Below are 144,179 nucleotides of genomic sequence, written 5' to 3'. Positions count from 1 at the left end.
GTTGTACCCGAGTCAATGCTTTTGTTTGTTGCGGTTGCACCCGAGTCAATGTTTTTGTTTGTTGCGGTTGTACCCGAGTCAATGTTTTTGTTTGTTGCGGTTGCACCCGAGTCAATGTTTTTGTTTGTTGTGGTTGCACCCGAGTCAATGTTTTTGTTTGTTGCGGTTGCACCCGAGTCATACCTACTACATGAAACTGAAACTGAACTGAGTGAACAAAACTTACCCCTGGCCTAAGCTCTTTTCAACAGTTGACAGGAATGGGGCCATGTGAACAGCTCAGAGTCACTGCCGATTATTTCCGCTGTGCTCATCCACTTCGGGGTCTTTTGTCGCAATATTTCTCGCGGTGTAATTTTTCGCAAATGTCGTACAGAGAGAGGGAGAAAGCGAGACGCTCTATTACGCGACGTGACGTTTAACCTTTTAAAAACCACGCTTCATACGAAAGCGAAGTACGCAAGATGGTATGCCACGCTGAGGAATGGACTGACGCAACGTCGTTAACATATGTTGGAAATGTCCTGCAGGAGTTGGAAGAAAGCGACCGTCGTGGATTGATGTTTTAAACTGGGTACCAGCCTCGACCTGCACGATCTAGAGGCGGCCACTTCGATTTCATCTCTCGGCGCGGCAGCTAAAACAACGGCTTCGGCACGGTTAGTCAGGGCGAGCGTCGTGGGTGACCCTCACCTCTTCCAAGAAGTCTGCCCGGCGTGGAAGAGTAGGCCAAATACCCCTCCCTAGATGGGCTTTACAGAGCGGCGGTGTAAATAATTTCACATTTACCTTTCGTTTTACCTTCACAGGTATGTTAAATTGCAACAAAATGTGCACCAGTCAAACATTACCCCGATGCTGTTGGGAAACAACTGGCATTGCTTCACGTTTTAAGTTAAAAGTATGGCTTATCAGGAGTAAAACCCATGGACGGTGACAAAAAAAATATTTTTGTTAAAATATAACATTATTGAAGTATGGGATATTGCAATTCGTTTGCGTGTGATTTATAATTACCATAATTAATATGTACTCTATCGAATTACATTAGCGTGAATGTCACGAGAAAATGGTTGTGTACTCAGTAAGTCAGTAACTCTGATCCTTTGTTATCCCCATCCTCGCACTCCCATTCAAAATCATCTCATTGGTTAAAGTATTTTAATTAGTGTGCACATGTAAAGATCCTCCTAAACTAGCCTTCCTTCAACGTAGCATTCCTGACCTGGACAAGAAGAGCCTCGCTAATAAGGTCGTTACATGCTTATAGATTTGAAAGCTGTGTCCCCGGTGTACGTGATTGAGTGTGCAGATCAGATTAGCGAGCAGGCCTTGTTTGTTTTTTTTCTTCGCCTGCAAATTTACTGACATTGAATATCCTCTAGAAATGTTCTTTGCCCTGAAACTTTTTGTCCCCATCAGTTTTCGGCTTAAAATGCAACCCATCATGGAATTAATTTAACCTCCTCAAACGCATACTGCGGTATATTGCGACAGCATTTAATTGACCAGACTGAATTGTCTTGCAAAAAAACAAATTAATTTGATGGCGTATTGTGTGACATTTATGAGCAATTACCAGTGGTGCATTGTGGGCATGATTTGAAAGTGCGCATTGCTTGCGTAATAATTTCAGGCTCATGCAAATCCACTGCTCGATGAAGCCTTCTCCGAACCCTGTCAGTAATGGGGGATTGTTTGACCATACTTCACCACGCTGGTCGGTTGTGTGCGGGTTGTTGAAGGGGGTGCCCTGGAATGGTTTAGATTTCACTCCCCAATTATGTTACCCATGGCCGAAAGTAAAACCCAGGTCACCAGGTTAACGGCAGTGCGCTAACCACTCTGCCCCCCACCACACCCCGCTTACTTATTATAAATGTATAAACATTCTATTATAATTGTATATAGTTTTAACAGCGTGTATATCTTTATTTTACTTTCCATACGTTAGCAAGTTATCAAGTGATAACGTTACGTGTGTAGTGATGTGTTCGCCAAATATAGCTTCATTTGAAGCAACTTAAGAGTGAGACATTCTGTCTCCCTCTTCTGTCTCCCTCTTCTATCGGATGTATCTCAATTTGTGTGCATTGCATTAACGCAGACGACAGCCGCATCATTATGTACACGGCATCAATTAGTGGTGAAGACAATGGCACGAGTGTCAGCCCCAGAAACATATCGAGTCTGCAGACACACTGAAACTAGTGTGACCTCGAAGCTGTTTCCTTTTTTGGCTCTCATTCAACTTAATATTTCATATCCGACAAGCAATCCCCACCTCAGCAATCATGTCCGTTCTATGTATTAAAAGCCATTTGGGAAAGGGACACCCAAGCACATAAATAACATTTCTTTTTGCAATGTCACTTTCACAGTCAAAATGGTGCCCCTAAATCATACATTAGAACCCAGCTCGGTGACATCTCAATATTATATAACTAGAAAAATATGAAGAGAATCAAACAGTCACTGGACACAATCATGCAAAATGGGCAATTTGTTTGCAGTCGGTTTTCAAAACGATAATCTAAGACACTGGCAATATAAGCCATCAGCTTAATGACATAATTAAGCCCAGAAGCGTATACAGATAATGCTGGAGTCTGTGATATACTCTCAGACATTGCACAAAAACATCTAGCATGCAATTTATCTTCATTCTAATTCATTTCAGTGCATTTCCAATTAACTCGATAGTAATAGCTCCCAAATTGATCGGAAAATCAAGATCCCAATGCTCTTATGTTAAGACGGTCTTCCACATTATATGAAATATGCAGACAGTAATTTGAGACTAGTTTATTCATTATTATTGAACTCAATGAAATCTCTGACGCTCTATAATATTGAACGCAATATTGAGTTTACAGATGGCCTGCATCATCCCATTGGCTCGTGAAAATCAGAGCTCTCTACATGTGAGGCCCAAGTTCCCTAAGCCATGGCGAGATACACCATTGTACTCTGTAGAAGAAAAAAACAGGATTAAGCACATCACGAGAAAAAAATATTTTGGTATTTTTCTAATCGCATCAATTGAAAGGAACAGACGGAGACAGTGTGAATGGCATCAACAACGTCTCCACTATCCGCATGGACACTGATACGGTGTGCACGGCATTATATCGGTAAGACTTAGGAACCCAAAAAGTGTACCAGCAGGTGTTATGACGACAAAACACGAGACCGATAACTGCATACTCGTTCACTATTCTGCAAGGAATGTTTATTTTGCTTCTGAATTTACAAGTTGTCACATGCCCCCACCCCCTCACCTGACCCCCCCCCCGCATTCCCCAATGGACGATTTACAGATTTATCAGAATTAAATTAAATTCTTTTTTCATATTTTCCAATTTTACATTTCAGTACAATTCATATCTAAATCACTTTTAAAAATACACGTAACTTGACGAATCAGTGCATTGTTTAACCTTAATATCTACACATTAGTTTGAATCGCTGATTAAGGTCACTCAAATCGCAGTTGCTTGAGGAGGCCAATCATCCAGCAGTGGATTGGCCATGGCTGACGATGCTGAAGATGATATGGATCCCAATGTCGCTTGACATGGAGCTTCTTTTCATTATTGCGCATTTTTTAAATAATTTACACCACGACTTTAATCATCTCAGCAGACTTCATCATGGGTTAAAAGTTACTAATTTGCTTTTGATGCGACTGCCATCAGACAAATTAATTTCCAATACCTTCACTTCCACTTGATTCTCATGCCCCCCGATGCTTTGCTGCTTGCTTGAGTACCCCCCGTAATCGTTTGAAAATCATGGCACTGAGAGATGGCACGGGCAGCAGGGATTCACTGGATGGAGGCTGTGAGACATCTATAATGGACATTTTGTCGGCGATTTTTTAAAATGTCTTTAGTTATTTATTATACAATAGTTATTTTCTTGGTTCTTTCGGTAAAGACGCTGTCTCCCCGACAGACCTGGTCTTCACCTGATGACGGCTGCTTGCGTTGTGGCCGAAACGTCGTGAGAATTATTTTATCATGTTTTATTTTATTATTTTTATTGTTTCCATTCTACGTGACTTTACCGAAAGAACAAAGAAGATGAATCCCTGCAGTCACGAAAGCTTTAAATCGAAATTTAATAGTTATTTTGTCTTTCCCCAAGCTTTGTGACATTGTGCAAAAGGGGCAATAAACATAGTCCCCATGTTGCACTGTAACCGTGCATATTATTCAGTGATACGTTGGTGTTTTTCGTGCTGACAGGTTCAATGATATCACTGCTCTGGGCACAATTTGTGAAGAAACGCTGACTTACTCAATCTTCCTCTGTGCCACTAAACTCGTGGAGGCAGCGAGAAGGAGACTGCCTGATGGAAGCGGCATGTTCATGTCACCTTCACATCTCATGGCCGACAGAAGACTGAGAAAGTCAAATGCTGAAATGCGACACAATCATAAAACTAGCGATTTATTGCCAAACCTGTCAGACACTATTTCATTTCTGCAAACAAAAGACATGGCATTCTGATCGAAAGTGAATATTGACTATGTTATGGAAATTGAGCAATATATTGCACAAAGAATAGTCTAATAATTGTAATTGGGTTGTCATCACAAGTGTTATTATGGAATCGTGTGTATTGTTTTTTCTCACCTCTTTATTTAATTATATTCTGATTATCTACTCAAAAAAGCCTCACTTGGTCTGAATAAATTTTTCGTAATGTTTGTCCAATTCTATTAATTAGTGTTTGGTGTGTACAAGTACCTACAGAAAATCCACGCATTTGAGAGGTAACGCCTCCTGGTCACCTCGTAGTCCTCGCGCCTACATCACGTAGCAACCCTGATACAGGATTTGTAAGTCAGTAAATGCTTCCATTTGTTTAATGCACTGCATCACAAGGCTTGATAAAGAGCACAATTAGTACATCCAGCAATTCCAGACAGGATGGCGAGGGAGCGTGTCCCTATAGATGGAGGTGGTGCATTTAACCGATAACTTCCGGTTCAACGTCAGTTGGATACCAGCGGCACATTCCATTTGTCTCGAGGTGGCAAGATGTTAACTACCTCGCCTGGTATACAGGAGGTTGTGGGTTCGAACCCGACCCTAACGCCTGTATATTTGGACTTTGCATGTCTCTCTCTACCCGTGGTCACGTGGATTTTTCTTCGGGTCCTCCGGGTTTTCCCTCCACATTTAGAAACATGCGTTTAGAGTATTTTCGCTGCTATACCACGTGATAAGTCACTTCGCTGAGCTATTATGTGTGGCCAGATCGCTTCTGAAAAATAGCTATATAGCTCAGTGAGCCTTAACTGATAAAATGAAAAAAGGTGTATAATTTAGCTTAACCCGAGATTAACTTGCCGTGTTCCTCCATGGTACCACTTCCCATTCAATTTGGTAAAAAAAAATTGCTGAATAAATACGCAGCTGTGGATTGTTGGCATTGATTGTTATAGGATCATTGTTTTAGATGTGCGTGGGTTTGGCGTATGGAGAATTCACGAAAAATGCAGCTCTAATCGCGAGATCTAAAATACCCTCTAGAGCAGTGGAGGGCAACCTCCACCGCGTCCCTTTGAACCCCTGGTGGTGGCTTGTCTCAGTGTGTCTCTAGGGTGATGTGTGGTGGTGTCTCGGTTTCAGTGTCTCTACGGTGATGCCGGGGTCGTGATTGGTGCACAAGCACGATGCCATGCTTGTGGCCCACTGAGCCTAACTAAAACCTGATTCCCACCACCATCCATTCCATAAGAATTCCCTCATCAAAACGCTACACCATAGAGCTCAATGTATATCCGACCATGAACACCTAACCAGTGAACTCAAACACGTACACCAAGCTCTCAAGGCGATTGGATATTCTGACTACACAATCCCCAAAGCCATCACCCCAACCGTGAAGAAGGAGCAATCTGAGGATCCAATCAAAACCATCACCTTGCCATGCATAGCAGGGGTAACCAAAAATATTTTCAACATCATGAAAAAACACAAGATCCAGGTCTGATTTAACACAGTACATACAATTTGTGATCTGATCCCATCTGCGAAGGACAAGATTCCTAACATGCAATACCCTGGAGTCTACAAACTAAGCTGTATCTGTGGCAGCAGTTACTTTGGGGAAACTAAGCAACATGTCTCGGACCGAGTTCGTGAACATAAGACAGATTTGAAACACGGTAGGACCAATACTTCTGCCGTGGCTGATCATTATTTTAATGCGGCTGGCTCACACTAAATTTATTTCTCTAAGACGATTGTACTTTGCAAGCCTACTGGCTATCAACAAAAATTCGTTTCATGAAGCCATCCATATATACAGACACAATTTCAACCGAGAGAATGGTTATAAACTCAGCAATCATTGGAAAGATATCATCAACCAATTTGGGTCATGACTTGACATGTGTTTTCTTGTCAACTTCCACCGTCAGCAGTGTGGGTGTGTGGAGCGAGGTGCAATGATTGCCTGGCAGCCCTTTGATTGGTGTCGATCTGCTGCGTTGGCGTTGCTTTATCCTACATTAACATTAGCTGCCCATCTTTAAACCGTCATAAACAGTTTGCCTTTAGAGGCTAACCCCCCTTTTCCTGATGACGACTGCTTGCGTTGCGATCAAAACGTCGTGGTTTTTGTTTTTATTTTTATTACTGAAAGAACCAGAATAAGTCTACATTATAGACTGCCAGTACACTCACTCAGATTAAGAACCAGGCTACAGTCTACATCAGTGGTTTTTTTATATTATTATTTTTCATTACATTTATTTAATTTACGTATTATTTTTATTTTATACTTTATTGTTATTATTATTTTACTATCTAAGTGACTTTTCCGAAAAAACCCCCCCGAAGAATATGAATTCCTGCAGTCACGAAAGTTTTCAGTCAAAATTTGCTCTAGAGGCTATTTTGTCCTCCTCTTTCACGCTGCCTAGATGTGTTGGAAGAGGTGCAAGCCCCCCGCTACATGCTGCCTGCGGATTTGCCAACTGTGGTGACTCCCATTTATACTGCTGATTGGACAGAGGCGGGGAGGGGATCTATTTAATAAACTTGCCCCGTTGTTTCATCTCCTGCGCCCTGACCGACTTGAATCAAAAACCTTTGGATTGCAAATCCAACGTGTTTACCATTACCACCACGGTAGCATCACATTCTGGTTTGCACGTGTCTGCACGCTCACGGTAAAATAATGTATGCGTGTGCATGCTCCTGCTGATTAGTGTGAACTCACCCGGTATTTTCTTTTGCAGATGAAGTGGACACTACAGGGCTTATGAGGCTGCCTGAGATCGTGCCCTTGACTTTTCTTTGCCCCGGCAGACGCCAGGTTCCTTGTCATGCCTTGAGCGTTCCTGACCCACCTCGGTACACAGCGTAGAGCCAGATCGCGCATTCCTCGCACGGACACGGTTGTTAATATTCGGCAGAGCGAAGCCAATCGACGAACTCCGAAATTGAGCGAAAATGAGAGTTTATATACGAGCTCATTTTGCTTAAGATGTCAAACCCGTGTTTATAATCAGTAAACAGAAACTCTAAATGCGCAGCTTGAAAGCATGTCATTGCCAACAGTACAGTATTTTGTTTCATTCCTAGCACTGAGAGCACATTACATTTAACAGAAAAAAGACTGAATGTAATCATTCGCGGGGCATTCCAACTCTCTATATATTCTAAAATTCCCTATTATGTCGGTCACCACATTTACTCGTGTATGTGTTTGAAAGCAAGGAAATAAAACCAGCAGTTAGAGTTACCAACTCGCCGTTCTGTTGCTATGAGGAGTTAAATTGGAGGCTGCTTGGTTTATTCCTCCCGATGATTCAGTGTTTAAAGTAACTGAGGTCACCATGAATGATGTCCCAGTTGATTCCATTGTGGCTTTTTCGCAAGTGCATTTCACATAGATTTCCTTAGTGGGAACACAATTGTGTATGCACACGGACAAGGCTGAGTGCTACTGGGACACGCAGGCTGTATAAACCCAGGTCTAAGTCTACATGGCATGTAATCAGGCACCCAGATTAATTCTTAGTTTCTGTGTGAGGAAAATCCTCTCCGTGTCAAAAAAAATCACAGCGCTGAACCACAGTGGCATCTGCTCGGCAGACACTAGGGATTAAAGCGTATGCGCCGTCAATAATGTTTAAATCGTTAGGGCAAGTATGGCTCAAAATAAATTAAAGTGAAGCCCTGAAAATGAATTGTTGATGCCACTGCTGGCGTGAGGATCTGCACTAGAGGGAGTTCTCAAGTACCCCAGCCAGAGGGTATTTGGCCTATTTTTGCATGCTGAACAGTACCTCGCCAAAACGTTGACCTGCTGATCGACAAGCAGAGGTCGCAAACGGGTTTTGATTCCTTACCCGTACCCGTACCCGGCCGCACCAGGGTCGCAAACGGCTACCCGTACCCGTACCCGGTACGGGTAGCCGGGTATCGGGTAGGGTACGGTATCGGGTACCCGGTTGCGACCTCTGTCGACAAGGGCAGAGACGTCGGCAATCTGCGTCTCTTTAAGGAACTGCTTCGTGACGTCATCAAGGGCTACCATCTCGTACTCACACTGCATTGCGACTCTTGAATTAGAGTTTTTTTATCGGATTCAAAAAAATTGGTTTGCTTATTATTTTGGTTGCTGATCTCTGGGATAGGAACTGTAAAGTATTCCTAAGCCCTTTTGTGAAAAAATAAAATAAAAAAAATACTCCACTTAACAAAGTTAAACATTGCATCAAGGGCAAGATGGCGTTGCCTGCGGGATTCGTTCTTAACCATCTTCGTTGATATTTAAATGGCCTGCTGGGGGTTTCCCAAGTTGTCTATTGAGTCTATTTCATTATCGCTTTGGGCTCTATAAACTTAGAGATAGTTCTCAAACAATTATCTGTGTGGCCAAGTTGCCAAGTGCATGACGGAATATTGGCCAGAGCTCGTTTGCTTTCAAGGCATCAAAGCGACTGAAGAGCTCCCCTCTTGATATTAAAAATCTTCTACCTTAACACATTTTAAAGATAATTTTAAGCGATGGTTTTTCAATAAAATTGTTAAAAGTCGAAACTTTTTATTTCGCTAGATGTATCTCCAAGATCTTAGTCGTGTACATTATTTCGTGAGTTCATGCGTTGGACAATTTGTACATATTATTCATATTTTGTATGCATTGCGTTTGAAATCACTTTGTGCTAATTACATATATAAATAACTCAGCATTGTGGTAATATGTAATAAGCATTTATGACTAATTACCATCCCGTTGGGGACATTTTGTATATTAGGCATTCGTATGTCAGCGGTAAAAAGTCTTGCAAGACATATTTACATAAACTAATACATTTAGTGCCAGTAGAGAGATATATCACGAACATCTTTGGCACTTAATTAGAAGCGAATTTAAAAAGATTATTGCAATCAAATAAACCGACTGGCGCCACGTGGCCCACAGCAACAATACCACGGTGGCAAATTCCCTTAACAAATAAAACAAATAAACTCACTGCAGATCAATCCACTTGGTCTGAGCTGATTTTAAGGGCCCCCCCCCCCCAAAGGTTACAATTGGAAACACTGGCAAAATGCCACAGACTCTTATTAACTGTGCTTCAGAGTCGAAACCATGACTCAGGAAATCCTCAACGAGACCTTGCCAACAAGGTTGTGAGATTGTAACGCGTAGCAAAGGCTGCTGTGTAGACGGGTTTGGATGTTTCTTTCGCCCACTCGGAGCATCTAGGAAAAGTTACTTTGGCGTGACCGTTTGAGCCTTTGAAGTTTACACGGAATATTGTAAGGGGCTACAACCTGCTCTGGGGTGACCCACTGTTGTAGTTGTTGTAGTGATCCACTGTTGTTGGTGTAGTGGCCCATTGTTGTTGTAGTGACCCACTGTTTGTCTTGTCCCTCCACGTGCGAGACATTCCCAGGGACACGCCGTGAATGTTGTATCACCACCTTGTTATTTGCCATGAGTCTGCGTGCTAATGAATGAAACACAAATTGTGGACGTGAAACAGAACCCCCTAACAATACTGCACATGAGACGGATACAACACGAAGAGGGAAACCAAATCTCTTCTTCAGCCGACTCGCCTCCCTGAATGCTGACGATCACTGCAGGGGGTGAATCACTGCCTGTCTGTCTGTCTGCCCACCCTCTAGCGCACCCGCCATCCCCTTACCCCTGGCAGGGAGGCGGTGAGGTGAGTGATGAGGGCGGTGGATGGTGACCAGAGTGACTTCATTGTTACGCAACCCAGGAAACTCTCAACTCTTTTGTTTTTGGTGTGGTCCGTGTGAAATTGGAATTCTCAAGTGAGGTTTTTTTTTCAGAACAGAAAGGCACGGACTTGTGATCTCGGTGTCGTCTCTCAATTTTGAAAGCTGAAATTGATCGTTAAAAGTGACGGAGCAATGCGCCTCGAGAAGAAACGTGTTCCATCGGTGAGCGGTACCTGCTGTGACATACGATGCAGAAACCCGGCAATTAAGAAATGAATAAATAAATAAATTGCGGAAAGTTCAAAGTATTCCAAAAACTATAAAGGGGAACAAATGGATTAAAACTAAAATATAAGCAGGAAAAATGGGCATCATTCAAAGTGTAGAGTCGAGCGTTGGGCTTGCGTGCGGGGGGTGTGCGAATGGACAGGAATCGGGACCGAGTGGGAGCAAGGGAATGGATCGTGTCCAAGAGAACGTCTGCAGAGGAGATGGAGCAATGAAATCAGCGGTGCCAGATAGATTATTGTATCGTGGGTTCCTGAGAGATGACGGTGACATGCGAGAAGCCTTCATCCAGCAGTAGATGTTTCCGTGACTGTCAATATATATTAAAGTTTCTCCCTTGCAGGAGAAACTGATAAGAGAGCTTTACTCTTTGGTTCTGTCGGTAAAGTCACGTAGGTATAAAATAAAATAGATCACGACGTTTCGGGCGCAGAGTTTTTATTTACCAGGAACTCAAGTCAATGAATTGTTGCGAAAATATTTAGAACTCGAATAGTCTGTACATTGCATATAAATAAAGTTAATGGAACAACTGACTCTCCAAGGATCTAAATATATGTATACTTGCACGAACTCTAGTTTAATGCACTTACATCTGTGGATACTTCACATATATTTAAGACAAAGTGCTGCCTTGGTGACTGATACCGAAACGGACTGTTTATTGAAATTTAGCATATGCTTTTAGATAATATTTGTAGGTAATACATTCCCTAAACACACTCTGCCAGAAACACACAGATGGCTCAAGGTCAGCCACCGTCTCCACCACCGCCCTCACCACACATCAGGACAGTGTGATGCCGTCGCTGAGAGAAGAGAGCTGTAAACTCACTGACACGGCCGCGTGCATATGTGCACAGTTGCGCCGACGTAATTGTGCTGTTCAACACGTAGGCTTTCGCGACCAATATCATCCATAATAGAGGTTTTTTTGGGTTTTATATGAATGTGTCGTTAAAACCCGTTGGCTCTCCAACACACCGATGTGCTGTGCTAGAGACGTTGTTATCATCATCACATTGTTATCATCATCACATTGTTGTTATCATCATCATCATCGCATTGTTATCATCACATTGTTGTTATCATCATCACATTGTTATCATCATCACATTGTTGTTATCATCATCATCATCGCATTGTTATCATCACATTGTTGTTATCATCATCACATTGTTATCATCATCACATTGTTGTTATCATCATCATCATCGCATTGTTATCATCACATTGTTGTTATCATCATCACATTGTTATCATCATCACATTGTTATCATCATCATCATCATCACTTTATTATCATTGTCACATTGTTATCATCATCGTCACATTGTTATCATCATCACATTGTTATCATCACATTGTTATCATCACATTGTTATCATCACATTGTTATCATCACATTGTTGTTATCATCATCACATTGTTATCATCATTACATTGTTATCATCACATTGTTATCATCATCACATTGTTATCATCATCATCACTTTATTATCATTATCACATTGTTATCATCATCATCACATTGTTATCATCACATTGTTATCATCACATTGTTATCATCACATTGTTATCATCACATTGTTATCATCATCACATACATAAAATGGTGATGCGAAATATTACAAATAACGGTCAAATTTGTTGTTGTTGTTCAAACGTGATCTGGTCGCAAGCGAACAAATAGAACACGAAAGGTAAAATTGGGGTAGACAATTTATATAGTAATCTCACAATTGCATACATCAAATAAAAAAAATAACACGTTTAATGTCAGATTACATTTTCCCTCCAGTTTGTTTATAGCGACAATATTTTGGCTTTCAGCTTATTTCATCACCAACCACACGCCAGCGTTTTCTGACAGCTGCACGGATTACTTATTTATTTACTTTGTATATTGTTATTTCGGATTGCACAGTTTTATATAATAGTTTGGCATTTCCTTTCAAACTAATATAAAGTTAAACAAATTTTTTTTACCAGGTAAGGCCCACTGAGCTATAACATTGCGTGTAACTCAAATCAAGATTGTAACTCTTTATTTAATCATTTGCAAGGATACGCTATTTCAATGTTAAGAATTTGTATATGTCATCAGAAACATCTGTTTTTGTTGAACTCTTTACCAAAGTGTCTAGGCTCTCCAATGTGTTTTCGTAAGCATTCCTGAATAAGCTTCCAGAATTTGGAGTGAAACGTCAGACATCACACAGAAGAACACGCGTTACGACGTGACAGCACATCAGAGAGCCGTGCAGCAAGACCGTGAAACCCCATATCATTGTAGTACTGGCAACGTGTCTTTTAATGTTAAAATACACGTGTCTATCTTATATGCATTAAAACATTGATGACACATTATGACGCATTTTTGTTCCCATGCACACTGGCATGACCACTTTTAAGACGTGAATTGCAACACGTGACTGTGCATACATTTTCTGGGCCTGAGCATTTCGCTTTTTTATGGTGTTCTAGTGCCAGATGGCACGTGGTCAGAGATTGATTCCAAACTCCGTGTCCCTCCCCACAGGGCTCTGGACAAAATAGGGCAGTTACCGTCCTTGGAGTAATTGTACCGAATCGTTTAGCGGTGTGCTTAATGCATGACGCGACATCCACGTTGTTGCATCAGGTAAAAGTGGCACTGCTGTAAGAATTACCAACAGCTGAAGCCATGGATAAAAATTGTGATATGGCGTCCTCCAATTGAAAATGTTATCGGCTTAAATTTTTGCTTAACCTCAAATTATTTTTCTCCGCACATTAAAGCCTAAAATATTTTCAAACCTTACGGCCATTAATTAATGCGTCCTCCAATTGAAAATGTTATCGGCTTAAATTTTTTGCTTAACCTCTAATTATTTGTATCCGCACATTAAAGCCTAAAATATTTTCCAACCTTACGGCCATTAATTAATCCCCAAAAATAGATTACAACAATTATATGTGTTGATTCCAGAACCAAGGTGTGTATGGGTGATGTTGCACAGTCTGTTAAAAATATGCAGAGGATCTTTTTATTTTCCTTTTATGTTTCACCCCAGCTGTGCTTTGTTTTCCCTGACATTTCAAATTAAATTAGTTTATTAACGGAACACTACCAATAATAAATAATTGTGGTGTTTCTTTCCAGCTAACTTTATCAGCCTATGCTGCCAACCTTTGAATTTAAAAGACAATAGTGTGTACCTATGGATGTCACAGGTTTTCACATCTAGCCACAAGTCTGTGTTCTGTATCTAACGTGTTTTTCTTTTCGCTCACGCTCGTGTGCCAACTCTTGCACTTATCTCTCCAAACAACGTCTCTCTCTCTTTCCTTGCCACACCAACATGCTCTTACATTCCATTCTCCGCAGCCTGCCCTATTGAAAAGGTGGAAATTTGTTGTTTTTCAAACCTTACCCCCCCCAACCTCTTTTCTGCTGTAACAAAGTACGAAAACACCGTTCAGATTTTTTTTTTAGGGGTCCGTAAAACAACTGAGAAACATAATTTACTTATTCAGTGAACTGGTTGGAGTCGTGGGTGCAGTTAAAGCACGTGCAACATATCCAAGAACAGTCAGATGCGCATTAGCAATGGAGGTGAGATATCCCACGTTGTAATATAGTGTTCCAGGTTAGAATCCAGCCTGGGAAATGTTTAATACGTTGTTTAGTAAAATCAGAAAACATACAGAATGATCATAATTAGTGCAGATCAATATCTTGATCGGGTGGAGCCATGATGCGAGACGCCAGCACACTTTGCTATAAGCGGTCGGGCCCGCTTTGAGAGCCATAGCCACAATAATTAAAATGAATAGCTCCTGATATCTGCAAGGGCCCAGTGTCCGACCAGTCCCTTCACAAACCCGCACTGACCAAGACAGTGAAGTATGCTCCATCAACCCGCACGAGCTGCACGGTGTGACGAGGTCTTCATACAGCAGTGGATTGCCAAAGAGCTGTAATTTTACGATTATTTTTTTTTTCATATAATTTGATTCACGTGTTTAAAACAAAAATTCTGAGCACATACGATGCAAATAGTGAAATTCATTATGAATGCCTTACCAGGTGCCCGAACCAGTTGAGGTGGTTTGGGCACCTGCTAAGGATGCCCCCCCCTCCGGTAGACTCCCCCTGCAACTCTGCCGGGCAGCAGCAGCAGCAGCACGTGCCACTGGGCCAAGAGCCCGGGGCCGGCCCAGGACACGCTGTTGCTGGCAGGACGATGTCACTCGGCTGGCCTGGGAACGCCTGGGAATTCCCCCCAGCCAGAGCTAGAGTCTGTGGATAGTGGTGGATAGTGATGTATACTCTTTGGTTCTTTCGGTAAAGTCACGTAGGTATAAAATAAAATAAATCACGACGTTTCGATCCCAACACAAGCGGTCGTCCTCAGGCGGAAAAAAACATATATCATCCAGCAGTGGAACTGCTGAACCAGCGAGAGAGCTGTTACAACAAGAGGTTATATATGTGGCGATGGGCAAGCAAGCGGGGTCTGAGCTGGAAAGGAATTCCATCCACGGACCCAAGCACGTCAGTTGTGTTAATGGGGGAGATTGGGGAGAGAGGGATTAGGGAGGGAGATTAGCATGAATGAGCTTCCGTTTCCGTATAAGAGTATCATGCCCGCATATGCACACAACAGCAGTGTTAATGAGAGATTAGCACTATGAGAGTGCAATCCAAAGGACGTGAGCATGAGAGTTCAATCGAAAGAACATGTGAGCCTGAGAGGTGCAATCCAAAGTCCATGTGAGAGATCTAAGAGAGAGGCATAGAGAGAGAGAGAGACACACAGAAAGTTGGGCGACAGACAAAGTTGTGGCTGTCGCGTTTCCCCCCCACTTATACATCCCTCAAGGCCCATTCTCAAAGGTTCCTTGACCCACTTTCCCTCCAGCCAATCACCTTCCACTTTTCCCAACGGACACCAACTGTCCACCCTGTCAATCATCCTCGTTTCCCACCCTTTTAATTTAGTTTTGTTCCTCCAATCCCCTTCATTTTGCCTGCCTCTAGCCAATCCCCTTTCAGGTCCGTTAAGTACCAATCAGAGGGCTTGTTTTGACTTCCTGATAATTATCCGTGTCACCTGGTGGTGTCCAACCACTACAGGTGGGTATCGTTGGTAGTGGTATACTGTCATCTCTACACCTGCCCAACCAAAACACCCGTTTGAGTCGCAGTCATTGTAATCCACACGGCAAACTCCATGGCCACACTTGGATATGTGGGTGCAAATTGCTTCCAAATAAATAATAATCCCTCTTTCACTGCTTTAATTGGCTACTTCTTCCAGTATTGTGCCAATTAATGCACATGGCATTTGTTTTCAAAAATATCTCAGTAAGGTAAATCAAATGTAGCCGTGAAAAATGTATGAATTCATACTGGACATTAATGAAGTAAACCTAGAAAGATTTTAGAAAGCCACCCTCTTGTTCTGTAGTTGTGTTTTTTCCATTGCATGTGATGCAATCTCTTAACTGGTTACAACATTAGGTTTTTCGATTAATTTGGCTAAATTATAGCCCTGAGGATTGCATACACAGGCATATACCCCGGTTTAAGCCCGGTATGCGTTCCTGAAAACCATAAAGTAAATTGAAAGTGCTTACACCGAAGCAAAGAGATGGGATGGTGACTCGTACTATGGTACAGAACCTATTACTACTAGTAGTGGGTACTACTACTAGCAGTAGTAGGTACTAGTAGTAGTACCAGAGGTGTGGACTCGAGTCATGTGACTTGGACTCGAGTCAGACTCGAGTCATGAATTTGATGACTTGCGACTCGACTTGGACTTGCATAACAATGACTTTGTCCCACCTCTGAGTAGTACTTCTACTAGAAATGGGATAGTGGATCGTACCGTGGTACAGAACCTAAACAGAGGATGCTCAGTAACCCATTGCGCATCTATTACTGCACAACCATCGGTGTGAACAGTAAGTGCACATTGTTGATGTGTTAAGTTGTATCACCTTGTTGTAATACTATTAGTTGTTTATCATATGAAAAAAAAAATCACGCTTGTTTAAACATAGTCGCCATAAACAAATAATACATAGGGAAAACATTTTCAGGGTACGTGTACACTTGAAAGAGAACATAGCCAGTCAGGGACGCTCACACTTGGGTGAATGTTCACTGTGCAACGTAAAATAACTTTGTATCTTGATGGTAAAGTTAGTCAATCTCGAATGCGTTAATGACGGGGTACCACGGTCCGTCAAACGGGACTGGGTATCAATAGGTTGAGTTCGTTCGAGTGAAAGTACGTAACGTGGGAGGACGTCAATCGGGGTGTTGCTGCATGTTTTTTTTTACTGTCATGCTACAATATCATGGTAGAGTGCGTGGTAAAGTTCGCCCCCTACTGTGTAAAGGATTTAAACGGAGGGCCGGAATGGTTATTCCGAATTCCTGTGAAAGTAATCTCCCGCGACCGCTTTCTGTCAGAGGGGCTGCATTGGCCCTGTGAGATTTCCAAATGAAATCTTTGTTTCATAACGTGACACCGATATTTCAATTGCGAACGAATTTTGGGGGGGAACGCGCAAAAAATATATCTGAATGATTGCGCAGCTTTGCTTAGCCGATGGTTTTTTGAAAGCATCAATGAGAAGAGGTAATGAATTATTAATATTTTAGCTTGCGCTGCCAGATTTACTGATTTCCACTTTTTTGGGGGGGCGGGGGGGGGGGAATTGAAATGCAGCTGACTTCTTCTTTATACAGCAAGAAACACATTTGTGAGCCTGACAGCTGTATCCAATCTCGGCCGTGGTATTATTTTACAGTCTTTATTTATTGGAAAGCTTTCAACCAGCTCAAATATCACAATACCGTAGGTATAAAATGCATACAGTGCTAGAGTATAAATAGAAATATGTGCGCATACACGTGTTTACACGCGCAAGCACTTGTTTGCTTTATCCCTGCACACGTACAGAACATGCACATGCAACTGCCAGTGGCTTCTTTACAATTTGGGGGATGCCATCCTCCCAATGAAGACCACCCTCCCCTCCGCCAGCTTCCTCCCCCATGACTCTTCGACGTCAACACGGTGCGAGTAAGGATTTGTTTAATGTTGTGCATCGGTGTGTTTTTCTTGGTCACTGCAACGTGGTGCCGACGTTCTGCACCCAGAGGGCCATGATCTATGGGTTGAAAGGTTACACTATTGTGATGCTCTGAAAACCTGAAAATCGTACGATAAATGATCACAAATAATTTAGCGTCAGTTCATGCTACGTTTATTTGCGCAATTACACCTGTGTTCTATCAACTCTGCGTGTGGGCTGGCTTGTGGATTGCAAGGCGACTGCGTGCAGCAATGGACTTTCTAGCACTGTGTGGAATGTATGCAGGAAACAAAGATTGTTAGCTGACCAGTCTCTTCCGCGTTTTATCAGGATCGTTTACAACAACCAAGTAATGCCGATCTGCAGGCCGCGTGTGGTAGGTGAAAGTGTGGGTGCTCACGTCAATTCCAAAATGTCTCGCCGGTGTAGAAGAGTAGGCAAAAGGCCCTCTTGGACAAACTCTCTAGAGCTCTAGTGGAGGCAACCTCCTGCTAGCAGTGAGATGAGTAAGCAATTGCAGGGTAAGCACCATTACTTTAGAGAAATCATCACGCGAACTCCGGTCATCCTCTCAGCAGCGGCTTTTGGCTGGCCGTCGAACAAAGACGGTCACCGCATCGCGCGCTTTCAGGTGCGCTTCTGCGGCCGTCTGGAACGCTCTTCCTTCCGATATTCGGAAGCCACTGGAGTTGTGCACTTTTAAATCTGGATTTAGTTTAGTTTGTTGTCCTTCCTCCGCACCTCAGATTGGCATAGTTGACTTCGTACAGTGCAAAGGAATTTCAACATACAAACACAATCAGTGGCTATTCCGTCTCATTTTAATAGAACATTGGCTTCCTCAAAAACAACCCATGAGCAGGGTTAAAGTTTCTCCAACTCTATTTGTGTATTCTTGGTTCTTTCGGTAAAGTCACGTAGATAGAAAATAAAATGAAAATAAAAAGATATATAATTTTAAAAAATCTTAAAAATGTAAAATAAGAAATTGAAAATATTTTTTTCACATTTTATTTAATTAAAAAAATATATATATATATCTACGTGACTTTACCGAAAGAACCAAGAATATGAATTCCTGCAGTCACGAAAGTTTCAAGTCAAAATTTATTTGTGGTAAACAATGCCATCGTCATCTTGATACTGGCAAAAACATTATCCAGTAGATAATGCCACGAGCCGTAGAGCAACAGGCACCAAATCACACCCCAGTGGCGCTCAATCCCATGTGCATCTGGTCTCGTGGACACGAAACTGAATATTTTGCCAGCACAATATGACAGTAACCTCTTAGCCTTTGCTAAAGAAGTTAAACGTACGTGCTGCGCTTGCATTTACTCGTCCGCATTGGAAACTCTCCATTGCACGCATTGTGTGTGTGTGTGTGTTTTAGACCGCTCGCTTTGTTGGCATGTCTGCCGGATGATCCATGCTGGCACCCCGTAGCCCCTGGTCCTGTTTGAACGTTCCCGTCGAATGAGCCCCGGATCACGGAAGGCGCCGTGGCTTGAACCCTTTGTTTTAGAGGTTGCAACAAACCTCCGGCCGGTCACTCACATTCGCAGGAGTAGACCACGGCGTCGCGTATCTGACCAGCACATATCCGCACTGACCAATCAGCTGCCCATAACCACCAGACCTCGTGCAGTATCTGTGAATGGAGTCACTGGTCATTTTAAGTCGAGAATAAAAAAAGTTAATTTCTTTCACAATCTGTCTGCACCACCGCGGCCCTATTCAATGCCCACTATTTCAGTGGCATTCATCGATTACCGGTTTCGACATGCAGCATCTCATCGGCAGAGCAGCGGTTTCGACATGCACTGTCTAAGAGTCGAGCTTATCTGAATCAATGGTGGTGAACTGCCAGACGTTATAGGCAAGGCCCCTCTCTTTAAGATATGTTGACAAAAAACAAAACAGGATCAATATATAACACGAAAAATCCTTGTGGAGAATATAAGCAACGAGATATCAATGCAGACTATCCACATCTTCATGTTTCTGTCTGCAAAAATAAAACAATCTGTGTCTGCATCCCGTCGACCCAATGGCCCAACATGGAATGGGTTCAAGCAAGCCTGACTGCTGATGAGACACTGTACGTCGAACCAAATCCACATTTTCTTCTTGTATTTGAATAATTTTGTGGAAACTATGCATATATTTCCGAGTCTTCACGTAAAAAAAAATGCGTTTACAAGTAATAGTTTTTTTTTGCACGTAGTTATTATAACCTCACAAAAGTCATGAAATATAATGCAACGCACCGATGGCTAAACCCGCATCTTCTCGTCTTTGGTGCGACTCGCAGTCAACGGCGTCTCGCCGATTACGGACAGATTTATCGTTTACACATTGACAGGTGCACCACATTTAATGCTTTGATTGGGAAGATTCTAAGACGTACACGTTATTTCGAGAGTGTATTTTCTCCGCGGGGGGGGAGGGGGGTATAATGGGAAAATGATTACCACTGGGCATGCAAAGCCACGTCGTGCCGATCACGATGTTTGCGAGGTAGGGGGTGTGTCTGGAATCACGCTGAGGTTCAGACACCGCCCAATGCAACAGTGCACTGTGGAGGGGAGAGAACCGCCTGTAAGCTTTGCTTCATTGCTCTGACTTTTATTGTCCCACCAAAGATGTTGGGGGGTCACCGCATGAGACGGTGTCGCGTCCCCGTTGAGGGCTGGTCCCGTGCAGGCAGACGTCACGTGACTGACTTCTGAGATCTCAAGCGACTAATGCGCAGTCGTGTTTAAAAGGATACCAGTGGACGCACAAGTGTTGACTGAACATTGGTAAAAGTTGGCGCCGTCCAGTAGGCGAAAGGAAATGTAATGAATGCATCGTGAGATAATTGTAATTTCCTAAAATGAAATAAAGCAGTCGATTCAACAAATCATAATCAAGCCGTGATCAATCCTCTGCTTTCCCGAGCCATCGCCATCTCTCGCAGTTCTCCGGTGCGGCAGTCCGCGTAGCATCTTGCAGAGTTTGGTAGTACATGTTGTTCACGTCGTTTATTGTGAAAATTCGGTCACAGTTCCTATGACCACTGTTTCATTGCTTTTATGGCTTTATTTTGGTGATTTTCGAAAAGTTTTTTGGTTTGGCCATGTTTGTTTGTTGTAGTACAGAGTTAGACTGATGGCCTTAATCTAAGTTGTCTTGTGGTTGTTGTTGTTTGACTTGCATCCCACTTGGATTTTTTCACAGGGTTGGTGTACGGTGATTTTTTTCTGCAATATTTTGCTGTCTTTTCTTGGATTTTCTGTTTACACATGGTCACGTTAAGATGTTTTCTTGTTCATGTTTTTTGTTTGTTGCGGTTGCACCCGATTCAAGAGCCGAATGGCTCACGGGGCTAGACCTAATAAATGAACTTGAACAGGACACACTGCACTCGTCGCTGCTAATCCACGTGGTGATTCTTCCTCCTCCTCGAAGCCTTCACCCGAGGCAATATCAAAACAAACCCATTAGAGGACAGCACTTCTCTGTCAGTGATGTTAAGCTCATTAGGCAGAAAAGTCCGTGCAGGCCTAACACAAAAAGATTCATAATATATGCAGCCCTGTTTTCTATTAACAACTCACATTTTTAACCGTATAATTTTGTCTGCCTGAAAATATACCTAAAAAATGAACTTTGAAACTTTGAACTTTGAGAGTCGCCACTCCATCGCCCCGTCTGCGTGACGGCCGTGAGCCACGTTGGGCGACATTCCCTCCCTTCTTCTTCTTTAGTGCTGCCTAACGGCGTGTGCGACTTCACGATGATATTGGTCCCGGTCTAGCACGGCGTGTAGAGTTTGTGCTGCTGTTGTTAATTGTAGCCATGTTTTGATGTTACTGAGCCATGTCGTTTTTGGCCGTCCTGGTCGTTTTTTCCCTTCGATTTTTCCTTCCAGGATTTGCTTTAATAGCTGGTATTTGTGGTCGTTTCGGGTGAAGGAAAGTCGACGGCTCGCCGGTTCCTGGGGGCACGCGGCCGGGCAGAGTTGGCGAGAGGGCTGCGGAGTAGCAGTTCTCTCGGTCGCATCATCGAGGCGGGTGTGGCGGGGGGGGGGGGTTGAGAATTGGATTTGTACGAAAGACAAGTCGAGACTTGGACGCTGCCTCGCATGCAATCGGTGGCTGTTTGTCTGCCTGCGTCCGTAGACCACTTTTCGGCCTTCATAGGTGCTCGCTAACAGCACTTGCCCCTACAGTCCGTTAAGGCTATACGGGGGATCTTTGTCTTTGCAGACCACCTTACAGAGGACATTGTTTATTGGATAATCTCAAATGTTGTCTTCCCGAGGTGATAGCTCAAACCGATTCTGACACGGATCCGACATCGTTACAATACATACCATCTTCATGGTCACTACACCGAAGTATAACCATAGCAAAGCAAAACAAAATGACTTAGCAGAATGACACTGGTTTAACGTAAATTCATGTTTACACTGATGTTTTTTTTATGAAATGCATTCATGTCTTTTTCAACTTAATTTTGTAATTACTGTTGTGCATGAAATGATGAAATGCTATTCAATCGCTTTTCTCTAATATTTCTAATTGGTGCGGTTGTAAACATAACCTCTGTAATTATATTGTTCCTATTATCTGGGTAATTTATCAAGATAATTTCGAGCTTTCTGATGCTGGCTTTGAAGTCTGTCTTTGATGTCACACTGACATCCAACTCGACACATATTTTGGGAGGACATTGCAGTCACTAATGTGGCGGCCGTATTAAAATATTACAATCGCAAATCCCAAGAGTTGAATAACACATTTAAATCTTCTACCTGGACATGTTATAAAGGAGGCATGGTGGAACGAATCTGGGGAATTGTAATTCACTTTCAGCACGTGTTTAAACTATCATGTAAATGCTTGTGAAATGCAAATCCTGAATTCAAGAATGCATTTTCATTGCATTATCATATCTGTTTGCGTGCGTTTACCTTTCAAATTCACGTCACTAATTGACATATGGTACACAAGAAAACATAATTGCATAATCGGCCGAATGCCTGGTTATTCTTGCTGGATTATATTCTAATCTATGCACCACGATATTTTAGACTACAATTGCATATTACATCTCTTGGGAACATTTAAAAATCATGCTTACATATAATTACATTTAAGGAAAACCAACCTCAAGTTTATCACATTATCAATATAAAAATAATAATATATAAGCCATTACGAAGTATGAAAACATCAATACAAATAGTAAAAAATGTGTGCATTAGTCTGCTCAGTTCTGTTCGTTTTATTCGATGCAATCCAGCGGTGTCAGGTTCCGTCTCTCCCACTAAATCAGCTGCCAATAATTCATTAGATCATTTCAACACGTAATCCTCCCAACACAAGACTCACGGATCTGCCAAGTGTTAATGTATTCCATGACATTTTTCATATTTCTTGCAGAAAATTGATTCCCCCCCCTCCCTTCCGCCCCCCCCTCTTATTTTAATAAACATTTCATTTCAACGTACGGCTTCAAAGGTGACATATATGTGTGAGTATGGCACCGGTTTCGGCATCACGTGATGACAGAGTTCAACGTGGCACCGTCACAGCCACGTCCCGCTTGTCTGGGGTTTCGGCTGCACATTTTGTCCTTGCAATTCCAACCTGGGTCGCCGTGCTTGTTGTGCCGATACAAACCGCAGGTGTCAACAACTCACGGGGCCTTTAGCAGCACGTGGGAGCGTCTTAACCACTCCAGTGCAATTGATCACAAGGGAGGCCGTTTTACTTGTTGCGCTGGGGACCGCGCCAGCCATCAGGTACGTAAGTCAATATCAATCGATTGCATCAAACACCCATTCATCTTCTCTGCCAGACTGAGAAAGGTGTTCTTTGAAAAACTCATGATGGAGCTCTTCCATTGGAATCCCGCTGATATTTTCTAGAGGCTCTATCAGCTTCTGCTTATTGTCATACGGAAAAAAAATGTAATACGACTTCCCAGAATGTAATCTTGTTGGTTTGACTCAATGTAGCGCCATGGGGTTGTTGTTGTTTTTTTTTGCTTAAAAAAAAGCGTGCCAGTTAAGCCGATTAAACTTCTTCCGAACGCATTTCATATGTCTAAATGAAATTCTATTCGAGCAGTGCTTCAGATTGTGGTAATGCGCTGCAAATCTGAACATGAATGAATGAATGGAGAGAAGAGTTTGGAGAAGGTGACATTAAAAGTGCGCACATTGCTCGCTGACATTTATTTTCAAAAGTAATAACCTTACACACACACACAATGACACTTGTTTTTCCCTTTGGCGTAGTACATACACAGAGACGCTTCTGAATGATCTAAACATTACTTAAATGCGACATTTTTGTGACGCAATTCACGTAACTTTAATTTTTGGATAGTAAAAATTAACAGTTTCTGCTTGACTGCATACACGCATAAGTCACTGTCTACCTTGGTAAACATGTAACATCAACAATATGCAGGTAAAAAATCTATATTTAGTTCAAATTGATAAGCCGTGCTAATGTAATCTTTAAATAGGAACGGTTTGGAATATATTTTCGTTCATGTATAAATACAGCACACATGCATGGTTATGAAATGTATATTTTATTTGGTTTAATATATCTCGCGATAAAAGGGTAATTAATATTGGGTCTCATTGTAATGGAATAATAACGAGACATTTGATGAGCATGCATTGATACAACAATATATTAATTACAAATTTAAAAGGCTGTGTTTCCAAAAGAATGGACGGAAATTACGTTACTTTACATAACATTAAATAAAACATCAGGACACAGTGAAGCTCTTTAGATATTTCTCTCGTGCAGCATTGCATCCTGCCAAGAGCATTTCCACGTCTTTCTGTCAATTTAGTTCAGTGAATACATTTAATAATTAATGGAGTGACATATTTTTCCATTTTAATATGTATTATGTGTGTGGATTGTCGCATTACTCATTCCATGGAGGAATCGTACAACAATTGGGCAACAAAAGCATTCAATGAATTATTCTTGCCGTCGTCTTGTGGAGATGCAATTGCAATCTGGAGGTCTCCGCTCTGATCTCCAACAGGAGTTTATTTTATTTGTAATTCATTGAAATTTTTATTTTATTTCTACATACGTGACTTTACCGAAAGAACCACTGAGAACAGGAGTCGAGTTTCTTAAATCCCCCCCTGCCTTTGTCGCAGTACAAACGGGCACACCGCACGCAGGTTGCGGTGCGGTGGGGTAGAGTGTGGCTGCTCCAAGTTCCTCCAAGGCGTCTGGCCAACGTGGAAAAGGAGGCCAACATTGCCCCAAAGATGAAAATCTCCCTCCAGCTGTCTCGTCGATGCCCCACAGCCAGCAGCGGAGCGAGCGTGCAAATTCAAGACATCCTTAAATTCACATTCAGTACGTATCCACATACATTCGCAGTTCCTTACTCAACAACATTTAAGTCGATATAATGGTATAATGAAAACATCCAAATTAATTGAGCGATATGATTGTGGAGGGCACCAGAACTAGCGCAACTGAACTATGAACCTGGCCACCTGAGTTGGATTCCTGGCCACAGCTAATTCGTTGTCTATGTTGTGAGTGATGTCTGAACCTGCCCTGGGCACCTCCCTTCATTAACCCACAGTAGCCAGCGTAGTGAAGTATGGTCAAACAACTGCTATGGGTCAACACAGTGTGGGTAAGGCTTCGCCTTCATCCAGCAGTGGATTGACAAATGCCTTGCGTCTTCACTATGTTTCAGTGTGAAACAGTAGACAGCTGTTTGACAAGGTTTAGAACAATCTTTTTCAGAAAGTCCTTGAGACTCACATTGTATTTTGGACGCGCAGTACAGGACAAAAATAATCGCCAAAATCGTACATAATACGTTTCCAACGGTGCAATAAAGTTGCAGGCTCCAATAAATCATATTTGCTTCATTGTTTTGAGTGATGCGTTCCAAAACGGAATATTCATTGGTACGGCTCACCGATTGTTCAGCAGCAACTGAATTGAAAACGGTGAGTTTCAAGATCATATCTTTGAATTTCGATTTGAAGCTTTCGTGACTGCAGGGATTCATCTTCTTGGTTCTTTCGGTAAAGTCTCGTAGAAGGGAAGTAATAAAATAATAAAAATAAAACGTAATAAAAATAAAACATAATAAAATAATATAAAATAATAAAATAATATATAATATAATATATAATATATTATGTTTTATTTTTATTATTTTATTACTTCCCTTCTACGTGACTTTACCGAAAGAACCAAGAAGATCATATCTTTGGTCTATCTTTTTTTTCTGAATGAAGGTCTCCACTGCTCCGTGTGAGCCATTGGTACTATTTATATTCTCAGGTTTTTTCGGTAAAGTCACGTAGGTAAAACATTAAAAGTAATGAAAGTAAAATAAAACAAAACAAAAATAAAATTCACGACGTTTCGGAGGCAACACAAGTCTCCGTCATCAGGTGGGACCGTCACAGCCAGATTAGCTGCATCAAGTGAAGCAATGATTCAAGATGTAATCCCTTATAAGCAAGTTGAAGGGGGGGAGGAGAGGGGGGGGGAGTTCATCAGAATGTGGTAGCCAATGAATGGAACGTATCGGGAGGGAGGGGGGTGGGAGGGGGAGGGAGGGAGCCAACAAAACATTTGGCGACGGCTTGGACGCGGCTGCTGCGCACGCCAACACAATGGGCAGAGAGGGGGGAGGGGAGGTCTGATACACATGATAGAACAAAGGAACGAAAATGCCCATGTTTATACCAATGCAGGCTGAAAAATGAAGAGAGTACTGTTAAAAATAACTGGGGATGTTATTTTTAACAGTACTCTCTTCATTTTTCAGCCTGCATTGGTATAAACATGGGCATTTTCGTTCCTTTGTTCTATCATGTGTATCAGACCTCCCCTCCCCCCTCTCTGCCCATTGTGTTGGCGTGCGCAGCAGCCGCGTCCAAGCCGTCGCCAAATGTTTTGTTGGCTCCCTCCCCCTCCCACCCCCCCTCCCTCCCGATACGTTCCATTCATTGGCTACCACATTCTGATGAACTCCCCCCCCCTCTCCTCCCCCCCTTCAACTTGCTTATAAGGGATTACATCTTGAATCATTGCTTCACTTGATGCAGCTAATCTGGCTGTGACGGTCCCACCTGATGACGGAGACTTGTGTTGCCTCCGAAACGTCGTGAATTTTATTTTTGTTTTGTTTTATTTTACTTTCATTACTTTTAATGTTTTACCTACGTGACTTTACCGAAAAAACCTGAGAATATGAATCATTGCAGTCACGAAAGCTTCAAATCTGGTACTATTTAATGTGAGCCGCTAACCGCGTTAAATGTGGAGTGGCTCGTGCCGCCACTACCTGGCGACGTGGGTTCCGATTCTTAGCTGCAGGATAACATCAGTGGCGAGTCGGAGAGGAAGAGGTGCTGGCTGCCAGCTGGCACTGACCAGCATGGCTAAAGTCTTGTCGAATGAGTGCCCATGACCTACACAGCATGGAGAGTTCTTGGGTGCTTCTGCTGGGCGTAAGGATCCACATTCAGAAGGTGTCTTGTATGTGCCCAGTGCTAACTCATACTCTTTGGGTCATTCGGTAAAGTCACGTAGGTATAAAATAAATTAAATAAAATCACGACGTTTCGGGCGCAACACAAGCGTCCGTCATCAGGTGGGACAACCACAGCAAGAAACAATTGCTGAAGTGGGCAAAAGGGGCTGCTGTAACAAGAGGCTATCTAGGTAGATTGCCCAGTGCTTCTTCGTCTGCATCCCACCTGCTCCAGTACAATCCCAACGGACGTTGTGGTCGGTGGCGACCCAGAGCTGCTTGGAGACTGGGTGCGGTCGCTTAGTTGGCGTCAGTCATGGGTGGCATGCATCAAACAGCAGAATGTGAATAGAGATTTAAATAAACACTGTAGCAGAATAATAGTGCGGGCTGCGGAACGATACGTTTCCAACATATTAATGTTGATGATGATCAAAGACAAGAGGACCATAATGCACCTCTGTAGGAAATGTTCATTGTGTTTTGCACAACGCACAAATGGCCGTGTGCTTTTTGTTACACATTTTTGCGTCTTAATTTTATTTGGAACGCTTTCGTATCCTATTTTGAAACTCGGGGCAGGGTTATTGACCACACTCTGTTTGCGGTTGGTGAAGGGGCTACGTTAGTTTGTCTCGACTTGTGCTGCGCACCTGACGAGTGCGGGTGTTGCCAGAGGTGTGGACTCGAGTCATGTGACTTGGACTCGAGTCAGACTCGAGTCATGAATTTGATGACTTGCGACTCGACTTGGACTTGCATAACAATGACTTTGTCCCACCTATGAGATGTGGACTCGAGTCATGTGACTTGGACTCGAGTCAGACTCGAGTCATGAATTTGATGACTTGCGACTCGACTTGGACTTGCATAACAATGACTTTGTCCCACCTCTGGGTGTTGCTATCCAGTCTAGCTACTCAAGTCCACACAGCACTCAAGCCCAGAGGTCGCAAACGGGTTTTGATTCTTTACCCGTACCCGTACCCGGCCGCACCAGGGCCGGGTACGGGTAGCCGCTCCCTACCCGTACCCGTACCCTACCAAAAATGAGTGACAAACGGTGACTCACCAGTGACTCACGGCCTACCCATACCCGTACCCTGCCGCACCAGGGTCGTAAACGGGTACGCGTACCCGTACCTGGCTGGGTACGGGTAGCCGGGTATCGGGTAGGGTACGGGTATCGGGTACCCGGATGCGACCTCTGCTCAAGCCTATTCACCACTTGAAAAGCGATGGTCCTTTGAGGAGAAGTGTGCAGACAGCAGGCTCTAGATTATGCAACAAATCAATGCAACTAAAGGAAACAAATACACTGTTAAATGAAACATATTCAGCGATTTTGGAGACCGTAGACATCTTCCAGTGTTATTTTACTTGTATACTACTTGTACGCCCATCTTTATTGCAACTCGTTAACCATAAATGTAAAGGCATTATGACACAACTGTAAATCTGCATTGGCCAGGCATCGGGCTCAGATAATTTACACATTTCCACGGCTAACCAGGAGCCGGTACGAATGCATTGTTGGTAATTTAACATCTGCTGCAACCGGCGAATGCGTACGCCTATAAAATGTGTTAAGGCACAGGATGCACTCTTAATTGTTGCTGTTCTAAACTAATGTGTGGACGTTGTAAATTTAAATATATTATCGCAACTTTTCCCCCAATTTAAAAACGCATTTATATGGCTGCTGGCCTGTGGCTTTTCATGTCTTTATAATGAGCACACGAACGAGCCTGAATAACTGTGCAGCCCTTCTTCACGTTGCAGGAATGGGAGAACATTCAACAGCTGACACACCGCAAGAAGCATTGCCATCTTTGTTTATCTAACGATGCAATTATTGGCTATAAGTTGAAAAATGTTAAATACTTTTAAACACTTCATTGAAAACATATATGACAATTCAATTTAATCTTGACAAAAAGCTTTCGTGACTGCATATTATTTGGGTCTTTCGGTAACGTCACGTAGATAGGTTGAAATAAAATAGGAAAAATAAAGAAAAAAACGAGGTTCTAAAGCCTAGTTGCTCTGATTATACGAGGTTGTCAAGGCAACCTAGTTGCTCTGATTAGAGGAGGTTGTCAAGGCAACCTAGTTGCTCTGATTAGAAGAGGTTGTCAAGGCAACCTAGTTGCTCTGATTAGACGAGGTTGTCAAGGCAACCTAGTTGCTCTGATTAGACGAGGTTGTCAAGGCAACCTAGTTGCTCTGATTAGAAGAGGTTGTCAAGGCAACCTAGTTGCTCTGATTAGACGAGGTTGTCAAGGCAACCTAGTTGCTCTGATTAGACGAGGTTGTCAAGGCAACCTAGTTGCTCTGATTAGACGAGGTTGTCAAGGCAACCTAGTTGCTCTGATTAGACGAGGTTGTCAAGGCAACCTAGTTGCTCTGATTAGAAGAGGTTGTCAAGGCAACCTAGTTGCTCTGATTAGAAGAGGTTGTCAAGGCAACCTAGTTGCTCTGATTAGAAGAGGTTGTCAAGGCAACCTAGTTGCTCTGATTAGAAGAGGTTGTCAAGGCAACCTAGTTGCTCTTATTAGACGAGGTTGTCAAGGCAACCTAGTTGCTCTGATTAGACGAGGTTGTCAAGGCAACCTAGTTGCTCTGATTAGACGAGGTTGTCAAGGCAACCTAGTTGCTCTGATTAGACGAGGTTGTCAAGGCAAACTAGTTGCTCTGATTAGACGAGGTTGTCAAGGCAACCTAGTTGCTCTGATTAGACGAGGTTGTCAAGGCAACCTAGTTGCTCTGATTAGACCAGGTTGTCAAGGCAACCTAGTTGCTCTGATTAGAAGAGGTTGTCAAGGCAACCTAGTTGCTCTGATTAGAAGAGGTTGTCAAGGCAACCTAGTTGCTCTGATTAGACGAGGTTGTCAAGGCAACCTAGTTGCTCTGATTAGACGAGGTTGTCAAGGCAACCTAGTTGCTCTGATTAGACGAGGTTGTCAAGGTTACCTAGTTGCTCTGATTAGACGAGGTTGTCAAGGTTACCTAGTTGCTCTGATTAGACGAGGTTATCAAGGTTACCTAGTTGCTCTGATTAGACGAGGTTGTCAAGGTTACCTAGTTGCTCTGATTAGACGAGGTTGTCAAGGTTACCTAGTTGCTCTGATTAGACGAGGTTGTCAAGGTTACCTAGTTGCTCTGATTAGACGAGGTTGTCAAGGCTACTTAGTTGACGGTGCCCGTCTCTTCACCAATGGACGCACAAAAAACGAAACATCGCATGAACATTTATTTGTTACTTTCATTGGCGCCATTTCACCTCTGAGGATGAAACATGTCGGTGTTGTTGCCTTGCAACGGACAAGCTCTGCGAATCAGCTACTGAGAGGCGCTCGAGTCGATGTAGTTGTGTGACATCACCTGTCGGAGCCCCATCTCTGACAAGGTGATACACGGCTCGCTGTAACAGTTCTCACAAGACGTATCCGTCTCGTGAAACGAATGTTCCAAAGGAAAGGAGAAAACAAATCTATAAAGAATGACGGAACAATTTGCAAAAAAAAACACATTCCTGCAGAGGGAGCTGGTAGGAACGTTCGGTTGCTCGGTCAATGGCCAGGGTCAACGGCGGCGTGGTGTATTCCGCAAATATGCCCGACTGTGAGGGCGGGCACAAGCCGGCGTGAGTAGGTTAAACGTTGAGTTTTATAAGGGCACCACAGGGTGACCAGCCCCACCCCTCCCACCCCCACCCTCCCCACCCAGCCCCTCCCCACCCTCCCCACCCAGCCTCTCCCCACCCTCCCCTCCCCACCCAGCCCCTCCCTCCCTCCCCACCCAGCCCCTCCCTGAACGACGGACGGACGGACACAATAATCCCCTGTGGGCTGGTGTAACCAGGAGGTTCCAACCAGTATAACCGCCTTAATATTGAAAAAAAAATAAGAAAGTAATCAAAGTTACAGATAGTTATGCATTTATATGATACAGTTGAAATGATCAGCCTGTCTGTGTTTGTGACTCCACCTTAACTGCATGGCCCTGGTATTTATGTTCGGAGTTTTTTGTCCTTTGGATGGACTTGTCCAAGCCATAGCAATGAGGAACTCCCACCTCTGGATTGGGGCTGTATACAGACAATTAGCACTGCCTCAATTCTCATTTTTTTTGCAGGAAATTACTTGGACTTGATTTTGAGTTGCATCCAAGGTTGCCACATGTAGTTTTTTTTTATCCCTGCATGTTTTGGCACAACATCTAAAAAAGAACAGGTAGCAAGGAAGCATGCTCGAAACTACACCGAGAAAAAAACACATGGAGCAAACACTTGAATAAACAAACAAACACAAATCCCAGACATTGCAATTGTTATTAAAATAAAAAAAAGTTGTGTTGGGAATAATACTTGTTCATGGCAAAGACATCCAATGAATGTCCAAAAGTAGTGATGGAGCAGTCGCTAAGAGGGGGGACACACATAAAGGAATGACGAAAAATGAGATCGTGAAATTAAATCCGACGTATGTGAAAGATTTACTTCAGCTACACAGGATCACACATTAGAAAGGCAAGGGTTCTTCCAGCACTGCGTTGAGAGCGGCTATAATGATTGCCGTGATGAATTTTGGAGATGGCATTTATTTACATTTGTAAAGTGTCCTAGATGCCTTTGCAATAACAAAGACAATTTATGTTCAACTTTGCTGCTCACTTATTGCAACAGTTTACGATTGGCTTCCTGTAGTGAACTCCTTGTTGAGTGGCTAAGAATGTGTGCGCAGTCGGGTGGGAGATTGGATGTTGCCACCGTTGGTGCATAAAGGACACATGGCTACGTACGGTGAAAAAGAAGTTCAACATACATGTACATAAACTAGAGTGGGAATGGGCAGGAAACGTCGCTAGATGGAACGAAGGTTGGTGGCCAAGACGAACGATGGGGGGAAAGGCAAAGAAGGAAAACCCCCAGGGGAACGTCCATCGCGGAGATGGAGCGATGAAATGAGCTGGATGTGATGATAATAATATAATTAAAACCTCTATATTATTAAGCGCTTTCACATTGAGGTATCTCAAAGCGCTGTAACATAAAAATGAAACTACACTCATAAATATCGATAAAATCTAAGCGAAATTGAAAGCTGATGATGATAATATCAATGCCTACTGTAGAAATTACAATCAAATTAATTATGATGAAAGCGAAGAATAATTGCAGATTAATCCACATGAAGCAAAGGTTATTGAAATAGAATTGGACAAAGATCTCAATGCAGGTGCCGCACATAAGAGGGATGTGATAAATATTCAACTGTAGCTTTTCTGGAGAAATATTTTATTAATCATAATACTGGCCACAAAAAAATATGACACACGTCTTGTCGAAATTTCCTTTAAATATATTACATTGACACTTGCAGTATAATGCACAAAAATTATACCGGTTTATCAAACCAAAAAAAAGTAGCGGTTATAGAGCTTTTTCTTTGTGGTACAAAAAAAAACACTCCCTGAGTCTTGGGTTTGTCCCCGGCTTGTGCTGTGGGCAACAAGCCTTGATTTTTTCTCCCTCTCAGCTACGCTGCAGAAACGCTTCATAATAGAAGTTTTTTTTGTATTAGATCGCGTGGATCATATTAGTCGCAAAAGCCCACGTGTTAAACATATTAAACACTTGATTAAAATGTTTCAAAGTTATCCGCATTATGCAATATATCAATTTAACACAATCAGTTTTTTTTCACAATGGGGCAATGAGCAAAGCGTGCGTCTTTTTTGATTGGACCTTTGTTACGACAACAACAAAACTCCTTTTTTATTGTGACACTCGAGATACTTAGTCGTTAAGGAGATAGTCCCATTTTAAATAAGACATCGTTGGGGAGCCAATTGCTTTAATACGCGTGCAATTGGTGGACGTCGAACAACAGAAGCCAGCTACTTTATATCCACGTGGCATCTCGCAGAGATGAAGGGCATATTGGGCGTCATGTGCTCGTGCCCGAACAGTGGCCAATTGCTACTACTAGTGTCATGTAATATTTTATGTCCACACACACATGCGCTTAGGTCAACCCCTTGCAAAAGGACAGTGTATTTATTTAGTAATGCTCACATGCGGAGCTGGAGGGAGGTTATACATCGCGTATCACGTCTGGGGCATCGTTTCAGTGGAGCCAGTCAACCGCTCATTCACTCCGATGATAAAAGTCACATTTAATTATATTAAACCAATTTAGTTTCACATTATGCCAATGGTAAAAAAATGTGGCATATACCCATGCTGAATTCATTTTAATTGCAAATCAATCTATGCTGTGCATTTTTAAATGACATTTTAATGACGTTAATGCTGGAAAGACCCACGATTGGAATTACACCGAGACGGAGAGAAACTCGCGTGGATGACGGCACGATCACAAATCAGACATCATCACTGACTGATGTGAAAAGTAAGTGGATTTTGGAAGGACACGCCATGGCTTAGAAGGGGGAGATGGGTGACAGAATGGCAGACAGGGATGTTCACGTGTTCAAGAGGGTCCGTCACTTTGGAGATGGAGCAATGAGATGATTTCACGTGCGGGAGCGAGATCGATGATCTCATCTAGCAGCGGATAGATAATGGCTGACGATATCCTGCTGCTGCCCTGTGTGCAAATGAGCAGCCCGATATGTATTCGCTGCATTTGTGTAAACGGAGAGATATACTGCACGCAGTAAAACTAAAACAAGAAATGCACGCGCTAAATCTAATTATGAACTCGGCGGGCATGGCTGGATACAGTGCCCGCGTGCCTAACGTCCCGTCAAGAAATACGGCACTCCTTGAGACGCCGCACACGCCGTTCAGTGTTGGGAGCGGCATGGAAGCGAACGAGAGTTATAGTGCATGTGCTCTGCCCACAAGCCATGCGCACGCTTTTCAGACAGCAAATGGCCTTGCCGCCACCTGTAATTATTTATAGAAAGACGGCTGCTGTGGCTTGTGGTGGGAAGCTGTTCGCAAAAAAATATATATATTACGCCTGTCTGGCAGAGCTGTTTTTCGCATGACTGGTGAGTAATGGCTTCGTACATTAAATACCTTCAGCGAATTTGGGCTTTAAATGAAATAAACGACATTCTCGATTTGTAGAAGTATTGCAGTAAGTATAATCTCATTAATCACTCAATTCTCAGCCACCGCCATGTCGTACAATCTTTAAATCATATTTCGCTAGCCTTCACCAAATTAAGTGTCAACGTTTAAGGCTGCTTAGCAAAACTGTTTTTTTTTCTAAACCGATAGCATTTTTTATCGCTGTTGTTGCAATTTAAATTAAACTACTGTACTGTACTTCCCATGATATTAGGAATTCTCGCACGATTTGCACGCGATACGCGATGTTGGTATCCATTATAATACAAATAGTTTGTACGTAACTAAATATCCATTCATGGGGTAACTGTTCACGGGACAATTTAACACTGCTCATGTAGATACATTCTTGAAATGATCCTTATGGCGGTACCCCGGGGTGCCAAATAACACAAAAAGGCCGAGGCAATTAAATACTTTATTTCTGGGACACTTTTTTCCAGGGGTGTTACTTAACTCCGCGACTGGGGTACCAATCAATCCGAAATCAGTGCCACTCCGCGATGTCAAAACGCCAAACATCAGCATAAAAACTTGTTATCGAAAAATTCTACTTTGAGATGAGTCGATTGCCGCATCGCCGACCAACAACAGACTAAAAATGACTGCATCACGGACATTGTGCGAGGGCCGGGGTAATATTGGTTTACTACTATAATCAGCCAAGAATGTCTGTTTGTGTGTAACGCGCGTGACGTCACTCCACATAGACGAAAGAGCAGACAGATACACGGCTCATCTGACCATGCATACATTTGTGTCCAGTTCATAGCCACTGCCTTGTTTGTTATATTAAGGACCGCTGTTAATTTAACGATTTGTGTTTTGGTATAAAATGGCTTGTCAGGTAGAGATTTAATTGGGAGTGAAATCGTAATTGTTACTAAATATTTAATCTTGGAGAAATGCGGCGGGGTTTATGTTGTGTACGAGGGTGCACGTCTCCATTTGGAGTGGAGGGGAAGCCACAACCGAAACATAAATCCAACATGTAGCCATTTCCCACAGGGGCATTCTTAATCGAGCCAAGAAAGAAATGTTCGAACGCTCAAGACGTATGGAAGGCCTGAAGCAAATTAACACAATCTTAGCTGTGGTGTGCACAGAAGAGTAACGTTAGTTGCGATGGTATCGGCAGTAACTATAATAAACAATGCGGTGCATTGTCTCATTTACTGCTATATTTACCCAAGAATGTCAGTGTGTAACGCGCGTGACGTCACTCCACTCAGCCCCCCTCATTAATAATCATGAACAGGTTTCGTCCTCCACATGGACCCGCCCCTCATTAATAATCATGAGCCGGTGACGTCACTCCACATGGGGGGGGGGCGAGGAGCCTCCTCCCCCCTCCTCGGCGTCAACTTACAACCCTCACCACAAAGGCAGAACCCTCACGTCACGTGATCTCCGTAACGCTGTTGAGACATCGAAGTAAAAAGGACGTCCTTACAAAGTGCACACGCATTGATGCAATGAATATATCACGTGGCGCTCTGCTTTTCGCTTGCAAGTTTCAGATTTACTGCAATGCACCCGTCCTTGGACGGGCAAAAGGCTAGTAGTCATTTATATCTGACAGTCACATATCGCCGTGACCTTTTAACTGGCCACACAATTCAGCGATGTGTTTGAGAATGGCGTATCTAGCTTGTAGATATGTTAACACATCCGGTTTTGTCACATAACCGTCCCCCGAGAGTCGGATATGTGATGTTGTACTATATAGCAATACAGTACATTCCAAATATAGCTATTGCTCATGAATAATTTGCGCAATCTCTACTTTTTTTCCCCTGTATACTGCGAAATATAAAATGCGAGAATGATAAAGGGATGTTTAAAGGTGATTTGATAATGTTTAAGTGAAAACGGAAACATATCCATTTGAGGTTACGCACTGTACTGTTACCAAATGTTCGAGCAAATGCATCGGGTAGATTATTTTCTACCAAATCCAAATGATTTTGTTTCATCTTGCGCGCATGGCGTTGAATATTGCATTTCATTTGCATTATCGTCTTGAAAATAAGGTAACAATCTTTCATTGTTTTGGTCCTCGGAAATGTAAAACAAATTACGATTACCCAAAACCATGATTGTGTTTATTAATTATTACGTTAATCTACTTGTATTCACTGCATGAAACACAAAAATATATATTTGAAGAACCAAACACGATATTTGCGTTTAAAGTACAGTACACAATATTGCATGAGATGAAATGCCATCTGCGTGTGTGTGTGTATGTGTGTGTATATCTGTGTGTGTATATCTGTGTGTGTGTATATGTGTGTGTGTATGTGTGTGTTGTATGTATGTGTGAATGGGGAGCGGTAGTGTAGCGGTTAGCGCGCTGCGCTATGAACCTGGCGACCCGGGTTCGAATCCTGCTCACGGCCAACACCAGTGACGATTATCTGAACCGGTCCAGGGCCTCCCCTAGGTCGACTCAGCCTCAAATGAGTACCTGGTGCGATGTGTAGTAAACATCGCCACTGGGGAGACAAAGGCGGACGGGCTTGGTGCTGGCCCACCCACACCCTCGTGTGCCACAGTGCCGGTAGCCTTCATAGGTGCTGCTCGCTAACAGCACTTGCCCCAACATTCTGTGATGGGCTATATGGGAGGTCTTTGTCTCTCTTCTAAAGAGCAACATTATTACATCGTGTTTCTTCTGACTTTCTCCCACACCCCACTTGGGAGTCTCGTGGGATCGCAACCCCCCCCCCACTCAGGCTCAGATACGCCGTGACCACATTAGTCTGTGGTCATGCTGGATCCTGCACTTTGTCTCGGGCTGTGTGATTGTTCAAGTCGTGGATACTTTTAAGGGCTAACAGTTAAAAGGTTGACATTACGGAGGAGTAGATTCGTCTTTGCTCTGCCTCTCTCGATGCCTTTTAGACTGATGTAATTTTGAAAAGTGCGACTTAACATTTTAGGGCAAGTTTTCGAGACGCCATTCAGCATTGGCAGTTTTGCGTTTTTTCGGTAAAGTCACGTAGGTGAAAAAATATGAAAAGAAAAATATAAAATTAATTAAAGTTATTTATTTTTATTTTATATTTTTTTCACCTACGTGACTTTACCGAAAGAACCAAACAGTATGGGTCCTTGCAGTCACGAAAACTTCAAATCTAGAATGAGTTTTGCGTTTGTTTAATCAACGCTCACCAATGGAACTTGCGAGAGAGAAAAAAAAATCCGAGGTCAATTAATCAGGGGTGAATGCCTTTAATGTAATAGTTGTAGCGATGTTGTGCTGGAATAGAAGGACGTGCCGTTATCCTTCCATAACCACAGTTTGTTTGGTGTGGTTTCGTCTGGGCCCATAGCTTGGAACACCGCCCGTTCTATTATTGAAGGTTTGAACGTTGCCCCATTTGCAATTAGGGCCAGACGGCCTTGAGACGCGACGAGCCTAGGAAACTGTCTTGCTGGTGGGATAAAAACGCCAACGCCGTGAAACGATTGACAGTGGCGTGAAAGTAAAAGTTCAAAATGAATACAACGTGTGAGAAAAGCCACAACGACGGCGAGATGCCAAAGTCCCCTCTCGAGAAGGGTCATTGCCCCCGAGTTGGACATTTGCTGAAAAGTAATTTCGACAAAATTCACGGAGCAGATTTGACGTGCGGAATCCGCGGCTCCCCTCGTCCTGATCGAGGAGCCACGGCCAACCACGAGTGACGTGGAAGAGCAGAGACAAGAAGGCTCACCCAGCCTACGGAGCGTGCCCACCAATCCAACTCCGTGCATCAAAGACAAAGATCCCCCGTACAGCCTGCAACAGACTGTTGGTCCAAGTGCTGTTAGCGAGTAGCACACGAGGGGGTGGGTGGCCAGCACCGCGCCCGAACGCCTTTGTCTCCCCAGCGACGAGGAGTACACACCGCATGAGGTACTCAGTTAAGGCTGAGTCGACCTAGGGGAGGCTCAGGACCGATTCAGATAATGGTCGCTGGTGTTGGCCGTGAGCGGGAATCGGGTCGCCGGGTTCGTAGCGCAGCTCGCTAGCAAGCCAACACACACACACGTGTTAGAGTGTGTGTACGTGTGTTAGAGTGTGTGTGCGTGTCGTGTCAGTCATCTCAGTCAGTCGACCCGTGGCACCTGGGTCTGCCCCGTGACCTCCTGCCAGCGGGCGTTCGACAATTCACGTGGCCTCAAGGTGCACATGGCCTGGCACAAGCGTCGTGGTGACATCAGTGGTGAATGGCGGTTGTTGTTGTTGTTGTGTACGTGTGTTAGAGTGTGTGAGTGTGTAGTGTGTGAGTGTGCACGTGTGTGTGAGTGTGTGTACGTGTGTGTGAGCGTCACTCCACCCTCCAGCGTGGCACGGGAATTGCAGCGCGAAGCGAATCGTGTCTTGGTGTCACCTGACACTCGTTTGTGATCATTTTGACCCAAAAAGAAGAAGACGACGGAGATAGAGTCCCACAAAACATGGAAAGTATTTGGACCACAATTGGGCCACCGGTTTCAACCACATGCCAACCAAGGTTGGCACTAATTCTAGATTTGAAGCTTTCGTGACTGCAAAGATTCATACTCTTTGGTTTTGTCGGTAAAGTCACGTAGGTAAAAAATAAAATAAATGAACACAACTAAATTAAATCACGACGTTTCGGGCGCAACACAAGCGTCCTTCTTCAGGTGGGGACAACGTAGCGAAAGCACAACCGCTTAAGTGTGTCCAAGAGATGGCTGTGACGAGGCATTATATAGTCGCGGGGGATGGAGGGAGGGGAGGGGCCATGGTGAGTGTGTGGGCGGGCTGTGGACTGGGAGGCAACGATGTGAGGAACGGGGTGGGCGCTTGGAGGCAACGTATGGAGTTCAAACTGAAGCTTTGTGATGCAGGGGGCAGAAGTAGATAAGAAAGCTAAGATTAAGCAGTCTTTTGTTATGCTGCCGGGGGGGTAAATTAGAAATGCACAAGCTGACGTTGGCACGTCGATTCAGGTAAGCGCGACTCCACGCGCCAAATAAGGCAACTGACTGGTGCATGAATCCCACCAAGAGCAGAATTATCGGAAACCACCCCCCTAATGGAGTAGAGAACAGAGCGCTCCGCATACAGCACACGCCGAGAGGTACGGGTTCAATGTTAATCAGCCTCTAATTGAACTAATGCGTGAATGAATTAGCCTTTACGAATGACTGTAAATAAATTACTGCAAATAAGATAAGATATTCGAATCCGAAATGATCACTGCAGGAGGATAACTGCGCCTAAACAGGATCCAAAGTGTGACTAACGTAGACGTAAGAAAAAAGGTTTCACATAGAAGAAGAAGACTTGATGTTGAGAAGGAGACTGGCACGATTTGGACACATGTAGGATGGACAACAACGGAAAAATAAAAAGCAGGTTATTGGGAAATAAGTAATATAAAAAAAATACTTTTTTTAAACATGCTTCAATGAAATGTACCCTACTCGTAATGGCAGAACTCCACGATTCCAGGAAGTGGCCGCAAAGCTTGCCATAACGTAAGGGGCCGTGGTGATTTGCAGCCAACGTCAGTTGAGCGTGGACAATTAGACCCAAGCCGAAACATAACATATTAAAATTAATGTTTAAAAATACTTTTTTTATTTTATTTTTTATAGAATATAGTATCGTCATCAGTATGACATAAGTATATCAAGTTTGCAGTCGATACCACATTGGGAAGTGGGTTAAAATTGAGTTACACGATTTGAGGATACGACAACAGAGTGAGTTAAATAAAAGCGTGTAAAATGGAAGGAATCGGAAAGAGAGGAAGACCGATCAGAGAAAGGCTTGACGACGACATCGTAAGAGATTGGTGCCAGAAAGATGTGGCCACGACTTTGAGCACATTGGCACGAGAAGACAGAATAGGAAAGTGGCAACAAGTGACGAAATGTTGCAGTGGACACCCACGGGGCTATCTGCCCATGGACCGTGATGACGATGTAGATGACGATGATGATGAAATACGCAGAAGCGTGAGGTCGGTCCACGGTATCGCCCCAGAACAGGACACACTGCACTCGTCGCTGCTCATCCACGTGGTGATTCTTCCTCCTCCTCCTCCTCGAAGCCTTCACCCGAGGCAATATCAAAACAAACCCATTAGAGGACAGCACTTCTCTGTCAGGGATGTTAAGCTCATTAGGCAGAAAAGTCCGTGCAGGCCTAACACAAAAAGATGCATAATATATGCAGCCCTGTTTTATATTAACAACTCACATTTCTAACCGTATAATTTTTTGTCTGCCTGAAAATTACTTTTTTGCACGTATTCATGCGCCTACCATTATTAGCCGTTTTTATCATTTTGCATTCATCATACCAAGTGCAATTTCTTGAATTATTTTCGTTGTTGAAGGAATGAGAGGGAAATTAAGAGATAAATTATCTCCCAGCCCCTTTTTGCTTTCGTTTGCTGCCTGGCTCTTTGTATATCCACAATGGTATGTATGCACATGCTTCCATTTCTACCTTCAGCTTTTGAATCGAAATGTTACACAATCGTTGCTTGCGATGCATTTGCTGAAAATTGTGGCTGCCATTGACTAGATTATAAACTCACCCATGCAGTACTACAGTAATTAAGACTTACTCGCACGTTTGGTTAAATATGAAAACTAAACGAGGTGATACACCCAAAAGGCCTTGACTCTTAATAAAATGTAAAAATGTTTTATTGATAGATTCATGTTTTGGTAGTAATAGATTGCAATATCCATTCATTTATCATAGCGTCTCAATTGCAAGGTCTTCATTTCGAAATTGTTCTGAATAATAATAAAATAAACTGTTCTGTGAAATTAAAATGTGCAGAATTTGAAAGTTATTTATAATTGAATAGTTGAATGTATTCAAAAGAATGTAATTCATTTCACAACTGCTAAATGAGTTGGCCATATGCCTTATATTTTATGATCATCGAGGTTGTGTCGAATGATTACTAATTTTCTCTTTTAAAGGAACAATCTGCAGAACCCCCCTGCCTCTCATATAATGATCCATTCAGCTGGCACGTGGCTTTTTACATGAAACAAATTTAAATGATAATGTCATTCGAGAGGCCAAGAGAGGTGCTGCTGCAATGCATTGAAGAAAAGTGTCCTCTGCCCAGCACGCCACATGTTATGTATTCTTTCTTTTTAAAAGCCACAGTGTTATTGCCAATTTTTGTTGTTATGTGTGTATACCACTGCTAACGCAGCATCGCCAAATAGTGTCTGTGAAACACAGCTCCTTCCTCAGTGATAGCCTCGGGCTATAATAACGGTTGCAAATAGGAGATGCAATGATTTGATTGAGTTAACAATCATGAATTACCTGAGCCTGTGATTACAATACATATGTTCTCGTAAAAATAAAACAAGTTCCCATTACGTATGAAGCAAAGCCATCCATTATGAATTAGAGATTGACGGTTGGGGCTGGCCATGTTTTTAATGTGCAAGGCAGGGGAATCAGAAACATAGAATAAACAGCAGACTATAAAATGGGGGCGAGGGGAGGGGGATAACAGAACAGGAGAGATAACTCTGTTCAAATAAAAATGTTAATAATTTTGGAATCCCCATCTATGCATTTTATGTATATGTTTAGAGACATATACAAATCTGTGAGTGTCTCCGGATGTCAGATATATATATATTATCATGTAATTTTACTAAAACAGAAAACATTCCTGCTCAATGCTCTTTCAGTTTTGTTCAGTGGCCGCTTAAAACTTCACCACACCGACTCAGGTAAGACATTATTTGTGCCGAAATGTGTGCAAGCAAATTCTGCGAACGATTGATATACTGTAAGTGCCACATATCCATATTCTTGGGTCTTTCGGTAAAGTCACGTAGATAGGTTCAAAGAAAAGAACAAAAAACGACGACGTTTCGATCGCAACACAAGCAATCGTCATCAGGAGAAAAATGTAGCGGGAAAGCTGCTGAGGCAGGCTGTTTTAAAGGTTTTAACTGGGTGTAGCCCAAGGGTCATAAGCGAAGTGAGCGGGGCTAGTGATGTCAAAGTGAGAGATTAGCATGTCAATGTAAGATGGGAGAGCTACCTCCACGACGACGAAGCTACGGAGGTGGCCATTGTATTGTGAGAGATTAGCATGTCAATGTAAGATGGAAGAGCTGCTGCCACATCGAGGAAAACGAGCAACGGTGGCTGTGTTAGTGAGACATTTAACCTGTTAATGTAAAACCAGAGTCGAAAATAAATACTAACTACACATATCCACTCGAGTACCCGCTGAACCAGTTTCTCCATCGATATCATCTCAAGGGATTGGTGGGGGAGTGGGGGACTGCATGTTGGATGTGGCCTGTACTCTGAATGTGCAGTACAACACCGCATATGCGCCCGGCGAGTTTGCCATCCACACCCAGTGCACGGTGTGGATTTCATGTTCTGCAGATGTACGCAAATGGAACCTTTTCACGCAGTGACGTCGTTTTTTTTTCAATCTCGAGTCCTTTCGCCTCGATTCGGAAGCACAGTCAAGCATTTCGTCCATTTTCCAAGCAGTTTCTACTCGAGTTGTGTACCCAACAATCTATTTGTGGTGGCGAACTGTCATTTTTCATAAATGATTTGATATCCAACTTTGTTACGTATCCGCCCAGACCTCACTTTCCAGGGAGTCGGGAATACTGTATTACACGTGGGACATCTTAGGTGACACAATGAACAGAAAATGTCCGGTGATCATAGCTGTCAACCCACGCGGTTTACCCCGTATTCTTGTACAGGGAAATTGAGTTTTCAGGTCCATACGGTGTACAGCCGTTAAAATACGAGCAAAACAATGTTATCTATTTGTTTGTGTTTCTCATCCCTTGTGATGGGACTTTGTAGGATGAACGTTAAGATGTATAAGGGCACGGGGTGACCAATAAGGTCTGAATTGGTCTGTGATAAGGTAGGGCACTGACAAGGGGTTGACAGGTGTGGGTGACACACACGAAAACTCGGTCTCATTTTTAATTTTCATATTTTTCCTCGTTTTTATTACAAACTTTAAAACTGAGAGAGGTGAATCGCATTGTACATCGTTGCAATGGTTTGTGCTAAACTGCATGACGACGATGCTTCTTTTTACAACATTGTGTTTATTTTATGTAAACACTGATAAAATATTCTGCTTCTATAACTTTATCTTGCAACAAGAAGGGGAGAGATGTGAATTGATCTTAAACCAGAGATGAAGGAAAATAAACAGAACACGTGACAAAAAGTGTCGATCCAAAGGCATGAATGTAATTGTTTCATCGATTAATCAAGACAAAAGACAAATCTGTCTACTTCACAGTGAACAGTACTTTAAGAAAGAACTATTGCAAACCAAATGTAATCACACTCATATGAAATGTACCAATAATAGCCGGCATAGTTTAAAATAAACTACGTTTATCTATGACCCCCTTATGAAGAAAAAAAATGTACAACAGTTAAATGGACATTTGCTTAACAGCTACATTATAAATTCCAGTTTTGACTGTAAGTTTTATAGCTTTATACAATGCTGATTACAAAAAGCCACACTAATTCCATAGCATCAAAAATAAAACAGGTTTTAAAATTGCCTTTTACATGCACGGCTTGCCTGCCTGTATCCCAAGCACTGCGGAGCCATTTCTGTTTTACGAGTTTGCGTAATTCGGGATCAAACGATAAGGTTAGTTGCACCGATAGGGTTTGTCTACGCACAGATAGGTTTGCCACCCAAGGCACAAGGCCTTCTCCGTCTTGGTCACCCACATATTCGTCGTTGTTGTTGTTGTTGTTGTTTTCGCTCGTTGTACTTTTATCAATTTAACATTCCTAAAAGGTAAATTGTCTTTGGAGATTAAACGACAAAAAAAAGCGTGCCATACAAGTGGGACCTTTCGTCCATCAACACACAAACAGCAGGGGTTTTTCTCCTGTTGGTGACATTCGCGACACATTGCCAGGCCTTGCCTTACTTTTGAATTGTTTTCTCAGTCCGGCACTGCGTGGTGCGTCACTTGCGTAGCAATGGGCCCAGGGAGTCAGCAATGGTGACACGTGTTAAGAGGTGAATTTATTGACGTCACCGCGCACAAAAGAGAGAATATTTTTGAATGCTCCTCTGACGCATGTCCTTAGCACCCATGAAGCCCCGCGTTATTTCGGAGCACCCTCGGTGCTGCAAAAATGAAGAAATCCTTGGACAGAATCAATACGGCTTAAATTCCCCGTCTTGTCAAGGAAATCTGGGTGTGGGGTCTTTAGGACCATGATTAATTGCTGTAATCTCCCTCCTTTGGATCCACACCTGTGCTCAGTGACGCACGCTTATTGTTTGGCATTCAGCAGGGGTCAGGCTAACGGGGCCGACTTAATGAGGCAGGCCGTACCGGGGAGGGAAAAATCTCCGATCGAAACGAAGGCACAACCTAAACTGATGCTTCACAGCGAAGGGGACAGGCGAGTGCTCAGTATTCAGTCTGCACCGGAGCGAGGCACATCAACGCCCAACTTCGTGATTTCAAACAAACGTAACGCGCCCCAACTTGTGGAGTCGTCCGTGCTGCTTTCTTCGCGAAAGCTGCCACCCGGGAACACATCCTCTTGTCTGTGCGAAGAGCCGAAGAGAGAGAGAGCGCACGCGCGCGCGCACCGATGCATCCCGTCCAAGAAGAGCGGGCCGGTCTTCAGCACTGCTCCTCCTGCATCACCTCGGGCACTCTGTTGAGGTCGATGAAGGCAGTCGGAGCGGATATCCTGCGGCTCTGAGGGTTGGCAGCGGAGGAGGTTGGCAAGGAGATGCCGCAAGCGCCGCCCTCCACAGCGTCCGACAGGGAGATGACCGAGGGCGCCTCCTCCTGCAGCAGGCTCTGCTGCGTCTCGGGGTCGCGCACCAACAGCAGCCGCCTCCGGCAGCGGAACTCCAGCACCGTCTTGGTGTACGAGTTGAGGGTGGTCACCGAGGCCGCCATGCAGCACGTGAAGGAGCCCCACGCCAAGCTGTCGAAAGAACGCGAAGGAACGACGCGAATGAGACTCGCGATGATGATGATGATGGCGGTGATAATCAGGCAGGCTGGATTATTGAGTCGCGGGATCGTTGGGAGAGGTGCTGGCGACTTGGGGGAGGCGTTCGGCCAGGAGTGGATTGACCGTGGCTGATGATGATGATGATGATACTAAGGCTGTGATTGTTTAGAAAGCTTCTGTTATGTGCTGTTGAAGATTGCTCAACAATTTTGGGTAAAAAGCTGGAATTACTCCACTGTACATGAGGGTTGTTGCCAAGGTTTTAACCACGCAATTCAAAATAATGTTTATAATTCTTGAATGAAGGATTATATCCTGAAGTAAACGCTGTCTTTTTTTACGTGGAGAGATCATAGGAGGTCTATTTACATGCTGATTTAGAAATGCCCTAGAAGCTCACATTGTGGGTACGAACACCACAATTAATCCACCACTGGACAAATGCCTTCCATACTGCCTTGCCAGTCATGGGGTTCGATTTCCTGCTTGTCATTCGCCTTGCTGGTGACTGCGAGTTGATGATGGGGACACATCAGGACTGGCTCAGATGTCGCTCACCACTGATGTTAGGCCGTAGCCAGAAATCAAACTCATAGTTGCCAAATTCCCGTGCAGTGAATGTAGCAACTTTGCCTCCGGCTCCACCCAAGAGTGATATATGCACATGAACACGTGGTAATATGGTAGTAATATGGTGGTATTATGAACACGTGGTAATATGCGCATATATGTAGTATTAGACACATCAGGTTGGTGGTATATTAAGTCCAATTATGTAACTTTTGGTAATCGTAAACAAAAGATAAGGAGGATTTTTATCCAAAAGATGGCAGAATTTCAAACAAGACACTGACTACAATAGTGACATTTTGCCTTTAAAAGTCATCATAGGTTGCTCTTCCTTTCCTGGGAAAAAATATATTTTCTAATTATAAAATAAATCCAAATATTATTTCGTGAAGGAAATTTAAACTCTTTGCCTTTTTATTTTTTCTTTAATGTCATCTGCATCATGTCAGATGTGGTGATGACATTTAAATGGTACAGCAAACAGTATACCAGGGGTGGGGAACGTCCGGCCCGCGGGCCGTATAAGGACCGCGAAATCATTTGGTGTGGCCCTGCCAAGGCAACCGCAGGCGGGACTCAAAATTCAATAAATCTCGGAGCAAACCTGGAAAAGCAGTTGCGAGTAGCAACATTATCAACACCAGCTAACATCACACGCCTCACCAAAGAGAAGCAGTTCCAGCCATCACATTAGGGGTGACTTAATTAAATGTTTGACCAAAAATAACAGGCTAATTTTTAAGTTGATAATTTTGTATGGCCCGCGAATGATGTTCTAGATATCCAAATGGCCCTTGGCAGAAACAAGGTTCCTCACCCCTGCAGTATAACATCGTGTTTCTAAAAATGGCCCAAGAGAAGACAGTGTTCCAGAGTTATTTCTTATAAGTGTATCATAATATAGACCTCACATTAAACACAAAACAATGTAATCACTGACGTTATTTTGGCAAAAATCAGTAACAAAATAAATAAGCAAACTATATGTCCTTCATATGACTCTCCCTCCATATAAAAAAAAAATCACACTTTTAGTCAAACGCAATGCATTCTGGGAGTGCAGGACTCTGCTGATGACGTGAATTTCGAAACCAGTCCAAAGTTTACTTGTGTGGAACCAATACTGATGAAATTACGCAACTCCCATATATGAACGTGACCTGACCCACACCCGAACCAAAAACCGCATCTCCGGCCCGACCTGAGACCAACCTGACCCAGTTTAGGACTCTACCCTGAAGCAGTTTGGAACAAACACGTATTGCCTCGTTAACTATATTACAGAAACACACTCCCATAAGATTCAGTGAAACAATCGAATATATCTCGTGCAGTGACAGATATTGATTGCATTAAACTTTTACCGTTTACATGCTTAAGATTAATACATTGTTAATGCAGGTGAAATATACAGCATTGCATATCTACTCGAGTTCTGCAATGTATACGCTTATCATGCAGTTGCCGTAAAGCATTCACTTCATTTTAAGTTTCCCTTGGAAAGCGCCTTTTCTTCCACCAGCTACGTTTATCACGCAGCAGATTAAATGGCCAATTTCCAGATGAAGTGTGATCCTCCCAACTGCGTGGTTGTTACAACAAGTAAAGTGACACTGAGTACGTCTGGAATGTATGTGGCGGTCAGAGGCGGATCTAGAAGCTTCTCTGGTGAGCGTTGATCCAACACCAATGTCATGGCGGTCTCAAGGGTCAACCCAATCGACCTCTCCCCACACAGATCTACCACTGATGTCAGTGTGATACAAGTAAACATGAAAACTTGGTGAATGGGGCATTGCCGTGTTAACATATATGCAGTACTTTTTTCTCTCTCTCTCTCTCCAGATTTTTGCCACTAAGTGGCTGGATGTATCATCTGATCCAACTACACATTAGATGAGCCACGGGCTGGTTTGTTTTCTTCCTCTGTGGGCATAAAAACAAGAGAATTGTATCAAAGTAACGAAGCTGTACTATGGCGACAACTCTTACGGACCGTGGCAATGTTTACAAATGATGGGTGGATCTGCTGTAATTAGGAGGTGAGTCATGTTTTTGGTGACTCGAGACAGCAGTTGTAGGCCAGTTGACACCTCAACTTCAGCCCATGTCACTTGTGTTAGAGAGGCTGATTTTGGGTGACAGGTCTGAAGGAATGACATATTCCAAGGTCATTGTGGTATCTACAGTATGTATGTAGGGCTTATTTCACACCGCACATAGCCAACCCTGCTAATCGGAGGTGCGGTGGAAGGACAACAAACCATGGGTCTCTGTGTGAGTCTATGGGTCTCTGTATGAGTCTATGCATGTATGTTGAACTTCTTTCGCACCGTATGTAGCCAACTGTGCTAATCCGAAGTGAGGGACCCGTGTAAAAACGTATTGTATGATAATCCACGACGATTGGGTGCCAGTGCATATGAAGGGAAAAGAACGGAACGCAAACGGCTATCAACCTTCTTCGTCTTGCTGGTTCATACAGACAGCGGTGAGCAGCGGTTGTAAACAAAGAGAAACGCAGGAAGAGTTGAGACACTGGAAGGCAATTATGAGGTGTGCCTGGAAAGGGAAGCTTCCATCATCTTGCAGACTCTTTCTGTTTTATTACAACGTGGGTTTTTTGCATTTAAATTGATACTTTCATCATTATGGAGAACGACAGATTGCATGTATCCCAAAATAGAGTGCATTGCATCAAATAAATGAAAACCTGTAAGTTCGTCCATATAGGTGATGGCCTCTAAGATGATGTGAACGTGATCACAGGTTAGGACTGCCGGTGAGACCAAGCTGGAGATTTAAATACAAAACGAGCAGGAACAGAGTTCATAGTCGATGAGAGTAAAATGTCAGAATATGATGATGATTCTTGACAATCGGTGAACATCAGCGACCCTTGTTGAGGAGGGGGGTTATTTACCATCTCTCACTCACCCATTGGGGTTATTTACCATCTCTCACTCACCCATTGGGATTATTTACCATCTCTCACTCACCCATTGGGGTTATTTACCATCTCTCACTCACCCATTGGGGTTATTTACCATCTCTCACTCACCCATTGGGGTTATTTACCATCTCTCACTCACCCATTGGGATTATTTACCATCTCTCACTCACCCATTGGGGTTATTTACCATCTCTCGCTCACCCATTGGGGTTATTTACCATCTCTCACTCACCCATTGGGATTATTTACCATCTCTCACTCACCCATTGGGGTTATTTACCATCTCTCGCTCACCCATTGGGGTTATTTACCATCTCTCGCTCACCCATTGGGGTTATTTACCATCTCTCACTCACCCATTGGGATTATTTACCATCTCTCACTCACCCATTGGGGTTATTTACCATCTCTCACTCACCCATTGGGGTTATTTACCATCTCTCGTTCACCCATTGGGGTTATTTACCATCTCTCACTCACCCATTGGGATTATTTACCATCTCTCACTCACCCATTGGGGTTATTTACCATCTCTCGCTCACCCATTGGGATTATTTACCATCTCTCACTCACCCATTGGGATTATTTACCATCTCTCGCTCACCCATTGGGATTATTTACCATCTCTCACTCACCCATTGGGGTTATTTACCATCTCTCGCTCACCCATTGGGGTTATTTACCATCTCTCACTCACCCATTGGGGTTATTTACCATCTCTCACTCACCCATTGGGATTATTTACCATCTCTCACTCACCCATTGGGATTATTTACCATCTCTCGCTCACCCATTGGGGTTATTTACCATCTCTCGCTCACCCATTGGGGTTATTTACCATCTCTCGCTCACCCATTGGGGTTATTTACCATCTCTCACTCACCCATTGGGGTTATTTACCATCTCTCACTCACCCATTGGGGTTATTTACCATCTCTCGCTCACCCATTGGGATTATTTACCATCTCTCACTCACCCATTGGGGTTATTTACCATCTCTCGCTCCCCCATTGGGGTTATTTACCATCTCTCACTCACCCATTGGGGTTATTTACCATCTCTCGCTCACCCATTGGGGTTATTTACCATCTCTCGCTCACCCATTGGGATTATTTACCATCTCTCGCTCACCCATTGGGGTTATTTACCATCTCTCGCTCACCCATTGGGGTTATTTACCATCTCTCACTCACCCATTGGGATTATTTACCATCTCTCGCTCACCCATTGGGGTTATTTACCATCTCTCACTCACCCATTGGGATTATTTACCATCTCTCACTCACCCATTGGGGTTATTTACCATCTCTCACTCACCCATTGGGGTTATTTACCATCTCTCACTCACCCATTGGGGTTATTTACCATCTCTCACTCACCCATTGGGGTTATTTACCATCTCTCGCTCACCCATTGGGGTTATTTACCATCTCTCGCTCACCCATTGGAATTTCGAATTTCATATTTCCTGGGACGTTTGAGATCAGAGACCCACCTTTATACTCATCTGTGAGACCTTTTTGCCAGCGTCACGATATGACTGCTCTACCCGAACTATAAGTCTTAGGATGCTTGCATTGTCTTTGTGCTACTGACATTGACAAAATATCATCATCCCTCAGTAACTTCAGATAAAGACTACGAGTCAGCCTGATGAGGCAAACCACCCAGTAGTCTCTTCCATGTAGCCTAACTCTCACACACTCACAGACACATACGCACACATGCGCACGCAAAAACAAACATGGTTTGTTGAACTTTTAGTTTAACACTGGTGGAGAGACAAGGCTATAAAGGACGCTGTCTCTGGCGTAGGTCAATCAGTTTCAAGGACAATGCCATATATTATCAAATCATGTTGTGTGCATGTTTTGCCACAGTAAGTGGTTAATGCACACTTGAAGCCTTGCAAAAGGCATCAATTTTGGTGTTTGAAAACCTCCTGATTTATTGCCAGAAATTGTCAAACCTATTCTTTCTAGATTTGAAGCTTTCGTGACTGCAAGGATTCATATTCTTAGGTTTTTTCGGTAAAGTCACGTAGGTAGTCTTAAGCCTCACCTTACCATATTAACAAAAAGTGTACCGTACTTGGCCCTTCCCCTCTTCAACCATTATATATACGGAGTGGTATTTCTTGTGATCTCTCATTTACTTGATACAGCTGTCGTGGCTGTGACGGTTCCACCTGAAGACGGAAGCTTGTGTTGCCTCCGAAACGTCGTGATTTTTATTTTTATTTTTACTTTTATAAAAAAAAATTTACCTACGTGACTTTACCGAAAAAAACCTAAGAATATGAAACCTATTCTTATTTTTTCCCTTTGCTTTTCCTGATATTGAATTTGTATTGGTATAGCTGGTACATCTTATACGTGTTACGTTTGTGTCCTCTCTATTTATCAAGTAACAAGCACTTCGATACACTTTGTGAATTGCACTTTTTAGAAATGAATACTGATTGATTCATAGGTTAAGTGGATAGTTTGATATTGTGCTGGCAAATTATTCAGTTGTATTCCCACGAGACCAGGTGCACGTAAGATTGAGTGCCACTCGGCTGTGACTGGATGCCTGTTGCTCTGCGTCTCGTGGCATTGTCTTTGAGAAAAAAATGTTTGCCAGTATCAAGATGAAGATGGCATTCATCTTCTTGGTTCTTTCGGTAAAGTCACGTAGAAGGGAAGTAATAAAATAATAAAAATAAAACATAATAAAATAATTCTCACGACGTTTCGGCCACAACGCAAGCAGCCGTCCTCAGGTGAAACCAAAACTAGATGAAACCACCTGAGGACGGCTGCTTGCGTTGTGGCCGAAACGTCGTGAGAATTATTTTATTATGTTTTATTTTTATTATTTTATTATTTCCCTTCTACGTGACTTTACCGAAAGAACCAAGAAGATGAATCCCTGCAGTCATGAAAGCTTTAAATCGAAATAGAAGATGGCATTGTTTACCAAAACTAGAGTTGGAGGCACTTGACCCGGCTGATGGAGTTCCTTTTTGGGAAGCCAATGTTCTGTTAAAATGAAAGGGAATATCGACTGATTGTTTTTTTGTGTATGTTCAACTTCTTTCGCACCGTACATAGGCTAATTGGAGGTGCGGGGGGAGGACAACAAACTAAACACAAAGCAGTTCTACAAAAAATGTTTTCATTCTAGATTTCAGAGTGCACAGGTCCAGTGGCTTCCTTATATCAGAAGGAAGAGCGGTCCCAACGGCCGCATAAGTGCACCTGAAAGCGCGCGATGCAGTGACCGTCTTCGTTCCATGGCTATAGCCAAAAGCACATTAACTGTTGATTTGTTTCATTCGTAAGAACTGTTACTGAGCATATAAGATGCGCTCAGTGTCACGCATCGTGCCACAAACCTGTGGGTTGCAAGCTCGGCGAGCATGAGATAACGTCAATGAGTTTACTCAGCGCTTTGCATTTACTGTAGAGAGAAATTAGGAGTTGTTCACGTGTGAACTCGAGTTAAAAGCAATTATAACAGGCCCTCTTCCTGGCGCCCAACGTACGTGGCGGTCACACTCTCGCGAACATCAAGTCGGCAATCATTTCTTGTGAATTATAATTTTTTTCTCCAAAATGTTACCGTGTTTTGAAATAATGTATGCTCAACTGATTTGTACGTAATTTTTGTTCGTATGAAAAAAAATATAATTGCAAAACAAATAGTCCCATGAGAGATGGCAGGAGGTGTTTCGACTGGGTATGGAGCGACTTGTGTCGGTTTTCACAGCTGTGCTGGATGCAAGATAGCAGCAGCTGGCAACTCAATATCATCTGTGTTCGAGGGGGGGGGGGAGTGGAGGGGGGGGTGAAACGTGAGCTCCATCCAGTTCCTGCAGAAGCTCCCTGCACGTCGGTCGAAACGTCAGACATCGTGCCTAACAACACGTGGTACAGCCCAGAAAGACAGTGAAGAGCTCATTGATATGATATGCTTTGCTTTCACTCGTTTTAATACTTTTTTTTAATATTTGCTGGTTTATTCCAGGATGTTTCTGTTGCGCGTCGTCGCTTTGGGATGTTCTGTGTTCATGCTTTGTTTGTTGCGGTTGCACCCGACTTAAGAGCCGTATGGCTCACAGGGCTATACCTAATGAATGAAACTTGAAACTTGGCGTCTACTTTCTAATAAAGGCGCTTGACGCGAAGGCTGGGGAGATGGTTGGCGCAATCAAGTAAACCATTTTTGGTCACGATTCTTTTTTTTGTCGTAGAGAATTGGGAAACATTCCACGATGTGGAATCATATGATCCGCTGATTTCTCCGACGCGAGAACGTACCCAGTCCCACGTCCTGTTCTCGTGACCCATCGTCCGCACGGTCACGGCGGGTTTGGGGGCAGAGACGTGGGGCTTGAGCAGGGAGCGCTGAGGGTGCCGTGGCTCGCTGCACGCAAACTCATTTGCATGCTGCAACCCCCTGAATGGTAATTTGGTAGTTTGGCGAAGACAGTCCTGAGGATGGAATTTTACGTTTCTGAAGCACCCAACAAGCACAAATTTATCATAAATGCTGAGGCTGTGTCTGCATTTATTTTCTCAGCTATTGTTTTGCGTGAACATTGGGAGCAGAGTAATATCACTATTTATAATGTGTCTCCGGGTGTCTTTGGTTACAAGCGATGACGCTGAATTAACAGCCATTGTGAGTTTTGGAGAATATGACATACTGTAGGATGGCTTCTACTTAGCTATGTCGGCATGCATTTAAGACCACAGTATCATATAAGATATAGATGCTAATTTTGTTTTAATATTACTTTTTGCTAAAAATGTGACCAGTTTGGCCAGAATAACTATCTACAGTGTTTGTGAATTAAAGACAAACATAGTTTTTTTTTTTACAAATGATAATTACCAGCATAAAGGAAGTTTTCAATTAAATGGTTCAAACAGTAAGCGACATTAGGTGGCATGAATACATGGACAAAGTTCACGCAAGGTTAAATGAAGAAGCCTGTGAAGTCAGCCTTTGACCAAAATAAGTGGCACCTAATTATCTGGAGGAAGCTAATCTATACGTGGCGGTGTCTGATTTTCTTTTTGACATGCATATAAAACAGAGGTCGCAACCGGGTACCCGATACCCGTACCCTACCCGATACCCGGCTACCCGTACCCGGCCGGGTATGGGTACGGGTACCCGTTTGCGACCCTGGTGCGGCCGGGTACAGGTAGGGGTAGGCCGTGAGTCACTGGTGAGTCACCGTTTGTCACTCATTTCCCAACGTCTTCTCACAATTCAAGTTCCTAGAATCAACCCACCCGCGCCTGCAACATGGCTTCATCCCAGAGGTCGCAATCGTGTACCCGTACCCTACCCGATACCCGGCCGGGTACGGGTAGCCGGGTATCGGGTAGGGTACGGGTACCCGTTTGCGACCCTGGTGCGGCCGGGTACGGGTAAGGAATCAAAACCCGTTTGCGACCTCTGATATAAAATCAAATGGCTATTTCTAAAAATAAAACCCTATCAGAATACAGACTACGTATTCCATAGAATGCACAGAACACGAATAATTCTCATTTTACAGATTCCATTTAGGCACCTCAAGTGATCTTAGCCGTGGGCTCGTATCCTGCAGAGCTACTTTATGGAAATCGACCTTCATTATTTGTGAAGATGCGGTCGCCTTTAATGAAAAATAAATTGCACGTCTGGATTATGTCTAAACAGAATAATAATACATGCAATAAGTAAACAAAACTCTGCCCCCTTGCCAGCTTTTCACAAAGTATTTTTTTTCCTCCCAGCTAACAGAGCCCCATTTAAAGTGCTCTGCGGTACTGATGAGAAGTTTATTTTTTCTTGAGGTCATCGCAGGGGTGATGTTCTGTCTGCCTCCGTGCATCGAAAAATCCCCCCCCCCTCACGTGACTCATGAGAGTGCCTCTGTTGTATTGATGAAATTGAAGCGCATTTAACACAACAACAAAAACATCGTGACATGGCGGAATTTTTTCACGCTACAATGGGGCATGGTAAAGTTACAGACGAGCTGTGCACCGTTTAATTAACGTTCCGTATGTAAATATATATTTTTAAGAAAATAAAATTTTTAACAAGTAGTTTTGATTAAAAAAACTAGTTTTTGTGAAACATTTCCCCATGGAGGAGATTCATATATTTGTGCATAACAATCGACGTCAACTAAAATATCAGAACAAACACCAGTTAAAGTAACCTCTAGAAGAATATACTATTAAATTAAATGTGCAAATACTGTAGAAATCTGTTTTTAATCATAACGGGGGAAGTTACCAACATTATGTTGTCAACTGGAGGTGTGAATGTATTGTTTGTGATGTCATGTATGTATGTAGAACTTATTTCGCGCCGTACATAGCTAACCGTGCTAATCGGAGGTGTGGGGGAAGGACAACAAACTAAACACAAAAAGCAGTTCTGCGGAAATTAGTTTTCAAGCTGGATTTGAAAGTGCATACTGTAGCTCTAGTGGCTGCCTAATATCGGAAGGAAGAGCGTTCCAGACGGCCGCATTGATGAATACGCAGTCGGACATTTCATCATATGGTGAGGGCCAGGATTGCTAATAGCCACTGTAAGTGAATTCACGTTAAAGTGGTTTGGTTCGTACCAACAGAATCACCTTCTGGAGGAATAGAAGAGATTTAGCGTGAAATGCAGCACAACAAGCAAGACGTCTCAAGACAAGAACCTGCTCTTGGTGATGTTTTTTTACGGTGCAAAAGTAGAATCGGATTGGGATTTTACTGGCGTGGAGCAATGGGCAGATTTGGATTCGAAGAGGAAAATGAAAGAGGAGAAATATTGTGAAACCTTTGCTTGAGCAATAACCCCGTGACAAGAAACACTTACCCAGCAATGAAAACCTCAGAGGAAATGAACGTGGCCACCACCGGATGGGAAAACAAGATGGGGATAACAACACGATGGAAATCAAGTGCGCTGTCATGTAGATCATTTGCAGCTGATATTGGAGCAGACCATGAACTAGTTTTAGCATCAATGGGACCAACGCTGAGAACAAATGAAAAAAAGCTCCAATATGCAAAGTCCATTATGTGGACCACATAAAAGAAGAAGAAGAAGAATAAAGCAGGTGGAAGTACAAAGAAAACCGAGATACAAAAAAATATCATGATAATGCTGCAAAAAGGCAAGGACGTTGAAGAGAAATAGAGTGGTCTAAAGGCTGGCATGACAAAGGCAGCTCAACAAATATCGGGATATAAAGAGAAGGTGAAAAGATACTGTGTGGATGGATTTAAGATTAATGCCTGAAATTGTGCAACACCATTGGAAGACATTACTAAAGAAGATGCACATTTAAAAGCCAAATAGAAAACAACTGAGCACAGAAATTAAGCAAATGATAAAGGGAGAGACAAACATGACTGATTTATCAAACAGTGCAGAGACGTGGAAGAGTGTGCAACACACATCTACCCAGATATCCGAAGTGGAAAGTTCCTTTTGAAAACAGTATCGACGAAGCAATGAAACAGAAGAATGCTTGAGGAAAAAGCAGCACAAGATGAAAGGTATATACGGGACTTTGAAAAGATATCCGGTGCGCAGAACCAAGTAGACGATAGAGTCTGAGAGGAAATCCTCAGAAAGAGCACTTTTGCCTGATGCGCTGGACACATAAAAATGAGTCTCAAATGAGGGCCTGAAAATAATAAATACGAGTTATTTACGTTACAACAAATCTTTTAAAAGTATGCAGCCTTTTAACTGGATGACTCCATAAGCTTCAAACAGACCTTTTGGCAGCATCTGGCAGAGAGGGCTATGGCAGGTTCGGAGAATGAAGGGCAAAGCGGAGAAGTTGATCAGGTTGCGAGAAAGCGTCTCCAGGCAGTAGGTGAGCGCGGTGAGAGTTGACAAAGGAGTGAACAGGATAGCTCAGGACAATTGTAGGGGTAGAACCAGTGCCGGATTAAGTTAGTGCAGGGCCTGTAGCATATGTTATAAAGGACCCCTAAATATACAAAAATACAGAAATATTAAAACACAAATTTTGAACTTGCATAGTAAATTGTATTTTTTCATTTGCTATACAGCCGGATAATACGACAAATCGCTAACCTTAAACACCCAGTCGTTCATAAAAGTTGAAGGCAGTATAGTACTATAGTAATCGAGCAAGTGCAGAATCATCGAAGCGGAATTGATAGCTTGAAAGCATTTAGCGCGGGGCCCTTGAAAGTGCGGGGCCCGTAGCTACATATGTAGCTACTTTTGCTCCGAGGATAATCCAGCACTGGGTAGGACAGGGATGCACACGGTCACCGATCTAGATCAACGTCTTGTCAGAAGCTGCAATGACGCTAGCACGGAAACAAGGACGGCGTAGTCATGGTGCGTAGTGAAACGATCGATAGCGTTAGATTCGCTGAAGATATTGATTTTTTTAGCTGAGGCAACAGAGGACCTGCAGAGACTAACTGATAAAGAAGCTCAAAGAATGTAATAGATTTGGATTGTGCATCAACAATGGAAAGACAAAAGTCACAGCGATTGGAAGACAAGAAGCCCAATTAAAAATAAAGGTGGAAGAAAACAAGTGGGAACAAGTTGACAAATACGTGTGCCTCGGAGGCCCAGTGACACCAAACGGAAGCTGCGCAGAAGACATCAAGAGAAGAATTGCATTGGTTGCGACATCCTTTTGAAAGCTCGGCAAAAATACGATCACTTTGAGATGTTATTTACACACGAGGAAAAGCCAAGGTGTGTGAAACTAGAGTCGTTGCGTCAATACAGACGTATGTGTGGCACATTAAGAAGGGATCACTCTTTTAATTATGTCCTTGTGTAGCAAGGGAGTAAAGTGTGGTTCTGTGAAAGTCCTGATGTGCTGTGCAGTGCATCAATGCATGTGTGTACAGCAGCATGTGATGACTGAGCTGGGCCTATAGGTGGCTGGCAGGGTTATTGAATAACCGCACTTGGACACCAGCCACGTGGTTAATGGCGACTTGGAAGAATTGCTGTGTGTGACACGTGCTGGTGCATTTTACAGAGTGACGGTGCTGCTCTTCACAAGATTACAGATTAACCACAACAAATGTGTCTGCCCTCGATTTGGAGCAACTGCCCACGTCCTTCATTTCAAGTGTGCAACATATGGCTCTGAATCCTGGAGAATGGGAAACTCCCATATAACAAAATCAACAACTGCAGAAATGCGCTGGGCAGAGAAGAACAGCGAGGTGTGTCTAGGCTAGAGACACAAAGACGTGAAGCCATGAGAGAATGGCTGGGACAGGATCTGACGCTGGTCGAGAAGATCCAAGAGAGGCGACTCTGGTGGTTTTGGACACGTGATCGAGAATGGATCCACAAAGAATACCAATCGTGGAATTACACACACAAAGACAAAGATACCCCGCATAGCCTGAGCAGACAAGTGGAGCAAGTGCTGTTGGCGAGTAGCACCAACAGCACTTGCTGTTAGGTGGCCAGCACCACGCCTGGCCGCCATTTTCTCCCCTGCGGCGATGTTTACACACTATATTAGGTACTCATTTGAGGCTGAGTCGACCTAGGGGAGGCCCAGGACCGGTTCAGATAATCGTTACTGATGTTGGCTGTGAGCGGGAATCGAACTCGTGTCGCACACAGGCACACACAACAGGGAATACAGGGACAGCACAGTTCCACTGACTGGTCGGACACATCTTCATGGTTCTTTCGGTAAAGTCACGTAGAAGGGAAATAATAAAAATAAAACATAATAAAATAATTCTCACGACGTTTCGGCCACAACGCAAGCAGCCGTCCTCAGGTGAAGAACAGGTCTGGCGGAAAGACAGCATCTGAATGGGCACCACCAGGCTTGGCAGTGTATATTTAAGCTGGGTTGGAGGGGGAAGGGGTGCCTTGACAAAAGATTTTGCATATCAAGAGGAATTTAGCATATTTATGGGAAATGCAGATATGGGATTAGTCACTACTTGTGGAATGCGTAGGAGGTGGGGGGGGTTTTCAAAGTCATATTATGCCCGTGCATTATGCAGTATGCAGGATTAGCAGCATCAAAGGGAGGGAGTAGGGTTAGCAATAATAATAGTATGGAGCTGCAGCAGCTAAAACCACCACGTAAAAAACTAAAATATAAACTACATCAGTATCATCAATATACTAAATATACTCTCCAATAAGCTGAGCTACTAAAAGTAAGTCATACATTACAATGGTCGTACACAGTGAAACTTTATCCCGAAATAAAAAAAGGCGGCAGTTGAAGTAAGCCGTGAGGCTGGCACGACACAGGAACAGGTGGAAAGATGTCAATCGGCCCCATCGTCTCGGCAAGAAGACAGAAGGGAACTGAAGAGAAAAGAGAGTTTGGTACAAATTGGCATTACATTTTATGAGGCACATATGTTTTGGTGAAAATATTTTTTTGTTCTTCTAATATAGTGATGGGCAGTTTCACATTAAGAAGGACACGCATGAGCAAAATTCGAAATCAAATGGACGATGTCAGATTCTGCCGTGGATTTTTGGCAAAATTTCAGCACTGAAACATCACCATGAGGAGAAATGTGTGGTTATTTTCTCAGATAAATTCTATTTATTTCCACAGAAAAGTATGAGCAACCATTTCTTTGAACAAAATGTACCCTTAAGAGTCTGGAACTGAGGCATGCATCTAATTGAGCAGCAATAAACTGACTGTCATCACAAAAAGCGCAGCATTTCAAAATTGCCATTCTAGTGCACCAAAAGAATGCATGATAATTCACAGTGTAACAAAAAAAAGTTGTCCCTGGGTAGTAAGTGTTATTTTCTAATTGCTTATGCCTCAAAAGTACAGAAATTGGCTATCATTATTTTGTGACCAGGACACAAAAACAAAGTTAATAATCCACTCCATTAGTAACACTGTGGAACATTTTTTTTTTGTTCCTGGGTAGTAAGTGCTATTTCCTAATTGCTTATGCCTCAAAAGTACAGGAAATTGCTATTATGCTTTTGTGACCAGGACAGTGATATTTTGAAATGTACATATTTTCAATGAGAAAACGTGGTGTGCATTTGTGTCATTTCTTCACTTAAAATCCTGGTCACAAAAGCAAAGTTTGCGGGGAATAATATCCATTCTATGTACTTTTGAGGCATAAGCAATTAGATAATAACACTTACTACCAAGGAATAAAAATCGTGTTACATAATTTAGCTATACCAATTATTGCAGTCATTGCATTTCCATTTGAATTCACAAGGAGACGTTTTTGCACACATCTCTTTCTTGCAAATGTTTACACCGACCAAATATATCCTGCCTATTGAAATGAAAGTACAATTTTAATCAAATATTATTGACATATTTGAAAGGGCTATCAAATGACAAAGGGGCCTTATGGATGTTTGCTGCTGCAAAATTGACCGGTTGTCTATGAATATTGGCTAGTGTACTTTGCAGTGTCTGTCACGAGGTGGTAAGAGCTTTTGTGTTAAGGCTAATATGTAATATTTCGTTGCAAATACACACTATCGGACAGACATTGCCGCCAGCACACGCCGTCATGAATGCCGGCAAGACGACGCTTTTGCACACTGCAACCTGTGCATATTATCTACTATTGGTATCTGATTAAGTGACAGTTAAGTGGAAACATGTGTGAGGCTAATTATTTTAAGGATAGCAAATCAAATCTAATTAGGCTCAATTTGAGCCCAATGAAGTATCACAATAATTGCTTCGTAAATGATAATACTTTGGCAGAGAACAATGCAGCAGACATCTCTCTGGTCAAGCCGAGTAAATATCCTCGGACGAGACGATTATTAACTCGTTTTCTCCATGCACGGTGCAATGTAACGGTACAACTTGAAGAAGCACTGTGTCTCGCGAGGAGCCTGCACCCGAAACGATGAATGGCTTCAATTCGTGATGGCTCAGACTGGCCCTGGCCAGCAATATCTCCCATAGCCGTGCAGCAAAAAACATATCGATTTTATATTCTTAGGTTTTTTCGGTAAAGTCACGTAGGTAAAACATACCATATTAATAAAAAGTGTGCTGTACTTGGCCCTTACCCCACCCCCTTCTCCAACCATTATATAAACGGAGTGGTAGCTCCTGTAATCTCTCATTTACTTGATAGAGCTGTCGTGGCTGTGACGGTTCCACCTGAAGACGGAAGCTTGTGTTGCCTCCGAAACGTCGTGATTTTTATTTTATTTTACTTTTATTAATTTTAATGTTTTACCTACGTGACTTTAAAAAACCTAAGAATATGAATCCTTGCAGTCACGAAAGCTTCAAATCTAGAATTAATATCGATTTCTGTGGCATTGCATAGACTATTTTTTAATTTAATATCTACCGCCGCTCGAGCAAAATGAATTGTTTGCAGGATAAGGAAACTTAAAATTATATGTCTGCCCAGGGAAGGGGAGGAATAATCTGCGTGTGTGTGCGTGTGTGCATCAGTCTCAGTGGAATTTAATTAGTTTAATGACAGTGGCAACAACACTGGGTTTTAATTTATTCATAGCAAATGCCAAAAAAATCTATTTATCACTAAACACACTCAGAAAAGTGGATCGGTCACTGCACGTATAGTACTTCAGTTTGATAATTTTATTTGTGATTGCTTCATTTTAAGGTCTGTCAAGGCGATTTGCAATGAAACGTGTCCTGACAAAAGAATAGATGTCCCTCTTTTAATTAAGGCGACTTAAATTTGCGAAACCGCAATTTGTACGAACGTGTCATTGTTATAATTAATTGGTGATGCCACACTGACAATAACGTGTAAATATACAACACCTCAAACCACGTACACTAATTGCCGCCTAAGATGTTGAAGCGCAAGTGTGTTTAATGTGGCTTGCGGTTGAGAAATGTTCAAGGGAGATTAGTAGTTCGTGTTGTCCAATTTTGGCCGTGTAAATATCGCTCGAGACAGTTGACAGTAATTCAATCTGATGTCTAATACTCCTCGTGTTCATTACGCAGCAAGACCTGGCCATTTCACTATTTGGCAGTCACTGAATCTACACGGTATCTTTCAAATAAATGGAGTAGATGGTGTACATATTGCGAAGACACAACTAATGCAATGTAATTCACGTTTAATTACACGTTTTTTTTGCAAAGAAATTGCCGAGAATTTATGAAACGTGCACCAGACAATGTGTTTTGGATATTCCACCATTAAACAATAATTACTGCAAATATTTGCAGAAATACAAAAGTGAGGTTTTCCTTTTCCACATCTGTCTTTTTTACAAGCGTGTGTTTTAATTAAAGCAGTCAAGAGCCAACAGTGACATTCATTCTTATGGAGACTCCTTGTTAAGCCATTGCCAATCCCCTTAGAAGGCATGGACTGAAATGACAATGAATACATGGATATCATGGCCATTAATTAGATTAGAGTTTTACCCTTTTGCTGTGCGTCCATGGATCTCATCATTTCATAAAGGGCAAACAAATGACTTTGCTCTTTTATGGTTGCCTACATTTTTTGGGGAATGCACTTGTTATGATATATGTAGCAATGAAACACAAATGAAAAAGTATCATAAATGATAGGCAAATGAATATTCACTAGACAGTTTATGTCATGCCTGCGCATGAATTGCACACTTTGATAAATGTATTTATAGAACATTAACGGGTTGAGTTGTAATTTAAAACACAACTTTCACGAGTCAGTAAAATATTACCAAATTATATATATATATGTCACATCCATAAATGTCGGATGTTGCCACAGTGGTGTAATGGTCAGGACACTGGACCTACAAACCAGAGGTCGCGAGTTTGATCTCCCAGCGGTGCAGTTTAACATACATTCAGAGAAACATGTATTTCATTTCAATACTAAAACACGTTTCATTGAAACCAGCTTCATAAACATCTTACGTTAATGTGTGTATGTACGCAAAGTGTTCTATCGTCAAAGATAATAACTACGTACGAGAAACATTCATTGGTTTACAACTTTAAGTTAGGAAAGATGCTCGATTTGCCACTTTTTTTTTAAATCGAATTCTTATTTATAAATGGTGCATTTGATGCTAGAAAAGGTCAAAAAGTGTCCCTACTTGAATGAGCTGTTATAATTACAGGCATCTCCACTCCTCGGATAACTCCCAGCTATCAACAGAAGAAATTGCCCATCAGATGACCACAGCTGGCCTACCCACAAAGCAGTGCTTATCGCATCAACTTTTGAGAGATGATGTCTCTCAATTGATCCCTGGTCACGATTGTAATTTGGGATTGAGAGCCACGCGCGATAACCCTGGCACCTGGCACCACCGTCTGGGCCAGACAAAAAGACGCGTGGCACTGACGTGGCCCTCTGAAGCTGGGACGTGGCCACTCGGCATCACAGAAGTCGCATCGCAGCACGGCGCGCGACGCGAGAGATGAGCGTTCATGCAAAGCACTTACCAAAACGACCAGCCGTAATCCCAGTGGTGTGGCCTCCAGTCCTCGGGACCCAAACTGGCTGTCACCTGGAACACTGTGGTATACATCATGTGGGCCACCATCCCCAGCAGACCTGAGCAACAACAAAACATTATTTGTTTAAACGCACAAGCACACGCAATTCCCGCTTGGCAAGTTGCACTCCGCCAAAATCCAACTCTGTAGTGGAAAAAGTGTATTTGAATGTTTACTTAAGTGTATTTGAATCTTGACAAAAGTGTATTTGGTCAATGAATTACAGTAAATCAATGGGTGGTTTTTTTTTAGTCATTGCATGAGTCAAAACATCTGCTGCATTTCCTCGGAGAGTGCTGCTATTCGTGAAACCCCAATATGACAGCAGGATTTACATGTTTGCTTTCATACATTTTGCAGCAGCGCAACCGGACTCCGCTAGGTGAGGTCATTGTCTCAAGGGGACTTCCAAGGAGGGCGGACCAGTTTCGACAGCTCACGGCCCAGAGGATACACGCGTGATTCATGCCCTGACGGTAGTACAGTGGAAGCAGGCCAAAGGATGTTCAACAAAGTAAAGGCAAAAAAAAAATTTTCACCTTACAGTGTCTGCAAAAATGAATTACTGTTACACGCATGTCATAAAACATTCTGTTAGTTCAGCAGCTTGTGTACTTTTGAGTAGCGTATCGCTCTACTGCTTCTGCCCTCGTCCTTAAAACCTTCACCATGCTTCCCCTTCCTAACCTCGTCAGCCATCCCTCTCCCTATCATCACCCTTGTTGGTGTACGGTGCTTTTTCTGCAATATTTTGCTGTCTTTTCTTGGATTTTCTGTTTGCACATAGTCACTTTAAGATGTTTTCTTGTTCATGTTTTTGTTTTTTTGTTTGTTGCGGTTGCACCCGATTCAAGAGCCGAATGGCTCACAGGGCTATACCTAATAAATGAAACTTGAAACCCTTCCTCAACATCCTCCGCCTTCCCCTTCCGAACATCGCCCTCCCTCCCTCTCCGCACCATCACCCTTCCTTGCCATCCCTTCCCCTCCCCAGCACTCAAACCCATCCATTGTTACCCACCCACCAATAACTAATGTACAATTTATAATTCTTCTTCTTGGTTCTTTCGGTAAAGTCACGTAGAAGGGAAATAATAAAATAATAAAAATAAAACATAATAAAATAATTCTCACGACGTTTCGGCCACAACGCAAGCAGCTGTCCTCAGGTGAAGAAAAGGTCTGTCGGAAAGACAGCGTCTGAATGAGGACGCCTGCTTGCGTTGTGGCCGAAACGTCGTGAGAATTGTATTTCATTATGTTTTATTATTTTATTATTTCCCTTCTACGTGACTTTACCGAAAGAACCAAGAAGATGAATCCCTGCAGTCACGAAAGCTTTAAATCGAAATTTATAATTCTTGTTACAAAAGCGCTCTTTTAAACCCTAGCTAAGATACGGATATATATACTTATTATTTACATTCACACCGACACTATCACAAGCGTCTGTTTCCCAAGTATTGGTTTTCATCTACAGACATGCTTCCTGATTTGGCACTTCTTTTTTAATGCCCAAAAGGCATTCCTTAAAACGAATTAGAGACGATGCCCCACGCCTTGGGACCTTTACCGGCACGTGATGGCCAATTTTTGTGAACTCGTGTGCAACAAGATACTCGTGTGCATGCACGTGTCAACCCAGTGCTGGAGGAGAGCATCCCCATACCATGTGGGTGGTGGGGGATATTTCACCATACTTCACCACGCTGGTCATTGTGGGTGAGGTGGGTAGCACAGATATAGTACAAAAAAAGAAGCGGTATAAAAATTAGAAAGTTTGTGGCCTGCCCTCTGCTGACAACGTAGCCCCGCGGCAGCTCCGTAGCACCTGTTATGCATAGTGGGCACCCATCCAGGTAAGGCCCACTGAGCTATACAGCTCTTTTTCAGAAGCGACCTGGCTATCACAAATGGTAGCTCAAGGAAGTGGCTTTTCACGTGCAAATTGATAGCAGCCAAAATCCCTAAACGCGTGATGTTGATTTTAAATATGGAGGGAAAAACCGGAGGACCCGGAGAAAAATCCACGCGACCACGGGAAGAACGTGTAACTCCAAATACGCAGGCGTCAGGGTCGGGATTTAACCCATGACCTCCTGTATATCAGGCGAGATAGTTAGCATCTAGCCAACAGGCCCAATCCCGATTCATGCTCGTGTAGCGAGGAACGCCTCGGTGAGTCTCACGACTCTTTGAGGAGGGTCCTGCTACGTTTTGTCATGTTTCGTTTTGTAATTTCAGTTGAGTAATTTTCAGCATTGGGATGTTTGGGGCCAATCCCAATTACAATGTATGCTTTGTTTAGCTGTGTTGAGGAAACCAGAGATACCCATAGGAACCCCATGCGGAACAGCGGGAGAACATACAAACTGCACACAAAAAGGTGCCCAAGTCAGGAATTAAACCCAGGCCCTTGTTTTGCTGTGAGGCCCAAGTGTTTTATGTTACCACTATGTGATGTGGTCATAGGCTAGGATCAGTTTCCCCATACAAATGATCAGACTGCTTGCTCGTTTGATATCATCACAGCACATAACTAAGGTTAGATTCCAACCAGTGAACCCTAAACCCCGAGACAAGCATAGTAGTGACGAGGTTACACACAGGGTTTCCATCTGTCAGGGTTAGTCTCGGAATCGCTGGGAATTGGCATGTGTGTGCAGGAATTGATTTGTACTAAAATATGGTACCAGCATGAGTGTTGGACTTTGTTACAGGATACTGCATAGGATGACTGAGAAATATATGCGGGTTTGGCTTACAGTGGAAAAGGTGGCAACCCGCCATTTACATAGCGCTCCATAATTAAATCATAACATTCAACAATTTTATTAATAATGTGTGTGCGGTGTATCTTATACGGGAATTGCATGTAACATACCAAGCGGAGCACTGCCTATTTAAATCGATGATTTTTTTGAATTTCTTCAACCAATTCAAACAATAGATTGGATTCACCATGGCTCAAGTATAACGATGTTGATACCTTGTCTGCCGATGGCGACTGAACAAAGGTGCGACGCTGATATCATCTCAAAGGGCCTCCTCCTGCCTGAAGGAAGGCGGTGAAATGTGAGCAGGAGCGCTAATGAATTAATTGCGCCGGCTCACGGATCGTGTCCAGATGTGACCTTGCCTGGCCTGGGTTAGCGGCACGGAAAGAGAAATGTTGCTTGGGGTTGTAGAAAATCCAATAGGGCTTCGTCTTCAGAGGAGCGTGGAAACTATTGACTGTGTGTGGTGAGCCGCAGAACATTTCCCGGCTTCCTTTCCTTCCCGAAAGCTGCACAGAGCATGACATGTGCGGCGCAAGCTCTGTGCAGAGACTTTTTGACTCGACTTTTACAGCACAAATTACATTTCTGCGCAGCTCGATATTATCCAAATATGGTACAAAGCTCGGTTTAATTCCACGCAAAGCATATGTTTTTGCAAAAAAAATAAGTTTGTAACGTAATCAATGTGCCCTGTACATATATATAATGTACAGTGGACATGAATGCTGATATTTTTACAATTCTAATATCAGTTATTTGTTTGTATTAATCCATTGCAGGATAAAGGCCTTAATGCTATGACAGTCATGGGAATTGTTTGACTATACTTCACCGTACTGGTCACGGTCAGTTGCTGAAGGGTGGAGTAGGGCAGGGCTCAGGACTGCTTCGAATATCACCACCGCTGTTTGCCATGGCAGGGAATTCAACTCAGGCTGCCGGATGCATTATGCAGTGCTCTAACCACTGTGCCACGACTCCACCCTCAGTGAAATATATATTGTAATGGAGTTTTTTTTGGGTTAGATCGCGTAAATATATAAATGTGTCGTTAAAACCCGACACCACCCGACACAGTCAACTAGTAAGGGTTGTCACGTAAACAGAACGTGCCAATTCGTCAGTAGTACAGCACGCCGGTGTGTTGGAGAGCCAAGCCACAACCTTGTGGCATGTTCTGTTTACGTGACGACCCTTACTCGTTGGCTGTGTGTGGTGGTGGCAGGATTTAACGACACATTTATATATTTACGCGATCTAACTCAAAAACCCTCTATTATGGATGATATTGGTCACGAAAGCCTACGTGTTAAACTATATATTGTACTCTAAACTGCTTTAGGTACCTGTGAACAAAACAATCTTACCTCAATCAAGGAATAAGAAAGAAAAAAACACGTTACAAACGCGTTTTAAAATGAAGAGCATGATCATATTTAACAAGGTCACTAATTTCATTGTCGGCCCACTATAAGGTAGGAAGCAATCTCCCTCCCTCCCCATTGCTGTTGGCAATTTATTAATTTTAATGTTTATACCTCTCAAAAGCACGCTTTGTGCAGGATAAGATGGCCCTGCACTGCAAGGAGGAGGAGGAGCCAGTTGATTATTTCTCAATAATTAAAATCGTCTTTGGACCCTGGAATAAGAGGAAAGTCCCTCCACCCATTCCCAGCACCCACCGCGGACATCCATCACTGTCACGGGCATGCAGAGTCAATACTCGTATTTGCTATGGTTCACTGTGATGCATGGGCCTCCGAGAGCTTGGTGGAGACATTCCACTCCTCACTCTGCTCCGTGCAACAGCTTCTATTTGAACTGAAAATTGCATGCCAACTGATTTGTGTTTTGTGACTAAGTGTTGTTCCTACCGCCCCCCCCACCCCGACAAACTTTTGGTAGTAAGGTTCAACCTACATTGATCAACTGGACAGCATTTGCCTGTTGATAAGTGTTAGTTTATGAACAAAAAAAGGCTTTTTGGCACGGAAGGGATAATTTTTTATCAGCTTCAGCATAATTTTGTTTGACCCTTTTGTGAAATTCACATCTGCGAAGTATATTATGCCAAAACACAAACGTGTGCTGTGCCAAAAATATGTTGTATTCGCCGTCTATTTGCACGCAACTATTTATTCAATTGATTAAATAAGTCTTTTTAAGAAACAAATATTCATAAAATTAGCAAATCGCCTTTTAAACCAACAAGCGTGGCGCGCAATAATGGAGGGGGTAAGTAGTAGCTGTTGGCATGGTGATCAAGGTGACGCTATTACAATGTTCACTCATCGCTGAACCTTTTCCTTCTCAACCGCCATTTAAATTCGAATGTTTTGTGTAATTTGAAGCATTCAGATGCACTTGAATGAGCTTGTTACTATAAGATTAAAGGTATTCGTAGGTCCATATATAAACAATGAGTATGTGAGTACCACAGAGCAAAACATAGCGAGTTATAACTATGAACTGGAAAACATTTATAAATTACCATACTAAGTCACACATTGCACTTAGTTAATTTTAATTGAATGAAATGTTCAACACTGAAAGTATAATTTATACAAAAAAAAAGTATTACAGGTTTTATTAAAACGTCTGCATGTTACTCTCCAAGTGCAACATTTGCCTTCACATACAACTGCCTACAAAATAGCGCTGTCACTGAATCTATAAGAATGTAATGGCATGGTAAGAACCACATCTCGCAATAACGAGCGGTATGCTAACTACACGTCGTGAGATATAATCCAGACTTGGCATAGCTGCGTGCAAAAGCAGGCAGGAGTGCACACCACACAATCCGTCTGTTAACAAGTTCAGTTTAATAGTAAAAGTGACAATTTGTGACATTTGGTATTCACACCGTTCTTATAAAGTGCGATGATATCACGACGGTGCTGTGCTCACTGACACCCTGCGGTAGTTTCACAGTAGGGGGCGATGCTGTCACGTGTAATCCCCGATTGAGTAACTGTGGGTAAATGTTCAAATTTGGAGAAATTAGCACCGTGACGCGGGGCAGTCTGTCATGTCCACCGTGAAGCTGACGGCGCGTAGTGTTTCATGGTTATTACACCCGGCAGTGATCTGCAACAAGCGGCGAGGGCACCACCGCTGGGGCCGCCAATGCCCCAATTTTACCACAGACATTAGTTACGCACTAACGCTACCAAGTTACTCTTGTGGTGCTTCAAAATCTGCGATGGGTGAAAGGCTTTCGTGTACAATTGACTGTCAAGAGGTCAGCTGGGTGGGGTGAGAGGTCAGAGCGCTGAGCCGACACTGTTGAGCTTCTGGGTTCAATCCCGGGTTTCAGTCATCTATAATTCACGATGTAACACAATTTTTGTCCCTGGATACTAAGTGTTCTTTTATAATTGCGTATGCCTAAAAAGTATAGAAAATGGCTATTGTTCTCCACAAACTTTGTTTTTGTGACCAGGACTTTATGTGAACGAAAGACACAAATCCACACGTTTTTTCATTGAAAATAGGTAAATTTCAAAATATCAATGTCCTGGTCACAAAAGCAAAGTTTGTGGGGAATAATAGCCATTTTCTGTACTTTTGAGGCATAAGCAATTAGGAATTAACACTTACCACCCAGGAACAAAAAATATTTTTTACACAGTGAATCAAATTGGTTTCTCAAGTGTAAGCGATTTTAAGTCCACATCCCAGTTACCAATGACTAGAACACAATATAAGACATTTCTGATTAAATTATTTGTCTTGCAAAATTTGGCCAAATTCCAGTTTAACTGTCATGCAACAAACAATGTCGTAGTATGTGGAGAAGTGTGACCCCTACTGTGTAATTTTTTCGTCAAATAATTATTGTGAAAAATCTCTTCCGCAGCCATGACATCGACTAAACGATTTCAACAAATTGTAAAAAAAAAGAATAAATGACACGAAATAATTACGAGCATTGTTGTGGAGAATATAACATAATAGATAAGCAGAAAATACTTGTCGATCACATGTCTGTCTCTCCACGTCCCATCGACCTTACGGCCTCCTGGGAGTGCATCATCTCAGTGGTATAAAATCATTCAAGCTAAGCCTGGCGTTGCTGATGAGACGCTATACGTCGAATCCGATCCTGAATTTTCTTATATTTTATTATTTTTTGGGGAAACTAATGCACTCCCAGAAGGTCGTGCGGCCGATGGTTTGTGTAAAAGTTTTTAAGATGGAGAGTGGTATATGAAGGAGACATGTCATCTGCTCATCTTTAAAATAATCAAAGCATTAGTATTCAAGGGACTTGTTAGTGTAAACGTCCCCGTGTCTTTAATGTCAACTCTACTGAATATGGCTCAGTTTGGAAGAAAATCTTGGACGACTATGATGATGAGATAAAAACCATTGACCCCACGCAAACTGACCGAGCGGCGGTGAGCATGCTAACCACGAAGCTATGCAGCCACCCAAATATATGCAGGCAGATAAAACGCACTCATCCGTGGGCCCAGACTGATTAACCATTCCATTAAGATGCGCAGAGCTTGTTTACAAGCAGGCCCAAGAAGGCGAGCAGTATTTCTTTCCCGTGTGGGGGGGGAGCGTGAGTGTGCATGCATGCGCTCTTGCCCGTGCACGGTGATGTGAATGCTTATCAGGCCGTTTATTTATACAATGGATTGTGTGCGCGAGTGCACAATCGCAATGCTGTGTCCTGCACACAGCCTGAATATCATGTGCTTGGATGGTCGCTCAGGTCATAGGGCACATATTAAAGAAGGCTCTGATAAAAACATGATGTGACGATAAATGGCTGTGTTGCTTCAATCGCTCCACGACATTTGTTCAGATGCTCTGGTTGTAATACATTTTTACATGAACACAAATTCGATATTACCCAGATGGACTGTGCGCTGAACTTAGGAGTAAAGGACAAACTAAGATTGTGCCAACTCGATGTGGTTTTTTTTCGCGTGTGTCGTTAAATTATATATTATTGAGGTTGACCCGATATCGTTACGCAAGAATAAATGTCATTTTAATTAAGGAGAATGCATTTCTCACTTTCACTAATTGAGGTATCCTACACCTCATATTATATTTAGATAAAACCCACATTACGATGAAATTGCTCTTTGCAGTAAAACGCAATCCAAAAGCCCTTGTCACAAGTCACGTTCAAATGAACAGTAGCACAATGGATGCTGGCCGTGATGAACCAGTGAAGTCACCACACTGGCGTTCTGAAAATTACAAGTGTAGCCTCTTATCGACAGCGCACGTCGCCTTGTATAAAGAACTCTTGTCGGCAGCTTGTTGAATACACGTCGCTTTTTGTATGGGTACAGCTGTAATAGCCTAACATTATCTCAGCCGAATGTAAATTTGCCTTAATTCGCCATCTGGAGCGCTTCTCATTAAATTATTGTTTTAAAATTTGTTCAGTCAAAAAAAACCCCGTCACCATTCAGCAACTCTGAATGAATGAGAGGTACTTTGTTGCCAGACATAAACCATCACAATTGCCATGGATTGGCAATGCATGTATGTTGAACCTCTTTCGCACGTACATAGCCAGCCATGCTAATCGGAAGTGCAGCAATGAATGTTACCACATTGTCAGTAATTTTAAGAATACTTTACAATGTCGTAAGAAGCCTTGTAAGTTTGTGGTGCTCGAAGAGGGAGGCAGAGCACATTGTAATCTGATTTTCAGCATTAACACATGACATACATATTTAATATATATTCTATTCTTGCGTATTGAAATATGTTCCGGTAGCTGAATGCCAATACAGTATATATGGATTCCAGCACAGCTTCAAGGACATAATAATAATTCTTACCGAGTGCTTAGAGAACAGACGCGCTGGCCAAAGAAGGTGGCCGGGCATTATAGGATAGTTATAAAGCAAGCTTCGCCTTAGTCTGATCAGTGCCAATGCACAAACAAGTATTTTGTACAGCAAGAAGGTAACTTGACGACATCTGGTCATTGGTGAGTTTTTTGCTGGATCTTTTCTCCCCCCAAGTCCATCCTGATTGTGCCATCGGTTTCATGTAACGAGACGAATAATCCGTTCAAAAAGTTCTCGTCAAGCAGTGCATCACCCTGTGTTCGAAAATGTCCTGTGGAAGGAGATATTACAGAACTACGTTTAACATGTGATCTACCATCGACATGAGATGGCAACGAGAGTAACACGGCTGTTGCAGGATGATGAAACGACTAGACCTGGAATTTAGCTCGGACACAATGCGACGTGCTTTATTTTTTCTGTGCAGTCATCGGTGACTCGGCTGAGAGTCAAGACACTTGAGAAGCTGATTTAATCACAAAGTGGCTGCTTGGGATTCGAACCCGGGATGTGTCAGCGATGCCAGCTCAGAGCTGTGTGTCCTCTGAGTTACCGGCCACCAGAGGCAGCAATTATTTTATAAGAGAAAGTCATTGCGCGAAATCACAACGGCAATTATTTATTCATATCCAATTATTAAACATGCGTTTGTTTATTCTGCAACAAAAGTATTACAATTATCATTACTATTATTTGTTATTATAAAAACACAATAAATGCAGGCACTTTTTATTAATAGCCAGCTTTGACCCCAAAGTGATATTCCCTATTCAATATAGACATATTTAATAGGGAATGTGCATGGATATGTCCGTTTGACTAGCTTTGAGGGCTTAAGAGTAATCTTCACCAGCCGGTCCATTAGTTTATGCAAATATCTCGTGGGTTTATGTAAAATATAGGGTTTCCATAAATAAATAACGTTAATCACACGTAATTTTGAAGCGGTGCGTTTGAAACGTTGGCAACAATTCCTTACATGCTTAACAATATTAACAGAAAAGTTTGAGTAATTTTCAGCGGCACGTGACAGAACAAGGATGAGATAAATAGGCTATCATTCTTAGTTATTTCGGTAAAGTCACGTAGAAGGAAAATAATAAAATAAAATAAAACATAATAAAATACAATTCTCACGACGTTTCGGCCACAACGCAAGCAGCTATCATTTCCATACGACTGCACTTGTATTCGTAAGGCTTTGCCGACCTGATTCTCGAAGGGTGTATTATACATTCATAGTCACAACGAATATATCTACGGCTAAGTACTGAGCCTGTGATATTCTGAGTATGATTTGAATGGTGCATTCAAGGGATCTGGTTTCGATTATAATGGCGGTGAAAACAACGACGATGATGATGATGACGACGAAACAATAAACGCCTCAGATTAATCAAATGATGACGCTTATATCTGTGGACCTTTTCAGAAGACATCCCAAAGCTTCCCTGCCCTAGTCCAATCATTTTTGCTCTGCGCATTTGACTGTACCATAATTTGCAAAAAATATGTATATGTTAATAGTTTAAGAGATGCTACTTTTATGGAATGCTTCCCACATTGGACTGAATATCCAGTCACCGGTCCGATCTTCTAACTATGGTGAACCCTAGATTTGAAGCTTAAAATAATAAAAATCACGACGTTTCGTCCCACCTGATGACGGAGACTTGTGTTGCCTCCGAAACGTCGTGATTTTTATTCTTTTATTATTTATTAATTTTAATTTCATTTTTTACCTACGTGACTTTACCGAAAAACTAAGAGTATGGTGAACCCAGCAGCATAGATGGGTCCACCACAGTTAGTAGGCCAGCAGTTTGTGTGTCGTGGGGTAAAGTGTGGGTACACCCATAAACCACGCTCTCGAGGGGCTCTGTAGAGCTCCCTCTAGCGGAGCGCCTTCCACCAGTTGCAGCGTGAGGCATTGCAGCGCTCCACCTTTAACCATTTTATCTTCCCGGTTCATTGTTTCTAAAGCTTTGCTGTTCCTTCGTTCATTGTTGTAATTTAGTTTTCCCATAAAACGCCCTTTGTCTATGCTGCGCTGTTGTTGTTGCTGTCGTCGGAATACTAAGGAGGACAAAAATACGGGAGCCCTACGATGTCTTGCCATCTTTGCCTCTGACCTTCAGGTTGAACTGTGCCCAGAGGGCTTTTTAAAAAAGTCCCCATGCGCTCGGTAACTACTTTGTAAGAGTGGTGCTCACGCATGTGCCCTGTTTAAATGAGCAAAAACTGCCTCAAGGACCCAGATATCCAATAGTCTTATGAAATGATTTAAAATGAATAAAAAATTCTACCATTACCATTTTTTCCCCGTAGCACACGGATTAAATTTTGAGCTTTAATGCAGTACTCTTGATAACAAAAAAAATACGGCTTATCAATCATTATTCTGATTGTGATGTCTTTTATTTGAAAAAGAAAGTGCCGTCAAGAATCTAAAAAGGAACGTGGTGTTTCAGAAAGGTTGCTGTACAAGATGGCGAGAGATTACGGAAACCTAAAATTACTCAGCGGCATGACACAACTGGCAGGCTTTGATTTTTTTAGAGCGAGCACCGAACATCACGGCGAGATTAAGTGCGGTCAACATTTACTTTTACAAATGGGAAAAAATAATTGTGTTTACATGTGTTAAACCTTACATGCTTATGAACCACCTGAGAATACTGTAAATGGTAAGGTGGCATTTCTTCATAGCATATCTTTAATTCTGTTCTGCATTCCTCGATTTTCATTACTATGTTTACATGAAAAATAAATACTGATTTGTCAACAAATAAACCGACTAAATCCACGAACTTTATAAAGCACTTAGGTGCATTTAGAGTCAATTTACTATTTGTGTTAAATCGTGCACATAATCATTACCGACATGCTAATTTGTAACGGGAAAGTTTTTTGTGAGGGAACGTGGAATAATTGACATACATTTTACCCAAACAAATATTCGACTGCAAAAGCAAAAACAAAGCGGGAGACAAACCGAACAGCAAATGCTTTCCCTTGAGTCGGTCGAGAGAACAGCATTTACGTGTTTCACTACAATTCTTTGAAACACCAGTGGAAAAAAAAAACATATTTTTAAGAATTGAAAACAAGTTTTTTTCGTGATTAAAATCTCTATTTTGCCAATCGTATAGGAATGCGACCTTGCATTGAGTCAAAAGTATCATTTGTAACATTAAGTTGGGTTGCAAAATAGAAGCGTGAAACATGGATTTGCGAAAAAAACGGGGAAGTTTTCCAATCCATTCATTCCGGTGCCATTTTGCAGGTGGAGAGTTTTTTTTTTCCATAAACTTACCACCAGTACAATGTGAGAATTTTCACACCAGCGCTGTGCCCTGACATACGTTAAAGAATGTAACTTCGCAGAATGTGACATTGCAACGGAGCCCTCATTAAATTCATAGCCCAATTCACAGATAAAGTAGTGTGTGAGTATGTGTGTGTGTGTGCCACCATAATAGCATGGTTTAATGACATTGCCTACTTTTGTGAGCTGCCCAGGGAAAGATTAAGCGCACGCATTGTACAATGTTCGCACATATGATGAAATATATGGGGAAATAATCCAACATTTAAAATTTTCATGGCAGTGCTAACATGTCATGTAAATAGCCTAAAATGTTAACATTAAATCAATCCGTTTGTGTTTTAACGCCCAAGGTGTTAATTCATTTGGTCTGCCCATTTTTCTGTTTGTCGTGTAGGGTCACAATAATTTTCGTCAAGATGATCCAATAAAAAATAACTTTTCGTATAAAGTCGGCTTATTACCAGGGACTTATTCGACAGATTAAACAGCCACATTTACGAAAAAAATGTTTCCCAAACGTTTGCAATAAAAACGTTGCACTTAAACAAATAAGGCTTCTCAGCCAAGGCGATTACATCACACGCAAGGTGTGCTCCTTGCTTCTCCACTATGACATTGCATGTGACGTCATGTCACGAAATCACGCGTGAATCAACTTGCGACATCGTTTCATTGTGCTGCTCGTAACGTAACATTTACTCGTAGTCGTCGTCATTGTGTATTACTTGATAGCGTGCCTTGTACAGGTATAAAAAAACGTTATGAGATAATTATCACGAACGATACGCTTATGAAGACGAGCACATATTGAAAATGGTCCCAGAGCCGCATGGGTATGCGGTGATTTTCCTTCCTTGTTGAATCTACATTTTTTTGCTAGATTTTGCTGAGCTCCAATGTTTTGTTCTTTTGCAATGCTATGCCTCAGTATTTATGCAGTTCAGTCTGGGGTCATTTTCAAATGGGCGATTTGGACAGTGAACAAATGCCATGCGATGCATGGCATCGCTTTTATAATTGTAGCACTCTGCTGAGAAATGCCACAGGGTCATCGGTCTCTACGCTAACCCGCGTGCGGCCGCGCTTTTGTTTTTTTTGTTGTTGCAACCATTACACGGTGTTGCCAACAGCGGCACAGTCAAATCCGTAGACACAAACCGAGTGAGAAATGTGCTAAAGACTAAAGCCGTATCGGATCACCTGACAGCGACATTACTCAGAAGTAATGTGAGAAATGCGGTGGGCGACAATCGGTGTCACGGTGTGATGAATATCGTGCAAATATTTTTTACAGCAATTTAATTAAAGGTGTGTGGTTTGTTGATTTGACAACAACGTTATGACACTGCATTAGATAAAAAATGCTTTCAAATGTCATGTTTCAATTTAACCAAACTATATGTGCCCTTTATTTTTTAAACGGTGACAACATATAATCATATTTGAAGCCAACGATCCTGAAAAATTAATCGTGTTTCCAGAGGTTTTAGCTTCGAAATTTTTAGAAGAAAATGATAAAAAAATGTCCATCAGTTTTTTTTGTATCGGACCAAACGTATTATTGTATGAGTGTGTATTACTAAACTAAAGGACACAATACAAATTCATTAAATGAACGTGTTTATGCCAAGAGGTGCCAAATTCTGCAATACGGCTCTGAGGCCCACATAGGTTTGTAGCAGGCAACTGTGTGAGCACCTTGACTGTCCACCCATCTACAGCAGAGTGCCACGGAATTTAAAGGCGTTGACATTATTGGAACCTCATTGGCCAGTAAAAAATTTGATAATTGGTTTTTTACCCTTCCATCTGGCAACAAAACTAACTGGTCCAACCCATGTGAGACTAGGCTCTAAGGAAAGCTGTCTCGGGTGTGGACCAATCAACTTCAAGGACAGTGCACATTATCAGAGTTATGTTTTTTGTTTGCATTATGACTGCAGGTATTGTGATCTATGCAAACATGACTCCTTGTAAAAAAGGTGTCAGTTTTGTTGCCAGATGGAAGGATAAAAAAACAATTATCGGCGTTGACATTGTTGAGCAGTCAGCCCATTTACCACTTCTTGCAAACGTTCACGGTTCGAGCCCAGGGGCCGACCTGGTTAACACCGCAGGTGATTGAATCCAACATACGCAGGTGCGTACTTCACAGTGGCCTGTGATACTCCTCAACCACCTCCGTGGACAATTTTATAGTTGTTTCCCTACATCGACGGTGATAACAAACGAAAAAGAATCACGTGATGTTATTTGGAAAAGAGGAAGCCACGTGTGCCATCGTCATGACCCAAATTAGAAAAATTACCAGAAAATTACACTATTGTGAAATATTTAGTGCCTCCACGAAAAAAATGACACGGATACCAAAATGTAAAACATTTACATTCATAGCGTGGCACCCAAGCTATGGAACACCTTGTCACTTGAAATCAGGCAATCGGAATCGGTAGATACTAAATTGAAAACTGCTTTGAAAGCCCATCTCTTTAAAGTGGCCTTCCCTCTTTAGTTTGGTCACTTGTCCTGGTTCTGACTTTGTTTCCTGCGTTTCACGAATTGCGCATTGGGATCCTCGGATGGAATTCGCATTATAAATTGAAAAATGTTTTATTGTATTCAACTTTTACTTTCCCGGTTGATTTCAATCCAGGCATTATGATAGTTCTGGATATTGAAAGCAGTGTGACACCTGGGAGATGCGGATGGCAGGATATGCGTGGCCGACTGGACAGCACATTCACCACTCAACGAGCCTGCAGTTTGAGGTACACAGCTCATCCGTAATGTATCGGTTGCCTTAAGAAGAGTGGCTTTTAGAACCCCCCTGTGACGAGCATCCCCTCTTTGTGCTGTTGCCATGGTTATAAACAGGGGTCGAAATAAAGCAAATGAGAATAATGTATCCTACCATTTACACATTTGCTCAGCTTTAGAATGGAAGATAAACATTGTGACTCAAAAAATAGGGACATTCAATACCATAGAAACTGGATATAAAAATAGATTTTATAAGCAGAGGTCTTGTATTTATGTCCTGTGATATTTCCACCTGCAAACTCCCTTGAGATCAAATATCTGATTTGCAAGTTAATACATAGTGTCATTAGACACATAGCAACCTAATTAAGGGAGAGACATTTTCATGGGAATTTTGAACCTACATCACCGCCCCCGATATAAACAAACCATCTGCACTCTGTAGCGGTGGAAGGAAGGAAGGCAAAGGTAACTTCTGATTCAAGCAGATCTAAGCACGCATGGCCTCACTCCAAGTGGGGCGTGCTCACGTGCAGCTTCTACTTTAGAAAATCGTAAAACTACGTAAACAAATACAATCAACTGAACTTGGAGCGGTGTACCTGACAGGACCGTGAAGACCGCTGCGAAGGCGTTGAGCTTAAGCCCCTCGATGATGTTGGTAGATCGACAGCGTTCCAGGCACATAAGAGCAAATCCCACAGTGAGCAGGATCAGGTACAGCGATTCTGACACCATCGACAGAAGCAGGACTCCTGCAAGACAGATCCCACGCGAGTGCATGCCTCAACCTCCAAGCACGGGGCATGACGCTCGCGCAGTACACTTTGACGTGCCATTCAATTGACGGAGAATATTAAGCGTGTCAATGTTGTGCCCAATAACGGTGTTATTTTGTTGTGCTCCACATTTGGATCAGATCTCAGGGCGCACGGTCAATTGGCAGACTATTTTGGTACCGGCGTGGACAACTGTGAACACACGCCACGCGGCATACACTCGACAGCACGGCGTAACGTAAACATCCAATCACAATTGTGTCACAAGCGCAACCTCGAATGAACAAAGGTGCATTTTGACGGCGCGAGTCTCCGCGGTTGTGCCACGCAGCTCCCCTGATGCGTATTTGGGGTTGTTCCCCGCTCTGGGAGCTGAGCGACCTGACCGAAGCTCCCCAAGCACGCGGAGGGACACGTCGGGCGTCGTAGCGGAGAGCGCACGCTGCAACTCCAAATCGCGTCGGGGGGGAGACTGAATAATTAATAAAGATTTTGTTCCAGTGACCTGGCCACTTCATAGCTGATCCGGTACGTGCACAGTGAGATTTGTTTTGCGAATAATTTGCTGCCAATTTTATGATGTCTCAATTGCCATATCAGGAGCTTACGCAAGTTTTTTTTTTTTTAAAGGATGTAAGCACTTTTTAAAGGAGTGCAGTTTTATAAGAGCACTTTGTGCAGCAGTATTGTGCTCAATGGCCAAACACGAATGCCTTGCTGCCAAAAGCTGTGAAGCTATCTCTGAATATGGCGTTCCATTTTATGCTGCAGGCCATTACAAAGCTCGAGACGAGCACAGTTACTGCCAGTTCACATCCCTGTCCAGTACAAGCTCGTGCCAACGAAACAATCCGTAATTTAAAGATATGGCGACAAACACTAAACACTGTGGATGCCCTTTAACGGAACCTTACGTAGCAAGCTTCCCAGCGTGAAATCACTTAGCGCACCCGTGGAATACACATACAGTGTGCTTTAGCTGATGTGCACGTGACAGCATTCACAGGGCACAGCACACACATCTTGTGTTCACGTGCCCACAGCCACATGCACACTCAAGAGGCGTGTTCAACGTATCATAGCAGTGCATGGTCATCCTTGAAAATGGCGTATAATAAAAACAAAATACCCACACACATTAGTACACGATATAAAAAAAAATCGCCATCATTATCATCATCATCATCACACATATTAAGCCGTAGTTAATACACCGCTGCATGAAGCTGTCGCCACCTCGCGTGATCCTGCAAGGTGGTGGAATGATCCACCCAGCACCTGCACGCAGTCTGATTTCATCCAGTCCTACTCGATTTGGAATTAGCGCTATGTAACAAAAAGGCGTACAACAATGTTTATCATATATAATTCATGAATGCCGTGGTAATAGTCATAACACATAAATCACACTGCATTTTAAAATTACTCGACAAGATATCGTGGTCTGGCTGATATAAGCTATTTCACCGTGTTATAATTTATCACCATTTTCTTTCCTTCCTGAAAATAAATTACAGGTCTCGCTCAAAGCCCTCCGGCTGAAACTATTCATAAATCTCGCCCCATTCAACCTAAAAAGAGACACATACAGATTTGGTAGGGGGAGCTAAATAATTGCAAAAGACAATATTGAAGTTGATCTGTTAAAGCAAGTTCCGTCTCACCCTTAGGGGTGGTTCCTACAACGCAGACAGCGTTGGGGGTGATTCGCAACTGCAGGAGGTTATGTTTTATTTGCTTTGCCTTTCTAAAAAATTAAAACGCTGGGGTAGCAAGGGGACGGATTGGAGGTGTCATGCAGTCGGTGTAGGCAGGTGGGCAAAGTGTTATGATTTTGATGACAAACTTTGCACTCGTACGATTTGGGCCCCTGTTGTTTCTGTAAATTTGAAAATACATTTCACTCATCCGCTTTCACTCTCGTGCGTCTAATTGATTTCATGCGAACGTTGGCTGTCCCTTGGCAAAGTTCCGGTCATTACTTTTCATATTTATGGGGAGGGGGGGACCCCTTAAAGAAATGTATTTACGTATAAAAAATATATAAACAAAGTATATTGACCTCCTCGTGGACTTATGCTGTTTGAGCCTTCAGCATGACAAATGACGTATTATAGTGGTGACAGCAGCAGGTACACAGTGGGAGGATTAATAACCTCTGTTCCGCTTGGCAAGGTGCGTAATGCTATTCCCTCCAAGGCAAGGGCTGCCAATGCAAGTCTGTTTTTGGTAAAACTGCTGAATGGAGGTCTCCTTTGTCGAAAAAATGACCTCTACAAGATTATCACTTCAAATTAATTCATTAGTTTGCTCTTATTCACCTCTATTGTTTATATTAGGTTTTTTTTTATTTAAAGCTTTCGTGACTGCAGGGATTCATATTCTTGGTTCTTTCGGTAAAGTCACGTGGAAGGGAAATAATAAAATAGTAAAAATATAAAACAATTATTTTACATAAAACAATTGTTTTATATTTTACGTAACTTTACCGAAAGAACCAAGGATATTAGGTTTGCTGTTAAGTTTGTTAATGATTGTATTTGGGTGGTGAAAAATATTATCATAACAGTGAAACTTGACGTCTGCGTGTCAAATCAAAGGTTAATTAATGAGCAAAAAAATGTATCTTCCAATTGGATTTGGGAAAGACCTTAATTTAAAAAGTTATATATTTTACCTTGCAGCATGCTCTCTTATGATATAATGTTACTTCTTATGCTGAATCAATAATCTTGCTGCAAAACGAAACACTGACTGAATGAATGCCACTCTCAGGATCACATCGTCTGCTGTTGGTGTTTATCCTTTAGCTATGTGTGTGTGGGGGTGTTATTGGTGACCTGGCCCAGGCTGCCACGCTGCTACATAAAACAACATTTTATTCAGCGCTAAAACTTAGTAAGCATTAACACGTGTCAAAGTCCACAATATCAGCCTCATTCAGAAGTTGTAAAAATCTATTTTAGTTTTTGAGGGCGCCTATCATTTATTCTCGCAGACAATCCAAGCCATGTCATTTCTTCGGTATAAAAAAAAACGAATGCCTTCAATCTCCAAAATGTTGGAACATGCTTCTGTGAAAGATACTTCTTAAACATATTTCTACGGATTTCAGGGAAATTGTCACAGAAAGACTGGATTTAAATCGGTTAATACTTCAATGCGCTTTGTACTGTATATTCAAGGTTGAGTCGAGTCATCCACTTGTCTGCAATGTCTGCTTCACATCGTCTGTTCAATTCAGACTGAGCCCATTTTGCCACAACATCCTGCACGTGTAGATTAATGTTAACTCTGAAAAAACCTTTGAACATGTTACACCATTAGTTATTCAGTAACCTGCATAAAAGAATGTCGCTCGTTTCCTTAACATTTTAAATAACTTTAAAGCAATTTTGTGTTAATAAAACAATTGTTAATAGCATTCACACGTCAACGCATAGAATAATTTAAACGGTGGAAGCATTAAGGGAAATAATTCAGCCTACCTTTCTCTGATGCTGGAGCCAAATCTATAAAGCTCCGACACTTTTCGCCTGCGGAAGAGAAAATAAAACGTATTTATCAGGAGTCGGGAAGGACAGAGCATCAGGCCAAGTCCGTTTCCAATGGAAAAGCTGTCATCACCATCCAGCTGAGAAATCAATCACGGATCGATAAGGTGTAACACCTGCAGCAACGACTGCAGTGCGGTCAACTGACAAGGCCGGCTCTTAGACTCTGACAAAGCGTATACGTAAAGTGAGGTGCATTTAAAAGCAAAGCGCTTACTTAAAAATCATGTGCACGCACACATACACACACACACTTCACATCTACATGGCACAGTCGCATGAAATTACTTTTTTGAATTATAATATTCACTATTTTTAAATAGTATTATTATTTTTAAAAAGGCAGGATTACATTTGTCACCATGGGGAACATTTTGAAGCTGCTGAGAAGTTACGTTGAATATATAAATCGTCGATTCATAAAATATTTTCCCGAAATGATAACAATACACAGTTGTTATTTTTGTTTACAAAACATCTTGTAAAAGAAAGTTAAATACATTTTATCCGGCGATAATGTTCTTAATGTTCTTTCTTAGCCAAAAGCAACATTAATACACGGGGCGTAATTCTGTGGATACACAATATCTGACTCGAACACTGTATTTCGTCAAACATGTTTTATGGATAATGCCTTTATTTCTATGCTTGACCTTATTCCCAAAATAGCAATGCATGAATCCATTTCCTACCAATGCTGAGAAATGAATTTGTTTTTCACTTCATTCATCTTTGAAACCCATCATACTGCACATGACAACATCTTGAGTGATAGTTCATTATACAAGGCAATTACCGCACTGAATATGGAAACAGTCACTGCAACTCTGATATCTGTGTCTTTTTATGTTATAATAAGTCGGCGATAATAAGTGCATAGATAATTTACGAAACGGTCTCTCTTTAAAGGAGAGCCCAAATAATAGATTGTTCAAAATATATAGATTTTATTTAATCGTGGACTCCCTTCACTCTGTTGATGCATCACTGTGATTGTATCTTTTTTCCGTTTCTATTTCCTGTCGCTTAATTGAAAGACGCTCTGATTGTGGCGTCAGCCAAATGAGCAGCAGTGTCCCTTCACACTTTTAAAAATGCAAAGTAAATGGCAAAAAGACCGCAGAGCATTGGAAAGTACGATAACACGCAGTCGGAGACACGAACAAATTCTGATTGTTTTTGTTGTTGATGATCATTATGATTCAGAGCCCTCGGAAATGCTATCTTGCCAAATGCCAATTTCATTGCATTGAAAAGTGTACAGCAGTACCTTTTTGGTTTTCAGTGATATAAGCAGATGGTAATAGGTAGCTTTAACTGCCCAACAAGTAGATTGAAGCGTGATAGCGAGAACAAATGGATTAAAGCTATTCATCAAACTCACTATCATTTTGTGAAAAAAGAAACAAGATCACATATCTTTTTAGTTTGAACATTGTTCTGCAGACTTTATCAAAATGGAAATTTCAAAGCCAGTTATTCGAAGCAAACTTAACGCATACATTAAAACATCCCACATTAATCATTAAGTGATAGAAATATGAGGTGTGCAATGGTATGTTGTTGTTCATTTCAACAAATCAACTCTTGTATGCACAGAAAGTGAAACACGTGGATTAGCAGATCCGCTTAGCGCGGTTGGCTACGTATGGTGCAAAAGAAGTTCAACATACATGTGCAGTGGGTTCACTTGAGAGACACACACATTCAAGAGGCAACACTTTATTCTATGCCCACAACAGGATAACTACATAACCGGTAACCACCACGGGATAACTACATAATCGATAACCACCACGGGGTATCTATATAAACGGGTCAGGTCAGTCGGTACACTGCCTGACCCACGATGCCGAGCACGGAAACCGGAGGCCGAGAAGAAGACGCAGCATGGCGGGTTCCATTCCAGCAGACAGCCCCGATGGGACCCCGGGACCTCCCTTTTATGCTCCCCAGCGTGGCCTGGCTCCGCCCTCGGTCACGCCCCCTTCTGGAACTTCCCAGAAAATTCTGGGCCATACACCACGTGTCTCTTCTGTCACCTTTGGCCCACATCCTTACCCTGTCTTGTCACGTGTCATTGCCAGCCAATCGGGCTACTACGTCCTCAAATGCCCCCTACTCTGCCCGCCCCCAGAAGCATGCTCCCATAGAGACCTCTTTCATGACATCGTGTACTCTGCTGGCAGAGAGGGCTACTACACACGCAACTCCTCTCTCTGTCAGTAGATGGCGCTAGGCGCCATAGTGGCTCATTATATGTCACTACACATGCATGGAGAACAAATGCGAAACCGCATATTGTGCTTGGGACGAGATGTGTGTCGCTTCAAAAGGATGATGGCCGTGGTGATGGAGTGGCAGCCCAGGGAAGGAACATGTGCCCCAACAGGATTTCCACTGTGTAGAATGAGTCACGAGATCGCCTCGTTGCAGGAGGTAGATGGAGCGTTGCATCACGGGATCATGAGAGGATTGGCGATGGCTTTAGAAGGCCTTCATCCAACAATGGCCGATGTTGACGATTACATATTACCAAGTGTAAATGTGTTTGTTTAAAGTAATTTAACAGGTCGCATGCAGTAAATACATTACTTTAAAATCGTAGAAATGTTATTGTCTCAGGTGTTTTTTGATCATTGTGTGTAGCATCTCATTAGTTTCTGAGACACTGCTAATCTCAGCATGTCTAATGTTCACTCAATGGACCTTGGATATCAACAGACTTGAACCTATTTGCTGAAGTATATATATTTAATGTGATTCCCATTATCTGTAACAGAATCTTCAGCATTCTGTGAATTTCGTTAATAGGCACAATTAAGCATTTCAGCCTACTCTAACTTTCTTACTAATTACCCCATTCCATTAGTGTAGTTGTGTTGCAAGCGATTAATGAGTGTGAACGAATAATTTATGGTTTAGGGGATGATTGAGATTGTTAAACAATAGGCAAATTATTGTCTTTTTTTATGTTGAGATAAATATTTGTCAAATCTCTTGCAATTCTTAATGAAATTAATAGGACTTGTAAAATTACTCCTTTCTGCGAATGCAAAGCAACCGTTGCTAATTGAGCAAAATAGTAACTAAGGATTTAAGGCATTCAAATGCAAATCAGTTGCAGTGATGTTTTTTTTTTGGTAATTGCAGAGTTAAATGGAGGCGGGTCACACAATCCAAGGATGCTGCTGCCATGGTGTGATGAAAAGCGACAGTGGATTTGCAAACCACTGCAAACGATGGTGCACGTTTCTTAAATCAACCCCCGCATTTCCCACCAGCCCCCGACCCAAGTCTAGCCAGGAGTATGCGTGGGTACACCAGCTCGCTCGGTCGAGAGGTCGCGTGTCGCAGGATAAAGTTTCACTATTCACAGATTTTCGAAGAATGTCTGTCCGGCGTGGTAGAAGAGTAGGCCAAAATACCCTCCTTGGGGGGGGGGGCTCTCTGGAACTCCCTCGAGTGGGGGCCCTTCCGCCAACAGTGGCGCGAGTAATTGCAGGGCTGCACCTTTACCTTCGCCTACACTTAAGGTAACTGCAATCCAATTCCCGGCCGTCAACATTTTCTCGTGTTGCCCACAATGGCTCTGCCCGGGCTACTTTGTAAAGAACAAGGTGACATTCTTGACATATTTTTTAACTAAAAACTCTATTCGTGATCATGAACACCGCCTTCACTATAAGTAGGACAAATACATGTGCATACAAGCCAGCTTGAATCTGATAATATTTTTAACGCAGTACACTGAATACAAAGTAATTTGTCGTTGGCTAATGACAAATGTTGGATGCTGGTGGCGCTTATATGAAGTGTTTTTATTGGAGAAAACATTTTGTTCTTTGTACCTAATGATGAATCCACGTTTCTGGAACAACATTTCTACCCACGTTGCACATACTTTTCCGTGCACAATAATAATGGAGGATTATCAAGACAACGTTTAATGCATTCTGAATAATACATTCGGTCACACACACTCGCCAAACAGCGCTTTCATTTTAATTATTCATGCCGGTGAAAAGTTAACTAAATCTTTACACATTTTCAGTAGTCTCCGTGTGACTAAAAGTACACTCGTGTTCACATCCTATACCTTAACAACAACAAACATTGATGCTATTCCCAAACTAGAAGTTAGTATCAATGGCAATACCTTGAAACTTTAATCAATGATCTCGCAGAAAATCAAGAATGTAACTGATCTCATCAGATCTCAGAAGCTAAGCAGGTTGGCACCTGCATAGTCCCTGTAGTAGGTGGTCTCCACGTGACAGACCAGCGTGGTGAAGTCTGATCAAATATTTTTCACGGCCAGCAAATCATCGGGAGCTCCTCGACCCAGCAGTCGAACGACCACGTGGGCTGTACACGCACACAGACGTGTGAACATTCAGAATATTACTTGAGTTCAGATTTTCCTCTCTTTTTTTGCCTCCCTTGTTATCGTGCTTAAAAGGCAAACACCATATTACAAGTATCGACAAGCAGAAATTGGCTTTTAAAACTAATAATCGTGGAATAACGATAAATGAGGTTGAAGAGTCATTTTATTGTGCACGTCAGCTGAAAGGATCTTTTTCAATAATTATTATCAGATTGCTTCATGCTTCTTTATTAAATTAACATTGATTTTGTCAATATTTATTGTACATGGTCTAATTATAGGGGAGTGAAATGATCCTTTAAGACCTCTTAAAGTCCATTATACTTTTTGTAATTACAATTGAAGTGGAGATTAATTTTGAAACGACAACAAAAAATCACTCTCCTCTCTGCCTGAGCAGCAATGCAGGATGCAATTTATTTTGCATGACTTTTCCTTCCATACCTACGGTGGACTAACAGGCCCAAATCCAAGCATGCCCTTGGCTTTCGAGTCGATCAAATCCTCCACAAGATTAACTCCCGCGATGATAAATTAACCCTCGTGTTCCACCGCGCTCACCAGAATATAATAAACGAGGGTGTAGCAAAAGGGCCCGAAGCCATACAAGGCAAGGTTATATGTTTCTGCAGGGGTGTAGACCTTACTCGCCCTTCTCAATCAACGTTATTCACAGACACTGTATGTCATCGCTATGAAATCCACTTTTTTCAAAAATGAAGAAGGAATTTACAAGGTTTAATGTATTTTATTTTATATTTGTTCAGCTGTAGGTGTACGTTACACCGGTGTACTGGATATCGTAACAGATGGGAGCGCGGATAACACACATTACCTGTGCATTTGCAGTATTTTAAAGTAAAAAATGTACACCTCAAAGGAAAGTTAATATATGCTTTCACTGACATAGCAATTAGTATTCTACCGAAGCGTTATGCATTTTTTTGTGAATGTCTTCTCAAAATTTATATTCAGGCTGTGCAGTGTCTATAATCAAATTATGAAAAAAGTACACAAGGGAGGACAGGTTTGTCCCAAGAGGGCATTGCATAGCATGCAGAGACACGTGCTGGAACTGTCGGCTTTCATTTGAACAATTAGTTTTGCAAATATGTGGGAAGAATTAACTATCCTGGAGGCATTCGTGTGGGTGTTCAACTGGAAACAGGAACAATAACGTGTCGGTTAGCTGAGTAATATATGCTTTTGCTTTGTTACTATATACCTACATTTTCTGCCACTGGAAATGTTCTATAATCAAAAAGCATGCATCGTCAGTATCATCAGCCAAGATCCAGCCACTGCTGGATGAAACCCTCCCTCAGTCGCCACCATCCCTCACGGCCCCACGATGCAGTAACACACCCAGCAGCACCCACACACTGGCCGATCTCATTCCTCCGTCTCCACGCTGGGTCTCCTGTTGGCATGTTCCCTCCTTTTGCTGCCGTTGTTGTTGTTGTTGTTGCCTGACAGCCATCATCCCTCCTAGCCATAACGTGTCCTGCCAAAGCCCCCTTTTATGTTCAGCACGGTTGGCTACGTACGGTACGAAAGAAGTTCAACGTACAAATATAGATGTGAACAGTAAAAACCGATGTATGTAATCTATGTATGCTCTCAAATCCATGTTCCTCTTTCGATCTCTCAATGTAATTCCAAACCGGCATCTCTCTCGATATGTCTTTGCATACTTTTCAGATTTTGTTCCATTCTTTTGGCAATCAACTACATGTCGGAGCAGACAGTACGCATTGATTTACAAAGTTATTCTTTAAACACATCAGTGCATTGTTTCACGATAATGATACCAAGCCTTTCATTTATATTGCGCTCAAATGGCTCAGCAATTCAAACAATCACAGGGCACCCTTAGTGGCAGTTGATTCTGTGTGGCACAAGGTCACTCAGTACCAGCCTAGCAGTCGGCATTAGTCTGCTAGTAGGGGGTGATTACTTTGTAGAATCCCAATTGAGTGATATGCAGATATATTTTTTTACAATTTGGCAAACCTTGAAGGTGATGCCGACACACAATGGCTTATTCGTTTTTAATGGATTCACCAGGATGTTGAATGTCCACAGTGAAGTACGCGGCGCCTCGTATCCTATGGTTCATACAGCCCCAGGCATAATCGGGGCAGCCTGCTTGTCAACTTCAGTCTTCCATAGAGTGTTGAAGCACTCTCTCCCCTGCCTCTCTATTCCATAGGTACACACCTTCAGGAACACGCTTGGCAGCACTTTTCACAGTAAAACTAATAGCGACACCGAGGCTGTTAAACATCATTACACGGCTACAATAAGATGACACGATTAACCTCGTTATTAACCACTCCCCCGCGTGTTGCTACACTGCCAAGGTGACTCTTTGTGCTGTGGTTATTAATCATCATGGTTTATAGAAACACTCAATCCTGTCGGTGTAACTTTCCATACTATTCAATACAATACAGTATTATGAAACCATGCATTAGGCCACGATCCATACATCTGGCTATGCTGTATACAAAGACCATATACAGACCCACACTTTACCCTACGGTATGTAGGCACGCTTTTCCCTATCACATGCAACCTGCCAATGGACTAAGGGGCCGTCCATAAATGACGTCACGCGATTTTGGACGATTTTTGACCCCACCCCCCTCGTCACACGGTGTCACAAAAAGTCAGACTCCCCCTGAAATATGACGTCACAAAGCTCTGCCGCCCCCCAAAAAAATAAAACATGCTTCAAATCGCTTTAAACTATTGTCATTGTAGTGCGTATTTAATGTGGCGCTGCACTCTGATGTTGTAGGAGAAAACATTTATTTAAAAGTCTATTTAATTAAGTAGAACGTGTCGTCTATATTTATTTAAAGTTGCGCATTTTGATGTGACGTCACATTTCTCAACCACCCCTCGTCACACATCGTCACAAATGTCTGACCCCCCTCCCCCCCTCGGTGTGTGACGTCATTTATGGACGGCCCCTAACTGCTGTGCACCCAGTTGTTTCGCTGGGTGGACAGCCGTAGGGGTATTTAAGAAACCAGCTGATTGTTTCAACTACTGTGCTGGGAGATAGAATCAAACCAGTAATTTCTGGAGTCCAAGTCCAGTGTTGCTAACCATTAATCTGAAGGGAAAAAATTTTATGTTTTAAGTTCATAATTTTCTGCACAAGAGGCTCAAATTTTTTTTTGTAAGCACAGGATTTAATTATATACATGATGTCATCATCATCAATGCCATTGACGAGGTGATCAACGTCACTCATCGTCACCCCTTCCAGCTGGGTGGACACTGAGTCAGAATCAGAATCTTTATTTCGAGTGGACCAATCCGATAAGCTATGAAGCTCTTTTTCACAGATGTCCGGTATGGGCGGGTCAGCAAACAATGCAAACACACGATAGGGGTGCAAAATAGAGAAGGAAGCAAGTGACTAGATGAAATAATAAATAACATCTACTACTATAATGAGCCAAGAATGTGTGTGTGTCCCGCGCGTGACGTCACTCCACGTCAACCCCCCCCCCCCCTCATTAATAATCATGAGCAGGTGACGTCACTCCACATGGCGGGGGGGCGAGGCGCATCCTCCCCCCTCCTCAGCGTCAACAACCCTCACTACAAAGGCAGAACCCTCACGTCACGCGATCTCCGTAACGCTGTTGAGACATCGAAGTAAAAAGGACGTCGTGATGAACAAGGGATTATAACCTTGAAATGAAATAAGCCTGTATCTGTGTCACAAATTGCACACGAATTGATGCAATGGATATCACGTCGTGGTCTGTTTTGCGCTTGCAAGTTTCAGATTTACTGCAATACACCCGTCCTTGGACGGGCAAAAGGCGAGTTATTATATAAGTCTGATTGATCAAGTTTGGGCAAGGCAGCAAAAACAACAACAACAACAAAACAAAAGATAACGCCGCACAGCAGTGTTATGTCACGTTCACGTTCAGTGTCCATCATTTGGTGGCCCGATGCCCCCATTCTGCCCTCCGGCTGTCCGTTAACGAGCAGTGACGCGACCGAGCTGGAGGGAGTCTGGCGTTTACCACTTTCTTGTTATTGTTGTGGAGGTTCGCGGTTCGAAATCCAACGCCCCCCCCCCCCCAAGATTAACACGGCGGTGTGTAACGCGACCATAACGATGCTGCTTCAAAGTGGATTCGAGAAGATCCCCGTGACGTCAATCGCCAGAGGAGGGGGTGGCCGTTTTGTGCAGGCGACATGGTCCAAATTTAGGCCATTTATTTTTAACATTTACCCGCAAATTACCGCATTGGAACCTACACTGCGATCATCGTCCCTCGACGACAAAAAAACTCGGAAGGGTCCTCCCGAAAAAGAGTCCTGAGACTCAGTGAGGCTTTTCCTGGGTATAGAAACGTTGTAGTAATAATATAAATAACCGTGGTAGTAGCAATGGACGAGTGAACTGATCGCTGGTGAGCGAGTGACTGGAGGAAATCAGTGAGTGCCGGTTTATTAATCAGCTGTATGCTGAATTCGATCAATTGCAGTGAGATAGGAGCTGGGTGCGAAAAGGTCAAATTTGTGACCATCTATAGAAGATGACAGTTACAAACACTGCGCTTGGTGTGGGTGGTTAATTGGTCTGGGCAGATATGTTAGGTTCGGATATGCGACATTGTACCGTAATAGAATTCCTTAATCTGAACAGTGGCCAGTCAAGCATGCACCATGCGTTTTGACATCCCTCACACATCTGGTGTCTACACTGGGAGGGTACAATAGCCAGCATTGTGTCTGATGGACAAAGGAAAATGACGCACATGCAGCCAATTCAAGTAATTGTAACCTGCGTTTGAAATGTTCATTCCAAAAACAATGGTAGATAGTAACCCATGGAAGTGCCCATTGCATTGAAAACATATTGTACTTTCTAAAGTTTAGATGCAGAAACATACTTACATTTAAAAACTATCAGATTTAAACTTTTAAATGTAAACTATGGTGTACGTGTTGTGTATTTATGTTACATGTTCATTTGCACTCCACTGCTGGATGAATGCCTCCAAATTCCATACGGTTCATGGGAGTTATTTGGTTGACTTTACCACACTGGTCAGTGTCGATTGGTGAAGGAAGGGAGCATAGCCGTTGTAGATGAGTACAGTACCACAATTTATTCTGCTGCACATACTGCTGCTCACAATGTAGCCCTGCTGTGTATGTGGCAGAGGTGTGGACTCGAGTCATGTGACTTGGACTCGAGTCAGACTCGAGTCATGAATTTGATGACTTGCGACTCGACTTGGACTTGCATAACAATGACTTTGTCCCACCTATGAGATGTGGACTCGAGTCATGTGACTTGGACTCGAGTCAGACTCGAGTCATGAATTTGATGACTTGCGACTCGACTTGGACTTGCATAACAATGACTTTGTCCCACCTATGAGATGTGGACTCGAGTCATGTGACTTGGACTCGAGTCAGACTCGAGTCATGAATTTGATGACTTGTGACTCGACTTGGACTTGCATAACAATGACTTTGTCCCACCTCTGGTATGTGGACCCAAGCTTAATCATACTAATCATGATAAAACGATTCATACTTGTATCTCCACAGTCAATATTACGAATCAAAGATTTATTTGGCTGAGGCAATGCAATCATCCGACTAAATCTTCGTTATTATTTGACTTCCCGGATTGCAAATTCTGTGACTCTCTGGATCCTGTCTTCGTAGGTGTATGACGTGGCTTGAAACAAAACATTGCATATCACATCGCTGAACTTTGTCATTGAGGATCGCCCTCGACTCGATCATGAACTCAAATAACGGCAATCACCGCATTGAAAGGCTTTTACCCCAAAATAAATTATGAATCAAAGCATGGTTAGACTTTTATTCTTATTTCTGTTGACGTGGCCCAAACATGTCATCCACATGCATAGCCAGTGTATTCCCAATGTAGTCTCAGTGTAGTCTCAGTGTATTCCCAAGATGGGTAATCTCTGAGCACTCCACTTTCCCCCTCACATGCAAACACTCCTTAAAATAGATTTTTCGAACTATCCATGCGCACGACCATCATGGTAACATCTTGGGAGTCGGTGAAACTCCCCTGAATCGGTAGATCATAACAATAATCATGAAAAAGTCTTCAGATTCAGCGGAATTTTCAAGGATTATTTATCCTTGAAAACTCCGCTGAATCTTAAGACTTTTTCAGGAGGTTCCTGCATTATACAAATGGCCAACATCAGTTGTGAAATCGCATGTCGTGAGCTACAGGAGGAAACCAGATAACCTGGAGGAACCCATGCAGAGTTGGGGGGGGGGGATCGAACTCTTGCTGCAATTTGCTGCCCAAATGACAAATGCACTTGAAAACATGTCCAATTATATGAATTAAGTCCCTCGGTTAACAGTGACATCGGTTAACGGCTGTTAACGTTTCGCCTCAAATAGGATCCCCATGGGTTTCGACAAACGTTAAAATGTTGATGTGACGGTCACGTGTTTGCTTTATGCACGCGGGCGCCAATTTCAGCCAATCGGAGCGCTCGTTAAGCGGAAGGCTGAGCCATGCCCTCAGCCAATCAGCAATGGCCATTTATCAGCCGTTTAAACCTCGGCTACCTTTGTTATTAATGCTTTTAACATGTAATTCCTATATTCAGTTAACAGTTATTTCGGTTAACAATAGTTGTCGTTGAACAAATTAAAAACGTTAACCGAGGGACTACTGTATATATATGACTTTAGAGAATAATATTATTCAAATTACTTATACATGGCATATATTTCTAAGCCTCACATACTGTATACATATGATGAGAAAGCACTGGTAGGTGTTGCCGTACTGAGTTGATTTAATAAGTGTTAGTTTGGCATATTTTTTACATCACATTCCAATGAATGAGGGAAAAAAGTGTATTTACATACATTATGTAAAACGGCAGTTTGAGTTAAGCAATGCGGATCTAATTGGTACATTTCTGAAGTCGTAGTTTGGCTTATTAATTTGGTCAACATGCCATTTTCCCATTTAGTGAAATTTAAGATCCCTCTTAAATCTACTGAACCTCAGAATCGTTGTGCTTATTAAAAACAAATGTTGTTCTTCCCCTCCAATTAGCACGGTTGGCTACGTACGGTGCTAAATAAGTTAAATATACACACAAAAATATTAATATAAAAAATCAAACAGTAGCTGTCATCAGGAATTAAATGCAAATGTGTCAGGTCTCCAAGTGTTCATGCTCCTCTTGGTTCTGATGACATCCTTATTGTACTGGGGTATCATTAACCAGTGTTGCACAACATGTTCCATGAATCTCTCTCCCATATTTGCACTACTCACGCTGCTTATTCACAGTGTGAATTTGAAAAAAAACATAATCACGCACTACCATTAAAAAAAACAATTTACACTCGAAATCATACGAACGATTAAGAAACTGCGATTTTAAAAATATGAAAATAATGTTAATGCCAATGCGTATGTTTCACTGAATACATACAGCAAGCGCTTAAACTGGAGAGAACATATCGGCCGTGATTTGAACACAGCCATGAAACAAAAAAAGTCACACCGCTGTAGTTTGCGCATCTCGTCCCAACCCAACCGTCCTAAAGAATGCCAGTACAAAATTAGCCAATTATAATGAGGCCGTCCCAGGCAATGCAATTTAGAGTGCGTGCAGATAATGATGGGCGGCCCTTTGTTGGGCTGATGCTTCCAATTTTACTGATTTTCACATAACGGTCAGCTGATCTACGAAGTGGTTGGTTGCTCCATATGCAGGTGAGCCAGTCAGCCACGGCACAGTAAAATCCACGTGACACTTGCAATAATAGTCTCTTCTGGGCCATTTGGACAATGTTATTTTTTTAAACCAAGGCAGTCTGTTTTGTGAAGAAAAAAATATATTAAAATGTTCCAACCACTTTTAATGTTCATTTTCTTTCCCCGTACATTTTGATTGGACCTTCTTAAAATGTGAAGTTGTAAGAAGATTCGATTTTCACAAGTTTTGTTTTATATAATGGTTTCTTCCTTTTTTCCCCGCTGTCCAATTTTCACATTGTACAGCGTGTTCATCCTTCAATCTCACACATGCCCATTACATTACTTAAGTTGTCCACTCTTCATATATTTAGCATGGCTCTTTATATTCCTGCATATGGAAATCTTGAGAAAAGTTAAAGTCAGCAGCAGGGAATGGTGGCTCTGAGATGATTGCATCATGTTAACAGCTGAAGTCAATCAGGCAGGTCTGACAAAAGCACGCCAACTGCCATGAGGTGGAGGTTTTAAGATGCAGAAAAGTTCATCCACAAGCGTAGATTGCGCTATTCCCTCATTCTTGAGCCTCAAATGTTTTAAATGTCTTCGCTTGGCTGAGTTTTACAATGAGGTGGTTGATACATATAATTTGCGGCGGGAGTAGTCGAGTCTGCCGCTACGATGGCTCCTTCATATTTTGTGAATCGGGTGCTGAGGCGTGACGTGTTCCGCGGTTCTGTTCTGAGTGACCACAAGTTGCACACTGGGGAGTTCGTTTCCGTTTGCGCATCCAGTCTCTGCACCTGCTGCTATGGTGTGTGCAGTGAATGCGGTTCAGGGTTGCCCGTGACGACTTACAGGTGATTGAAGGTAGGAATCTTCTTCGTATGTTCTTTACCCACCATAAAACGTTGAGATAACTTAAACAAATTATACTGGTAGGAACCTCCTGGTTACACCAGCCAACAGGGGATTATTGTGTCCGTCCATCGTGCAGGGAGGGGCTGGGTGGGGAGGGAGGGGCTGGGTGGGGAGGGGAGGGTGGGTGGGGAGGGGAGGGTGGGGAGGGGCTGAGTGGGGAGGGGCTGGTCACCCCGTGGTGCCCTTATAAAGCTCAACGTTTAACCTACTCACGCCGGCTTGTGCCCGCCCTCACAGTCGGGCATATTTGTGGAATACACCACGCCGCCATTGACCCTGGCCATTGACCGAGCAACCCAACGTTCCTACCAGCTCCCTCCGCAGGAATGTGTTAAGCCACTTTGTTGAGCCATCATTTGTGGCCAGGTTGCTTCTGCAAAAGAACAGCATCGCTCAGTGGGTCTTACCTAATCAAATATAAATAGTTAAGTGTTTTGCTTAGTTTTATCATAGCTCCATGTCACACTGCTGTAATTAAACAAACACAATTGTGATGATTCCCTGAGTTGACAGTGGTGTAGAAGAAATACAAACACACACTTCATGTATGTTATGTTATCCTCTTTTGAGTAGTATTATTGACATAAATGTTTTTGGTTTACACTGAAAGGTAGCAGAGGCTTCCCTGAGCAACACAACGTTCCTACCAGCTCCCTCCGCAGGAATGTGTTCCCTTCCTTCTGTAGCATGCGTTTGATGTGCTCCCATCTGGTTCTAACCGTTGATGTTTATCAAAGGCTCACATTATAATTGTCTGTACCTTGTGTTTTCAGATGAGGTCATGTCACACAGTATGAGATGGCAGGAGCGAATTCATGGTGCAGTGGTTAGCACACTGCACTGTAAGCTGGTGACAGATCATGAATTCAGATTATGCTAAGTATAAAGCAAAGTTATTCCAACATTATTACGTACGTAATTGTAAACACATTTGTATAGTTTTCTTATTTGCTTCATTGATTCACACAGGATGTCTACGTACCTTAACCCGTTTTAGAGTGCAATACAATACAATGCATTGCACCGAGAAAGGAGTGGTGACGCAGTGGTTAGCACACTTCTTGCCGTGAACCGAGCAACTTGAGTTCCATTCTCAGCCGTGGCGAACGTCGTTGAGCGAGGGACACCTGGACTGGCACTGGCTCTATTGCCCCACCACCTTGGCCAACCCAAACTCGTCTTAGAGTCAACAAATTTCCATGTGCATTTCAAGCAAGGGAACAACAGCGGCCCAGTTGCACAATTGGTTGTTTTATTTTTATTACGTGCTATATTTGTAACTATCTAAATTCGCACTGAATTGTTAATTTTAAGAAGCAAGCTTTGGCATCTTGGTGTTAAAGGGACAAACTGGGGGGGGGGGGGGGCGTTGAAAACATCTATATGATGACGTACAAAGAGGCTTACGAAGCTTCGCACACAACGTTTAGATTACCACTGCTCACGCTAAAGCTTTCAAATTGTGTTACGTATGTAGGCACGTTGAACTTCTTCTGCAGCGTGCGTAGCCAACCGTGCTAATCGGAAGTGAGGGGAAAGGACAACAACATTGAACAGTACAAGCAGTTCATGTCTTCTTTTTCAATCAAACTATTCAAATGTAATTGCCGTCTGATAGCGTGACTACCCAAAGATGTGGCAAGTAGAGTTCTGAGGTCGACGAATCACTCCTCACAGTGCAACGTCCGTTTATTTTGTTAGTATCGTCTACTTTGATAATATTGTTTAATTTTGTTAATATTGTTTATTGTTGTTCTTCAAGTCAATTTTTGTTTGTCTGCACCTCGGAAGTGTTCCATTTCATTGTTACCTGTTCCGTGGTAATCGGAGGTGCTGGGTAATAATCATAACAATGGCTTTGAGTGTAAAAGGAGTTACATGTGGTGGTCACAAAGACATTATTACTTAAAATATGAGTTATTACAGCCAAATCTAAGTTCAGAAATATGAATTTTCGATGTAAAAAATGGAGTGTGTCATTTTAGAATCAATTGTTCTGTTGCAAGAAGCAATGAATGGTTGGCACACTGGACAAGCCAACCAGAGGCCACTCGGCAGTAGAAATTGTCTCCAGTTTATCTTCTTGGTTCTTTCGGTAAAGTCACGTAGAATGGAAATGATAAAATAATAATAAAACATAATAAAATAATTCTCACGACGTTTCGGCCACAATGCAAGCAGCCGTCCTCAGGTGGAGAACAGGTCTGTCGAGTTTCTCCAATCCCACCTCGCCTCTGTCCACTCAATTAGACAATCGGTAGGTCACATGTGGTGGGATAAAGTGTGGGCACTTGCAACCTCTTCCAATACGTCTGAACAGCGTGGTGAAGAGTGGCCCCACTGCCAACCCTCTCTCGGGGCTCTCTCAAGCGGCCTGTCGTGGAGGCTCTTCTGCCAGCATGAGCATGAAATTGCAAGGGCTGCACCCATGCCCCACAATACGCAGTATGGTTAGATGTGACAAAAAATTTAGATGTTAAAGTTTGACTGTCATTTGCTTGCTCGTCTGCCTTTTTGACCATAACGTTATCTAATTTAAGGTCTAACCAAGATAAAATGTATATTTTGAAGATACATTTTAGAGATGAATTCATGTCACAGCGTTGACTCCAGTTCTGTTGGTACGAAAACTAAACCTGAGATATATATATACTAACACGACCTCTTGGGGTGAATAAATAAACCTGGTCTCCCAGGTGTGAAAGGGCTCTCATAGGCAGTAACTTAAAGGTCTGAGCTTGATCACAGAAGATTGGACGAAAAAAGACTTATCCTAAATTGGTTTTTCCACTTGATTTGGTGTGCTCCGGTTGAGAGAGAGAGACTGAAGAAAGTGATGAAGCAAAACACTTGCTTAGTTCTGTTGCAGGATAGCTAAGGCAGCTACCCCCCCCCCTTCCTTCGTGCAAAGGAGCTCGTAAGAAGGTTAATTGACTGAGACACAGGGACAAGTCTTGGAGTGTCCAAGGCAAGTGACTGGTTGTGGCAGCACATGCGTGTTTCTGCCATAGCAGCAGAGGCGTTCTCCTGCAATGCAAGAGCTCTGACCATTGAATTGGCTCTGATTGTGCATCAGCATTCATTGTTAGTCTGATAGATACTGTATGTGGATAGACACGTTTTGCTAACTAATTAATGTACGGTGTATTCGAATGACAAGAGGACGTGATCATAGGCCTTTGGTGATTAGTTTGTTTTGATACCTATGATAGTGTGATGCCCAAGGGGTGATCATTTCAATTAACAGGAATTTAACAAATCGCCATTGGTTTTTTTCTAGCAGCTAATCCTACTCTCTGCTGAGGCTTAGGGGATATGTATCAACAAAAGTAGCAGGTTATGTATGTTTAACAAGTGTGCTAGATATTTTAGTCAATATGTGTTAACAGTCTATGGACAACACAAGGAGAAAAACACAGATACCAAACAACTAATTTTAGCAACCATTTTAGACGTTAAATAAAATTATTGTTACATTTATGAAAATAATGTGATAGGTGAAAACAAGTATTACTGCATAGGGAAAATAAAATGTATTACTGATACTCAAAAGACTTTGCCAAAGCATTGTCTATCCAAGTTTCCTTAAAGGTTCCCACATATATGTGAATAAACAGCAGCAGACACAATGTATCTAGTTCTATCATTCCGTTTTATGAGGATGTAGGCTCATATAAATATCTGAGGTGGACTCAAGTAGCAGAGTTCATCGTGAACACCATTTCTGGATTCCGAGTGGCGTGTAAATACGCTATGGGCCTGGATGGTGTCTCATTCTAGCCTGTCAAGTGCAAAATTAATGGATCCAAATCTCTCCAAATCCCTTGTGCTTTGGCGTGCGCGGTCAGGTGTCAGCGCTATCTCAGGAGACATGCTGTGAGTGAGAGATTCACATGGCACACTTAACCCGCCCCCACTCCACTGCCTGCCACCTCAACCGGTGGTTCAGTTCTTGCTTTGTGCCTTTCAGGGCTTTTAATCACCACGGAGCTCTCAATCGGACCCTTGCCGCCGTATGGGTAATACAATTACAACGTTCGTCTGTCCGAGACGAAACGCGCAATCGATGTCTTGGAACAACATACTGCATCCATAATAGCGATGGGGGGGGAGGGGGTGTTTGTAGGGTTAGATCGCGTAAATATATAAATGTGTCGTTAAATCCACCACCACCACCCGACACAGCCAACTAGTGAGGGTTGACACGTAAACAGGCCGTGGCCAATTCGTCACGAGTACAGCAACACCGGTGTGTTGGAGAGCCAAGCCACAACATTTACAATCTGAGTACGACGTTTCGCCAGTAATTACAACTTACTTACAAGTTGGCTGTGTCGGGTGGGGGCGGGTTTTAACGACATTTATATATTTATGTGATCTAACCCAAAAAAACTCCATTATGGATGATATTGGTCGCGAGAGCCTGCCACGTGTTTAACTGGCACTGTGTCTGATAACCTCGCTCCGCTGCATGTAAACTGTACACACGTGGGCGACAGAACAACGCACATTCACGCGGATTACACGTGACTGGGAGCACTTTGCAACTCGGTTAGCATAACGCCGAATTTGCATAATAAAAGTACACATCAATTAGCATCGTGCGTCATGCTGACACACGGTGTGCACATGTTTGTAGCGTGCTGCGATGTCCACTGTGAATCAGCATGCAGGGCCATGCAGAGGCAAGGTTTCGTCCATTATCTCATTACGTGGCTGTATAATCCTATACGGTTATTTATATGCTCAGTGGCAGGTGTGCACATTAATCTGACGGAACAAGAAGTACAGGAGCGTAGGTGGGCAGGCAGGCTCCACTGAATAGGATTGGATGAGGGGCGCATTGAGCATGCTAACCATTAACGGTAATGATGAATCCATATTCGCCGGCCCGGCCCTGCAAGGCAATCAGCCTCAGTGCTCCCTGTTCCTTCACCCTTAAATTAAATTCCATGGTTTCAGGGGTTCTTTTGGTCCGAAACTCCGCGCGGACCAGAATGCAGCGAGTTGTAAGGGTCATCCTCGATGCGCTGACGATTGAACTTGCGGAAAGAGAAATCATTCGCTAGTTTGGTTTCTCGCAGTGTTGGGCGAAAGAAAAAAAGTGTCAACGCCTAGATTGTCAAGTAGCGCTTCTCCAGGCCATGCATCAATCGCGTCGGAGAGCGAGTGGCAAAGTGACACCACCCCCGCCGCCCCCGCCGCCCCCGCCGCCGCTGCGAACGGGGATAAAAAGAGGACTGGAAGGATTTCGTGAGAGAATTCCCACGAACAATCTCTCGCACAGCCGCCGCTCTCGTACAGAGGGGACCGACTGTGGATTCATTGTCTCTCCACGTGATGCCGATAGCGCAGTTGGGATACAAAGGGAATGATCTATTTAAGAAGAAAACCATCAAAAACATCGCGCTGGACTACCCAGATGTGTGTTGGCCTCAGAGAGAGCTCAATGGCTCAGGTTGCTCGTTCAAAGCTATCTGGTTGAGTTTTTTTTTATTCTGTACATTACCTGCTGCCTCTTAGAAGTCTAAGCCCCCGTTGTTGGAATCCCACTGCTTGAGCCATCTATGCAATAGCTGGGGGTTGTGTGTCCGCCGTGACTGCGTGTGTGTACATGTGTGTGTACGTGTGTGTGTACGTCATCTCGGTCATCTCGGTCAGTCGACCCGTGGCACCTGGGTCTGTCCCGTGACCTCCTGCCAGCGGGCGTTCGACACTTCACGTGGCCTCAAGGTGCACATGGCCTGGCACAAGCGTCGTGGTGACGTCACCGCCACTTAGTGGCGAATGGCGGTTGTTGCTGTACGTGTGTGTGTACGTGTGTGTGAGACTGTGTGTGTATGTGTGTGTGAGACTGTGTGTGTGTATGTGTGTGTGAGACTGTGTGTGTGTATGTGTGTGTGAGACTGTGTGTGTGTATGTGTGTGTGAGACTGTGTGTGTGTATGTGTGTGAGACTGTGTGTGTGTATGTGTGTGTGAGACTGTGTGTGTGGTACGTGTGTGTGAGACTTTGTGTGTGTATGTGTGTGTGAGACTGTGTGTGTGTATGTGTGTGTGAGACTGTGTGTGTGTATGTGTGTGTGAGACTGTGTGTGTGTACGTGTGTGTGAGACTGTGTGTGTGTATGTGTGTGTGAGACTGTGTGTGTGTATGTGTGTGTGAGACTGTGTGTGTGTATGTGTGTGTGAGACTGTGTGTGTGTATGTGTGTGTGAGACTGTGTGTGTGTATGTGTGTGTGAGACTGTGTGTGTGTATGTGTGTGTGAGACTGTGTGTGTGTATGTGTGTGTGAGACTGTGTGTGTGTATGTGTGTGTGAGACTGTGTGTGTGTGTACGTGTGTGTGAGACTGTGTGTGTGTATGTGTGTGTGAGACTGTGTGTGTGTATGTGTGTGTGAGACTGTGTGTGTGTATGTGTGTGTGAGACTGTGTGTGTGTACGTGTGTGTGAGACTGTGTGTGTGTACGTGTGTGTGAGACTGTGTGTGTGTATGTGTGCCAACTGCGTTAGTGTAGCGACCCTGGTTCGATTCCTACTCCGATTCCTGCTCACGGCCAACACCAGTGACGATTATCTGAACCGGTCCTGGGCCTCCCCTAGGTCGACTCAGTCTCAAATGAGTACCTGGTGCGGTGCGCAAAAATATCGCCACTAGGGAGACAAAGGCGGCCGGGCGTGGTGCTGGCCACCCACCCCCTCGTGCGGTTCTGGCCTTCATAGGTGCTCGCTAACAGCACTTGCCCCCACAGTCTGTTAAGCCTATACGGGGGATGTTTGTCTTTGTTTTTTTCCAACAACCCACCGCAGGGTACCGATCGCTGGTTGAATTGTGTTACTGTGGGTATACAAGCAAATAGGAGTGTCGGTCTCCTGAGCCATTCCATACTTGACAACTGCAGTACTTAACATCTGACGATTCAATAATTAAGCAAAAAAAAACTTGCGTTCATTCCTAAGTGAGATCGTCTGGTTTCTCTTAGAGACAGTGAACACAACCGAATGCATACAACGTTTCTTTAATTCGAAAAAAAATAGCACGTCATACTTCACAAACCTTTATACCGCGACCTGAAGAAATATCACTCCAAATGAGCTGCAATTTACAGCTCCAGCTGTATTTCATGCCAGTTTAAATTGTGTATGACTAGGTTGGCTTACAAAACGAAGTAAATGGTACTCATTTTCAGTCATCATATTTGTAATAAATAAAAAACCTTCTTCCTTTGTCTTCATACCCTATTATTTCACGACCTGAGATCAATGATGCATCGTTCAAACAGTTGATAGCCTTTGTTCGGTTGTGTGAATTATCCAAGAAGAAACCTAACCATTATGACGCTGGCCTAGTTTAAAACGCTGCCAATACAAAATTATAGGTCTTGGTTGTGAAGTATACTTTAGTAGTACGTCATTAATGTATGTTTCATCTACTTTACTCCAATATAAGTGATTGAATGTGCTTACTTTAGGGATTGTATAATTGGTCATATACAAAATATTATTACTTTCTTGGCCGCTTTTCTCTTTTTTAAACTTTGCAATGATGAAAAAATTGTGTCTTTGGTAAAGGTCAGCTTGTAAAGTCATATCATTATAAATACCCGATACGTGCAGTACATTATTAAAATGCATGTATTTATATTTTTCCTACATACATAATTACACTGTACAATCGAATGATGTTTTGTATTATAAGGTAAAGGTACAGCCCTGCAATTGTTTGCTAATGCCACTGCTGGCTGAAGAGCCTCCATTCGAGATAACCTCTATAGTTTATTATAGTCCCTTTGTCGATGTGGGCTAGACGTCCTGAGAGAGCTGGCAGTACCAACACATTACCGGACAACACGTGACCTGCCAATAATTACAATATGCAAATAATGAGAAAACCCATCACAACATGAACAACTAATTAAATATAAACACAAATGTGTGCATCGCATGTATAGAGCCTTTCAGCCTTACACAAGCCACCAGCTCCAAAAAAACCTGCATCAGCACGAATAATTAGCCACACCACATTGCAGTTCATTGGAGCTGATCGTCTGCATAAGAAGTTTTGTACATGCATTGCACATCATTGTGTGTCGTTAAGTCAACCTGCCATTGAACTCTTATGTACCCATTTATACTGCTGGGTAGACAGAGGAGGTGGGGGCGGGGCAGAGATTTTAAAAACAATGTGTCCAGAGTTTCAACTGCCGCACCGGGAGATCGAAGCCAACGAGTTCTGGATTGCAAGTCCAGCAAGCGATTACACCACGGCAGAAGCCTTCACATATTTACCTTCCGTTTACCCTATTGGAAAATCATTTATAATTAGATGGATCAGGAACATAGCCGAACATGTAAAGTAATTAGTTCTTCCTCCTGCTGGGTTTTTCTTTATTTTTTACAAATCATCCACTAATAGTGCTTTATTTTGGCAAGCAAAACAACATTCTGTTTCCATATTGTGGACGACGTGTAAAGGAAATAACAAAACTTTGCTGCTTCAGTCTAATATCCCGCTGGCCTTGGTGAAAAGGGTCCTGTTCCTTGCGTTGTCTGTCCCTGCCACTGCACAGATGAGGGAGGGGGGAGGGGGTTTGTTTTAATGCCTTGACTGGTCAAATGAGTGTGGCAGTTCCTTTCTGGAGGTGATTCAATGTCTTTTTTCTTCCCCTACTCACATGGAATCTTCACACAAAGCCTACCAGTTGGCAAGAAGCCAGAACATTTTAAATTCACAACACATTCCCCCCCTCCCCCTTTCTCCCCCGGTCTTCCCATCCCGCTGTCCCCGACTGCCACAGCTACGCCGTCAGTTTAACACGTAGCAGGCTTTCGCGAACAATCTCATCCACAATAGAGGTTGTTTTGGGTTAGATCGCGTAAATATATATATGTGTTGTTGAAAACCCACCACCACCCGACACAGAACAACTAGTAAGGGTTTTCACGTGAGCAGAACGTGCCAATTCGTCACTAGTACAGCACCACCGGTGTGTTGGAGAGCCAAGCCACGACATTTACAATCTGAGTACGACGTTTCGCCAGTAATTACGACTAGCTTCATCAGGCGACAGCCAACTACTCCATCAGTCGAGCCCCCCCCCCGCGCCGAGCGCATTCCTGTCCCAGGAACGAAATTTGTAATCACAAGGCGTGATCGTAAAGCATTTGAATTAAACATACGGAGATGCGCGTAGCAGATGCCCACTTTAATGAATCTATATACAACACGGCAGCAAATGGGGCTTTGGCATTAATCACAGTTTTAAGATTGCACATTTTAAACCACCGTATTTATTCTTTATTTGAAGCTTTCGTGACTGCAGCAATCCATACTCTTTGGTTCTTTCGGTAAAGTCACGTAGGTATAAAATAAAATAGATCACGACGTTTCAATCGAAACACAAGCGGTCGTCCTCAGGCGGAAAAAATATAATCCAGCAGTGGAGCTGCTGAACCAGCGAGAGAGCTGTTACAACAAGGTTATAGCGTATAAGTCATGCTGAAAGACATATTCATCCTCCTTGTTGCTTGGAAATAAAGTTTAACCCCCCCCATCCGCTTCCATCTTAATGATAGCGTCCATAAATCGTATGGAAATAAGGCAGGATTGTTTGTAATGCACTTACCTAGCTGGTAATGTCGAAAGTGCCCTGAAGCATCCGACTGGAATGATTCCGTGGTGGTTCCTACGGCCTGCGTTCAAATGCGTCTGGGTTTTTTTTCCTCTCCCTTCAAACCGTAATGATGATGATGATTATAGTAGTTTTAGGTCGGCCATTGCTGTGGTACATTTGTAAAGGCATAATGGCCCCGGTAATGCTTTGAAGTGCTAGTCGTTGTGAAAAATATGTTGGGAGGTGTCCCATCACGTGCCTTTTCGTGCGCACGAGTGCGTGTAGTACTTAGTCTATACTACAGTGTGTGTATATATGCACACACGGAGGGCACGAACAAAACTCACTGTGACAATCGTTTCCTCTCCGGGGCATCTGCATTGTTCCTGCTATTTCTGAGGGAAGATTTAAAATATTTCCGTTGTTTGGTAGATAAACGGTCAACCGTGAGGAAAAACGCACACTGTTCATAGACAATGTTTTGCCTACGTGACTTTACCGAAAAAACCTAAGAATATGAATCCTTGCAGTCACGAAAGCTTCAAATCTAGAATGTGCACCAAAGTGGCGTGGTGCCTCGTTGCATTGTGCAAATGTTAATTTTAAAGAGCTCATTCCCATTCGGAATGAGCAGAGATACTCGCAGAATCGAATGTCGCCATGAAATTTGCATGAATGGACCCTTGTTTACAAACACTTGTTCACTTCTCTTTGTGCACATATGTGAGCATTGCATGCCTCTCATTTCCGGTGGGACTCTTGAACGAGCAGTAGCGGTGCCAAGTGGCAGTGGTGGTAAACAACCCATCCACAGGATGACAAGACGCTCATATATATACATTCAGCGGCATCGACATCGCTGTGTTTCACCTGACGCGAAATACCGAGGAACCAGGGTGGCGAATGTAAACGCACTCGGACAATAAGTCCTCTCGGTTAACATGTACAAAATAGTTGCTACTGGCAAAGGTCTCATAATGTAAATGCTTACCCCGAGCTCTCAAAACTCTGATAGTGCGCTGTTTTTGAGTTGTACGCCTTTTGGCGTCATCTGGTCCAACATCAGTGGAGACTGGGCTCTAAGAAAAGCCGTCTCGGGTGTGGACCAATCAATTTCAAGGGCAGTGCATATCATTATCAGAGTTGTCTCTTTTTGTTTGCATTTTGACTCCTTGTGTTGTGGTTATTGCAAACATGATCTCTTGTATAAACGTGTCAGTTTTGGTGCCAGATAGAAGGGTAAAAACCTACGACTAAAATAGTTGTTTTTAAGTGTTTAAATGATAACCAGCTGATTAAGTTGAGAAGAAAACAATATCCAGTAGATGCAAATAAAAAACACATAAATAGGCATAATGGCTGGAGTGATGGTGAAGTGTCGGCAACTATCCCAGTGACCTGGACAGACGCAAAGGTCACGATAATGAGTGCAGTCCGCGAGAGCATACAAACACGGTCCATTGAAACAAACGCATAAGGGCACATTTCAATTATGAATTCCTAACGGTGCTTATGTTGCTTTATCTGTGACATATTTTGAGACTGCTTAATGGCAGAATTGTTTTTCTTCTTGGTTCTTTCGGTAAAGTCACGTAGAAGGGAAGTAATAAAATAATTAAAATAAAACATAATAAAATAATTCTCACAGTGAGAATTATTTTATTATGTTTTATTTTAATAATATATAAAATAATAAAAATAAAACATAATAAAATAATTCTCACAGTGATAATTATTTTATTATGTTTTATTTTTATTATTGTATTACTTCCCTTCTACGTGACTTTACCGAAAGAACCAAGAAGATGAATCCCTGCAGTCACGAAAGCTTTAAATCGAAAATTTATTGTTTTTGTCAAATACCAAGAAGGTCAAGGCGCAGCCCTTCAATTGCTCGCTCATTCCACTGCTGGCGGAAGGGCATCCACTTGAGGGAGATCTAGAGTGCCCCACGAGAGGGTATTTGGCCTACTCTTCCACACTGGCCTGATGTCTTGGAAGAAGTGGAAGTACCCACGCTTTATATTGAAAGGTAATACAGATATCGGATGCTATTAGCATGAATAGCGCGATATAAAATGAAAGTATCATTATAAATACCTTGATCCAGCAGTGGATTGACAAACGGTGGTACTTATTTCATTATTTAAAACATTCTCATGCCTATTTTTTACGATAAATGTAACTATAAAAGCACTGAAGTGCTTGACAATTATGATTTGTTAACGTTTCCAAAAGTAAAAAAATAAATATGCCACAGAGTAATTAAATGCTGTTTTCTTGCGTGGGAAAATGTAATAAAATTGCTTGCTGCTGCAATTGTAAAACAACACGCAGATTTCTTAACATAAATCAAATTAATGTTATAAATGCTCCCAGCCAATTAAATAAGTGCATTGCAATTCTCGTACAAATGAATCAAAGGGCACAACGTGAATTACCCTGCATTCACGACACAGCATATTTTTTCTATTGAAATTACAATCACAACTGCTCACATGCTTATAATACAATAATACAATCTTGCTTGCTACTTTTGGTTTATATAAACATTGCATTAGTATGAATTGCATTCGACAGTCTGCAACTTTATTCAAGTTTGTAATTATTTATCCAAAAGCAAATTGGTTATTCAGATTTGTGTTATCTGTAGTCTATAGGCACTAACTGAGCTGAGTTGCAAAATGTGAACGAATTCAGTTTCATGGCCATATTCTTTCCACTGCAATTCTCTTTATTTTATGCAAATAAAAATGTAAAGTGAGTAGACTATGACTGACGTGATTTTCTCCCCAATTTAGCTCGGTGGGCCTCTAGCAGAGACTCCATTCCCCCACCCGTTGCAAATATACGCAACTCGCACTCACGTGCGTGCGAGCAGAAGTGCGATCAGGTGCTTCCGAGTGAGGATGCTCAAATCATTGCTCATGTCACATAAATCGCGTGCGCCTTGTGGAGAAAGAAAAAAATCCCAACGGCCGGAGTGTCTCGTGCGCTCAAACATGGCACGGTGCAGACACCTGTGTAATTTGCCTCCGCCGAAGGATTAATGCCGAGGATCCTGGCCATCTATCAAATATTAAGTCAATTTCGTATTTCGGGTTAAAAGCCCCATGTCCTTGACCCTCCTCGCAGACGTAAACATTCGTTTGACATACGCAGGGAACGGGGGGGGGGGGCTTGTGTCCACCCGCCGCTCTCGCAGCCCTAAAACACGTGACCCACCAAATGCCATCGTGGCCGCTTCTTAAGTCTTCCAACAATTTATGCGCTTGAGAAGCCGAATTTGAGTCTGCTATGGTATAACTTTGAAGATGACCCCGCCCCCGTAGCATTGTGGTTTGAAGGTCAAACGCCTCTGTTTATAGCCAAACCCCGCTGTGGGTTAGACGACCTGAAAGTTAAAAAGGCCACTGCAAGGAGGGATTTGACTCCTCCGCACTCTGTGCGTGAAGCCTTTCTATTCACAGCAGTGACGCACAACAAGAAACATTTCTCAGTTGTCTGCGATGCTAAAATGCCCTCTCCCACAGTGCCACCGGCATCCCCTTCATCTCGGAATAAACAACTGCAGACTCGTGAGTGGCTCTGTCCTATCGCCCGGTGGCGATAATGTATTGGACGGTGAGCGCATTGCTGGGGGAGGGGGGGGGGTTCCGTTGACCATCGTCAATACTGCCCTCTGTAAAAGCCTGCGCTAGTTGACTGGAGTGTGTGGTTTGGAAAGTTCAGTTGTGAAAGGCTGCGTGGAACAAGCCCCCCCCCCCCCCCCCCTTTGCTTTGTGCAATTATGTTCTCACACACGCACCAACATATCAGCATGCATTGGAATATTCTCGTATCTCGTGGGCTATGATAAAAAAAATGCTCAATTCATGCAGACATCCTTTGATCTTCCTTTTTTACTGTTTAATCCCCCCCCCCCCCAGCTAATGTTGAGATCGAGAACACTTAAATCGCTGCCCGAGTAAAATAAAAATATTCGTGTGGTGAGCCACAACTGGGAACACGGCAAAATGTGCACGTAGGACGTAATATGTGTACGTAGGGCAGATATTGAAGGTGCATCAGAATCAAAATGATTAAATGTAGACGCAGGCAAGAGCAGGTTGGAGTGCTTTAGAAACCCTGAATTTTCAAATAAAATTAAACGTGTGAATGTGCCGAACGAACAAGGTATTAATCTGCGTGTAGTGCCTTTCATAAAATATGGCCCAGAAAGAAATACGTTAACAAAAAATATGGAACAAAACCAAAAGCTGTTCATGCTCTAAATCGCATTGAGAGGCATGAACAGGAACACATGAAAATAACATCATTCACATGGTTAAGAATAGTAAGATGGCTTCGGCACGACACATCGCTAAAAAGTTTGATGAGTGATGGTCAAGAGTCATGATGGAATGGCAGCCAAGGAATGGAACGCGTTTGAGAGGATGTCCAAGAAGGGGAGATGGAGCAATGGAATCGTCCCGTGTGCAGGGTGTTAGATGGATTACTGCATTGCAGGATCGTGAAATATGGAGGAGGTTTGGGGAGGCCTTCATCCAGCAGTGGATTGACTCTGGCTGATGATGAGATTGGTGCATATTTCAACAACCCTACCAAGCAATTCCAGTAAAACCCACAAAAAAGGTACAAGTTGTTTTCAAGGAGGTCCTATCCTGACCTCTTGTGGAGAATTGTAACATTATGGGGACATTACCATCACAAAATATGGGAACAATTTTTTTCCCATTTTCACAAAATTTATTGGGAGGTCCTGTTATTCAAAAAGAAACGCGCAGCTGTGGTGGGTTGAGACCGGGGTTCGGCCTGGTGAACTTTGAACTTAAGAAAGGCGATGTTGCCCAATGCACATCAGATTTTTACGAAAGTAAAAAAAACAAGTGGTACGTCAATGTAGATACTCCAAATGTGCCTTCATGTTTTTGAAAACAAGGAGTTATACTACTGAGTCCATTGTGTAGCTAGCTAAATTCTTAAATGTGTACAGTAATGTGATTGTCATTTTACCATCATCTGGCGTTAACTTCCAAACTTGAAAAATAACTGCACGGTTATCATTCCTGCATGCACCACAAATGTTGGAATGGATTAAGGATTGCCCTCCTAATACACACATCCGATGAGCATGGCTAGCTACGCACGGTGCAAAAGATATTCAACACACATACAAACACTCCACCAAATTACTTTTTGTGATGTCATACTTTTATTTGAATCCAGAGGTCGCAAATTCTATCTCCCGGTGCTACAGTTGAAACAATGGACACGTTTCTTAAATCCCTCAGCCTCTGTTCTGCCAGCAGTACGTGTGTACACCGCAGTTTGTTTGATCTTCGGATAGTCGTGTTGTCGGTTAAGGTGTGGGTAGTTCCGGCCTCTTTCAAGATATCTTGTCAGCGTGGAAGAGCAGGCCAATTCCTCTCCAGAGGGGCCTCTCCAGAGCCTCCCCCTACTTCAGGTACTACCACCAGCAGTGCCATGAGTCAACAACGGTAGAGTTGCACTTTGAACTTTAACAAATATAGAAACGTATGTATATCAAGACAGAAAGTTCTCTCCATATTGACTACAACCTTACATAGGAATGATTCCAGTAATGAGGTGAGGTGGGGGGAGAAATACCGCAGGCTGTTGAAATGGGCAGATATTCTTGAGAAACGGCTTATCTATGCCGAGGTTGTTAGCGTTTCCTTGCAGAGCCGAGCTTTGTGTGGCTTCTCCAGATGCCTGCTTATTGCAACTTGTTCCTCCTACCTCAAGGTAACTTCTTTTTTCCTTCCCTCGGATGAAAGATCACCGCTGTGGGACTCATTTATTTCCGATGCTATCAAGCAAGCTGTGCAATGGTGTGGGGTCCAAAGCAGGTGACTTATTTCATTGATCTCTCCTACTGGGCCTGCCTAGAACCCGAGTGTTTTGTACCTTGAAACTTATTTCGCACTCTACGTGACCAACCGTGGCAATCGTACCAGTTATACAATAGCCCGCATTCTAACTCACCGATTTGACATCCCAATTTCTTATTTTGCATAACAATGCAGAATAATGCGTTTGGCATTCGCAACTCCTGCTAACACAATGGGGCACTATTAAAGCATTGTGTTTATGCATGACATGGACGGAGCCTACCAATTATAAGCGACACTCGGTGAAGTACACTTAGATGCTGCAGTAGATACGCATTTTTTTAGGACTCTTTATGCGCCGGTGCATTAACACTCCCGCAATTATAACAGCATGCAATCAACAACAAAAAACCGATGTGATCTGCGCTGCATGGTCAACACTTAAAGAAGCGTTGCATTTTTAAACAAAAGGTTTTTTTACAGCGGGGTTTTTTTTCATTCACGGCGCATTCATGGTGGCCACAGAAGACGAATCCGTGACTTCCATCAGAAAAATATATTCTTGTCACACAATCGGGGTAATAAAGTGCATTGACTTGGGCCAAATTTAAACATTTAACTGAAGGTTACTAAGCTCATTTTCTCATGCTCGCGGTCACGTGCCAGATCACATAATGCCAGGGTACATTTTTATTTTTATAATTGTATTACACAAAAAAGTGCAGATGTGTGCGGCTGATCCTCGGTGTATTAAAAGGGCATAAAAGAGATGAATGGAGGCGCGGCAGAACGTGACCAAACTTACAACAATCCTGGGAATAAATTAGGGTTCAATAATGGCTTAAAGAACTTCAATTGGAAGACATAAAACGCACATCAGAGAAATGTTGAAAGTTGTTGCAAGCGTGAACTGACGCTGCCCATGTCGCTCACCCTTGCGTGTACAATTATTAATTGATGCTTTGCACTGATTGTTGTCAAAACACTGCGCGCGATCAAGCATTCACGACTGTAATTTGCAGGAGGGGGGGGCAAAGCCTCTTCAGACGAGTTATTAAATGAGATCTGCCAGCTGTGTTCGCAGTGGCTGTTATGCGTGTGGAGGCACATGTGAAAATGGTCCTTGTGTGGGTCTATAGGAAACAAGGGTGAAAAAAAGGTTTTAAATGCATCGATTTCTTGTCTGATATCATCTGCGATTCTGACAAGATAAAATAAAGCCAAATACCAATTGTCATTCCATCTCAAAATAGCGTTTTTTGGTGGTGCCAGGGTAGGCTGTATGTGTGTTGTACCACGGTCTGTGGATTGCCTTCCACATCATTATTAATGCATAATAGAAAAGCCTGTTTTGTGGCTCTTACTTTACTTTCTTATATTAAGTTGAAAATGCAGAAATTAAACGCGTATGCACATACTTTCAATAACAGCTAGCCAATGTGTGCAAAACACTTCTTATGCATAGAACATAATTTTATTTTATATTAAAAATCCCCAATGGAATGTAAATATCACGAAGCTTTTCTCTCGTAAATATAGCATACATGTTGTTCTTTACCACAAACCTGTTAGTACAGTCTTGACTAACGGCCAAATGCAATGTCAGCAAATAAACATTAAGCACCGCAGTCCCTACATGGCTCCACAACTCTTCAATCACCACGAGCTAAGCAATCGGTCCACGTTTTAGGTCCACATTTTAGACTCGAACCGGCAAGAGTTTATCGCACTGCGTGTCGCGTTTGGGCCCACTCAGAGAACGGCGATGCTGTGATGAGAGATGGGCAAAATGTGTATAATCAAAATGCCAGATATATTAATAAAAGTGGAACGGCACCGGTTAGTGTTCAGGGTCCCTTACCACAGATTAGTCTCCGAGACGCACCAAATTTCCTCCCTCTCTCGGTCAAAATGTTCAGCAGTGTCACAAATAGGCCAATGGAGAAAAATGTAATTGGCCCCAGGTGGCCTATTGCTTCTACATTTCACGGTGTCCAGAATCAATAGACCTTCAGCAGGGGTGTGGATGCGTACACTCGGTCAATTTTATGTTCCCGTGTTCAACAATTCCTACGATTATATAGCCTGTAATATGGGGTGTGATTCGTGTACGCTAATGTGCTGGCGTTTCGGCAATGTAACACATGCCAGGTGAAATGAATGGGTTTTGCAAAAAACAAATTGGCATTGGTTTGTAAATAATGTTTGGTGGTTTAAGTTTATTATAATTTGTTACGCGGATTTGAGGTCAACGTGCTTGCTTCATCCGGTGAAAAACTCCAGATGTCATTGGTACTCAACCTATGCACAACTATGTTTAGCTACAGTTATACATTGTAGACGCAAGTATGACGCCTCGTTTTAATCAAATCTGGAGTTACAACTCAAGCAAAACCAAACCCCTCTCCCAAAATATCAAAACATCATGGATGACGATGACGATTACGTGAAATGTTGATATCCAGTCAAGACATTGTGGACATGCGGAGTGAATTTCAGAGTTTTTTCCCCCCAGACAATGAGAATGGTGGACAGCCGTTAGAGACGATCACAGCGATCATGCGTAGAAATAAACATTTGTCAACAAAGTTTCGCAATCTGTAGGTCGATTGATTTCACTCACGGGGCAAGGGGTGAGACCACTACTCTGCATTGCTTTTAGTCGCCCGCCTCTCGTGGAGTGTGACGTTAAAGCCCATAAAAAGGTCACGCCCACTACCGTTTGCAAAATAAGTTGGAGTAATATTGTCAATAACGCCTGCCTACTGATGAGAGCCTAAATGTCGAAACAGGCTCATTCTTTCAACTGCTGCTGAATGAACGTTGGTTTCAAAATCTAATAGACGAACTGGAAGAAGAAAAAAAACGGTCCATAAAGCTATGGACATATTATTCACGCATTATAAATAACCTACAATTGAGTTTGGTAGATAAAGCCATACACCCGCAACCCTGGTAGATGGTGTGAATATTGTATTTCACGGGTTTCACCCCAATAACCCTCCATGCACATGGCGCCTGCGACACACCTATAGCGAGCGTCTCGCCAATGATTGTTTCCAATGATTCTGTTACGCGCTGCTGTTGCAGACCACTCGAGATCTTCGGCATAATAAAGCACCTTAGAAATAAAAGGGCATGCTTCAATCCAGCAGTAGATTTATACGTGGAATGCATTGCTGATATTTCAATGGCGCAGTTCAAAAGCTATGTCTATCATTCTTCTTTAATAATGGATCACACCTTGATGGACACGCTGAATTTGTTTTGTGTGAGCGTGGAGATCTAGTTACGTATTTTTGTGTATTATTTATATCGAAACAGAAGTTCATCTTGCGAGCGTAAACATAATCAATCATGAGTACAAATGTTTCCAGGTCATTTGTTAATCCGCTGCAGCATAAAATCCTGCCCACATTATTTCGGTCATGGGTTTTTTATTTTACCATACTTCGCCAAATCGATCACTACGGTTTAGTGGTGACATAGCCCTGGGACTCGTTCTGATATTTACGCGCCAATGACGTTAGCTCTGGCTGGCAATTGAACTCCCCACGGTTGCCAAACGCATCGTACGGTTGCGCTAACTGCAGTGCCATCGCTCCAACCCTCTTGAGAGCATAACCCAGATGTGTGGTGATACTGCTGGCTATGCTGCGTATATTTACAGCGCTCAGATGTGTTTATGGGTTGTTCCACGTGTTGTTGTTTGGCATTACTGTCGAATTGTGTACTTCTCTGAAGAACTCAATGGACAAGCTCAGCGATTTGAGCTAACCGTCTGACATCAGGAATAAAAAAGAAACACTAAAGAAGCTCCCAGCACGTGGAACGAAACACCGGACATCATCATCATGAATGTAACAACCCGAACACACATCGGTGGGCTGCATATTCCTACGTGTGTGTGTGTGTACCGTGATAATGTGATGTGGGGAGCGGTGGCGCAGTGGTTAGCGCGCTGCGCTAAGACCCCGGCGACCCGAGATCGATTCCCGCTCATAGTCAACATCGGTGACGATTATCTGCACCTCCCCTAGGTCGATTCAGCCTCAAATGAGTACCTGGTGCGGTCTGTAAACATCGCCACTGGGGAGACAAAGGGGGCCAGGCGTGGTGCTGGCCACCCACCCCCTCGTGTGCCGTGCCGGCCCTCATAGCGGCTCGCTAACAGCCACTTGCCCCAACAGTCTACCCAAAATGCTAAACGGGGGGGGGGGGGGCTCATTGTCTTTACATATCGCGACAAAAGGGGCGAGAGAGAAACTCGTGCCACCGTGCGGTGTTGCGTGCCCACAGCTCACCCGTGCCGGTGATGTTCTGCTCGCACGAGTACCAGAGTCCGGTGTGGAAGTAGCGCAGCACGAACTTGTCATCCCCGGTCTCCCAGCTGTACACGGCTCCGCCGCCGCCGCCTCCGCTGCGACTTCCATCAGCAGCGACACCGCCGCTGCTGTTCGCTCGCAGGCAGGCCGCCGCCGCCGCCGTCTGCGGGCCGGGCCGCGTCTTGGGACCGCACGGCGGCTTGGGCACCCTCTGCGTGCCCTCGCACCAGTAGGTGGTCACGAAAGCCGTGGAGGAGAACAGCAACGCCACGAAGTTGAGGAACACGGCGAGAGATGCGCGAAAGTGGCTCCTGGCGTTCATGCTGACGGCGCGGGACTGCTGCGACCTGCTGCTGCTGCTGCTCTCGATTGCCTCGCCGCTGTTGCTGCCAGCATCGTCGAGCGAGATGTTGCAGCAGCGGCGGCGGCGACAACATCACCGCCGACTGTTGCGCGCGTGCGGGGTCCGCTTCAGCGGGTCATCAGTGTGCGGCGCGCGTCGTTGGCCACTTCGAGTTGCGTTACATCCTCGCTCGCTCGCTCGATCTCTTGCGGCGCGCGGCCAGATAGCCAAGCGTTAGCAGCAGCGGCCGGCAATCAACGCGCAAGCCAGAGACGCGCGCGTTTCTTTCTTTTTTGTTATATCTCCCTCTCTCTCTCTCTCTTTCTCCTTCGTCTGCGTTGATCGTGGCTCTTCTCTCTCCTATTCGCGAGCGACTCTGCCGAGTGTGTGCGCGCGCGCGCGCTTCCGCGTAACTCACGGATGAGAGCTCAGTGCGATTCCAAGTGCGTTTGTAGTCCGTTCTAAGCAATCGATGTGGACAGCGGCTCTTTTTCGTGCGTGTTATTCCTCCACGCGGATTTTTTTGAGCGAGTCTTCTCCGCGTGCGCGCGTGCCCTCCGTGTGTTGCGTCCGCGCGTGTCTTCTCCGTGCTACCTTTGCGAGCGTGATCGCAGCTGACCAGCTAAGCCAGCTCTGCTGCTGCTGCTGTGAGGATAGCCCGTTGTCAGAAAACGTTGGGACGGATCTCCGGAGGGGGAGTGAAGCTGGAGAGGAATATGGATGGTGTGTGAGCGCGCGCGTGTGTGTGTGACTGTGTGTGTGTGACTGTGTGTGTGTGTGACTGGGGATTGTGGGGGGGGGAGGAATCGGTGAGATCACGGCGTGGGAGGAGACTGGAGTCCGTTCGAGCTGTGGAGGACGTGGGGCTGGGGTCCACGGCAGACACCCAGGGAAGTGGGATGGAGGGAGGAGGTTGTACATGTGTGTACGTGTGTGTGTACGTCTGTGTGTGTGTACGTGTGTGTACGTGTGGGGAGCGGTAGCATAACGGTTAGCGCGCCGCGCTATGAACCCGGCGACGCTAGGTCCATTCCCGCTCACGGCCAACACCAGTGACGATTATTTGAACAGGTCCTGTGCCTCCCCTAGGTCGATTCAGCCTAAAATGAGAAACTGGTGCGGTGTGTAAATATTACCACTCGGGAGACAAAGGCGGCGTGGCGTGGTGCTGGCCGCTCACCTCTCTGTGTACCGTTCCGGGCTTCATAGGTGCTACTCGCTAACAGCACTTGTCCCAACAGTCTGCTAAGGGCTGTGGGTGGGGGGGGTCTTTGTCTTTGTACGTGTGTGCGAGTGTGAAATCGTGTTGCGGAGGGCGAGAATGTTGGCCTCATAACGCGCGCGAGACGTGGGTGCTAAAATATTCATTCGCATTTAGTAGGTGGGCTGTATGGTCGACTGGCAAGACAAGTGGAATCCTTTGCGGGCACAATGATTGAGAAAAGACAACAACAAAAACGTGCACGAAGCATCGAGTGTAAAAAAAAGAAATGTTTAGTGCGCGCAGATTGCGTCTAACCCAGATAGTGTTGGGAATACACATCGACCCGGCATAAACACATACGCGCGTGCGTACGTACGTACGAACCAAAACGACTGCGAAATAATGAAGTCTAACTGTGTAACCTATATGACATAAAAACAGAATTTTAATTGCAACGCACCAGACGAAGCTTGAGGCGATGTCCTCACTGCATACCAATGTGGGTGATGATTATGTGTGAGTGAAATTTATTAAACCGGGTTAAAGAGGGTAGATAAATGATTCAGACAGCTATGGGGTGTATTCGTAATTGTTCAACAACAACAGCAACATTTATGTTAACACAACGTAGCGAAGAATGGTACTAGATATTCATAATAAAAAAAAAATTGGGTTAGATCGTGTAAGTATAAATGTGTCGTTAACCCGCCACCACCCGACACAGCCAATTAGTAATGTCTGTCACGTAAACAGAACGTGGCCAATTAGTGACTACTTCAGTCCACCACCGGTGTGTTGGAGAGGAATTCCACAACATTTACAATTCGAGTGCTTTGACATTTCGCTGGTAATTACATCCAGTTTCATCGGGCAGTTTTGCCAGAATTATGAAAATTGGTCGTATAGATGGATAGTATTAGATGGTATCATTGTCGTCGTCCATGATCAATCCACCGCTGGATTGGAACCCCCACCACCCCCCTCCCCAAGCCTTCATCCTTTCTCAGGAACCTTCGTGTAATAGCCCACACGGGCTGGTTCCATCACTCCATCTCCTCGATGGACATGAATCTCGGATGCATTCCATCCATGTCTTGGCTGCCATGACTCTTGACTCTGGGACCTCTTCCATTCTAACGGCCGTGTCCTGCCCAACAAGGCTTTTATTACCGGTTGAAATTAAGTCATGGACCGAAAGAGACTATTCAACATTGATATTTATGTATGTGTGTATCGTACAATGTGGATTGCAATATGCAGAAACAGCACAGGTACTGCGAATGTCTACTGTCTAATATAAAAATCCAACAAATTGATAACTCAAACCTGTCACTACAGACGACGCAGTTGACGACATCACGCGCAAGGAAATCCTCTTGACTCCAGGCTAAATATGCTAAAGCGGCGTTTGTAATCTGAAGATAATTTGCCACGCGGAGTTCTTCAGGAATACTAAATCATCATGACTATGTTTAGGCGCAGATAATCCGCGGTATATGTAATGTACATTTTACACATTTGGATACTCCACAGAGTTATAATAATAGTGTGCAATTGAGTAGTACACTCTTAGTTCTTTCGGTAAAGTCACGTAGGTAAAAAAATGAAATTAAAATTATTAAAACAATACAATTATTTTATTGTTTTATTTTTATTAATTTTTATTTCATTTTTTTACCTACGTAACTTTACCGAAAGAACTAAGAGTATGAATCCTTGCAGTCACGAAAGCTTCAAATCTAGAATCAAATGAGTATTCCCGATTAAGCATATTTTGCTGAGCGCACTGCACTGTGAACTATATTATTGTAACGTTCTGACCCGACCCAACTGGACATCTGGTGAAAAGAGCTTTATAGCTCGTTGGATTCCTCCAGTATGAATATATATTCCTCGTTCGTTTGATTCTCAGTCCGCTTGTCCTGGTGAGTTTCGCGGCAGCAGCGTGTTGAGTAGTGGCGGTCCACACCTCCCTGGCGACAGACTCCAGCACTACTACACTATACACTACACTATACACTACACTATACACTACACTATACACTACACTATACACTATACACTACACTACACACTAATATACACTACACTATACACTACACTATACACTACACTATACACTACAACTACTATACACTACACTACTATACACTACACTATACACTACACTACACTATACACTACACTATACACTACACTACACACTAATATAAACTACACGATACACTACACTATACACTACTATACACTACACTATACACTACTATACACTACACTATACACTACACTATACACTACACTACACACTAATATACACTACACTACTATACACTACACTATACACTACACTATACACTACACTACTATACACTACACTATACACTACACTACACACTAATATCCACGTGTAAGTGAGATTCGGGCCACGGCTCACCTTGGTGGTAAATCATATCGGAAATGATGCTGCCCCCACCCCCTCCCCCACCCCCTCCCCCACCCCCTCCCCCACCCCCACCCCCTCCCCCACCCCCTCCCCCACCAGCCCGCACTTGCTAGCGTGGTGAAGTATGGTTAACCCCGCCAGCCCGCCACGACCTTAGTGTCAATGTGACGTCTTCATCCACCAATGGACGGTCGTCGCGTTTGCTTTTAGTGTTTCAAAAATAAATAACAACAATTCGACCGTTGAACACGGAGGCTTTCGCGTCCAATATCCATGTTTTTTTTCGTAAATAAATGTGTTGTTAAACCCGCCACCACCCGACAGCCAATCAGTAAGGGTTGTCACGTAAACAGAACATGTAAATTCGTACAGAACCGGCCATTTCGTACAGAATATACTGATTCGTACATAATTGGCATTTCTGTTTACGTGACGAACCTTACTAATTGTCTGTGTCGGGTGGTGTCGGGTTTAACGGCACATTTATATTTACGCGATCTAACCAAAAAAAATATATATTATGAAAAAACTAGACCATTGTTCTTCACAGTGAAGATGGTACAAGTTTGAATAAGAAGGTTAACATCCCAATCGCCTTATGTATTTAAAGCACCACGATCGCAGCAATTTGACAACAGTTCACGCACGCGGCTTGCAGACAAAAAAAAACACAACAAGGCCACTTGACGTATTAACGTGAGAGTCGCGTTGTCTGTGACGGCATCGCCGCACGATTCGTGTTTAAAAATAGGAGAGGGGATGAAAGTCTGAATGATACTCGAGTTAATTGCGAATGTGCGAACCGTTGGCACACACGCGGCCCTAATTAATTGACAACGGAAGAACCATAAATACCGGGCGTAGTCGGGGCTTGGCATGCGGTGAGCTGGGTGGAATTCAGGAACAGCATTTGTGCTCTTCTTGGTTCGTTCGGTAAAGTCACGTAGAAGGGAAATAATAAAATAATAAAAATTTAAACATAATAAAATACAATTCTCACGACGTGTCGGCCACAACGCAAGCAGCCGTCCTCAGGTGAAGAACAGGTCTGTCGGAAAGACAGCGTCTGAATGAAACACCACCACGCTTGGAGCGTATATTTAAGCTGGGTTGGAGGGGGGAAGGGGCGCCTTGAAACGTCGTGAGAACTGTATTTTATTGTTTTATTTTTATTATTTTATTATTTCCCTTCTACGTGACTTTACCGAAAGAACCAAGAAGATGAATCCCTGCAGTCACGAAAGCTTTAAATCGAAATCAAAAAATATTATTGTATTTTTTAATTTTTTTATTCTATTATTATATTAATATATTTTTTATTATGTTTTATTTGTATTATATAATATTATTGTATTATTTTATTGTATTATTTTATTATATTATTTTATTATGTTTATTTTTATTATTTCCCTTCTACGTGACTTTACCGAAAGAACCAAGAAGATGAATCCCTGCAGTCACGAAAGCTTTAAATCGAAATAAAAACATATTATTGTATATTTTTTATTTTTTTATTCTATTATTATATTAATATATTTTATTATGTTTTATTTTTATTATATAATATTATTTTATTATTTTATTGTATTATTTTATTATATTATTTTATTATGTTTATTTTTATTATTTCCCTTCTACGTGACTTTACCGAAAGAACCAAGAAGATGAACCCCTGCAGTCACGAAAGCTTTAAATCGAAATTTAACCAGCTTTCGTGCTCTTCACTCGGAATAAGTCGTGCGATTAAAATCCCTGAGGACAGTCACGGACATTGGGGACATTTCAACATTGTGCGCGTTGGAGTTGAAGAGAAGAATATAGCAGTGCACCACAAAAAAAGCAATCTTTCACTTACTTTAACACGTAGGCTTTCGCGAACCAAAAACGTTTATTATGAATCTTTCATTTACTTGCAGTGAATTTTCCGCTTTAAATTGACGATACATACGGGTGGTCGTAGTCGTAGACTGTAACTCCTTGTAAACAACAAAGTGGAATGCCACAATGTTACGATGAGAATTATGATCGAGACTTTACAATAGTCAGATAAAGCGCACATGATAGTTTACAGGCGTATAGATTACACACCACCTTTCACGTCTACAGTATGTTATCCCTGCCCTAGTGTGTGCCGTATAATGCGATGACAACACCATGTAAATGAAAAAGCTTTAAGAAAAGTATGCTTGGGCAGGTCACATGGTTACAAGGGATGATGGCCGATTGTCAAATTCGATGACAGTGACAGCCAAGTCGTGTGTGTCTGTTGAATTTCTTTCGCGCCGTACGTATCCGACCGTGCCAATCGAATGTGCGGGGGAAGGACATCAAACTAAACAGAAAAATAAGTTCTAAAGAAATTCTTTTTCAAAAGTGCTGATGTACAGAGAGCATTGGACACACGTCGTGTAAGGAGAGAGGGAGAGAGAAAGACAGCCATAGTTATACGCAGAGAGGGAATTTCGTCTTGGGGCCGTCCATAAATGACGTCACGCGATTTTGGACGATTTTTGACCCCCCCCCCCCTCATCACACGGCGTCACAAAAAGTCAGACCCCCCTCAAATATGACGTCACAAAGCTCTGCCCCTCCCCCCCAAATAAAACATGCTTCAAATCGCTTTAAACTACTGTCATTGTAGTGCGTATTTAATGTGGCGCTGCACTCTGATGTTGTAGGAGAAAACGTTTATTAAAAAGTATATTTAATTAAGCAGAACGTGTTGTCTATATGTATTTAAAGTTGCGCATTTTGATGTGACGTAACATTTCTCAACCACCCCCCCCTCATCACACATCGTCACAAATGTCCGACCCCCCCCCACCCCCCTAGGTGCGTGACGTCATTTATGGACGGCCCCTTGAGAGTGGACTTGCGAATGTCTGGGACGATGATGCAGTTTCCACACTTAGTGTGTCGCCCTACCGACCTGTGTGTGCGCAGAATGCGATGCCATCACAAGTTTGCCTGCAGGTTGCGTGGCGCCGCACACCGAAAGAAGCGATGGCCATGAACACAAACACGGACTGCGTTTGGGTTGATGCTCAATAAGAGTCGATGTTGTTTTTGTCGCGCTTATTAAAGCAACTTCTAATTCAAACTTTAATCATCGTCGTCGTCCTCCTCGTCAGCCGTGGCCAAACAAACGCAGGGTGAAGGCGCGCACTATCTCTGGCGATGTTTTGTTTTTCTCATATTTATCCTGAGCCCAACGTTATTAAAGTTTAAAGTGCAATATGCAACGAGACCGTGAGGGTCGTGGGGGGGGCGGTGGTGTAGCGGTCAGCGCTACAAACCTGGCGACCCGAGTTCAATATGCGCTCACGGCCAACAATCAGTGACGATTATCTGAACCGGTCATGGACCTCCCCTAGGTCGACTCAGCCTCATTTGGTCATTTTGAAAAGTTTTTGGTTTGGCCATGTTTGTTTGTTGTAGTACGGAGTTAGACTGATGGCCTTAATCTAAGTTGTCTTGTGGTTGTTGTTGTTGTTGTTTGACTTGCATCCCACTCGGATTTTTGCACACAGCGTTGGTGTACGGTGCTTATTTTTGAATATTTTGCCGTCTTTTCTTGGATTTTCTGTTTGCACATAGTCACATATTCACTTTAAGATGTTTTCTTGTTCACGTTTTTGTTTTTTGTTTGTTGCGGTTGCACCCGATTCAAGAGCCAAATGGCTCACAGGGCTACACCTAATAAATGAACTTGAACTTGGTGGGGTGTGTATAATAAACATCGCCACTGGGGAGACAAAGGCAGCCGTGCGTGGTGTTGGCCACCCACCGCCTCGTGTGCCATGCCGGCCTTCATATGTGCTACTCGCTGACAGCACTTGCCCCTACAGCCTGCTCGGGCTGCACGGGGCACCTTTGTATTTGGGGTGCACGACTGAGCCACAGACTCGATTTGAAGCTTTCGTGACTGCAAGGATTCATACTCTTAGGTTTTTTCGGTAAAGTCACGTAGGTAAAAATAAAAAATAAAAATAATAGAAATAATAATAGAAATAAATCATTTTATTTTATAAATAATAGAAATAATAATAGAAATAAAATAATGTATTTTATTTCTATTATTATTTCTAATAATATTATATTTCTATTATTTCTATTATTTTTATAATTTTATTTCTATTATTTTTTATTTTTCCTACGTGACTTTACCGAAACAACCTAAGAGTATAAGCCACAGACTCCAAGCAGCAGCCGACTCACAGTAACATTGCAGGTGAATTAAGGCAAAATATTGTCACGGGAGCAAAGAAAATTCGCGGCGTGTCAGCCAAGTGACAATCTTTATTGAAATATTAACTTTGACAAAGTCTTAGGCATTGATGGCATGTGACGTGCCTCGTCTCCTCACCACGCCGTGTTTGTCTCTCCCGCTCACGGCCAACACCATTGACAATTATCTGAACCGGTCTTGGGCCTCCACTAGGTCTACTCAGCCTCAAATACGTACCTGGTGCTGTGTTTAAGCATAGCTACTGGGGATACAAAGGCGGTCAGGCGTGGTACTGCCCCCCCCTGCCCCTACAGTCTGATGAACAAACTATGTTGAACTTATTCTTGGTTCTTTCGGTAAAGTCACGTAGAAGGGAAATTATAAAATAATACAAATATAACACAATATATTTGTAATATTTTATTATTTCCCTTCTACGTGACTTTACCGAAATAACCAAAAATATGAATCCCTGCAGTCACGAAAGCTTTAAATCAAAATTTATATTGAACTTCTTTCGCATGGCAACGTAGTCAACCGTGCTAATAGGAGATGCGGGGGGAATGAGCACAAACTAAACACACACAAAGCAGCTGTAAACGAACGTGTTTTCGATACAGATGTTATTAAAGTGCATTGCTCCAGTGGCTTCCTAATGAGAGTTGAGGCGCGTGGTTTTGACCGCTGGCTAAGGATAAAGGGGAATGTTGCCTGGACACATCGCCACTGCACACATTCTCAACAACGGTGCTGGCGATTTGTTTTGTGCGTGAATTTTGTTATTTATGTCAAACTAGGAGCCACTTCTAGCAGAATGGGCCCCTTTGCCTATCACTATCTGGCAGTTCACCAGCACGTACGGTGCGAAAGAAGTTCAACATACGTACAGCCACTGCTTTAAACGAGCCAAGACTGCCCCACTCTCCCCACCCAGCCCACCCTCTCCTCCCCACCCAGCCCCTCCCCACCCTCCCCACCCAGCCCCTCCCCACCCTCCCCACCCAGCCCCTCCCCACCCAGCCCGACCGCTCCCATTTTTGGATGCACGACGGACGGACGGACACAATAATCCCCTGTGGGCTGGTGGAACCAGGTGGTTCCTACCAGTATAACGTGGGCATTTATAGCCGCCAAATTCTCTAAACGCGTATTTCTAAATGTGGAGGCGAAAAACCGGAGGACCCGGAGAAAAATCCACGCGACCACGAGGAGAACATGCAAACTCCAAATATACAGCAAGCGTCGGGGTTAGGATGTAACCCACGACCCGCTGTATACCAGGCGAGGTAGTTAACATCTCGCTACTGCTGGTGCCTGCAGGCTGGTGGGCAGTCTAAACACGGCTAATGGGGAGCAATCTTGATTTGAAGCTTTCGTGACTGCAGGAATCCATACTCTTTGGTTCTTTCGGTAAAGTCACGTAGGTAGGAAAAATAATAGATCACGACGTTTCGATCGCAACAATGCATTATGCCTCGTCCACAGCAGTCTGATTCTCTCTCCTGAAGACGGTCGCTTGTTGTTGCGATCGAAACGTCGTGATCTATTATTTTTTCTACCTACGTGACTTTACCGAAAGAACCAAAGAGTAATGGGGAGCAGAGAGACATCGAACCCTTCTGAAAGAATCAAAGGCAACACGTCTTAATCACGCAAGAAGGTCCATTACCCGAAACGTCGCCTGTTATATTTGTTTCCTTTCGAGGCACTGTGATTGACGAATGTGTTGAGATATGTGGTTTGTACTTGTGCACCACTGCCAATGCAGTGTCACCAAATACATTGGTTTAATCTCTGAGATAAATGCAAGCTGACTGTGAGTTATATTTAGAAATGTACCTATTTTCAATTAGAAAACGTGTGCATTTGTGGCATTCCTTCACATAAAGTCCTGGTAACAAAAGCAAGGTTTGTGGGGAATAATAGCCATTTTCTATACTTTTTAGGCATAAACAAAAATTGTGTTACATCGTGAATTATATCCCCATTCCCATTCCCTCGATAACTCCCCGCCGTCAACACGGAGAACTCCTCTCATTGCCTCCCAAACTCCTACCCAGCTCCAACAGAACCCACCCCTACAACAACAACAACTGCCTTTCACCACTAAGTGGCGGTGACGCCATCACGGCGCTTGTGCCAGGCTACGTGCACTTTGATGCGACGCGAAGTATCCAAGGCCCGCTTGCAGGTCACGGAACAGACCCAGGTGCCATGGGTTGACCGACTGAGATGATTGACATCTTCACGAACCTCCTCCACAGAGGCCGATCCTGGCCCTGCGGTACTAATCATCGCAGAGTCCAATCATCCCCGCATCCTTCTGTACCGCATCAGTCCCTCTCTGCTCTAGCCGGTGCCGCGCCCGTTTATCCCCCTTTATACGGCCGAACAGAAGCTGCTTGGGCATGCGGTGGCTGGGCATGCGGGCTAACCACCCGGGGCACCACTCCTTTCATCTGCACCTTATTTTCTTCTGTTGTATCCCCCAGTCTCGTCTCCCACCTCCCCCCACAGCCCTACACAAGGGAGTGCCATTGGCCCCAAGATCTCCATGCACATTTCTCACCTTCTGGGTGTTTGTTTTTGCAGTTGTGCTGTATTTTCGGGTCGCACCCAGCGTTGTTTGGGCAATCCTGTCCGACGGTTCGCTCCACGTCGCAAGTTCAGTTCCAGAAGAATCTCCCAGAAACACGTTGAGCAAAAAAAAACGTCCATACATCAGTGCGCAACAACACACACCCACAACCTGAAGGACACGGCAGGGATTGTCTCCTCTTCACCCACCCACACGCACGCTCGCTCGCTCGCTCGGGGTGGAAGTGTGATGAGCACAGGGGGCAGGGTGGACTTGCGCAGAGGTGATAATAGCACACGAGCACCAGCATCAGCAGCAGCAGCATCACAACCTCTGCGGAGTCCCCCTCTTGCAATAACTTCAGAGCTGCTGGAATTTAGGTGACGCGGGGAGAGGCAGCCAGCCAGCTTGTAATTAAGTTCGATCAATCGCCGACGTTTCCTCAGTACACAATGTAATCTCAGAGTGGCCTTTTAAGGGATTCATTTATTATTATTATTTGAGTAAAGGGTTCGTGTCTTGTAGTGCCAAATTGACAGCAAGCATCTCGTGTCCAGCATCCCCCGTAATGATGCGTCACGGCCTTGTTAAGGCTAAATCATAGCCGTGGTTGTCTCATTGCAGATACAAACTATTCTACTCTCCGGTATCATTAGAATGCAGTCATGCGTTTTGGTCAATGACCAAAATACTAGCAATTTTTTTACATCGATTTAAAATGTGATTCCTTATCTGACTTTCCTTTAATATGTATTTTGTTGATTCATGAATCTCAACGTGGTTTAAAAAAAAAATACAGTATATATAAATATATTTCATTTAGACCTCAGTTTGGGGCATGCTACGATGACTGCATCAATTTCCCAAAAAATCAATTGCCTTTTCATGGTCAACAAAGGCCCGTTACAATGATAATCCATATTCATTTGTCTTCAGAATCTACTTCATAATACGTATGTGATCTATGGTAGAGAAACCTTCCCTCAAGCCAGCTCAATCATGTGGTTGGTTGGTCTGCAGATTTAAATGATGTTCCCAACGGAAATGAACGCGTCATGACATTTTGTTGAACCTTAACAAGGCTGTAAAATAGATGCTTCAGATAAACATGAGCAAAAATTGTAAACAAAATCACGGACAGCAACTTCACGAAATAATTGAAGGCATCTATTGGAGGGATACAAGTTGAAAACATATCAGAGTATGTGCACTAGGAGAGTAAGTAAAGGCCAAATTGATACATAATAGTGGAACAAATAAGCATGCTATAAACTAGTAGAGAACCCGTTGTTCTGCAAGTAAAAATAACAGACAGCTATCATTGTCGGACTTTTTTACAATTTTATACTCAGAGCCCTTACATTTTTTCTGCTTTTTTTACTTAATAAAATGCCAAGATAATATGTATCGTTATGTGATTTTTTTATTATTATTTAAGATTGAATAATATGCTGGTGAAATAATGGCATTAAGAGGAGCACAAATTGTAAAGTTGAAGCCATTTTAAAACGAACTGAGTGATCAGGCTTCTTCGTTTGTTCCTCACACCTCGTCGGTGTCGCTATCCATTGTACGTCTTCTGAACGTCATCCACCAATTTAATGCGCTATTTATTTTGTTGCACGGAAAATCCCGCGTAGCAAGTTTCCCGGTTAGTTTTTTTGTTTGTTTGTGGCAATAGCCCGTGGTCACTCGCAGTCCACTTATTGTCGGGCTGGTGAAGAGCCCAGATCAAGTGGCTACCCAACAAACTCGGGGCCGAGACTATTTATAGTAATAATTGTATGAGAGATATTTTCCCAAAACAAAATGCGCAGACAACAACAAAAGTCGCATACACACACACACACATCGCATTGCATTCGTGCATTAAAACGTAGATCTACAACAACAACAAAAGAAAATAATGCAACAAACTTGAATGCAATTAAACAAAAAACAGCAGCGCTGGGCGCTTATCAGCACCCTCGCCCTGGGCTAGGAGTGAAAGCGAAAGCCGCAGAGAGAGAGAGAGCAGACTCGGTGCAATCACGGAACCGGTGAGGGGATGGTGCCCATGTGGAAGTCAATCCCCCCATGGCACGAGATATATACGTGGCGTATCAATTTATGCGCGGTCACGGGGTGGTGGTGGCGGCGGCGGCGGGGTGATGAACGCGGCGTCTCTGCGCTCGTCACAAGGCCTCGGGCAACAGCTTCGCTTTGTATGTCAGGAACGCCTACTGGCGGAACCGCCTCTACATCTCCCACTCAGCTGCATTTGTGTGCCCTGGCATATTTAGCCGGGTAATGAGATGATGGCAAGATGTGTGTCGGTGAATGTCACAGTAACTCGTTTTTCTCCATCCCACCTAACTTTTGATAGACGTGTGTTTGTTGCTGGGGTTTTTTTTGGTTAATACATATACAACCGCGCTCGCATTCTCTACACAATGTTCTTGACCGCTGCGATATAATAGGTGGCTGGTGCAAGCTTGCAAACTTTACGAGTGTTTGATAATGCTGGTAAAAAATGTTTCAGTGGTTGAACGAAAGACAATCTCGTGCAGAGGTTACTGGTGTATGGCTCTGAATCATTAGACACGGAATGCCACACGCTCCCATCAAGATCCAAATGTTCAATGACATGCGGCGAACATAAACAACTCTATCCACAATGCTGACTCGTTTATAACGTTCCATCTTTCAGCTGCATAATGTGCTTTAACGGCTACATGGCATGCAAGCGTGACACAGGATACATTCTCTACAACTGCACATATGTAAGAATGTTATAGGCAATGTCAGGCGTGGCATTACCTATAGCATTATAGTGCCGAGGTAAAACGTCTGATTCACTACGTAAATAGGCTTTAGTCTCTATATTTTTACGTTATAATCCACAGTCCACCTCTGTGAATACAGTAATGCACGTTGTACTGAAGTGTTTTTTGTGGGGATACTTCTGTTGTGTGATTGTCAGCACACGTGGGCTTGCAATTTAAAGATTGACGGTCCGATCTCCCGGAGCGGCAGTAGAATCAGTGGTGCAGATGTCTTCCTTAAAGAGGTGCACGCCACAATGTGTTTGTCGGAAGGTTGCGTGTGTTGTGGGGTGAGGTGTGGCTACTCCGACCTCCGCCAACCACCTGCGGAACAACGGCAGCCAAAGTCCGGACAAACAACAACAACAACAACTTCCTCGGCAAAATCTTGCCAGCTCAAACCTGACCCATCTCACACAGCAGCTGCTTATCGCCCCTCTGTGCATCGCGCCAAGCGACAGAGCGGGCGTCCCTCGAGTGAGGCTCCAACTGGCAACTACAACGATTTGCCATCACAGGGACGACCCCTGCTGAGCAATATCGCCCTGCCGAAGCGTGTCGTTGTGAAGCGGTGAAGAAGACCCGCGCGGATGCAGCCGCTTCCACCTCACACCCATCACACACCCCACGTGGACTTTGCTCAACACCCCCGCGACGCCTCCGCGTGGTCCAGACGTGGCACACCGAGACTGGCCGTGAGCAGTGGGCCACGCAAGACATCAAGAACCACTCCCTCGCCCTTTCGTCTCTCTGGCTATCGGACATCCGCGATTCGGGTCATGGGCCCCCCTGCACAAAACAGGGTCCGTGTGCTGCCGATCTCCAACATCGACGAGGGGGGGGGGCGGGGAGGGGCAACGTGACACCACCACGACGCACTCTGTGGATGTGCTGCTCAGCGACAGACGGGGGTTCAAAAATCGTCGACGAGTGGCCTCCTTCACCGGACCCTACGGGGTGGGGGGAGACTCGGGGGTCTCCTGCACGCTGCTGCTGCTGATGATGAAGCAGCAGCAGCAGCTGTTGCCTGGTTAGGCAAGGCGAGCACACAACAACAACAACAATAATGACCTTTTCCAAGACATCTGACCAGCGGAGAACTGTATGACATCGTCTTCTCGCGAGTTCCTTTCAGTTGGGGCCCTTCCACTCACCGTGGTGTGGGGGAAAAAAATGTTACATTTCATAAATGGAAACCAGGATGTGATAAGCATTGACATATTTGCATGTCATGGATAATGCACTGGATTTGGATATTGTCCTGGACTGTGCTCCATTGAAGAGGGACATTTTAACCTCATGTTTTATCCCTGCAAGGCATTAAGGAATATTTTGTACATGTTCACTGTGAGGCTCAGTAATTCATCCCATTACAGGTCTTTGTAAACAGGGGCCTTTTTGGATAATTCGAGAGACAATGGAGTACAGGGACATTTGTAAAGATAGCTCATGTGCTAAAAATAATAAGCACATAAAATTATACACCTCTTGAACCACCCAAAATGTTTCATTTAATACACACAAATCGCACCTAAACTACAAAGACTTGAAATGGCAATTCACAACCCAAAAAAACACGAACGCACTGGCTGCTTCTGTTTTTGTCAAACTTGCTTGGTCGTGGATATGCACGCAAGCACCGATTGTCGCTTCGATAGAAGCACGGGATAGCCGAGATAGTGCGTGCATCATCGATATATCTCTGGAGTGTTGTACAGCCATGAGAGTAGACTAATTACCACTCTTATGCAATCGATAATTCTACGATGCAATGCGCGATTCAGTAATTAATGCATTATCCATTCCAGACATATATTTTTGTTGTTATTGTTGCTACTGGAGAGAGAGAGTCATTATTTTCACAATTTCACCTCGCTGAAAGTTTTGAGAAAGAATCAATTGGTTTTTTTTTGTTTGAGCGTTTGCAGCTTTACGTGTATTGAGGTCCAGTAAGGGTCACGGGATATGAAGGAATTATGGGGGGGGGGGGGGGGCTTATCCTCAAATACTTATCTATCCTATCTCCAAGTTTGAGTCATATCTCTAGCGATTGGCAATATGTTTGAAGTTATATTTGTTGGTGTGAGAGAAACCAGGGAAGGTGTGATGGCAAAAATAAAATAATAATGCTAGCTATATACAGAGGCTAGGACTTGGCTACAGATATGAAATAATCAATAAAAAAAAACACAAGATAATCGTAATAAAAGTAGCTTGTAGGTTTTTGTTCTTCTTTCAAAAACACAACATGCGATTTTAAGTATCGCTTTTAAATGCTGATCAGTCTCAACCGTCCTCCTCGAGGCAATCTCGCCGAGAGGCAGATGCAAGATCATTTTTGGGTTTTGTTTTTGTTTTCTCTCGCAGACAGAGCCGGAGGAGAGGGGCGGGAGGAGCAGGGCTTAAGACGCGATGGAGACACCCGGGCAGGAGGTAGCGAGCCGATTGCATCACGTGCAGCGGGCACAATGCGTCGCCCATAACGCGGCATGACTAAAACACGAAACAATGTCCCTGTTCAGGTGGAACAGTCACAGCACGATAGCTGTTCCACCTGAAGACGGAGGCTTGTGTTGCTTCCGAAACGTCGTGATTTTTATTTTATTTTTATTTTACTTTTATTAATTTTCATTTTTTACCTACGTGACTTTACCGAAAAAAGCTAAGAATATGAATCCTTGCAGTCACGAAAGCTTAAAATCTAGAATTAATGTCCCTGTTGCCTCTCCGCCGCCCTCCTCCTCCTCCGATGAATCCTGACCAGATTTTCCCAACGCCGACTTTAATTCTCAAGAAGTGTGCAGGGCGAGGGGTGGGGTGGGTTGGTGGGGGGTTTGTGCTGCGGCTATGAAGTTATCACGAAGAACCGTCATGCTAATTGTTTTAATTGCTGATTCTTTCAAACTAAGGGCATTATGATGATGATGATGATGTCAGTATTTCACCCTCAATCATCATTGCTATGGACTGATATCATGAATTGTGTGTACTGTATTGGCTCATTCACTTCTCATTGGTGAGGGATTCGTATCGTCCATTGATGGCATTCTCATGCATCATTCTAATTTCTTTAGGGGGCACGGGTGGAAGGGGGGAGATTGGTGTCACAGTGGTTAGCACGCTGAACTATGCACCTGGTGGCCTGGCGTTGATTCATAGCCATGGCTGACATAAGCGGCAAGTGATATCTGGACCGGTTCTGGCTGTCCTCTTGACAACCTGACGAGTTTCGATGTAAAGCTTTCGTGACTGCAGGGATTCATCTTCTTGGTTCTTTCGGTAAAGTCACGTAGAAGGGAAGTAATAAAATAATAAAAATAAAACAATAAAATTTCGATTTCAAGCTTTCGTGACTGCAGGGATTCATCTTCTTGGTTCTTTCGGTAAAGTCACGTAGAAGAGAAGTAATAAAATAATAAAAATAAAACATAATAAAACAATTCTCACGACGTTTCGGCCACAACGCAAGCAGCCGTCCTCAGGTGAAAACCAGGTCTGTCGAAGACGCTGTCGCTTCGACAAACCTGACGAGTGTGGTGAAGTATGGTCAAACATTGACTTAAAGTATGGTCAAACATTGACTTAAAGTATGGTCAAACAATCACAATGACCAACATAGTGTGGGGAGGCCGCCATCTTGCAGAAAATTGGCAACGGGGCTGTACAGTAATTATATTCCCAATGGGATTCTGTAGTAAATTTATAATATCCTCACGTTATTATTTTATTGCTCCGAGAGTTTCTATATAGTGAATTGACGTTAGTCTAGAATTCTATTCTAATTACTGCGTGAAGGTGACGTGTTGTCTGCCTCTCTATTTCGTTATTTATATTCTCCGCAACTTGCGCAACAACAATAATGATAATTTGATGTTATAGAACAAAAAAAAATAGAAACTTTTGTTCAATTCGTTACCCATGCACATTACAGGAAATACGTTTTAAGAGTCTGCAAAGGTATGTAAGTTATTCAGTATATTTGTTTAGGGATTATATTAATTTCTGGCAAGCGTTGTTTTCCTTGGGGCAATGAACAACAAAAAACAACAGTACACAAAAGCAGCGATTCAAAACATTTCCATGCATCAAAAGCTTAATTTGCTCTCTTTGTCCAGATCACAATGCTTATTAACTGCGACGTGGGAAATTCCCCGACCTTATGTACACTTTTGTTTTACAATGAAGTGGAAGAGGTATTCATGAGGGAAAAACGCTTCCGTGTGAGCCTTGCACTTAAACATCGGGGCTGTACTGATGGTGAAAGGTTTCACTTAAAGTGTTGTTACATGTCATACATCGATCAATGTTTAATTGCTACACGGAAAGTCCCGTGGAGCGAGTTGCCCGGTGAGTTTTTCGAGGGAGATCCGCGGTGCACCAGCACAGAACTAGAAGAGCATCGGAGTGATCCGCACAGAAGAACAACGGAACGGAACACTTCAGAGGTGCAGGCAAAAGAAAAGTGCTTGAAAAACGAAAATAAACAATATTAACAAAATAAACAATATTAACAAAATAAACAATTTTAACAAAATAAACAATATTAACAAAATAAACAATATTAACAAAATCAACAATATTAACAAAATAAACAATATTAACAAAATAAACAATTTTAACAAAATAAACAATATTAACAAAATGAAAAATAGAAACAAAATAAACAATTTTAACAAAAATAAACAATATTAACAAAATAAACAATATTAACAAAATAAACAATATTAACAAAATAAACAATTTTAACAAAATAAGCAATATTAACAAAATTAAAAATATAAACAAAATAAACAATTTTAACAAAAATAAACAATATTAACAAAATAAATAATTTTAACAAAATAAACAATATTAACAAAATAAACAACATTAACAGACATTCCACTATGAGGAGTAATTCGTCCACTGCAGTCCTCTACTTAACAAATATTTGGGTACTAACGCTATCAGATAACAATTACTTTTGGATAGTTTGATTTTTTTTTATGATTGTTGCGTTTAGTTTGTTGTCCTTCCCCCGCACCTCCGATTCGCACAGTTGGCACATCTATGTAGACACACACGTACACACGTACACCTATAAACCAGATATAATGAAATATTAAATACTGTTTCCGATGTTTCTGCTTCATGGTCTATGAATGATTAACCAAATACATGCTAAAGAAACACGTGATTTTATTTTAAAGGTTATAAAACTACACTTCTTTGTGTGTATATACTGCGTTCCAAAATATAATACATATTTTAGCACGCGTGGTTATTCCTCTCGTATTGCACATGCAATTGTAAATTGTTGTGCTTCTGCAACCATGAATATTACAATTCATGCAGACTCATCAACAATTGTTAATTTGCACACTCAAGTACCGAGAAATATATTCATTGGTGCTCATGGATGTGATTTAATTTATGGAAGCACATGGACATTGTACGGTTAGGAAACGCAGTGGTAAGATGTTCATCATCATTAGCCATGATCAATCCACTGCTGGATGATGGCTTCCCCAAGCCGTCACCTGCCCCCATAATTCCATGATGCAACAAATCCCCCCGGAACCTGCACCCATCCGATTTCATCGACCTTTCGGATGCGTTCTGCCCCACCAGTACTTACGCCTTTTGGGGGACATCTTCAGGAAACTGGGGGTGCCCTTCTACAACAGCAGCTTCGTATATGGGGTGGTGCCTTACCTGGCTAACAAGCGCCATGACCTCGCCAACTTCGCCTGTGCACAGGCGAAGATGGCGGTGGACAGAACGAGGAAAAATATGCTGGAAGGTGACACTGACGGCTGCTCTGTGCTTCCAGTGTTCAGGGGCCTGCTTAAGGCGCGGCTCCGGCTGGAGCACGCCATGTACCACACACGTGTCGGTGATGTGCACGTCTTCTTCGAACGCTGGGGAGCCGGAAAAGCCCCTCTCTGTACCAGTGTGGACGGAACCCTCGTGTTCACCTTCTGAAGCGCTCGCTCGTCACTGTGGCGTGCGCGATGACCACCACCACGTGACTTTTATTTCGTGTTGTGCGTGCTGCATTTAGCGCCACAGCGCGTGGATTTATAGCGATAATTTGTTTGCTGGTGACTTTGTATTTCATTTCGGAATCGCCTCCAGTGCTGTTGCTGCTGGCGGCAATAAAAGTTGTTTAAAAGTCTATTTCTTGGCTGCCACTCCGTTCTCACCCTTTGACCATGCTTCATAATCCCTTCTCGTGACGTGTCCCGGCCCAAGGCCACTTACAAAATAGGGTGTCTCTCTCTCTCTCTGTCTCTTTGTCTTTGTGTGTCCCTGTGTCCGTCTCCGTGTCGGTGTGTGTCCACGTCTGTGCGTGCGTCTCTCCGTGGTGCTCACGTGGAGGATACAGCACAACCCATGTCTTTGAAGCACAACGTGTGTGAGTTTGCGCTCAAATGCAAACACTTTACGCTTCAAACACGTTATGCTTTGAGGAGTCCTATTAGCCGAAAGATTGTCGCAGATAAAACAAGTTGCACGGGCAACTTCATCCTATATCCCGAGGGTTTCCTGTGGATAAGAGGAATACAAATCTTGGATAACCCTGTGGATAATTTGGAACCACGAAATTCATCCTCCAAATCACCGTGGATAACATGGGTTGTGTACATTAGGAATACCAATAATGAACAAATATCCCAATCGTCATTCACAAAGTAAAAACTGCAACACACTACACTGTGGCTAACAAAACGTATTAAAATGTGAGATATTGCAAACGTAACTTTTATCACTCGTGGTGTCGATGCACCTGTTGACGTTGGCATTGGATGGAACATTACATTGTAAATCTCCTCTTGTTGGCCTGAATTGGATATGACAGTAATGACCTGCAGAAAAAGGCGGCACATACACGGAATTTGCGAGTGAGGGGCCCTGCATCAGCATTCCAAAGATGCCTTCTTCCTAGATTCAGGTAATTGGCTTGCCACGATGGCTTGTTTAAACACGTCCTTAAAGTCCTCATTGTGAAAATGGCATCTGCTGTTTAGATGTGGGTATGCAGTATCGTTGTAATAATATATATATATAAGTTACGTACACTTTTGGAGTATCACCAGCCACTGCTGGATGAAAGGCTCCACAAGCCACCGCCACCTCGTACGATTGTGCGATGTAACAACAACATACTCTTTGGTTCTTTCGGTAAAGTCACGTAGTTAGAAATAAAAATAACAACAACAGTCATGACAATGGAAATAAAACATGCGCTACTTTGTTATACGTTTAACGCTGCTTAATTTGGAAGGGTATTGATAAATATGACCAGTGGAGTAGCAGGAATCACCGTATTGATGGAATTATGGTCGTTTGAATTGACACTCACTCCCAGCGCTTTACGCTGGGAGTTTCCTAGAAAACTCGTCAAGTGCACCGTGGTGACAGTTCGGCTTTGTAGATCACCGTCTGGGCTTTTTTCGCCGGTTTTTTTTCTCTCAATTAAATACAATGGACCAGACGCAGATGGATAGGAAAGAAAAAAAATCCCAGCAAAGTGTGTTCAGAAATGATATCAGTGCCATCACCGGAATGACAATGTCACGTGAGCGTCAGGCGGAGTGCTCACACGGGCGTGTAAGAAGGGGGCTCGCGTTCGATCGAAACGTCGCCTTACACTTTGCATTCGATCTGAGAGCTGTCACCCACTGGATCTAAGAGAGCGACATTCGCATCTATTAACCCGAATTGAGCTTGTGAAATTTATGTATATATATATTCGCTGTGAGGAAGAGAACACTACCTTTTTTTGCACATGCTACAAAAACGTATCTGAATTTTTCATTACTCATGTGGCTGTGAAGTAATAGCTGAAAAGCAATATAATAACTATGCAAATTGTGACTGGAATGGCATCTGCTTCAAATTTAACCATTACCATTTCTATTTTGCTCGTAACAAAGACGAAGGCCGTGGTGCATTTTTACTTTGAGGCAAAGTGTGGCCAGCGGAAAATTGGTAACTTTGCCAGCTAATTACTTTATATATGTATGTACATATGCGTGTGAGAAACTTTCCACCTATTGGCGACTGAGACAGCTGCAAGCTTGGTAAATATTAGCTCAGTCCGTGGAGCGTGCTTATATTATCCTCGCTGCCAATATTGTGTGGTTGGGAAGTGTCAGTTTATTGCCGTTATTGCTTGTTTGCGTTGCTGTTTAGGGTTTATTTCCTTCCAATTCTTGGTGAATGTATCTGAATAATACATTGGCCTCGGTGTGCATTAACAATGCTTACCATACGACAATAAGATAGTCAAGCGAAAAAAGTGGGTGAACAATACCACTAATATTCTTGGTGTCTTGAAATGTTAAATAGTATTCCCTCACTCTTTACGTCATCACATCAATCTAAAATACCTGTACACAACGAATCACAACAGCCAACAGATCCAGATACCAGTTTTATAACCTCTCTATTTCCAAAAAAACAACCACTTTTTATACTGTCTTGATATTTACACACGCAATATTGGTAAACAAACAAAAAATAACTGGCCTGGTAAAACGGCCTGGGAGGTAGGTGCTTATTGTCCAGTTGGCATCACCTTTATATCCATGCTACCATAAGGTCATCCAAGTGGTCGTTACGGTGACCCTGAGGTTAACACCCATCAAACAGGCTGTGTATTGATGCCACAAACGGCTCAAGTAATACAGAATGACCCTTTCGTGTCTTCCAGAGAATGGTGCACTACCGGTGAACACCTTTTGAGGGAGGTATCATTGTGTCTTGAGTTCCGAAGAATCGTAGCAGAACAACTGCTGTTCAATGAATGGGTCACTGGACATGCGGTCTACATAACTACGTGTGAGGCAAAAGGTAAAAAAAAAAGGTTCCTATAGCAGAAACATCTCATGACAGGATAAGATATATATAACCACACTGCTCTGAGTAATAAAACATTTACGTCCTTGGAAAGGTAACTCGCGTTAAATTTCACTCCTGCATTACACATCATTCGAACGAAGGTGAGACTTTGTCATCCGCAGATGCAAACTCTGCATGAGGTTGGCATGTTATTATGGCTTATTTTTTAAAAAGCACGGAGGTTCATATAAATTGTACAGTCTGCTTGTTGTTATTCAATACGTATACCAATTTACGTGATAAATGTGTTGTTATATATTGGTATCAATGTGAGATAGTCGTATGTTATCTTTGAAATATACAATATAAATTGTAGTATGTAGCTGCACCGTATACGATCATTTTTTGTCGTTCCTTGACTTAAATATATATATATAAATATATATATATATAAAGTGGAGCACATCTGTCATTTCACCAGGCATGCTGCAAGACTCTTGATCACTTCATATCCTGATATACATATTTAAAATATTACCGCAGCCCGCAAATTCCAGATAAATCTATCTCTTGAAGAACGTGTTCAAACATTTCCCCCTCCAAAACAAAGCCACGGAGTTTGACGACTTGGGTATTTTCTTTACAGGTTCCATCCCCGTCCTGGCAGGATGAGGATGGTTTATTTCAATTTGTTTGTTAATTGGGTGATTTGTTTACCTTTCTTGTACTTGGGTTAATTGGTGTGACGTGCTTACCCGCCCTGAGTGGACGTCTGTGGGAAAGAGCTTCATAGCTCATCGGATTCCTCCTGCAGTAGAAATAAATATTACGATTCTGGTCATATACATACAACTCTGGCAAGAAAAGGGCATTAAGCCGTCATCAAATAACGGTTGTCTATGCTAGCTGCCTATTGTTGAACCTCCAAGACCTCAAAACGCTCCAATATATTTCGTTCCAATTCAGTGCACACATTGAATATCACAATTGGAGATCACGTTCGAGAGTGATTACCTGTGGCAGGTGTGTACGGCAGACTGGCATCACAATAATAGCATTAGGAGATGGATCGGAGCATTTGTAAAAAAAAAGAAACTGAGCTTAATAACTTCAAACAACATACCAGTGTAACGAAAAAACGGTGTCAGCATTGTTGTATTTCATTGGATAAAATGTGGCTCAGAAACGTGAGCAGTGACAAAGAGAATGGGACAAAGGTTGAAATGTATAAAAACGAGCATTGAGGTTTGCATCTTTTGGATTGCACTGAAAGGCAGGAAGAGGAACACATGGATGACATAACACATGCGTGTTAGAAACATGATATTCACTGTCACGAAATGGACTGGAACCTGAATACGTCTGACATGCGTTTAAGGTATGAACCCACTAAATGCCTCAGCTCCTCGGGCACTGGTCTCTGGGTTTTGCTGAAGGCCGGGACGAACACTTATGGGGAGACAGCCTTCAGCTTCCACAGCCCTCGCCTTTGGAACGGCCTGCCGGAGGATCTGAGGGCATTAGAATGTTTTTAGACGGTGTCTTAAAACGTTCCTTTTTAGATTAGTTTTAAATTAGGATGCCGTGATTGTGTGCTCATTATGCTTTTTAATTACACTTTTAGTTCATTATGTTACGTCTATTTTAACGTATTAATGTTATTGTTGTTTAAATTGTGTCAGTCGCTTTTAATTTGTCTTGTGAAGCACTTTGCATTACATTTTATGCACGAATTTTGCTACAAAAGGAAAGTTGCATTTTATGTCATTTTGTTCATAAAGCGAGGTGGGCTTGGACTGGTTGGTGGGTCGATGTTAACAATGGAGTGGGAGCCAAAGGAGAGACCACGCCTGAGAGGACATCCACAGTGGAGACCGAGTCGTGAAATCAGCTGCTGTGTAACAGTTGCATCGCTCGGCCACGATAGATGGCGATAGCGTGGGGAGAAGAGAAGCCGTGGCCGATGCTTATAATGATTATGGTTTAAGAAAATACATGTATTCCGTGGCTAAACAACATGCCAATGCTCTTCTCTTTAAAATGGGACCCATGCTGGTTTAGACCCTGTTGGAGGATAAAGATTATATATTTTTCTTACGAATTCTCCTTTTTTTGCAAAGCATAATGTGCCCCAGAGCAATTCCTTGCATGTGGATGGGAGCTCTGGCAATGGCCAAATATTTCCGAGGCCACATTTTTCTCCTTCCAACACCCTCCCCCCCCACCCCCGTATAGCCTTCGCAAACCGCTGTGGGCAAGTGCCTATGAAGGCCGGAGACGGCACACGAGGGGGTGGGTGGCCAGCACCACGCCCGGCCGCCTGCCTTTGTCTCCCCAGTGGCGATGTTTAAACACCGCACCGGGTACTCATTTGAGGCTGAGTCGACCTAAGGGAGGCCCAGGACCGGTTCAGATATAATCGTCACCGGTGTTGGCCGTGATCGAGACTCGAACTCGGGTCGTCGGAGGTCCGGCAGCGCGGTGCGCTGACCGCTACACAGTCGGCTCCCCTTCCCACCACCACCGCACCGCACGCATACAACTAACGGAATGCCCTTTACACAATTGAAATCTCGATTATTCCATTTTCACCTTACTTTGAGCAAACGTCTCAGCGGAGCGCCCAAGCCCTCTTGTCAAGCGACTCTGACAGCTGCCACAGAGCCACGTGGTCACATAAACAAAGAGGAAAGTCGCCGAGCACACGGGCATCAGCAACCGCAGACCCCAAACTTCACAGCAGCCTATTAACCATGACATTCAACAGGCAAAATAGCAGCAACACGCGTGCTGGAGGAGAAGAACCCCAATGCGCACCCGCAATGGAATGCACTGAAAGGGTTCATGAACGACAGGCTAAATACTAAAAAGCAAGTCACTTTCTACAGCAGGCTGGGAAAACGTTGAAATGCTTGTTCTAGTTCAAGGGGTCCTATATAGACGAGGCACTATCGTTGTGTACGAGTGTGCACGGATGTCCCATGTGTCACGAAATTACAAGATCATTATTTTGCAAGGAAATATTGTGCACAAATCCTGCCACGCGTTTCCTTGGGAATATAAACGGCACCACGTGGATTTTAAAAAGTGATTTTAACATTTTCTTTTCATGAAATGTTCAGGAAACATAAACAAATACGCGAATTTAGTTTGCCCTTCTGCTAAAGGAGATAGCATGCAGATGTTTTATTTCCGACGTAGAATTTGCAACGACAAAAGTTTCAAAGAAAAACGATGGGGGTTTCTTGCATGGCTAGTTGAGCATTTCGCATGAGGGTGGCCGATGTCATTAGAGGTGACAGCAAATTTGACAATTCTGAAGAATGAAGTTATAAATGCACAACACATCAACTGCTTCACAGCAAGACACAGACCTCTTTATGTGCTGCTATGGTTGACTGTGCTCCTCACTTGGGGCAGCTTCAATGCGGCACAGCAGTGCCACATGGTGAGTCACACCACGAACATTTGAATGGCCTGGGGACAATCACGCTATACACCGCATCGCATGAATGGAAAACTAAATAAATGGTGTCAAATTGTCTCGTCCATTATTTGTCACGTGACTCTTTCTTCTTCCCATCCCGAACGGTTGTCTTATAGCCGGGCCCGAAAGTTGTTCAAGCAAAGCTCACGCAACACAAGGAAGAAAAATCGTGCGTGTGCATGGATTATGGTGACTCTGTCCACCACGAATTTATTCTTGGGAGTTATGTTACTCGCTGGGATCCCTCGACGTCGAGTTCGATGATCATTCATGGCCAGCGATGATGCTCAGAGTTTGTGGGTGCGCAGGTAGGGCCAATCCTGAAACCACGACACATCTTGGTACATACTAATAGGGTTTTTCCCCTTTTTTCTGGCAACAAAACTGACACCTTTTGCAAGGAATCATGCTTACATTAACCACAATACTCGCAGTCAAATGCAAACAAAAAACAATACTCTGACAAAAAAAAGGGGCAAAACCCCTATTAGTATATTTTGGTACTGGCAAAGGAGGTCCCGTGACCTTGGTACATGTTTAGTCCGTGGAGGTCGCCATGCGCTTGAGCACATTAACGTGAGGACACCGTCGGTGCGCCCCAGTTTCCACGCGAAGCTTACGGGCAGCGCCTGGATCCAATGGTGTGGTGACGGACGTGTTCCCCTCCAGGCGTCCAAGAAGCAGCGCTTCCCTAGGCCATGACGGGACACGGCCTCAAAAAACGGCCATGCCGAGGAGGCCTCAGGCATATCCCTTTGCATCCATTGGCCTGGATTTCAATGGGGCGATTCCCGAATAGGAACGGACCACATTCGGTAATCTCTGCGGGAGTTATTATGCCCCCGTTAAACACAGACAGATACACAGAGCAAAGGCTGATATTATATGAACCTTAATTAGAAAGCGTCACACAAATAACTCCATAATGCAGTGCTGCTCGATTGTCAATGTGAGTTGTCATCTTCTTCCCTGTGTGTATGTATATCAATAGAATGTGTATTTTAACACGTGCTCATTTTGTGTATGTAAAATTAAACATTATTGATCGACCGATCTATTTGTTTTATTGCACCAGGTGAGATCACGTTGACACGACAAGTCTTGTTTTTTAAGAGTGACCTACAAAGGAGACATTGTTCGTATATTTCCGTTAGCCTCCATTAAACGTTTGTAAAACTAAATTAAAATGACCAATATTGATTTGAAGCTTTCGTGACTGCAGGAATCCATACTTTCTGGTTCTTTCGGAAAAGTCACGTGGGTAGAAGAAGCAATAAAAGAACACGACGCTTTGGTCTCAACACAAGCGGCACCTGATGACGGACGCTTGTGTTGCGACCGAAACGTCATGTTCTTTTTTTTATATCTACGTGACTTCTCCGAAAAAAACAGAAAGTATAAAATGACGAATATTGACCCATCCCTTTCCTCGAGGAGCACCTGAAACATCGCCGTGTGAAGCAGCCACGTGTGCCTCGAAGGTAATTGCACTTCTATTGACTTTGTACACCCATGGTCTGTGCTCCAATGTTGCAGATTGCTACATTTCAACAATACATCAAAACAGTCGTGATCAATTCCTTGTTGGGGCACATCATACACTATCAATGAAAACATTGCAAGGTGCAGCAACGTAGCGTGCTCTTTCTCTCTCTCTCTCTCTGAAGAAATTACATCCTGGAGAAGACAGATTTAATATTTGTGACAAATTTAAAATGGTGTGGGTGTTATAGATGACTTGCATTTTCATTGTGAAGACATATTGCTAAAGGAAAAAAAGAAGATGTGAGATTGGAAACACTTTGAGGGAAAGGCTGAGCAAAAACAGCCTGTTTGGCATCTGGTGATCTCAGTATTGAATCATCTAAACAATGAAAATGCAGACCTAATTAACACATTTTTTCATGTATTTTTTGTGTTTACTGCAAGAACGGTGTGCCATATTGAAGCATACGTTTCAGAAGATTTGTTTTAAATATTATTTTCAATTATTAACAGTAATTACCTAGGGTATCAGGTTGTGCAAAAAAACATATGAAGAGGCTAATGCGAATGCAATACCCAAACGGACCCGCACTCTATGTTATTAACTTTGATTTTTTTCCGTGTGTGTCTTCAAAATTTGTATGAGGTACAACACCGGCTTGAGTGGCTTAATAGTTTACAATATCCTTGCTTGCACGGCCAAGACAACTCTTTTGCTGAGTGCTCTTGTGTGTGTGTGCAGACATCGATAAACCTCACTATGTTTTCTTTCGTACAATATTGAATAAGTGGCAATAAAAGCCACTTGTGTCAGGACAAACTAAGCCAACTTAAAGTCTCGGGGAAAAAAAAACATCTTCCTTTATTATTGTGTACATTATAGAATCGAAAATGAGATCAATATATGATGGGTAACAAGGTTGAATTAATTGTTGTCTCCTCAAAATGACATTGTAGTACAACACGGTTGATCGGGAGGTCGTGTGTGTGGTGTGGTAATGCGTGGGTCCACCGACTTCATCCAAGATATTTGTCTGGGGTGGAAGCGTTGGCCTAAAATATCCTCTGGAAGGGCTCTCTACTGGACATCTGTGATTCCTCCAGAATCAATACATAATCTGATTCTGAGATCTCCCGCTGTTGGAGGCCGTTTTACCAGCGGTGGCATAAGCAAGACATTGCAGGGCTGAGCCTTCGCCTCTTATAAATTCACGTACGAGACGGGATCATGATTATTATGTTGTAACATTATAAATGGTAACAACAAGCACGCCGTAGCAATGCCCGATGATTTACCCAAGAGAGCATCGAAAAATCTGAAGACATTTTTTTTTCAGGGAGGAACCTGCATTGGAACATTTGGCCAAGGTCAGTCGTGATTGTGTACAGCTTGTGGAGAGAATCCGATATTAAATGCCGTGATCACTTGTCGATGGATGCATAATTTCTCACGTGCAGTCAATGGACCTCGATGCCTTGCCTAGATACATCTTTTTAGCTGGACTTAGAGTTGAATTGCACACTGGTGAAGGTCATATCATTCACTGGAGACAACATGCTTGATATGAGTCATCACTTATTGGCTT

At 43.0% G+C, this 144,179-nt stretch overlaps 1 protein-coding gene across 1 annotated transcript; it reads right to left on the bottom strand.

The window, feature by feature from the left end:
- Positions 1 to 44,811: 44,811 nt before the first annotated feature.
- LOC144935922 (germ cell-specific gene 1-like protein) lies at positions 44,812 to 116,269 on the bottom strand. The gene is made up of 5 exons (XM_078862813.1): positions 115,175 to 116,269; positions 82,262 to 82,309; positions 78,597 to 78,749; positions 63,242 to 63,353; positions 44,812 to 45,254 (listed from the first exon to the last, which is right to left on the bottom strand). The coding sequence occupies exons 1-5, from the start codon at positions 115,515 to 115,517 to the stop codon at positions 44,942 to 44,944; spliced, it is 969 nt and encodes a 322-aa protein (XP_078718939.1). The 5' UTR covers positions 115,518 to 116,269; the 3' UTR covers positions 44,812 to 44,941.
- Between the last annotated feature and the right edge of the window lie 27,910 nt (positions 116,270 to 144,179).

Source organism: Lampetra fluviatilis, chromosome 1, assembly GCF_964198595.1.
Source record: "Lampetra fluviatilis chromosome 1, kcLamFluv1.1, whole genome shotgun sequence".
Classification (NCBI taxonomy): domain Eukaryota; kingdom Metazoa; phylum Chordata; class Hyperoartia; order Petromyzontiformes; family Petromyzontidae; genus Lampetra; species Lampetra fluviatilis.
The sequence above is the reverse complement of the archived record's forward strand: the minus strand, read 5'-3'. Positions and strand labels throughout refer to the sequence as shown.

Bases quoted from the DNA above. Each gene is read 5' to 3' on its own strand.
- LOC144935922 (XM_078862813.1), bottom strand. From the start codon at position 115,517: ATGAACGCCAGGAGCCACTTTCGCGCATCTCTCGCCGTGTTCCTCAAC. The intron at 78,750-82,261 runs GTAGGCTGAATT...TCTGTCTTGCAG, and splicing joins GGCTCCAGCATCAGAGAAAG to GAGTCCTGCTTCTGTCGATG. The intron at 63,354-78,596 runs GTACACCGCTCC...GTTGTTGCTCAG, and splicing joins GGTCTTCACGGTCCTGTCAG to GTCTGCTGGGGATGGTGGCC.